The sequence below is a fragment of the Crinia signifera genome, chromosome 1, assembly GCF_055691185.1.
Source record: "Crinia signifera chromosome 1, ASM5569118v1, whole genome shotgun sequence".
Lineage (NCBI taxonomy): Eukaryota > Metazoa > Chordata > Amphibia > Anura > Myobatrachidae > Crinia > Crinia signifera.
The window spans coordinates 27,597,442-27,741,620 of NC_139217.1; the positions used below are offsets into that span (position 1 = coordinate 27,597,442).

Sequence of the window (144,179 nt, forward strand, 5' to 3'; positions counted from 1 at the left end):
TCCTGCTGCATCGTCTGGCTTCCTCCAGTGTCCCTGGAACCTCCTCTCAGTTCCAGCTAAACGCGCCGCTATAACACTTCCTGCTTCACCTCATTAGCGAGGCGAAGCAGGAGGGGACACCGACAAGATGTATTAACATCTTGTCCGCGGAAGTGGAGGAGCGCTATCTCTCCCCTCCGGCGATGTCCCCTCGTGGAGACAGCGCATCGGTTAACACTGATGCGCTGTCTCCTTCCCCAGGCCGGCTGTACTGCGCATGCACGGGATCTCGCTACTCACGTGAGATCCCAGCGCAGCTCAGAGCCAGCAGCAGGGACAGCACTGTCCCTGCTGTGCGCATAGGGCATCGCCACCTGCAGCTTTCGAAGTCGTTAACTGCAGGGGGGCGGAACGGCAAGCGATGCTGACCGTTCATACATTAGGCAGGAGGCAGGCGCGCAGTACAAAATATCATCCCTGCGCTATGCCTCCTGCCCCACACCGCCGCTCGTTAGACACTCACTGAGCAGGTGTCATAGATCAGGGGAAGAGCTATCCCCTGCCATAACGCACGGGGATAGCGCATATTCCCCTCATCGCCGGGTCATAAATCTACCCCTGAGTTTTACATTTCTTTCTTCAAAGTCTCTGTCCACTCCTCAACCATCGATAGTCACCATCGGCTGTCATTATCAACTGTCGCCATTGATAGTCATAATCGATTTTCACGATTGGCTGTCACCATTGAGTCAACATCGATGGTCATAATCTATTGTCGCCATCTATAGTCATCGATTGTAACCATCGGCTATCACCATCGATAGTGAACATCGATTGTCATAATCTATTATTATCATGGGAAGTTACTATCGATAGTCAACATTGGCAGTCACCAACGATACTCATCATCAATAGTCACCATCAATAGTCGTCATCAATAGTTATCATCAGCTGTCACCATCGATAGTAATCAACTATTTTCATCATCAATAGTCATCATCGATTGTCACCATCAGAGATCACCATTGATAGTTATCATCAGTTGAAACTATAGCCTGTCACCATAGTCAACATCGATGTTCAGAATATATTCCCATCATCGATATTCACCATCGATTGTCACCAATGGCTATCATCATCATTATTTAACATTGATTGTTTCTATTGTCACATCTATTTTCACATCGATTGTTATCATTGTTTGTAAGTCTGTCTGTTGTTACCCAGTTTGTTTTATCACTGTTTACTATTGTAAAGCGCAACGGAATCTGCTGCGCTATATAAGAAACTGCAAATAAATAAATAAATAAATAATCATCATCATTGATATCATCAGTTCCAGCTGAGTCCTGCATTGCTATCTTCAAATTCGTCTGAACACTCCTCAATCATCGATTGTCACCTTCGGCTGTCATCATCATCAGCTGTCGCCATCGTTAGTCATCATTGATTGTCACCATCGGCTGTCACCATTGATAGTCAACATCAATGGTCACAATCTATTGTCATCATCTATAATCATCGATTGTCACTATCGGCTATCACCATCGTTTGTCAACATCGATTGTTGTAATCTATTGTCATCATTGATGGTTATCATCGATAGTTATCATCATTGATTGTTATTAGTTCCAGCTGAACTCTGCATTGCTTTCTTCAAAGTCCACTGTCCATTCCTCAGTTATCGATAGTCACCATTGGCTGTCACCATCAAATATCGCCATCGATAGTCATCAACGATTTTAAACATAGATTATTATCACAATTGTCAACATCGGCTGTCATCAACTTTTACAATCGAAAGTCATAATCGATTGTCACTATCGATGGTAACAATCGATGGTCAACATCTAGTCACCATCAATTTTCACCATAGGTAGTCATCATCGGCTGTCGCCATCGATAGTCACCCTCGGTAGTCTTGAACGATTTTAAAAATTGATTATTATCATTGATTGTCAACATCGGCTGTCATCAGCTGTCACCATCGATTGTCACCATCGATGGTGATAATCTATTATCAACAATTTTAGTCATAATCTATAGTCATCAACGATTTAAAACATTGATGGTTATCATCGATTGTTAACAGCTGTCAATATTGATAGTCATCATCGATTGTCAACATCGGATGTCATCATCGATAGTCATCATCGATTGTTATCACTGACTATTCAAACCATATATTGCGAACATCGGTCCTTACCATCACTACTCAAAGGTATTGCACTCTAACATCGCGCCCTAGCATCGATTGCAGCGGTTACCTATTGTTTGCAAATGCTGATTTTAAAGTTTATTGCTGTTTTTCTATACTTTTATCTCCTCAAGTACCATCTCTTTCCCAGTCACCTTCAGAGAACCCACCATCTGTATCCAGCATCGGTACCCATTATCATCAGGTGTACACCCCTCTGTGCCTGAGGTATTGGTACTCCAAGTCCCATATAGAGTGTAGCTTATGTCTTATGCCAGTGTCTTCCACGATACTCACATCTTCTTTATCCATCGATGGTCATTCTCAGGCATCAGTGACAACATCCATTCTTCAGCTTCTGCTGATTCCATCCCCTACCGGTTCCATTCTGGTCAGAGACTCTACTCGGGCTAAAGACTACATTTAATGCTTCTTTCTTTCTTCCAAGAAGGTCCAAGACCTTCTAACACTAATTACTATTGTCTAAGTTACTGTTCAATAAATAACTTGATTTTATTCCTGTTTCCTCCATCATTGGTGACGGCTTCGGGCTCCGGATGCTGCATCCACACCTGAGGTTGTCCACATGTGAGAACGAAGCTTCTAAGGGAGCTCATATTCAATATCACACCAACAGACACCTCAGGTGTGACAGTTTGTATTGGTCCAAATGGATTCGGCTGAACAACCGCGCTGATATCAAACGTACCCCTAAGATGGAAACAAAACACATTGCTGCTAATACAGCTCTAGGTGTCTGTAGGAAGAGTCGTCTTGGTCCAAAGATGCGGCAACCAACAGAGCCATATCATGGCACATCTGCTCTCTGGTCCCACCCCCATGATGACATCATAGAACAGAGTGGACTTGGAACTACAAGACAAAAGCTGGGTGCAGAGGCGTAACTCTGGGAGGCAATGGAGTCATCTTCCGCTGGGCTCCTGCTCCCAAGGGGGCACCTCTCCTACTCTGGCAGTTTGAATCAGTTAATTGAAAGCCATCGATATGGCTTCTGTGGCTGACTCCCAGTCCTCCCATCATTTTTGCAAGTGGGGGGGGGAACCAATATTTATCCTGCCTCTGGGAAACTGGGGCTAACTTATGGCACTGGCTGGGTGCATCACAAGACCTCATGTGCACACCAGCGGCGTAGCTAAGTTTTGGGCGCCCCGCCCCGCCAGGCACCCCCCCCCGCTGCCCATGCAAACCCCCCCAATACCCCGCAGCCTTACCTATTGCGCTGGTCCCGGCGGCTCCGTTCTTCTGCTAAGGACCACCACAAAATGGCCACCCCCATACAGCAGACAGTTTCAGAGAACGGTGTGCTATATGGGGGCGGCCATTTTGTGGTGGTCCTCAGCAGAAGAACGGAGCCGCTGGGCCCAGCGAGATAGGTAAGTCTGCGGGGGATTGGGGGGGGGGTGTAACTATAGCACCGCAGCCCCCGGCGCCCCCACATGCACAGCGCTCCCCGTGGTGGCGAGGGCTGCGGTGCTATAGTTACGCCGCTGGTACAGAACCGCTTGTTCCAGCCCTGACATACTGTAACATTAAAACTTATTTTATAACAATGTCTTGCACAAGTAAATATTACTGGGGCATCTAGGCGATATGATTCTTCCAGTGCCAGACTGGAACGCGGTTCTCGTTCATTAAAGACAAATGGAAAAATAGGAGTCATACAAATTGCCCCCTTACTCCTCTGGTACCTGCTGCCGTTGTTTGTAATTCAAAAATAAGTACAAAAGAGAATATAATAGGGACAGTTATTAATAAGCGTGAAAGCTGTATTCTTCATGTAAACTGTAATTAAATACAAACACCTGCACATCTGTTCTCTAGTCGTTTAAAAGCAAATTTGAATCTTCTTCCCAGCAGTAGTCCAAATGGAAAAGCCAATTAAGTAATAACAATAGACACCCACGGGGTTGTATGGCTGTGATGCCAATGATTTAATACTAACAACTACATGTACAGTATAGAGGCTTTAATCTAGTTAGCCAATCAGAAGCTGCTTGGTAGCATTGCTGATAGTCATCATCCTCTTTGCAAAATATTGCTTTAGCCCCCACAGTACTAGCAGGAGATACAGTACTGCACACATACAGGAGTCATAGGTCTGCTGGTGTGAATAAGGACCAGGGCTGTTGCTAATGACCAAAGCCAATTCTTGGGCATTTGGCGCCCCACTGCAAACTATAAATTTGCACCCTTCCTCCCATACTTCACCACATGGCTTAGGTGTGCTCAGCAATCAGGGGTGTGATCTCACAAAGAGAGGTACTGCCACACAATAATACCCATGTTTTAAATGATGCCACACAGTAGCAAAGTCTTATTCATTTTATGACACACAGTAATGCCCCTTATATACATTACACTCCATTTTATGACACACAGTAATGCCCCTTATATACATTACACTACACTTATTCATATGACACTACTCAGTACAGCCCCTTATACACATAACGCCGCCCAGTTGCTCAGTGCCCTCTTCTGATAATAGCCCACCTCAGAAGGTACCTGTAATTCTAATGGGGTCACTAGTAGGACATTATAACAGCACATGAGTTCAGCTTGCTATACTCATAGGTGAAATCCTTGCCACACAGGAGTAGGGGGCTAGCCTTGTAGTCAGCTGACCGTCACCAAATATCATTGACCCACATTTCTATGAGGGTTGGACATCTTCTAGTAGAAAAAAAAAACGACAGAAGAAGATAGCAGTGAAGAAAAACAGCAGAAGAAGTTATAAAGAGAGAGGAACCAGAAGGAAACTGGGTACTAGGAGAGAATATGGACACCATAGAAGGTTATCAGTAAGATGGTGGAAAAAAAAAAAAAGATTGCCGCTTTAATAAGAAATCATCTGTTTAACCTATTGGACGAAGTGTCCTGTGATTGGGGAGGGGTGTGGGGGGGGGGGGGGTTGTGTCCTGCTATTTTGTAATCTCAATTGCTGCTGTACTCAAGTACAGCAGCAGCGCAGTGCTGTAGAGTCTGAGTACTAGAGTGCTCAGTCTCCACTGTGCATGCCCAGATCACCGGAAAAATGGCCGCCGCTGCTTGGCTCCAGAGGGGAAGTTGGGTGCAGCATGTGTGTGGTGTGGATCCCCCTGGAACACAAGGGCCCTTGTGCTCCACGCACACTGCACCCATTTCTGGGACTTGCCTCTGTGGCACGTGGCAGGGTGCAGATTGTAATTTGGGAGAAGTTAGGAGGTGTGCCTTACTGGCCATGTTTGTCTAGTGAAAGCATTGACCTTTTAAATTGCCGGCATAAACAGCTTTTACCACCCGCTGCTTAGTTGTTTAATCCATAACATGCATATAACCGGCATTCTGTTTTTCTTCCAATAACATTATGATAGAAGGATGAGAGGCGATGTGTGAAAGTCCATGAATATTGTCATTTACCGGTTTCCAGACTCCGCATCCGATAATGATATAAGAACAGAGCGTCAGTGCCTCAAGCCGTTCTAACTGGGAAGCCGCAGCTTGAGAAAGTTATGATGATGTCCTTAAGGGCGGTTATTGTTTTGTAATTTGTAACTGTATTATTCCTTTGGATCAAGGGGCGGAAGAGAGAACACGCGGCGACTTTCGCCTGCTGATCGTTTCTCTTCTTAAAAACAGTAAATAAATGTGACAGGAAGCATGAACAATCCGTAATGGGTTTATTGAGTGAAATCTGCACATCCCGTCCTTATATTCGCCGTGGTTCACGGTGTGCTGCACAAAGATGTTCTCTCAGAGGAAACATATCACGTCAAAGCAAAAACACAATTCCGCTTTAGTTCTGGTACTACAAGTAGAATTAAAACGTTCATATACAGATGCAGCTACGCTCATTTATCCTTCGCTTTGTCGCGGGTGCGAAATGAGTGGTATAACGATAAGCGTGGCTACATTTGTATCCAAGATTCTGTTTTGCACCAGATTGCGGGAATTGAAGAGAAAACACATTGGCCTTGAAACGTTGTCTATACTGTATGCATGTTATGTCTTGATTGGATAATAATCTATATTGCGCCAGTCCGCGTACTGCTGCCTGGTTTGTCAAAAAAGGAAATGGCCATATTCCACTGACATTAATATATCTCATCCAGGGGTCTATTCTACCTATATGATAAATGGCTAACCCTGCTCCTTAACTCTATGGGGGGATTCAACTGTTTTGCGCAAAAGCGGCCACTGGATTGCTCCCGATGGAGCAATCCCAGCTCCCCCCCCTCCCACTGCACTGCTTGCACCCACCACTACAATAGGGTCTAGGATTGGAGGTGTCGGGGGTATTGGGAGATGGAAACTGGGAGGTCTGCATGTGCAGTAATCCAAAAGACTGCCAAAGAGACTGGCACCTCAAAGCACGGAACTGGAACTGGTAGGAGCTGCTGTACACTGGACTAGAACAGAATGGATGCTGGGCTGTACACTGATCTGGAACCAATGATATTTTGGTCTGTATACTGAGCTTGAACTGGTGGTAAGCTGGGCTGTAGACCAAGCTCGAGCTGATGGCAGTCTATCTGTACACTGGGCTGGAACCAATAATATGTGGGTCTGTACACTGGGCTGGAACTTGTGGTAAGCTGGGCTGTAGACCAAGTTCGAGCTGATGGAAGTCACTGGTGGTAAGCTGGGCTAGAGACCAAGCTCCAGCTGATGGAAGTCTATCTGTACACTGAGCTGGAACTGGTGGTAAGCTGGGCTGTAGACCAAGCTTTAGCTGATGGCAGTCTATCTGTACACTGAGCTGGAACTGGTGGTAAGCTGGGCTGTAGACCAAGCTTTAGCTGATGGCAGTCTATCTGTACACTGGGCTGGAACCAATAATATGTGGGTCTGTACACTGGGCTGGAACTGGTGGTAAGCTGGGCTGTAGACCAAGTTCGAGCTGATGGAAGTCACTGGTGGTAAGCTGGGCTAGAGACCAAGCTCCAGCTGATGGAAGTCTATCTGTACACTGAGCTGGAACTGGTGGTAAGCTGGGCTGTAGACCAAGCTTTAGCTGATGGCAGTCTATCTGTACACTGAGCTGGAACTGGTGGTAAGCTGGGCTGTAGACCAAGCTTTAGCTGATGGCAGTCTATCTGTACACTGGGCTGGAACCAATAATATGTGGGTCTGTACACTGGGCTGGAACTGGTGGTAAGCTGGGCTGTAGACCAAGTTCGAGCTGATGGAAGTCACTGGTGGTAAGCTGGGCTAGAGACCAAGCTCCAGCTGATGGAAGTCTATCTGTACACTGAGCTGGAACTGGTGGTAAGCTGGGCTGTAGACCAAGCTTTAGCTGATGGCAGTCTATCTGTACACTGAGCTGGAACTGGTGGTAAGCTGGGCTGTAGACCAAGCTTTTGTTATGATGTCCACCGGGACCTGGGGAGTGAACGTTGGTGGTGAGAGCAGGTGGTTTAGGCGTGAGCCCGCAGTCGGGACCGCCGGTTAGACGGCCACAGCGGATGCTACGCTAACTCTATTGAGCCCCTGAGGCCGATGGTAAACCCCTGCAGAGCTAGGCTTCACCTGTGGCCGCCGCGTCCGAAGGAGCGAGTTAAGCCCGCTCCGACCCCGATGCAGCCAGGTCTTAGGAATGGACAAGGGGTAAACGATCGCCACAGGGTACTCAAGAGGACCACTGGCTAACGGGCCTAGCTGGGAGTTGACCCCTGACTGCCGGCACCTGGCCAAACCGGGATGCGACCGAGTCGCAGACACAAGGAGGACCGGTAGAGGAATCCCCAGCAGGAAGCACCACGACTCCTCAAAACACTGTATCCACTGCGGGGTACGACCACGGCGGGCCACGAGCAGGAACAGGACAAGGGAAAGTAAGCCCACGGAGGGGCACGGCCACGGCAAGGAGCCGGACACTGAAAAGTAAGCCCACTGGGGGGCACGGCCACGGCGGGCCACGGGAAGAATCTAGACGATGAAAGTAAGCCCACGGAGGGGCACGGCCACGGCGGGCCACGGGAAGAAACTAGACAATGAAAGTAAGCCCACGGAGGGGCACGGCCACGGCGGGCCACGGGATATGAGAGAGAGAGACCAAAGCTCCAAAGGAGCACTTACGTGACCCACGGATGATGGGAGATGTGGGCAGAAACGCAAGCTCACACTGAAGCTGGGACACAGGCAAAAGTAAGGTACTGCAGCAGACAGGACGCTGACAGGAACAGGACGCTGGAGCTGACAGGTCACTAGGACCTGGGAGCCTCGGGAACCGGGAAGCAAGCTTAGGCAGGGAACAAACCAAAAGCTATAACCGGCGTCTGTGCCCAGCAGACGCCGGCTATTTATTTGATTTTAGCGCCACCTGACTGACGTCAGGTGCGCGTATCTGCGGCCGCCGCGCGAGAGCTCGGGAACGTTGCCTAGCAACGTCCCGACGCTCGGCGCTAGAGTGAGGCTTGGGACGCTGCTTGGCAACGCCCCCAGCCGCGTCACTCAATGCCGCATCCGCCGTCCGTCCGGGTGCCTTGCAGCCCGGGCGGCGGCGTGCAACAGCTTTAGCTGATGGCAGTCTATCTGTACACTGGGCTGGAACCAATAATATGTGGGTCTGTACACTGGGCTGGAACTGCTGGTAAGCTGGGCTGTAGACCAAGTTCGAGCTGATGGAAGTCACTGGTGGTAAGCTGGGCTAGAGACCAAGCTCCAGCTGATGGAAGTCTATCTGTACACTGAGCTGGAACTGGTGGTAAGCTGGGCTGTAGACCAAGCTTTAGCTGATGGCAGTCTATCTGTACACTGGGCTGGAACTGGAGTTCAGTGGCATAACATGGATCCATGGCACCCAGGAGCAAGCTCATGTCACTGCACCCCCCCCCCCCCACCCCCAGACACACACACACATTAACCCCCACAGCGGAGAAAAACACACATAACGTCTCCCACAGGAGGGGGGGGGGGACACTAGAGTATTTTAACCTTAATAACATTAATTTAAACTAATTTCCACTCAATTTGACCACCTCACAATACTGTTTAATCTACAGTAGTTTAGGCCCAAGACTGGCTGGTAGCAGCACAAACAGGATGGGACAAGATGTATTCTGTCAGTGTAAATAGCAGCTGCTGCCATTGTAACAGGTTCTCAGCCAACCAGAATCCTGTTACCATGGTAGCGACCACTGATTGGATCCAACAGCGCCCAGCTTCCCAGACCCATAGTTGTATTCAGTGCTATAATGGCCGTGGGGAGACGGAGGCCGCTGCTAACGTCAACAGCCCTCCCTTCTAACGACCGGGCACTGCCTACATTCTCCAGGACACTCCCAGAAAACGGGGGTTGTCTCCAAAGGTGACACCCAGTTGCGTTCCGCACCCCCATAGTGAATAAATAAACTAAGCTTCCAGAGAGCCATAAAGATCAATAATCATTTTACTTTCATTCAAGAAATGTTATGTTTGTTTGACATTAAACCCTTAGCTGGAGCCGCTATAAATGCAAACTCCGTTTTTAGCAATGTGGAAAATGATTTATAAACACTTTTCACTTTCATTTTGACCTAGCGGAATGACAACTGACATAAACATCCACATCTTTTACAATATTCCGCGAAGAGAAAAGAAAACCCACTTAATATCTGTCTGACAATCTCTATTCCTCTGACAAACTCAATTGTAGTATTCCAGGCATAAACATCTGAAATTGCAGCTTCCGAGGGACGGCGTCACCTTGCTCAGAAGAAATGTTGAACTGCCTTTATAAAATTAGTATTGTTTAAGCTGCTGGTGCTCCGTTCTGCTACAGAGACAAATAACTGATTGTATGGAGTTTGTGTTCTATGAAATGGATTTCCTATCTCTGCACAAACACATTTGGCTTATAATAATGCGAAAAAACCTGTTTGTACAGTGTTTGTTTAGCTTTTTGTGCTAGTTATCTTTCCTGAAAGGGGTGATACAGGAAATTCAGGAGCCTATTATGATTTTATATTATTTCTGTAGTAACAACACAATGTACAAGGAGTAACACATAGTACATGAATGTACCTGTACTGTACATTGGCAGGAAGGGCCGTAACTGGTGCCCGCACATAGCACTGGCCGCCCACTGTCTCCTTCCCCCACCCTTTCCATCGCTAATACATATACAGGTACAACATTCATTAACTTAACTTGAGAGATTTTGTTATTCAGTTACACTGTCCTTTATTACAATTGGAGATGCTGACATGCAAGGGATTCAAACCCATCACCTGCAGCATCGCAGCCTGAATTAAAAAGAATTCTCAACTTAAGTGTGTGAATGTTATATAAAGAGGATTTGTGTCCACATTGGTTTTCTTGAAGTGTTCTATAAATGTGTTTGTGTAATAACAATACTGCTCAGTGCTGTGTGCTGAGCGGGGGAGACAGGCAGTTTCAGCGGCAGCCTGTCCACTTTTTTTTTTAACAGGGGCATGGCCACGCCGCCTCCGGTAAACTGTGCTTTTTACCAAGGCCCAACGGCACTGTTGGCGCCCCTGCTTGCAACTAGTACTGCATTTCATGCTTTGGAATTTAGGATTTTTGAGCCTCAACCTGTAACTGCCGTGCGTCTCATAGTAATAACAGAACATCATGACCAGTTACAGCAATGCAATCACAGAAATTCTGCTAGCCCCGAGAGTCCAGACTATTTTAGGCAACATCCCCTACGTACCAGTGAGAGGGGTGTTATACAAACACTGTGGGGTACAGCACAGTGCTCGGAGAAATCTAACACAGCTGACAGCTCTGACGCCTGTAAATAACAGCTGTCAGGCTCCGTGTACTAGTGAGTCAGAATGGGGCCGACAATTAGCTGAGCTGTACGGTGGAGCTTATAATGGTCACCAGGTGACAGAACTGGGGCTCTGGGATGTGCTTACAACCACCGACTCAGGGGATACAGGAGTCTGTATAATAAGCACCAGCACAAGAGAACACATTGTTGAGGTACAGGATCTCATACTGTAGGTTCTCATTTATATTTTGGTCTAAATATTCTAAGGTAATGATGCCCAATCAGATTCTTTCTATCAATTTATAGGATGCAATAAAAAAGATAGACAGAATCTGATTGGTTGCTATGCGCAACATCACTTATTTAAATTTTTAGCAGCTTTAGAAAATAGGGCCTAATTCAGAACTGATCGCAGGAAGATTTTGTTCTCAAAATGGGCAAAACCATTCTGCGCTGCAGGTGGGGCAGATGTAACATGTGCAGAGAGAATTAGATTTGGGTGAGTTATTTTGTTTCTGTGCAGGGTAAATACTGGCTGCTTTATTTTTACACTGCAATATAGATCTCACTTTGAAGTAAAACCCCACCCAAATCTAATTCTCTCTGCACAAGTTACATCTGCCCCACCTGCAGTGCACATGGTTTTGTCCATCTAAGAAGGAATTTGCCAGAAGGAGTGAACCAGAATAACCCACTAACCCCTTTCACACCAGAAATGCAGGGAAAAGACAAGCAGGGACATTCCCGGGTTGGGACCCTTTATCACCAGAAAAGTCCCTGCATTTTCTGGTGTGTGAAGGGGCAGGAAGGAGGCTGTCAGGAGTTGGGGAGGAGTCGGGTAGTCGGCGGGATGGCATCCGGCAGTCGGCTGGATGGCGGCGGAGGTGGGCAGGAGGTGGTAAGATTACTCACCCCAGTTGCTGGTCCTCAGCGCAGGCCAGGGATCCGCACAGGCAGAGGTACAAATGACGGGGCAGACGGCAGATGAAGATGACGCAGCTCTCCGGCGCCCTCACTGCTGCCGGAGAGAGCAGCGTCATCATCATCCACCGCCTGTCCCATCATTTGCGCCCGCCGCCTGCGTGGATTCCCGGCCGGACAGCACACTGAGGACCGGCAACCCAGGTAAGTATACCCTACCCCATTCACACCAGCCAGGTCACCGGGTTGAACCAGGGAACAACCCTGCTACCTAGCAGGGTTGGATTGCCGGCAAATTAGCCCGGTAATTTGTTCCGGGTACCTTTCACACCAGCAGTAGTAAAGGGTTGTTCCCGGACTCAACCCAGGAAATTAGGCTGGTGTGAAAGGGGTATAAGTGATGGAAGAGAGGTACCAGGGTCGCTTGGATGTGAATATGCTTCAGGACTATTGCTGGTGCCTAAAGAGAGATATAGAAGGTGCAAAACATACATGTAAGTAGTAGACGAAGGAGTAAAAATAAATGTTAAGCCTTCTACCAAAAAAAAGTTTCTGGCGACCCCTTTCCATACTTTAATTATAATTTTTACCTACATGTTCATTGCCAGGGGCTTCATGCAGTGCCAATATACCTGGCACTTCAGGGTAACGCTATACACACTATACTTCCCTGACAGACACTAGAGGTCCAGAATGACCTCTAGCATCAGTCTCCTCCTAGGCAGTTGCCATTTTTGGTGGGACATTTTCAGCAGATTTGGCCTGGATTTCCGCATAGCACTTGCATAACACAGGCACCGGAGTCCCCAAGCCACATAATGGTTTGTTGGAGCTTTTTTTAAAGATTAATATACATATAAAATTACAACCACAATGGATTTATTCCAATTAAAAAGCTGCAGAATCTATGGATGCTTGTGGTACAGAACAAAACCTTTTCTCTCTACAGGGAACTAGTATACCAATTACCCAAATTAGACGGTGCGCTAATAATCAAAATATGGCTGGCAGGGAAAGAATCCTAACAAAGTAATTCTAGAAATAAAGGACCTGATGCTGGTTCACTTGTGAAACTAAATTCTCTCTCTGACGGACAAAAACCATGTGCACTGCAGGTGTCGTGTATGTATGAATGAGTGAGAGCGTCATTGTATATATGTACAGTATGTATGAAAGCGTCAGTGCATGTATGTATGTATGTATGAAAGAGAGCATCAGTGTATGTATGAATGAGGGTGTCAGTGCATGTACCTCCCGCCACCCATCAGGCTTTCTGATTCCCTTAACTCCTTCAAGCGCTCCCTCCAGCGGCGTAGCTTTGTTTGGGGCGCCCCCCGCCGTTAATGGGGGGGCGCCCCCCCTCCCCGGCCGGCCCCCCGTGCCTGCTCCCCGTGCCCACTCCCCCCATTACCGCATGCTTACCTGTCCGCGCGTCCCGGCTCCCCTCCTGGCTTCAATCAATTCTATGCAGACGGACCACGATAAAATGGCCGCCCCCAAACCGCAGACAGTTTCAGAGAACAGTCTGCTTTATGGGGCGGCCATTTTATCATGGTCCGTCTCCATAGCATTGATTGAAGCCAGGAGGGGAGCCTGGACAGGTAAGCATGCCGGGGATGGGGGGCGGGGGGTTTACTATAGCACCGCAGCCCCCCCGGCGCCCCCATATGCACAGCGCCCCCCCCCCCACGGCCGCAGGGGCTGCGGTGCTATAGTTACGCCACTGGCTCCTTCACAACCCACTTTTTGCGACTAGCCTATCCCTCCTCCTAACCTCTTTTGATCCTCCTATCCTGACTCCATTCCCATCCGTTCATACTTATCCTAATGTTTTTCGTTCGTCCACCCACCTCCTTTTAGTCTGTTAACTCTTATGAGTAGGGTCCTCCTTCCTCACGTACTCACCCTACCTCTTTACCTCACCTGTGCTCCTGTCCTGTTCTTCCCTTCCTCTACTTCATCTTCAGTCTCCTCGACTTCAGCATGGGCAGGTAAGTTCTGGAGGGGGGACACCCCTTTTTTGGGGGGGTCCTCACTCCCCCAGGACCCCATGCTGACCGGTCAGGGGCATGAATGCTTTGGCCGGGGGGACTTGTATAAAAAGTCTCCCCCCGGTTGTGGCATTACCCTGCTGGCTGGTTGGGCCCGGTGCTGGTTCTTGAAATACGGGGGACCCCTAGTCATTTTGTCCCCCGTATTTTGGGATTCAGGACCGGCCCTTGAACCTGGTGCTGGTTATATAAAATCAAGGGGAACCCTATTTGTTTTGCCCCGTGATTTTTTGAAACCAGGACCGGCTCTTTGAGCCCGGGGCTGGTTATACTCAGGAGGGGGGACCTCACGCAAGGTTTGAAAAGTTTGGAAAAGTGCACATTTCCATGACTTAAAATCGCCACAAATCGCACCATATCGCACTTTTTATCCGCTTATGCGCATCCCATTAAATATGCGATTTACACATGAAAACTGCAAAAAAAGTGCGATTTGCGGTGATATGGTGCGATTTTAAAAAGTGCGAAAAACTCTCATTCTATTAAATGTCACCCGAAAAATCCTATGTGCACCAGTCAGTGGCACATTGGGTGTGCTAAGCATAAGCAACTGTTATGTATCGCATCTGATATGGTGCGGGTTGCGACTTGTGGGGAGCAGGGTGCGGTGGGCAGGGAGAGGGGTCCAGGATACAGTGAACAGGATGCAACGGGCGGTGGGGAGAACTGAAAAATCCTATTCAAAAGACTAGGCAACCACTGATTGGCTGAGAGAGCTCTCTCGGCCAATCAGCAGCCGCCCAATCTTTTGAATAGGATTTTTCAATTTTGCTGCCGAACGCCTGCAGCTCCCTGAACTTACATGTGATAAATCATATGCGATATATCACATGTAAAAAATGGCATATGAAATGGCAAATCTTAAGGCCGCCATACACTATGCGATTTGGCCCCGATTTCACCCGATCCAGATGGATCGGGCAGTGAAATCGGAACCAAATCGCAGGTTTTGACACCCGGTCCGACCCGATGCGCGGTCCCGTGCGCATCGGGTCAGAGTCGGGACGTCGGACCGGCTGCACATAAGATAATTCTTATGTGCAGCCGTGGGGACTCTGAGGACGCTGGCGAGGGAGGGGAGCGGGAGACGCCGGCGAGGGAGGGGGGCGGCAGGGGGAGCCGGAGCAGGGAGCTGTCATGCTCCGTCCGGGTAGGGGGGGGACACGCTGCTAGTAGTGCGGACGCTGCGGGGGACACAGGCGGCAGTGACACAGAGCCGGGCGGGGGGAGCCGGGAGCTGTCAGCACTGAAAAACAAAAAAAGCCCATACAATAAATGGGCAGCCTGTGATTGGCTGAGCGCTTTCTCAGCCTGTCAGCAATTGGCTGAGAGAGCGCTCAGCCAATCACAGGCTGCCCATTCATTGTATGGGCTTTTTTTTTTCAGTACTGACAGCTCCCGGCTCCCCCCGCCCGGCTCTATGTCACTGCCGCCTGTGTCCCCCGCAGCGTCCGCACTACTAGCAGCGTGCGTCCATCCCCCCAGCCGCCTTGCAGCATCCCCCGCCCGCCACCTCGATGTCCCCGGCCCCCCTGCTCGCTCCACAATGCAGCTCCCTGGGAGTTGCAAATGATGCATTGCATGCGATGTATCATTTGCAAAACTTGGCACATCAAGTGCCAAATCGTGTGTCCCCCTCCCGGGGAGCTGCAGGGGGAAATCAGGTCCGACTTGTCCTTAGGACAAGTCGGAATAATGTATGGGCCCTTTAGTGAGCTCTCTCAGGCAGCTGCTGGGGAAGATCAGAGGAAATCGAGACCAACTTGTCCTTAGGACATATTGGCCTAATGTACTTAAGTTACTGGATACATTGGGGCAGATTTATTAAGCCTTGAAAAGAGATAAACGTGAGGGTGATTAAGAATGATAAATATCTGGCCAATCAGCTCTTAATTGACATTTTTCAAAAACAGCCTTTAATATGACAGGTACGAGCTAATTGGCTGTAGGTTTATCACTCTTTATCACCCTCACGTTTATCTCTTTTTAAAGCTTACTTTATCTGCGCCATTATCTGCAATAACAGGAAAAGATAGTTAATTAGTATAAGTACTGTTTTGTTTACAAAAGACTTTTTGTTATAGCAAAGTTTACAAATTGCATACACTATACAAATCATACCTATTTTATATCTATGTGATTGTTAGGTGTTTTCATTGTCTTTTTATTCATCTATTTGCACTGGCTATGATCTCCTTTTTATGAACATGTTTATCTTATTAAACCATTATGCCACAACACAAACAGTTTATCTGTATTATACATCCATAATATACATCCGTATTATGCATTCAATGTCGGCGAGATAAAGAGATGAAACTAATTCTTACAATTGCAGCAGTATCAATATATTTAACAACGGTTTATAGGTACATGCTGAGATTGCAAATAATGTGAATTATCATAACATTTAGAGAAGGCTACATCGAGGAGATTTATTACAGGCATAAAACAGATTTATATCATGCCATTGAGAACCCATCCCGAAGAGATATCCTCCATTGTGACAACAGAATTCAATGGGAAGTTTTCAAGTGATGATTTGCAATTTAAATCAGGAGGTCTATTGAGACAACTTCATACCTATCTGGCTATTAGTGTTTGCCGGTAGTATACAGTGTGTGTGTGTATATATATATATATGTATATATATATATATATATATATATATATATATATATATATATATATATATATATATATATATATGCTGAGCTTGAATTGGGAACACATGTCCAAACTGAGAGGTACCCTTGTGCTGACATATAAATTCTCTGGTGAGAACACCTTCATAGGTTGGATTCCTATGTTTTTATGGAAAGTAAATGAACCATTGTTTGTAAACAATATTGTCTGAAGAGGGGGAGGAGCTTCCAGGCCTATTTAACTTGTTGTATTCTTCCATCCATATTGAATATGGCATTATTATGATAAAAGGAATACACTACTGGTTGTAAAAAAAAAACAACTAGTAAGGACCCCGATTTTCTGGACCCTTATCTCTTTCATTTTTATTTCATATGGTCTGGTCATCTAGATTTCTGATTGCAGAGAACAGGGTGGTGAGATCTGCTGCACAGGATTAAGTATTATGATTGTTAGTATAAGCTGTGACCCCCTATTATTGTGGTTACAACAGATTTGTAATTTATGTATACTGGGGGTGTGCTACCACTGACACAAAAATATCACATTTAGCACAGAAAGAAAAAGTGGTACTTATGTATTATCTGGGCTCCCATGTTAAATGCACCCCATTTTTTCATACCCCTACTATCCAACTACGCATGGAGTTGATTTTATATAGTGTCGCGAGCGCAGCGAGCCACCGTGCCCGAAGCGTGGCGAGCCCCGCGAGGGGAAGCGGTCTCATAAGAAAAACGGGAGCCCAGATATTACATAAGTACCGAAAAAGTGTGTCTGGGTGTGGTGCACCTTAAGGAAATAATGGATGCCAATAAAATTTAACCTTTAATGAAGTATTACTAAAACTGCGAAATATAAAAGAAACAACACATAACAAACAAAGTGACAATTAGTGCGTGTTTAAAAACAGCACGTGTGGGGACCGAATATGTGTTCAAAATAGGTCTCTTATGTTAATAATACAGTATAGCGTCTCAAATGAGAGAAATTGTTGCCAAATGTGGGAAAAACACTTCCTCTTGTTACATTTGTTGCAAATTTAGTTGCCTGTGATGGTGAATTGTTTATAATAAAGCAATCATATGTGTGCAGGCAGGAGATGTAACTGCTGACAGGTTTAGTGGGTGTGTCAACACTCCATGTGTCGATACAGCTATAATATACTGTTGGCTAATGTGAGGGCTGCCAATCACCTCCCCTCAATTGCGTGGGGTGTGTGTGTGTGTGTACTTTGGTGATAATACAAGGGCCCAAGTGGGTTATTGTATCCTTCTTAATGTCATAAGTCGATCATTTGACATTGTCCCTTGGCCACTGGTATATATTTGCCAGTTGTGCCTGGCTGCCCCAGTGTACAGTCGTCTATAGTGCTAAACCGCTTATACCCGTCAGCATGTTAACGGTACTGATTTGTAACAGGCATATCAGCTCTTAGGATCAAAGTTTTCAGCGGTGGCTATGTGTGATTATGTCGCAATAAATAACATTTATAGATAGATATCAGAACCCTTGTGCGAGTCAGACATACAAGGCGCTATCCAGCATAGGTGCTGTAGCGCTTGGGGTATGTCAGTAATAGCCGCTGATGATTAGTATACCCGCTGCTGCAGTAGACACTGCTATGACGTTAGCATATATATACACAATCACAGTTATAATATATCACATTAGAGCCCTTAGAAGGGCTAAATTTAAGAGACGCTATTTCACATACTGTATGCTATTGGAGAGGAAGAGACAGTGCACATAACGTACACCCACACGGCCGTGCTGCCGGCGCGCGTTTCGCTACCCGCTTTTTCAAGGCTTTCTGATCAGATTTCTGATTGTACCAGCATCCCCCCCATCTTTTCCAAGATTTTATTTTGAACTTTCCAAAATAATATAGCAAACCCCTGATGAAGGCTTTGTATTGGCGAAATGCATTGGGTGATGTGATTCTTGTATCTTCATGAAAAAAATCTTTGACCTATTGAAAATAGACTTTTAATAAACAACTTTTATGGACTTGAATTGTGGACTTTATTAAAGACATCCAAGAGAGGTGTATTAAGGAGAATTTGTTAATCTGCGCCATTAGCGCCATCCCACAAATGTGTACTACATATATATATATATATATATATATATATATTTCTTTCAATTGTAGAAAAACTCTATATCCAGAGGACATGTGGGCAGCACTCCACAGTATTAGTTTAATTCAATTAATTAGACATAGTTGTGTCCAGACTGGGATGCATGGTTAAGGCAAACTCATATTCACCCATCCAGAGAATCTGGTAGCCAGTGCCGGTGCGCCGCAGGCGGGGGGGCTCCAGGGCTTACCCGCCCACCGGCCGCTGTACAGGAGGCAGAAGATGGTGATTGCGGGCGCTCCGCGCGGGGGGGGGGGGGGGGGGGGGGCGACGACACACACAACACTGCGGTGCTCACCTGCCCCCAGCCGCTATACAGGGGGAGGGGGGGCAGTGAATGCATCATTTCCCGGGGGGGTGGCGGGGGGGGGGGGTATAGTTGGCCGCCGGTGCCACTCACCTCTCTGCAACCTGCTGTACACTGGCGCCCTCACTGGCCTGCTGGTAGCATAATAGAATGGCAGTCCTTTATAGATACTTTAACTTTCCCACATTCTGGGAAATGTCTGCTTCTGCTTTCTTTACCTTTCATGGTTCTACACAGCGGGCAAAATGTACTAACAATACAAATACGATGTTGTACGGAGTCATATTGAGTCATATTCGTATTTGGGGGCCATATATACGGCCGCTAAATACAAATACGAGTCGGCAGCCTGCATGGATATGACTGGCAGATCAGTGTAAAAAAATGCGCATAATGTAACATCGAACGCGCAGGGGACGAGCAAACCAGAATAACCCCCTAAATATGAAAGTTAATGGTAGAAATTGCCTCTCACCTTCCAGCCGAGATAATAGAAAAAGCAAAAGCATTCTGTAATGGTAAAAACCATGCTGCACTGCAGGTGGGTAGATGTTACAGAGTTAGATCCCCCCTCCCCTCTTCCTTCCCAGGTAAAGATGCAAGACCAGCCATGTGCACCGCTTCTTTTAAGATACCAAATATTTTCCCATTCCACATTTTATTACACCTTTTACGCCGTTGATGGTTATCCGGTTTGACACTTTGTTTGTCCCATTAGCAGCTGTTGTACTTATCTGTGTTTCATACAGGGAACGGTTAGATGTTTATCTTGGGTAATGTATTTATAATTCATGTTTCTTCTGCTGCTGCTTCCCGCGCAACATCACAGGTATTTTTAAGTGAATCTTTGCTCCCGTCTTCTGAAAGGGAAAACACTGCGATAAATGTTCTTTAAATTGTGGGATAATATAAACAAGTGTACTGATATTTAACCGAAAGCCATAGCTGTCCGCTGGGTGGAAAGGTCCGCCATGAATTATTAATGCTCACAACTGTTTTATTCTCTTTATAAATAATCCTTTACTGGCATTACCGGCAGAGTCTGGACGCAGAGATAAGTTCAATTCATTGATTAAACCGAATTTGTGTCTGATATAAATTATGTACACCGTTCTCAATATGTCAAGAATCTAAAGTGCACCATATATTTTTTTAAATAGTTTAAGGACTTAAGGTGTTTGTAGGATTCTACTCGGAGATAACATTTAAAACCCACGCTCGTTCCTTCCTTGAGAATGTAACATTTTGGAAATATATTGATTTACAAAATCAAGCCAGGTGAGGAATCCCTTATCCAGATATCCAAAAACGGAATTATTCCAATAAAACTTAAGTTTTTGTACTATCCCATTTTTTAACCACCCCGGCACCAAAATGTTTTTGTTTGGCATCCGCGGCGTCCATCTCCAGTGATGCACTGTGCGTTGTCACCGGCACACCCGCAAAATGCATCCTTGGGTCCAGGAACGCCTCAAGATGATGCAGGGGATGCCAGGGGAAAAAAAAGATATTCCGAAATCCAGAATAAGCCCCTATGCAAAATGCCCCTATCCTGTTCCCAAGCATTTCGGATAAGGAATACTAAACCTGTAGAACAATTTTTTATGCAGTACCCGGGTGTGGTATAGCTACCAAACAATGTCTAGGTCTAAAGTTATTAGGACAACAGCAAAATTTTGAAATACATGTCCGTGGCCGTTTGTGATGTCATCAGTGACATCACCAGCCTGGTCTAAATTATGACATCTCAACCTGCCTGTAACTAAATGGATAGACATTGCATTTATTCTGAGCGCCTTTTATTGGGCGATAGCCTTTTCACAACTGCAAAAGTTTGAAATGCATCTCCATAGCTGTTTGTGATGTCATCAGTGACATCACCAGCCTGGTCTAAATTATGACATCTCAACCTGCCTGTAACTAAATGGATAGACATTGCATTTATTCTGAGCGCCTTTTATTGGGCGATAGCATTTTCACATATTAGTCAATAACAGCATTTTGTATTCCCGGCGATGGCCGCTGTGATGCCGCTTTCAGGAATGTTGTGTGAGTACGCAGGCATTTTTCTAGGATACAATCATTTCAGCAGGTAGAAGTCAGCCGGCTGCAGTGATGCAATTTGCTGTTGATATTGCTACTTGACCAAGAAAATCAAATGGTCAGCATTTTATTATGTTGAAAGAACATTGAATTACAGAGAGTAAATTGCATTGCATCACCCTGAGAAGGCCAAGCTGCTTCTGGTGTGTTCTTTTTCCCTGAAAGCCTTTTAAAAACATTTACAAGCCCTAATACACAGAGGCCTGATCACCTAATATCACCTTTCTATATAGACCTGGTTATTGTGTGGAATGGAAGTGATAACAGCTCTGAAAGCCATTTGATGTACTGTACTAAACTCACCCAGCAAGCTGCTATATACTGTATCCATTGCTTGTATTTCTAATAAGCACAATAGGATAAATATCTCCTGGGGTAAATGGAGTATATACAGCTGCTGCCACCGGGGTGTAAAAACGGGCTACAATTAGGGATGAGTGGGGTTCGGATTTCTGAAATCCGAATACCGCCGGACACCCCAGATTCGAGTACAGACCCAACCACTGTTCGGATATTCCCACCAGGCTTGGATCTCAGAATGAGGCAAAATGTCCTCATTCTGCTGTCGGATCTTGCGAGATCTGATTTCGATATAAGTCCCACGTTGTCGCTGCCAACTTTTCACTCCAGCATTGGAGAGGGCAGTGGGTGGACAGGCCAGTGATATTGCCTTTAAAGTCCATTGGTACTGCCGTTAAAGTCCAGTGATATTGCCATTAAAGTCCAGTGGTACTGCAGTTAAAGTCCAGTGGTACTGCAGTTAAAGACCAGTAAAACTGCCTTTAAAGTTCAGTGACACTGCCGTTAAAGTCCAGTGATACTGCCGTTAAAGTCCAGTGGTACTGCCGTTAAAGTCCAGTGATGCTGCCGTTAAAGTCCAGTGACGCTGACGTTAAAGTCCAGTGACGCTGACGTTAAAGTCCAAAGGTACTTGCGTTAAAGTCCAGCGATGCTGCCGTTAATGTCCAGTGGTACTGCCATTAAAGTCCAATGGTACTTGCGTTAAAGTCCAGTGATGCTGCCGTTTTAGTCCAGTGACATTGACGTTAAAGTCTAGTAATACTGCCGTTAATGTCCAGTGGTACTGCCGTTAATGTCCAGTGGTACTGCCGTTAATGTGCAGTAATACTGCTGTTAATGTCCAGTGGTACTGCTGTTAATGTCCAGTAATACTGCCGTTAATGTCCAGTGATACTGCCGTTAATGTCCAGTGGTACTGCCGTTAATGTGCAGTAATACTGCTGTTAAAGTCCAGTGGTACTGCTGTTAATGTCCAGTGATACTGCCGTTAAAGTCCAGTGGTACTGCCGCTAAAGTCCAGTGATGCTGCCGTTAAAGTCCAGTGACGCTGACGTTAAAGTCCAGTGACGCTGACAATAAAGTCCAATGGTACTTGCGTTAAAGTCCAGTGATGCTGCCGTTAATGTCCAGTGACATTGACGTTAAAGTCTAGTAATACTGCCGTTAATGTCCAGTGATACTGCCGTTAATGTCCAGTGGTACTGCCGTTAATGTCCAGTGATACTGCCGTTAATGTCCAGTGGTACTGCCGTTAATGTCCAGTGATACTGCCGTTAATGTCCAGTGGTACTGCCGTTAATGTCCAGTGATACTGCCGTTAAAGTCCAGTGGTACTGCCGCTAAAGTCCAGTGATGCTGCCGTTAAAGTCCAGTGACGCTGACGTTAAAGTCCAGTGACGCTGACAATAAAGTCCAATGGTACTTGCGTTAAAGTCCAGTGATGCTGCCGTTAATGTCCAGTGACATTGACGTTAAAGTCTAGTAATACTGCCGTTAATGTCCAGTGATACTGCCGTTAATGTCCAGTGGTACTGCCGTTAATGTCCAGTGATACTGCCGTTAATGTCCAGTGGTACTGCCGTTAATGTCCAGTGATACTGCCGTTAATGTCCAGTGGTACTGCCGTTAATGTCCAGTGATACTGCCGTTAATGTCCAGTGGTACTGCCGTTAATGTCCAGTGATACTGCAGTTAATGTCCAGTAATACTGCAGTTAATGTCCAGTAATACTGCAGTTAATGTCCAGTAATACTGCTGTTAATGTCCAGTAATACTGCAGTTAATGTCCAGTAATGCTGCCATTAATATCCAGTGGTACTGCCGTTAATGTCCAGTGGTACTGCCGTTAATGTCCAGTAATACTGCCGTTAATGTCCAGTGGTACTGCCGTTAATGTCCAGTAATACTGCCGTTAATGTCCAGTAATACTGCCGTTAATGTCCAGTAATACTGCTGTTAATGTCCAGTAATACTGCCGTTAATGTCCAGTAATACTGCCATTAATATCCAGTGGTACTGCCGTTAATGTCCAGTGATGCTGCCGTTAATGTCCAGTAATACTGTCGTTAATGTCCAGTAATACTGCTGTTAATGTCCAGTAATACTGCCGTTAATGTCCAGTAATACTGCCATTAATATCCAGTGGTACTGCCGTTAATGTCCAGTGATACTGCCGTTAATGTCCAGTAATACTGTCGTTAATGTCCAGTGGTACTGCCGTTAATGTCCAGTAATACTGTCGTTAATGTGCAGTAATACTGCTGTTAAAGTCCAGTGGTACTGCCGTTAAAGTCCAGTGATGCTGCCGTTAAAGTCCAGTGACGCTGACGTTAAAGTCCAGTGACGCTGACAATAAAGTCCAATGGTACTTGCGTTAAAGTCCAGTGATGCTGCCGTTAATGTCCAGTGGTACTGCCGTTAATGTCCAGTGATACTGCCGTTAATGTCCAGTGGTACTGCCGTTAATGTCCAGTGATACTGCCGTTAATGTCCAGTGGTACTGCCGTTAATGTCCAGTGATACTGCCGTTAATGTCCAGTGGTACTGCCGTTAATGTCCAGTGATACTGCCGTTAATTTCCAGTGACATTGACGTTAAAGTCTAGTAATACTGCCGTTAATGTCCAGTGATACTGCCGTTAATGTCCAGTGGTACTGCTGTTAATGTCCAGTAATACTGCTGTTAATGTCCAGTAATACTGCAGTTAATGTCCAGTAATACTGCCATTAATATCCAGTGGTACTGCCGTTAATGTCCAGTGGTACTGCCGTTAATGTCCAGTAATACTGCCGTTAATGTCCAGTAATACTGCCGTTAATGTCCAGTGGTACTGCCGTTAATGTCCAGTAATACTGCCGTTAATGTCCAGTAATACTGCTGTTAATGTCCAGTAATACTGCCGTTAATGTCCAGTAATACTGCCATTAATATCCAGTGGTACTGCCGTTAATGTCCAGTGATGCTGCCGTTAATGTCCAGTAATACTGTCGTTAATGTCCAGTAATACTGCTGTTAATGTCCAGTAATACTGCCGTTAATGTCCAGTAATACTGCCATTAATATCCAGTGGTACTGCCGTTAATGTCCAGTGATACTGCCGTTAATGTCCAGTAATACTGTCGTTAATGTCCAGTGGTACTGCCGTTAATGTCCAGTAATACTGTCGTTAATGTGCAGTAATACTGCTGTTAAAGTCCAGTGGTACTGCTGTTAATGTCCAGTGATACTGCCGTTAAAGTCCAGTGGTACTGCCGCTAAAGTCCAGTGATGCTGCCGTTAAAGTCCAGTGACGCTGACGTTAAAGTCCAGTGACGCTGACAATAAAGTCCAATGGTACTTGCGTTAAAGTCCAGTGATGCTGCCGTTAATGTCCAGTGGTACTGCCGTTAATATCCAGTGGTACTGCCGTTAATGTCCAGTGATACTGCCGTTAATGTCCAGTGGTACTGCCGTTAATGTCCAGTGATACTGCCGTTAATGTCCAGTAATACTGCCGTTAATGTCCAGTGGTACTGCCGTTAATGTCCAGTGGTACTGCCGTTAATGTCCAGTGATACTGCCGTTAATGTCCAGTGACATTGACGTTAAAGTCTAGTAATACTGCCGTTAATGTCCAGTGATACTGCCGTTAATGTCCAGTGGTACTGCTGTTAATGTCCAGTGATACTGCCGTTAATGTCCAGTAATACTGCAGTTAATGTCCAGTAATACTGCTGTTAATGTCCAGTAATACTGCAGTTAATGTCCAGTAATACTGCTGTTAATGTCCAGTAATACTGCAGTTAATGTCCAGTAATACTGCCATTAATATCCAGTGGTACTGCCGTTAATGTCCAGTGGTACTGCCGTTAATGTCCAGTAATACTGCCGTTAATGTCCAGTAATACTGCCGTTAATGTCCAGTGGTACTGCCGTTAATGTCCAGTAATACTGCCGTTAATGTCCAGTAATACTGCTGTTAATGTCCAGTAATACTGCCATTAATATCCAGTGGTACTGCTGTTAATGTCCAGTGATGCTGCCGTTAATGTCCAGTAATACTGTCGTTAATGTCCAGTAATACTGCTGTTAATGTCCAGTAATACTGCCGTTAATGTCCAGTAATACTGCCATTAATATCCAGTGGTACTGCCGTTAATGTCCAGTGATACTGCCGGTAATGTCCAGTAATACTGTCGTTAATGTCCAGTGGTACTGCCGTTAATGTCCAGTAATACTGTCGTTAATGTGCAGTAATACTGCTGTTAAAGTCCAGTGGTACTGCTGTTAATGTCCAGTGATACTGCCGTTAAAGTCCAGTGGTACTGCCGCTAAAGTCCAGTGATGCTGCCGTTAAAGTCCAGTGACGCTGACGTTAAAGTCCAGTGACGCTGACAATAAAGTCCAATGGTACTTGCGTTAAAGTCCAGTGATGCTGCCGTTAATGTCCAGTGGTACTGCCGTTAATGTCCAGTGATACTGCCGTTAATGTCCAGTGGTACTGCCGTTAATGTCCAGTGATACTGCCGTTAATGTCCAGTGGTACTGCCGTTAATGTCCAGTGATACTGCCGTTAATGTCCAGTAATACTGCCGTTAATGTCCAGTGATACTGCCGTTAATGTCCAGTGGTACTGCCGTTAATGTCCAGTGATACTGCCGTTAATGTCCAGTGACATTGACGTTAAAGTCTAGTAATACTGCCGTTAATGTCCAGTGGTACTGCCGTTAATGTCCAGTGATACTGCTGTTAATGTCCAGTAATACTGCAGTTAATGTCCAGTAATACTGCTGTTAATGTCCAGTAATACTGCCGTTAATGTCCAGTAATACTGCAGTTAATGTCCAGTGGTACTGCCGTTAATGTCCAGTAATACTGCCGTTAATGTCCAGTAATACTGCCATTAATATCCAGTGGTACTGCCGTTAATGTCCAGTGATACTGCCGTTAATGTCCAGTGATACTGCCGTTAATGTCCAGTGGTACTGCCGTTAATGTCCAGTAATACTGCAGTTAATGTCCAGTAATACTGCTGTTAATGTCCAGTGGTACTGCCGTTAATGTCCAGTAATACTGCAGTTAATGTCCAGTAATACTGCTGTTAATGTCCAGTAATACTGCAGTTAATGTCCAGTAATACTGCCATTAATATCCAGTGGTACTGCCGTTAATGTCCAGTAATACTGCCGTTAATGTCCAGTAATACTGCCGTTAATGTCCAGTGGTACTGCCGTTAATGTCCAGTGGTACTGCCGTTAATGTCCAGTAATACTGCCGTTAATGTCCAGTAATACTGTCGTTAATGTACAGTAATACTGTCGTTAATGTCCAGTAATACTGCCGTTAATGTCCAGTGGTACTGTCGTTAATGTCCAGTGGTACTGCCGTTAATGTCCAGTAATACTGACATTAAAGTCCAGGGTAAATACCTATGATACAATGTAAGACAGTCACCTCTGAGCACTGATCTCCTCCATGTATCATTAGGTAATGAGTGTCTAGGTTGACCACTATTGGTCGACGTGCTACAGGTGGACATATGGGAAAGGCCGACAAGCTTTAGGTCAACATGGACAAAAGGCTGATACAAGAAAAAGGTCAACATGCAAATGGTCGACACAGTACAATGGCGGCACACGTTTTTTATGTTGGTGCCTATGTCGACATCTGTTGATATGGTCACAAGATAAGATTTTACTTTGAACACACCCCACCCAAATCAAACTCTCTCTGCACATGTTACATCTGCCCCACCTGCAGCACAGCATGGCTTTGCCCTTTTTGAGTACTTATTTGCTCTGTGATCTGGTCTGAATTAGGCCCAGAACCAATGTTCCCTCTAATTTTACGAAGGCTGTGTGCTGCAAAATATTTTGGCTGTGCAACATTGGAAGGAATTAAAAAAATGTGTGCGTCACTTATATATAAGTGGAAAATGACGTTCAGCATTTGTGTTAAGTTTACTTCAAAATGATATTAAACATTTGAACATTCAAAACACAGCACACAATGTAGATAATGGGTGAAACACACATTAATTGAGTCCACAACTGCAAAAAAGGGACCACTGCTGCTTTGTGCGCTCTGTTGTAATGTCTGTGCGCATGCTCGTGGAGTTGTGTGCGCGCGCACGTGCGCACAGCTTAGAGGGAACACTGCCCAGAACCCTTCCTGGCTCCGGTACTAGAGGCTGAACATAGTATAGTCCAACATTATAAAACACTTTCTAGGAACAGCTGATCGCTTGGCAGAGGCAGCTCAATCACACTGCAGTCCGGACAGAACTGGATCACTACAAACTCTATCACGGTCAGAGCGGGCGCCACCGCTAGGCAGTGTTAGGCATTTGCCTAGGGCGCCGGCCACTGGGGGGCAGTAGTTGGGACAGGGCAGGAGGGAGAGCTGGAGGTCTGGCTTAGCGGGCAGGAGGGAGGCCTCGCAGTTCAGTCCTGGTGCATGTTAACTGACATCTTCCTCCACCCGCACCGCGTACAGCCGCTCAGCCGGGCAGCGTCTGAGAGTGAGCCAAGTGCTCAGCGCTGCCCGGCTGAGCGGCTGTACACAGTGCGGGTGGAGGAAGTCAGGAAGATGTCAGTCACACTGCGCCGGGACTGAACTGCGAGGCCTCCCTCCTGCCCGCTAAGCCAGACCTCCAGCTCTCCCTCCCGCCCGCTGAGCTAGACCCTCCCGCCTCACCTCCTGAAGGGTGAGTGATAACGGAACCCCCCCCGGAGCAGCACGGCGGCCTTATTCTCCACCGCCTGGGGCGCTCCGGCGCCTTGCACCGGCACTGATCACGGTATTTTATGGCCTTAGATGGTGTCATGTTCTTGCATTTTAAATATTCTCATGCAATAAATATTAGTTACTACGGACAGAGAGTAATAATAGATGTAGAAAGGGGCAATTACAGTGTACTGTTCAGTTTGTCACTTCTAGAAAACAAAGTAGTGTTGCATTGTGCACTATACTATGGCTTTGTAAGCACAAAGCAGCAAACGTATTGCTCTATCTGAATGTTAAATAACCACCACTCTATGTTTTTTAGGTAGGTGCATAGCCAGTGTGAGCACGAAGGTTAATCCACCCCTTGATTCCAAACAAGAGTAGTTTTTATTGAAGAGAAAATGATACAGGTGATAGACAGGGCCGGCGCCACCACTAGGCAGGACTAGGCATTTGCCTAGGGCGCCGGCCACTGGAGGGTGGTACTGAACCGCCGAGGTACCAGAAAGCAGGGAGCGGGGAGCAGGTGAGTATGTAATCCTCCTCCCTTTCCCCTCCCTGACCCCCATCCCACCAGTTAATTAACGCTGCCCCCTCCGCGCCACCCGCCGCCCGCTTCCTGCTACCCTCTGGGGGATTGCAGCGCGGCAGTATCGCCCGCACACCCCCGCGTCGTATCGCACCCGCCGAACACCCCCCGTGCCGTACCGCACCCGCCATACCTGAACCCCCCCGTGCCGCAGTATCGTCCGCACCATCCGGGCCGCGGGCGGCTTGCAGGGGGGGTCTTGCCCGGGGCGGGCGAGGGCCCTGGTGATAGAAGTTAAACAACATTCAATATAAGGTACTGTAGCAATCTCTCTTGGTCCAGGGTTGCCTACCCTCCCTGAAAGGCTGGGAGGCTCCTGTAAATCAGGTTCCCCAGAAAGGTGGTCAAGCCTCCTGCATTTCGCCATACCCTCTGCAGTTTAAAAACTGTGTTTAACTGCTTTTTAGGGAGGGGATGGGGAAAAATTGATGCAAACAGTTCAAAATTCACACCCACTGCCAGCAACTGTCATCCCAGGTGGACTCACTGGCAGTATGGCTCCCTGCTGACCTCATTAACCGTTGTTACTTCATTTTCAGTTCCCAAATTAAAAAAAACATTGCTCATCCCACATTTACCACAATCAACAAATCAGTTAGTGACTCAGGAAATAGGTCCAGGGTCGCATTGGGAGGGAGTTTTGGGGAAGGGGGAGGGGAGCACTGGGTGGGGCTAACATAATATTCAGGCCTGTGAGAGGACCTAGCAGGGAACATTTGCCAATGCCAGTAACTCTTTTCTATTTTTTTTTATTATTATTTGTGTAAAGCTTATCAAAGTGACGGCTTCTGCAATGTACTTTCACTTTGAGCTGTGACCGTTTTTACTTTCACTTTGAGCTGTGACCGATTTAAACGCACAAACTCTCTACCCCACCCCCAGTCCCTATCTGCTCCTACCTCCAATCTCTGTCTTCACAGCTCCCTCTATCCATATCCGCCAAGCTTGCATCAGGTCAGTGTCCTTGCAAAAATTGCTTTCACTTTCTGTTATGACATCTTTTTAGCACCCAAAGGAGTAATTTGGTCTGTCGAGTGGCCTGTAGTGGTCACTGGCGGTACTTCACCTTATAGAGGTGAGGAGTAGTTATCCATATATAAACATGAGCATATTTGCGCTTACACCATTGGCTGGGGGAGCGAATTCGGACCACGGCTCTGAATCACCCCCCATAAGTATTTCACACATTGTCAGTCCAATAATAGGACAGAAGTGTCCCCTGAAATATATTTATGTTGATTATTGACCCTTGCGGTCTGCAGCAGACTCAGGACTGTAGTTACTCAGTTCCAATATATTTCTGTACTCAGACAAAGATAACACCTGTCTAACGTACTAGAACAAACTGACATTTCTTCCAGAAATGATACCTTAGAAACGCAGAAATGTTATATACGCAGCGCTATCCCTATCTGCAGTGCCGTACAGTACTGTATGTAGCACACAATGTAGCCGAAACCTTTCCCAGACAGCGGAGCGCGTTTATTTACTTCTTATCAGAATCCCAAAATTAGTTTTGCAACTAATAACAAAAAAAAAAACAGCAAAGTTTTATACTATCGTGGTTCTTTATTTCTCATAAGAAAAAAAATACCCTGGTGCAATATTTTTATTTTATTTTTTCTTTTGCATTTGTCGGGAACATTATTTTTGTTATCTCTCGGTGCATGTCATTAAAGCAGAGAATAGGAACATTGTATAGTTCAGAGGGAAGTCACTTCAGCAGATGTTTGCTATGACTTATATGGATGCAGTTTGTCGGGGTCGGCTGGGAAATTCATTTTAATGAAAAAAAAAATCCAGGTAGAAAAGGCTGCTCTTGTAACAGGTATGAGATCTGTAATTGGGTTCACATCGTAATCTTCCCTCTTGTCTGCCAATTCTACACAGATATTCCCTGTATTGTGCTGTCTCTCTATTGTACAGAATTGTACATTTCACTGGCTACAGCAGCTGTTTCTGTATCGTTTTCTTCTTACCGAAACTTCCTTCAAGAATGGGATTTTGTTGAGTATTTTTTAATATTTCTATTTTAATGTCAACACTGCCTTGTGCAGACCAAAATCACTGTGAAAGAGTTGCGTACCAATAGCTCGGCAGACCCTGCGGTGGCTTGGAGGCACTAGGGAAGCTTCGGTGCCACGTGGTCTATGGAAGCCATTGCTGGCACTAATGGGGCCGCCACCGCCGGTGAATCTGTTGCTGGAAGTTGTGCGCCCTCCCCTCATCACAGCTGCTGCCCAGTCTACTGTTGCCTGCTGAGACCAGCAGAGCTTCCTGTCGGCAGTCCCGGCACTCCTCCTGTTAGAATGTCACTCGCAAAATGGCCGCCCCCTCACAGCAGATGGTTATTAAGAATGCCAGAGGAGGCGGCGACCTCCTCTTGCATCCTAAATAACATTCTGCTGTAAGGTGGCTGCCATTTTGCAAGTGACATTCTGACAGGAGGAGTGCCGGGACTGCCGACAGGAAGCTCTGCTGGTCTCAGCAGGCAGCAGTGTACTGGGCAGGAGAGGTGCCCAGTACACTGCTGGGCACCGCTGCCCGCATAAGGATAATAATAATAATAATAATAATATTAATACTTGCTGACATTTTTAGTGTAACGATTCCCACATGCGACAGATAATTATACAAAAAAAACCTTTATTTGTTCATGTTCAATAAGGAAATAATCTCCGTAATCACTGTTTGCTCTAGAACATGTATAGTATGTGACTGTTTAATTTTGTTTCTATGGAGTAAATTATATGATGCCCTATTCTGTAATTATTTTTATTGCATGCTTTAACAACATGTTGACAGTCATTGATGTAATTATGTGCTAACCTTTTCCAAGTGACGCATTTTCAATTAGACTTCCCCTGGGAGGTAAATTGACTTCCTAAAGAGATTATGCAATTAAATACATGAAAATAGAAAACATTGACTTATACATTCAGAACCTGAGCATTATTTTTTGTTTTGTATAGTTAATTTTTTATTAAATAAAAATAGATAAGACCAGTGGCGGTTTGTAACTTGTAACTACTGACTTGAGTAAGTCATATCTATAGGATTCCCTTAGTGGCCAAAATTTTATCCAGTTTTGATGTAAATTCATTAACAGTAGTTGCTGTAATCACCCCACCGGCAATGAGTTCCAGAATGTTACTGCTCTAATGGTAAAGAATCCTCTTGTTAATTCAGTACGGAATTTCTTTTCCTCGAGCCTCAGTACATGCCCGCGTGTCATAAGTATAAGCCTGTTAGTGACCAATCATCTCCTAGTTCCATTTGATTCCCAATCCTGTAATTGAACATACTAATCATATCACCTCTCAGCCCCCGTTTCTCCAGTGATAACATATTCAGCCTGGTTAACCTATCTTTGTATTCTAGTGATTCGAGACCTGTTACTAGCTTAGTCGCCCTTCTCTGTACCTGTTCCAATTCATTTATGTCCTTTTTAAGGTGCGGTGCCCAGAACTGAACACAATATTCCAAGTGTGGTCTCACCAATGCCTTGTTAAAGAGGCACTATCACATTGGCATCATTTGAATCCATACCCCGTTTAATGCATGCCAGTGTCCAGTTTGCTTTTATTGCTGCACTTGAGCAGTGCGCACTATTACACAATTTTTCATCTATTATGACTCCCAAGTCCTTCTCTATAGCAGAATTCCCTATAATATCTCAATTTAGCCTATAAGTAGCTTGTTAATTTTTGTTACCATAATGAATTAATTTACATTTTTCAACGTTAGACTGCATTTTCCACCTTTCCAGTTTACTTAAGTCACTTTGTAGTGTTTCCACATCCTCTCCTGAGTTATTTCAGATCAGCACACCACTTCCCCACTTTTATAGTAGACCCATCAATGCCCCCCACCACCATCAGATATAAAGTCGATATAATTATTTATAATGCATCAGGCTGGCTTTTAGCGACGCAGTTCTCCACCTTCATATTGCCAGTGTATAGCCTACATATGCACCCTTATTGCCCCCCTAGCCCCATGCCAGCCTGTGCAGGACTTACTTGCCACCAATAATCACCCATGGATGCCTTTGTAAAGCATTACAGTTGGGTAAAATCACATGGCAAACAGGGAGGGTGGCAGACTATGGAGAGGGGGTGCGCGGCACACAAGGGTGGGTGGGTGGGCTTTACACTACGGAGGGAGGGTGGGTGGCACACTATGGATGGAGGGTTAGTGGGCAGCACACTACGGAGGGATGGTTGGTGGCACACTATGGAGGGAGGGTGGGTGGTCAGCACACTACGGAGGGAGGGGGGGCGGCACACTATGGAGGGAGAGAGGGTGGGCAGCACACTACGGAGGGAGGTGGGGTGGCACACTACGGAGGGAGGGGGGGTGGGCAGGCAGCACACTACGGAGGGTGTCCTATTTGGTGCTGGTGGCTGTCAATGCCTATCCCGGAGAGGCGCCGTACTGCTTATCCATGGTGCAGCAGCTGTCTCTGGCTCCCCCAAGCCACCGCAGGGTCTTCCTCAGCATAGTTACGCCAATGCTTGTACATAATTTTTGGAAATGTCAAGGAATGAATGAAGGTCTACGATAGGGAAATTAGCAAAGAAGTAATGCAGGGCCTGATTGGGAACTAAAAGTGGCCCTGAAAAATGTTCTAGAAGTAGCCTGACATGGGCAATACCAGAGGAACAACGCGTCGTGTAGACATGGCAGCACCAGTGGATGGCAGAGTCTCTGCACTGCAGTGAAATGACTGGGGACCATGCAGTGCAGCGGGCTGTCTGTCATGCGGATGTGGGGCTAACTGTGAGAAAACAAACCAGGCCTCAGATATAAATTGGCCCAGCAGGAGTCTTCCCTGTCCATGTCCCTATGTCCAATACTCCCTTGGAGTAATAGGTTAACGTCCTTTGATTTTCCTTCTTATTCACCAAAAACAACATTATAAAACATCCTCTGGGGCATTTATAAAATGTAGCTATACGGCAATGGCACCGTAACCCATAGCAACACCCAAACTGTGCATTTTAATTTTCAACACTGTACTAGAAAGACTACAGATACGAGATTCCATTTATACTGTTCAAACATAGTTCATCATAGTTATATTCCCTCAAGTATTTTTTTCACAGAAGAAATTTAACTGTGGAAATTATCAATAATTTATAGTGGTGAAATTGCAGTCGTAACCCTGACTGGATGACTTGGAATAATACCAAATAGACCTTATCTAATAACCCAAAATATAGATAAAGTGATAGTGTTATGTGTCTTTAGGGTAGATCTACTGAGCCTGGAAGCGTGATAAAGTAGAGAGAGGTAAAGTACCAGCCAATCCGCTCCTGACTGCAATGTTACAGGCTGTATTTGAAAAATTACAGTTAGAAGCAGGGAGGCTCCAGAGGAGGGGCTGTAGCACAGGTCAAATAGGGACAGCAACTGCCACCAGCTGTCATTCCAAGCTGACTCACTGGCAGTGGGTGTGGCTCCTGTATTTAAAATGTGGACTGTGCCGCAGCCCCTCCTCTGGAGCCATAATCTGTTAGAAGATGATTGGCTAGTACTATGGGCCTAATTCAGCAAGGCTCGCTGCTTAGCGAGCCCTGATAAGCTGCCCAGCTGGACATGCCGTCTGAATTTCACATGCTGAATGAAGATGGCGATGAAAGCCGGGACTGTTATAGAGTCCGAGTCTCGCGAGAATCCGACAGTGGGAAGATGACGTTCGGCCTCGTTTTCTACTTGGATTATTGGTGGGAGGGAAGCAAACCGCTCGGAAATGTCTCGGATCAGGTAACTTCGGGGGCGTTCGGATCTCTAGGATCTGAACGCGCTCATCCCTAGTACATGGGTCAAAGTTTTTCTTGTGTAAGACAAGGGTGGTTATTTTGGTTCACTCTTTCTGACAAATTCCTTCTTAGATGGACAAAACCATGTGCAGTGCAGTTGGGGCAGATGTTACTTGGGCAGAGAGAATTAGATTTGGGTGGGGTTTTACTTCAAAGTGAGATCTATATTGCAGTGTAAAAATAAAGCAGCCAGTTTTTACCCTGCACAGAAACAAAATAACTCACCCAAATCTAACTCTCTCTGTGCATTTTACATCTGCCCCACCTGCAGTGCACATGGTTTTGTCCATCTAAGAAGGAATTTGTCAGAAAGAGTGAACCAAAATAACCCCCAAGGTGTATATGACATCATGCGCACCACACCGCAATCACACAAGCAGCACCATGATGAGGACACTTACAGCTAAGAGACTCAGGAGAAGGTAAGTGTCTGTGGCATGCTTGTCTATGATCCTTGGGTAAACCAGGTGCATATACTGTACAGTACAACTGTGGTCTCCTGGCTCACACGCTAGTGGTGCATACTGCGATTTGCCCGGCTCTCCTCTCCATGTATGTCTATTTCCATGTGCATGTTACACCTGTGTTCTTGGCACAAGCTTCCTTATACTATTTTAGCCTCTAAGTGAGCCTGCGAGCTCGGACGGATCTATAAACAACATGACAATGTATTTATTTTCGTTGTGTGACTCCTCCGCTCTGCCCGGTGATTACCAGCCGCCTTCACAGACTTTATTTCATACTTGTGGGAAGATGGTTATGAGTGAGCGCAGTCAGGCACCGAGCTCATATCAAGCACAGGCTTCACTAACGATATCATATTAATGTGCTCAGACGTTTAAAGTGCATATTAGTTTTAGTAACTTAACTGCAGAATTCTGAATCTTTTTCTTCTTTTGAGTAATTACATTTGTAGCTTTTCCTTATAAAACCTAACAACCAGATTCAAGCCGGATGGTTTGTGTACAGATCCGATGTTTGGGGTTCTGTGCATGTACAGAACAGGCCTTGTGTAATCGCTAACAGCCCCCATGGCAGCCACAGCATGATTGACATGATGTCATGTCAATCAAAATATTTGGAATGATGGTCTACAATGGTTCAGGCTTCCTGGACCTGGGTGTCCGGATCCAAAGACCAGCCTGAGTGAGCTTTAGTTTACTAGCCAGGCTGGCTGGTGCCGGAGACCATTGTGATGGGAAACTGAGGTTCTGTCCTGAGGCGCAGCACACGGATCCTGGCTAATGCAAACAGTAAAGGTTGCCATACACGTTTCAATTTTAATGTGCTGTGTGTTTTGAACTTTAAGGTGCCGTGCGATTTTGGCACTTGTAGGGGATGCGATTAGGGAGGCCAATCCTGGGATCGGCGGGATCCCGGGATTTTGGCCTAAAATCGTCGGGATTTGAATCCCGGGATTGAAGCTTTCAATCCGGGGATTTCGGGATTAGTACCCCAGTGCCTAAAGCCGGGCAACGCTGAGCACCTAATGGCTCAGATGCTGCCCGGTTGACTGCTGCTGACCCCCGGTGGACGGCTGGTTCAGTGTTCAGGGAAGTGTGCTGTGATGACAGGCATGACAGCGCCCAGGCATCCGCCGCCATGCCAGTCAGTGCAGCACAATGTCAGGGACTTGGACACCCAGCCACATGACCGCTGTGCTGCTATAGCCCGCCTGCCCCCCGCGGCTGGAGATGGATGGTCGGTCCTGCTCCTGCCTGTCACCACTACCTCTGTAAGTGACAGTGTGCAGGGCAGGAGGTGTGGCTTGTGGGCTGAGCAGCATGTCCACTGACGTTATGTCACGCGGAGCTACAGGACGGCGACGGGAGAAGCCAGGCAGCCTCTGAGTGGGTGCTCAGAAGCTTCCTGGCAGGCGCAATCTAATCCCGAAATGATGGGATTGGAACCTCCAATCCTGTGATTGAAATCCCAGCAAAATCCCAAATCCCGGGATCCCAGCGAAATCCCAATTCCAGCATCCCGCCAATCCCTATCCTGGGATTGGCCACCCTATCCCACACACCCGCCTCCTGTTGAATTATGATTTAATGACACGGAGCTGCACAGCAGCTTCCTTGCTGCTGTGCAATTCCATATAACGATGAATCTGGTATCTACAGTGTCAGCATGAAAAAAGTTGACATGAGTTTAAGGTAGACAAATGTCAACATGAGGGTTTTTTTACCACCCACATGGGGATAGAGTTAGATTCTATTAGTGTGCTGAGTGCAGCGGTACACTTATATGGTGCCCACGCCCAACCTACTGTATGCTGACATAAACACCCCCCTAAAAAAGAAAAATTGCTGAACTTTGTCAACCTTTTCAGTGTCGAACTTTTGACTTTTGACCTTTCGATCTTTTCGCCGTTGACCTTTTGACCTTGTCGACCATTATTTGTCGCCCTTTTAATTGTAGATCTAGACAAAACCTGATGAATCTAGCCCCAAGTGAGGTACAAAGTAACAGCTGAATATGTCCTGCCACCGGCCCCCGTTCGCAGGGTGAATTCGCCCGCGCGGCTGTGAATGGATGTTTTGCATAAACACCCATTCACATCCTGTGGGGCGACACCCACGTCATTCAATAATCGCCGACCATTGAATGATGTGGTGAGTGTCTTAGCTTTTCGTGTGTCCTGTGCGAGGACAGCCGCCCGCCCCCAGCACCCGTATCATTAGGTCTTTAGTTTGAGATGCCCATAAAACGCTGGGTGTTCCCATGGGCGGATCCCCGCCACACCGCGCCCGCACTGTTGTGTGCGAGACCCCGGCGGACACCCTGTTTCCCATGGCCAATCACATGCACACAAAATGCACATTGCACTCCCGTGTGAATTTGCATGGGAGCGCATCACCCAGAATCACCCCCACAGGCCCACATAGCCTGCAGATCGCGGTTACAGTGAAATCCTGGTAAAGTAGCCTTGAGGCTTAAAGCCAGAGTTTTTTTATTGTCAAAATTGGCCTGATCGTGTTTTCACCACTGGATTTATAGAAGATGACACCCATGGCTTGCAAGGAACAAGTATCCCCTTCACCACAGCAGTTGTCAGGTATTTACCTGGAGATTTAGTATTCTGTCCATTCTTGAAGAAGTCACACCAGACGAAACGCGTTGGTGAACCATCTCCAGCCAGGTCTAAGTTAAGGCTACCTACCTTCCTCATCCTTATTACATCCTACTTTTTACAACTTTTATCCTGTGATTTATATGTAATTTTTTGACCATGAACTACTCATTGTTTTTTTTTATTGTTAGAATAAATATATTGTTATTTTTTACCTACTACTATATACCTCTTTCATTGAATTTTATAGATGTTATCATTTATAACAGGTGCAGTCGCTGAATCCTTATCCTTATAAAAAAGGTGCTTCAGGGAGATGGGCAGGGTTAGGGGGGGGGTCGGACAGGCGAGGGGGAACAGCAGCGGCGATGGGGGAGGCGGCGGGGACCCGTGGGGCCACGGGGCGCACAAGTGTTTCGTGCGCGAGTCGCCCGGTGGCGGGAGGCTGGCCAAAATTTCGCCAGCCCCTGCCTGGATGAGCCAGGCTCCATCTGTATATATACCTGTGTTGAAGACCACACACAGTTTCCTCCTGTAGTAAATGCTTGTATTTGTGGTGCACAGTTCAAACGAGATAAATTTTCACACTCACCCTCCAGCAGTATATATATATATGGTACTTATGTAGTATCTGGGCTGCCGATTTCTAAATCGGGTACATCGCATCGCATCGCATGCGACCATCGGATGCGATGACCCGATTTTTCCATAGGAATCAATGTTAAAATGGACTGAGTCCATTTTAACATGGAATTCAATGGGAAAAAGGGGTCCTTTTCATACCCCTACTATCCAAGTGGGCATGGAGTTGGATATAAACCTGTGGCGAGCGTAGCGAGCCACCGAGCCCGAAGCGTGGTGAGCGTAGCGAGCCCCGCGAGGGGACACAGAATACCGTCCCCTCGCCACGCTTCGGGCTCGGTGGCTCGCTACGCTCGCCACAGGTTTATATCCAACTCCATGCCCACTTGGATAGTAGGGGTATGAAAAGGACCCCTTTTTCCCATTGAATTCCATGTTAAAATGGACTCAGTCCATTTTAACATTGATTCCTATGGAAAAATCGGGTCATCGCATGCGATGCGATATCGCATCTGATTGTATGCCTTAACTTAAGGCATACAATCAAAAAATCGGCAGCCCAGATACTACATAAGTACCATATATATATATATATATATATATATATATAAGAAAACTGTGTATCCTTGAGGTACAGACAGGACAGCACTCTGTTCATAAAGTGAAAAAAATAGTTCCTTATTTATTCAAATTTTCCAATATATGGTTTCAGGCCACCAGCATGACAATAAGCATAGTCAACAGCGTTTGATTAGGAATAGTGGGAATTAGATACATTCACCCATCCATAGTTTGGCTGTAACGGCTGTGTGGCTGTGGTCGCAGTCGACGAATCCGTTTCGGCACAACTTGCCTTCCTCCAGACTGACTCACAAATGAACCTGCCAACAAGCCTTTTTAAAGCCACCATATGTAAAAGTGAGTTGTATCACCTGTGTAGGTAACGTATGCAGGCCAATCAGATAGGGTCAATCAGAACAGCATCACTACCCCGGATCTCCTTATATGGGCATAGTAGCTATACGATGCTTAGGACTCAATCAAGAGAGTTCGACTGTATATTAGTGGATGAGACCTGAGTGCTAAGTGTTTACATACCTCAGTCACCGTGTGGTTAATAGCGGGGGTCTGGGGGCGAGCGAGAGCCGCCGGATGATCAAAGCACATCGCGCCATGTTCTCCGGTCTCTGTATGCTCAGCCACATTTGCGTCTCAGCTCCATAGCAACACCAGTGTGCGTCGCACTTCGTGCCGCGTCACTGGCCCGCGTCGTGGAGTGCAACGTGACCCGCACCGCTTCAATGCTTACACACGGACTTCCGGTATTGGGTGACACGCACAGGTCTGTTTGTGAAGCGCATCAACTAGCTGGATAAACGATGGTAGTTGGGATCCATAGTGTCTGTCTATGATCGTGCCCACACAATTTAGCCTGCATAGCCATTGGTACATCACTCTGAGGAAAGTGATGATCAGATTGTATACAACATAAACAAAAGAGAAAAAATAGGTGAAAAGATATATATATATATGAAAAAAGATTATATATATATATATATGTATGAACAACAAAAAATGAAACACGGCACACATACAGATGGGTCTTTTCCCATCTTTGCAGGGGATGGCGCTGGCGTCGCCAGCCGCCATCCCCCGCCAGCGCCATGGCGATCGTGAGAAGGGGACGCGCGCGCACGAGAGGCGCGCGCGTCCCCTTCCGACGGCGCTTCCATACGTTTCCCCGGGTCCCCGCCGGCTTGCCGGCGGTAACCCGGGGTCCCCGCCGACTGCCCGCACCCCCCACTAACCCCCCCTAACCCTGTCCGTCTCCCTGACAGGGTTTCCGTCGCGCTAGCGACGGAGACTGAGACGCGCGTGCGCGTGAGACGCACGCGCGTCTCAGTTTTCTCGCTGGCGAGGCTGCTGGCGTGTCGCCAGCGCGTACGTTCTGGCGACCCGTCAGCAAGGATGAAAAACGTAACATACTGTATATCCACTAATATACAGTCGAACTCTCTTGATTGAGTCCTAAGCATCGTATAGCTACTATGCCCATATAAGGAGATCCGGGGTAGTGATGCTGTTCTGATTGACCCTATCTGATTGGCCTGCATACGTTACCTACACAGGTGATACAACTCACTTTTACATATGGTGGCTTTAAAAAGGCTTGTTGGCAGGTTCATTTGTGAGTCAGTCTGGAGGAAGGCAAGTTGTGCCGAAACGGATTCGTCGACTGCGACCACAGCCACACAGCCGTTACAGCCAAACTATGGATGGGTGAATGTATCTAATTCCCACTATTCCTAATCAAACGCTGTTGACTATGCTTATTGTCATGCTGGTGGCCTGAAACCATATATTGGAAAATTTGAATAAATAAGGAACTATTTTTTTCACTTTATGAACGGAGTGCTGTCCTGTCTGTACCTCAAGGATACACAGTTTTCTTATATACCTCTTTTTTGGTCCGGCACCCATACCATATCAACCTATGTTTAGTGTGCGAGTTGCATATGTTTTCATATATATATATATATATATATATATATATATATATATATATATATATATATAATCATGCAGAATAGAGGTGCACTCCCACGGATTCCACAAGAAAACAGCAAGACACAGGAAATGTGCTAACGTTTCGGGGTACAACCCCCTTTATCAAAGCAAAAATACGTGAAAAATTAGCAGATTGACCGGCACTGGATTCACGATAGCTTGCCCTGGTGCCTTCTCAGCTTGTTGCAAAGCATCAATACAGGAGACTTGGGTAGCGGCACTCAGGTATCAGGTATAGCAAAAAACGACAATACTATGTCATAGTTTTTCAACGTTTTAGTGCTCGTTTTATTGGAACTATCGTCAGGATACAGGTATCCTGTAACTATGACATAGTATTGTCGTTTTTTGCTATACCTGATACCTGAGTTCCGCTCCCCAAGTCTCCTGTGTATATATATATATATATATATATATATATATATATATATATATATATATATATATATATATATATATATATAGTGATGACACCACTTAAAGAGGAGAAGTAAAGCTGTGTCTTGAGAGCTATTATGCCCTGATCTTTCTATTTACATTCATTTGAAAGCAGACATTTACAGTATGCTGGAGAAATGTATTGCCGGTTAATCAAATATCTTGAATAAAATCTGTACCATCTATTCTTTCACTACGGGGGTTATTCTGGTTCACTCTTTCTGACAAAATCCTTCTTAGATGGACAAAACCAATTGCACTGTGGGTGGGGCAGATGTAACATGTGCAGAGAGAATAGATTTGGGTGAGTTATTTTGTTTCTGTGCAGGGAAAATACTGACTGCTTTATTTTTACACTGAAATATAGATCTCACTTTGAAGTAAAACCCCACCCAAATCTAATTCTCTCTGCACACGTAACATCTGCCCCACCTGCAGTGCACATGGTTTTGTCCATCTAAGAAAGAATTTGTCAGAAAGAGTGAACTAGAATAAGGGCCTATGGCCCTCGAATGCTGTTTGCATCAATTAAAATATGTCATACTAATTTCTGAAGAAAGCCAAAATGTATCTTACCTAACATTGTTGCCTTGTATAAAGGAAAAGATCCATCAGTTAAATAACACTGCTGCCTGCGCTATAAAGGAGGGAATATTTTTGTTACATTTTTATGTGTACTATAATAGATACTTTGTTCATTAATTTAATCTGATAAATCACCCAGGGTGTTTATTTCCTGCAGAAATTACAGAGTGTATAAATCCAAAGCAGCACCACAGATTTGTCATAAATCCAAAAATATACTAGCAGAGGCTCTTCAAAGAAAACACAGAAACTGCCATCTAGTGTTGGCATATAACATTACAACAAATATATGTATATCTATATATAATTTAATTATTTATTAACAGTTTCTTATATAGCGCACACATATGCCGCAGCACTGTACAGAGTATATATGAACAGTCACACCAGCTCCTGCCCCAGTGGAGCTTACAATCTATATTCCCTACCACATGTACATGTACACACAGACATTCTAGGGTTAATTTTTGTTGGACGTTAATTAACCTACCAGTATATTTTTGGATTGTGGGAGGAAACCGGAGTACCCGGAGTAAACTGGTGGGAATAGAACCCATGACCTCAGCACTGTGAGGCAGTAATGCTAACCATTACACCCTTCCTGCTATATTTATTTATTATTATTTATTAACAGTTTCTTATATAGAGCAACATATTCCGTTGCGCTTTACAAAAGAGACAGTGATACAACAAACAGGGTATTTACAGACAGTCAAATGGTAGGAGGGCCCTGCTCGCAAGTTTACAATCTATAGAATAAATATATGTAAATAATATGGTGTTTCAAATAATAAAATCTAAAATAAAAATGAAAAAAATTAAGGACTGCATATTTAATTTCCACTTCATATTTTAGCCATATGTTAAGCCCCGTACCACGGAGTGACGCTGATCTCCGTGCTGATCTCCGTGCTGAGCACAAAACACTGCACACAAACGACCCGCAATGTGTGCTGCTCGAGCCTATTGTTTATCCTGCGACCTAGCAGGATAGATAGTGCATGCATTGTCTATCTCTGCAGGCGATAGTGGCGCGCTGGACCGAGCAATACTGTCACCCATGGCCATACACACGGAGCTATCCGTGCTTCATTTCTAAGCGGGCTCGTCAGATCATTTAGAAATGGGGATAAAATCGTCCCCTGTTTATGCCCCTTTAGAGTTCTTTGTTACGTCCATGTGAGTAATTTATAATAACCTACGTAACATCTACTTGCCGGGATTTCTGACTTGTTACACTGACAGCAGGGGGCAGTGAGAGCTATGTAGATAGGGTAATGGGTTTTAGGCAGCTTCCTTGGGTGTCGGGCTCTGGGGGGCGTGCCAACTATACACTTTCACTTGTGGGTCTGGAATATGGGAATTGGTGGCAGGGGGGGGGGGGGGGGGGCAGTACAGTTGTAGTAGTACGTTTATTTATAAGGCGCCAAAAAAGTGTCCGCAGCGCCGTACATAGCAAAAAAAAAAATTACAAGGTAACGTACAGGATGTGTTGATAAAATACAGTATAAATAGGGGTATAGCTGGTAGAACTAAGATCAGCATCAGTTCAGAAGTAGGTGTCGAAGTTGTCGAGGAGACTGAAGATGAAGTAGAGGAAGGGAAGAACAGGACAGGAGCACTGGTGAGGTAAAGAGGAAGGGTGAGTACGTGAGGAAGGAGGACCCTACTCATAAGAGTTAACATACTAACAATAGGTGGGTGGACAAACGAAAAACAATAGGATAAGTAGGAACGGAGGAGGGATAGGCTAGTCGAAAAAAGTGGGTTTTGAGGGAGCGCTTGAAGGAGGTAAGGGAGTCAGAAAGCCTGAGGGGTGGCGGGAGGTTGTTCCAGTGCAGGGGGGCATCGCGAGAGAAGTCTTGGACACGGGAGTGGGAGGAGGTGATTAGGTGAGAGGTCAGTCGGCGGTCAGCGATGGTGCGAAGAGGACGGGATGGAGTGTGGATAGAGATCAGTGAAGAGAGGTAAGGAGCAGTGGAGGAGGAGAGACCCTTGTAGGTGGTGGTGAGGAGTTTAAAGAGAACTCGGAAAGGAATGGGGAGCCAGTGAAGAGATAGACAGAGGGGGGAGGCGGAGGTAGAGCGGCGGGAGAGGAAGATGAGCCTAGCAGCAGCGTTAAGAATGGATTGGAGAGGTGTGAGGCGGGTGAGAGGTAGCTCAGAGAGAAGGATGTTGCAGTAGTCAAGGCGGGAGATGACAAAAGAGTGAATGAGAATTTTGGTCGTGTCAGTGGAGAGGAATGGTCTGATGCGTGAGATGTTGCGTAGGTGAAAGCGGCAAGACTGTGAGAGAGCACGAATGACACTGATGCAGCGCGTTTGGTCGGTGGAGGTGATCTTGGAGGTGTTGCCTATGGTGTAGAGAAGCCTTACACCGGCCCTACTAATGAGATGTCTGTGCTAGATCACACACCCTGAGTCCCCCCCCCCCCCCCCACACACACACACAAAGGATATAATCTACTGCAATTGTACGGAACCTGTGTTTGATGGAACCCCAGTGAGTCAGTCTCAGGGGTTTGGCGTACAGAAGGTGTGTGAAAAGGAACAGACGTTGTTGTAAAAGTGATATGAGAGTGGCACTTGCCAAGGTGAAGTGCGCATTTTTGAACTTGTCGCTAAAAGGCAACAGCAAAAGTCACATTTATGTGCGGTAAATATTCATTGTGATATGATTTTGTGAGTGTGACATTCATGTTTTGTTGGTTCTGTTCCTAGAACACAGTGATGCAGCCACTCACACCGCAGCCACTCATACAGCAGCCACTCATACCGCAGCCACTCACACCGCAGACACTCATACAGCCGCCACTCACACCGCAGACACTCACACTGCAGCCACTCATACAGCAGCCACTCACACCGCAGACACTCATACCGCAGCCACTCACACCACAGCCACTCATACAGCAGCCACTCACACCGCAGCCACTCATACAGCAGCCACTCACACCGCAGCCACTCATACCGCAGCCACTCACACCGCAGCAACTCATACAGCAGCCACTCATCCAGCAGCAACTCACACCGCAGCCACTCACACCGCAGCCACTCATACAGAAGCCATTCATACAGCAGCCACTCACATAGCAGCCACTCACATAGCAGCCCCTCATACTGCAGCCAATCACACCGCAGCCACTCATACAGCAGCCACTCACACAACAGCCACTCAAACAGCAGACCATTCATACAGCAGCCACTCATACAGCAGCCACTCATACAGTAGCCACTCATACAGCAGCCAATCATACAGTAGCCACTCATACAGCAGCCACTCGCACCGCAGTCACTCATACAACAGTCACACACACAACAGCCACTCACACAGCAGCCCCTCATACTGCAGCCACTCACACCGCAGCCACTCATACAGCAGCCACTCACACCGCAGCCAATCATACAGCAGACCATTCATACAGCAGCCACTCATACAGCAGCCACTCATACAGCAGCCACTCATACAGCAGCCACTCGCACCGCAGTCACTCATACAGCAGTCACTCACACAACAGCCACTCGCACCGCAGCCACTCATACTGCAGTCACTCATACAGAAGCCACTCATACAGCCACCACTCATACTGTAGCCCCTCATACAGCAGCCACTCATACAGCAGCCACTCACACAGCAGCCACTGATACAGCAGCCACTCATACAGCAGCCACTCATACAGCAGCCACTCATACAGCAGCCACTCACACCGCAGCCACTCATACAGCAGCCACTCATACAGCAGCCACTCATACAGCAGCCACTCACACCGCAGACCATTCATACAGCAGTCACTCATACTTCAGTAACTCATACAGCAGCCACTCATACAGCCACCACTCATACAGCAGCCACTCATACAGCAGCCACTCATACAGCAGCCACTCATACAGCAGCCACTCATACAGCCACCACTCACACAGCAGCCACTCATACAGCAGCCACTCATACAGCAGCCACTCATACAGCCACCACTCACACAGCAGCCACTCATACAGCAGTCACTCATACAGAAGCCACTCATACAGCCGCCACTCATACTGTAGCCCCTCATACAGCAGCCACTCATACAGCAGCCACTCATACAGCAGCCACTCATACAGCAGCCACTCGCACCGCAGTCACTCACACAACAGCCACTCGCACCGCAGCCACTCATACTGCAGTCACTCATACAGAAGCCACTCATACAGCAGTCACTCATACAGCAGCCACTGATACAGCCGCCACTCATACAGCAGCCACTCATACAGCCGCCACTCATACAGAAGCCACTCATACAGCAGCCACTCATACAGCAGCCACTCGCACCACAGTCACTCATACAGAAGCCACTCATACAGCAGCCACTCATACAGCAGCCACTCGCACCACAGTCACTCATACAGCAGCCACTCATACCGCAGCCACTCATACCGCAGCCACTCATACAGCAGCCACTCATACAGCAGCCACTCATACAGCAGCCACTCATACAGCAGCCACTGATACAGCAGCCACTCATACAGCAGCCACTCATACAGCAGCCACTCACACCGCAGACCATTCATACAGCAGTCACTCATACTTCAGTAACTCATACAGCAGCCACTCACACAGCAGCCACTCATACAGCCACCACTCACACAGCAGCCACTCATACAGCAGCCACTCATACAGCAGCCACTCATACAGCCACCACTCACACAGCAGCCACTCATACTGCAGGCACTCATACAGCAGCCACTCGCACCACAGTCACTCATACAGCAGCCACTCATACAGCAGCCACTCACACAGCAGCCACTGATACAGCCGCCACTCATACAGCAGCCACTCATACAGCAGCCACTCACACAGCAGCCACTGATACAGCCGCCACTCATACAGCAGCCACTCATACAGCCGCCACTCATACAGAAGCCACTCATACAGCAGCCACTCACACAGCAGCCACTGATACAGCCGCCACTCATACAGCAGCCACTCATACAGCCGCCACTCATACAGAAGCCACTCATACAGCAGACCATTCATACAGCAGCCACTCACACAGCAGCCACTGATACAGCCGCCACTCATACAGCAGCCACTCATACAGCCGCCACTCATACAGAAGCCACTCATACCGCAGCCACTCATACAGCAGCCACTCATACAGCAGCCACTCATACAGCAGCCACTCATACAGCCGCCACTCATACAGCAGCCACTCATACAGCAGCCACTCATACAGCAGCCACTCATACAGCAGCCACTCATACAGCAGCCACTCATACAGCCGCCACTCATACAGCAGCCACTCATACAGCAGCCACTCATACAGCAGACCATTCATACAGCAGCCACTCATACAGCAGCCACTGATACAGCAGCCACTCATACAGCAGCCACTGATACAGCAGCCACTCATACAGCAGACCATTCATACAGCAGCCACTCATACAGCAGCCACTCACACAGCAGCCACTGATACAGCAGCCACTCATACAGCAGACCATTCATACAGCAGCCACTCATACAGCAGCCACTCACACAGCAGCCACTGATACAGCAGCCACTCATACAGCAGCCACTGATACAGCAGCCACTCATACAGCAGACCATTCATACAGCAGCCACTCATACAGCAGCCACTCACACAGCAGCCACTGATACAGCAGCCACTCATACAGCAGCCACTGATACAGCCACCACTCATACAGCCGGCACTCATACAGCAGCCACTGATACAGCAGCCACTCATACAGCAGCCACTCATATAGCAGCCACTCATACAGCCACCACTCATACAGAAGCCACTCATACAGCAGCCACTCATACAGCAGCCACTCATACAGCAGCCACTCATACAGCAGCCACTCATACAGTAGCCACTCATACAGCAGCCACTCACACAGCAGTCACTCACACAACAGCCACTCATACAGCAGCCACTCATACAGCCACCACTCATACAGCAGCCACTCATACAGCAGCCACTCATACAGCCACCACTCATACAGCAGCCACTCATACAGCAGCCACTCATACAGTAGCCACTCATACAGCAGCCACTCACACAGCAGTCACTCACACAACAGCCACTCATACAGCAGCCACTCATACAGCCACCACTCATACAGCAGCCACTCATACAGCAGCCACTCATACAGTAGCCACTCATACAGCAGCCACTCATACAGCAGCCACTCATACAGCCACCACTCATACAGCAGCCACTCATACAGCAGCCACTCATACAGCAGCCACTCATACAGCAGCCACTCATACAGCAGCCACTCATACAGCAGCCACTCATACAGCCGCCACTCATACAGCAGCCACTCATAGAGTAGCCACACATACAGCAGCCACTCGCACAACAGCCACTCACACAGCAGTCACTCACACAACAGCCACTCATACAGCAGCCACTCATACAGCCGCCACTCATACAGCAGCCACTCATACAGTAGCCACTCATACAGCAGCCACTCACACAGCAGTCACTCACACAACAGCCACTCATACAGCAGCCACTCATACAGCCACCACTCATACAGCAGCCACTCATACAGCAGCCACTCATACAGTAGCCACTCATACAGCAGCCACTCATACAGCCACCACTCATACAGCAGCCACTCATACAGCAGCCACTCATACAGCAGCCACTCATACAGCAGCCACTCATACAGCAGCCACTCATACAGCAGCCACTCATACAGCCGCCACTCATACAGCAGCCACTCATAGAGTAGCCACACATACAGCAGCCACTCGCACAACAGCCACTCACACAGCAGTCACTCACACAACAGCCACTCATACAGCAGCCACTCATACAGTAGCCATTCATACAGCCGCCACTCATACAGCAGCCACTCATACAGCAGCCACTCATACAGCAGCCACTCATACAGCAGCCACTCATAGAGTAGCCACACATACAGCCGCCACTCATACAGCAGCCACTCATAGAGTAGCCACACATACAGCAGCCACTCGCACAACAGCCACTCATACAGCAGCCACTCATACAGTAGCCATTCATACAGCCGCCACTCATACAGTAGCCACTCATACAGCAGCCACTGATACAGCCGCCACTCATACAGCAGCCACTCATACAGCCGCCACTCATACAGCAGCCACTCATACAGCAGCCACTCATACAGCAGCCACTCACACAGCAGCCACTCATACAGCAGCCACTCATACAGCAGCCACTCATACAGCAGCCACTCATACAGTAGCCACACATACAGCAGCCACTCATACAGTAGCCATATGGCAGGCCTTTCTGGGTGAAATCTCTTCAGCATCTGTAGTACCTCCCAGAGCCGCATCCTTCCCCCCACCTCACAGAGCCGCATCCCCCCTCCTCCCAGATCCGCATCCTCCCTCCCCCTCACCTAACAGAGCCGCATCCTTCCTCCCCACCTCACAGATCCGCATCCTTCTTCCCCACCTCACAGAGTCGCATCCCCCCCCACCTCACAGAGCAGCATCCCTTCTCCCCCACCTCCCAGAGCCTCATCCTTCCCCCCACCTCACAGAGCTGCTCCCCCCCACATCACAGAGCCGCATCCACCCTCCTCACCTCACAGAGCAGCATCCTCCCCCCACATCACAGAGCTGCATCCTTCCCCCACCTAACAGAGCCGCACCCTCCACCTCACAGAGCCACATCCTTTCTCCCCCACCTCACAGAGCCGCACCCCCCACCTCACAGAGCCGCATCCTTCATCCCCACCTCAAAGAGCAGCACCCTACCACCTCACAGAGCAGCACCCTACCACCTCACAGAGCCGCATCCTTCCCCCCCACCTCACAGAGCAGCATCCTCCCTCTCAACTCACAGAGCAACACTCTACCACCTCAAAGAGCCGCATCCTCCCCCCCACCTAACAGAGCAGCATCCTCCCTCTCAACTCACAGAGCAGCACCCCCTCCACATCACAGAGCAGCATCCTTTCTCCCCCACCTCACAGAGCCGCACCCCCCACCTCACAGAGCCGCATCCTTCATCCCCACCTCACAGAGCAGCACCCTACCACCTCACAGAGCAGCACCCTACCACCTCACAGAGCCGCATCCTTCCCCCCCACCTCACAGAGCAGTATCCTCCCTCTCAACTCACATAGCAGCACCCCCCCACCTCACAGAGCAGCATCCTCCCTCTCAACTCACAGAGCAGCACCCCCTCCACATCACAGAGCAGCATCCTTTCTCCCCCACCTCACAGAGCAGCACCCCCTCCACATCAGAGCCGCATCCTTTCTCCCCCACCTCACAGAGCAGCACCCTTCCCCTACCTCACAGAGCAGCACCCTTCCTCCCCCCCACCTCACAGAGCCGCACCCTTCCCCTACCTTACAGAGCAGCATCTTTCCTCCCCACCTCACAAAGCATCATCCTTCCTCCCCCCACCTCACAAAGCAGCACCCTCCCCCCCCACCTCACAAAGCATCATCCTTCCTCCCCCCACCTCACAGAGCAGCATCCCCCCCCCCCTCACCGAGCAGCATCCTCCCCCCCACCTCACAAAGCATCATCCTTCCTCCCCCCACCTCACAGAGCAGCATCCCCCCCCCCCCTCACCGAGCAGCATCCTCCCCCCCACCTCACAGAGCAGCATCTTCACTGACCTTATTAAAGACTCAATTCTGGTGAGTGTAAAGGCAGAAAGATGGGAACTCATTAACGACTTACATTACTCATTAGGCAGCCATTCATTCCTGACAATCCCCGAATGTTGAAAGCAATTTATCACCAAGTCAGATCACCCCCTTGTGCAGTTATCACTTTATTGTGCGAGTGAAGTATAACCCTGTAACTTATAGCACAATGCCAAGCTGGATGCTGTACATGTAGCTGCACTGTCCCCGGGAGAACCATCTGCCTGGTCGCTCCGACAGGTTACAAGGCAGACAATAAAGAGGAGTTAATTACTGGCTGGAACCCATGTGGAGAGCTGACTTTTATTTCTGTACATCAGATCTGAGAATTGATTTTGTGTTGTTTTAATGAGGAATTTTAAGAAACTGGTCTTTGCTTCTGTAACGTGATCCTGAAATGACCTGCTTCCAAATAATGTCAACATTATATTTGTGTTAGGTGGTGTGTGTGTGTGTGTGTGTGTGTGTGTGTGTGAGTAGGAGGGGGCACCATCATTTATTTCACCTCCAGGCAACTGGGACAAAGTGACGCCACTGGATCATTAACGTCCAATAGAAATACATCCTAGCTTCACAGTCTTTCAGTGTTCCGTAAACGTGGTGGTGGGGCGCGTGCATTTGGCGGGGTGGCGCTTAACTGCTTGCTGGGCTCAGAACACTTGCAGCCCAGTGATTAGATCTGAATCAGGCCCTTTGTGCTGGATATATCTTTGTGCCGAATTAAAAATGGTGTCTATGGCGCTGGGGAACTATGTGAGCTATGGGGCAGATGTAACATGTGCAGAGAGAGTTACATTTGGGTGGGGTGTGTTAAAACTGACATCTAGATTGCAGTTTAAAAATAATGCAGCCAGTATTTACCCTGCACGGAAACAAAATAACTCACGCAAATCTAACTCTCTCTATACATGTTACATCTGCCCCACCTGCAGTGCACATGGTTTTGTCCATTTTCCAAACAAATTTGTACTGTGATCAGATCTGAATAAAGGCAATTGTGTTAGTGGCCTAAGATTATTAAGGTACCCATACACGGTACAATTATTGCTTACAATATTGCATCTCATCGCATCTCAGTTTTGCGATGAGATGAGATGCGATCTAGTACAAAAAGAATGTGCTGCACATCACAAAACCGAGATGCGATGAGATGCAATATTACATACAATAATTGTAACATGTATGGGCACCTTTAATCTGACAGTAACAGATGTTGGTTGTACTTATTTGGAGGACATCGTCCAGAAACTGTATGATTGGCCAACAAACAGTTAATGATAATTGCTTTTCTTTTTTAAGAAGTCAAGATAGTGTATTCTATTACCTCTAAACAAATATGTAAGCAACACCAGTTTGAAGTACCAGGATGGTCCCCAGCTGTAGCCTGCAGGCTGCAGCTCTCCGTGTTTGGTAAGGCTCGCACTGCCTTGCGGTGTAATGCTGCTAGATGCAGTAGATGCTTGTATCTATCTAACACCTGCAGTAGCTGCTCTTATTTATCTAACACATGCAGTGGCTGCTCTTATCTATATAACACATGCAGTAACTGCTCTTATCTATCTAACACCTGCAGTAGCTGCTCTTATCTATCTAACACATGCAGCAGCTGCTCTTCTCTATCTAACACCTGCAGCAGCTGATCTTATCTATATAACACATGCAGTAGCTGCTCTTATCTATGTAACACATGCAGTAGCTGCTCTTATCTATATATCACATGCAGCAGCTGCTCTTATCTATATAACACATGCAGCAGCTGCTCTTATCTATATAACACATGCAGTAGCTGCTCTTACCTATATAACACATGCAGTAGCTGCTCTTATCTATATAACACATGCAGTAGCTGCTCTTATCTATGTAACACCTGCAGTAGCTGCTCTTACCTATATAACACATGCAGTAGCTGCTCTTATCTATGTAACACATGCAGTAGCTGCTCGTATCTATATAACACATGCAGTAGCTGCTCTTATCTATATAACACATGCAGTAGCTGCTCTTATCTATCTAAAACATGCAGTAGCTGCTCTTATCTATCTAACACATGCAGCAGCTGCTCTTATCTATATAACACATGCAGTAGCTGCTCTTATCTATATAACACATGCAGTAGCTGCTCTTATCTATCTAACACGTGCAGCAGCTGCTCTTATCTATCCAACACATGCAGTAGCTGCTCTTATCTATATAACACATACAGTAGCTGCTCTTATCTATCTAACACCTGCAGTAGCTGCTCTTACCTATATAACACATGCAGTAGCTGCTCTCATCTAACAGATGCAGTAGATGCTCTTATCTATCTAACACATGCAGCAGCTGCTCTTATCTATCTAACACATGCAGTAGATGCTCTTATCTATCTAACACATGCAGTAGATGCTCTTATCTTTATAACACATGCAGCAGCTGCTCTTATCTATATAACACATGCAGCAGCTGCTCGTATCTATCTAACACCTGCAGTAGCTGCACTTATCTATCTAACACATGCAGCAGCTGCTCTTATCTATCTAACACATGCAGTAGCTGCTCTTATCTATTTAACACATGCAGTAGCTGCTCTTATCTATCTAACACATGCAGCGGCTGCTCTTATCTATCTAACACATGCAGCGGCTGCTCGTATCTATCTAACACATGCAGTAGCTGCTCTTATCTATCTAACACCTGCAGCAGCTGCTCTTATCTATATAACACATGCAGCAGCTGTTCTTATCTATCTAACACATGCAGTAGCTGCTCTTATCTATATAACACATGCAGTAGCTGCTCTTATCTATATAACACATGCAGTAGCTGCTCTTATCTATATAACACATGCAGTAGCTGCTCTTATCTATCTAACACATGCAGTGGCTGCTCTTATCTATATAACACATGCAGTATCTGCACTTATCTATATAACACATGCAGCGGCTGCTCTTATCTATATAACACATGCAGTAGCTGCTCTTATCTATATAACACATGCAGTAGCTCCTCTTATCTATCTAATACAGGCAGCAGCTGCTATTATCTATATAACACCTGCAGTAACTGCTCTTATCTATATAACACATGCAGTAACTGTTCTTATCTATATAACACATGCAGTAGCTGCTCTTATCTATCTAACACATGCAGTAACTGCTCTTATCTATCTAACACGTGCAGCAGCTGCTCTTATCTATCTAATACATGCAGTAACTGCTCGTAACTATATAACACATGCAGCAGCTGCTCTTATCTATATAACACATGCAGTATCTGCACTTATCTATATAACACATGCAGCGGCTGCTCTTATCTATCTAACACATGCAGTAGCTGCTCTTATCTATATAACACATGCAGTAGCTGCTCTTATCTATCTAACACATGCAGTGACTGCTCTTATCTATATAACACATGCAGTATCTGCACTTATCTATATAACACATGCAGTGGCTGCTCTTATCTATATAACACATGCAGTAGCTGCTCTTATCTATATAACACATGCAGTAGCTGCTCTTATCTATCTAATACAGGCAGCAGCTGCTATTATCTATATAACACCTGCAGTAACTGCTCTTATCTATATAACACATGCAGTAGCTGCTCTTATCTATCTAACACATGCAGTATCTGCACTTATCTATATAACACATGCAGCGGCTGCTCTTATCTATCTAACACATGCAGTAGCTGCTCTTATCTATATAACACATGCAGTGGCTGCTCTTATCTATATAACACATGCAGTATCTGCACTTATCTATATAACACATGCAGCTGCTGCTCTTATCTATATAACACATGCAGTAGCTGCTCTTATCTATATAACACATGCAGTTGCTGCTCTTATCTATATAACACATGCAGTAGCTGCTCTTATCTATCTAACACATGCAGTGGCTGCTCTTATCTATATAACACATGCAGTATCTGCACTTATCTATATAACACATGCAGCGGCTGCTCTTATCTATATAACACATGCAGTAGCTGCTCTTATCTATATAACACATGCAGTAGCTGCTCTTCTCTATCTAACACATGCAGTGGCTGCTCTTATCTATATAACACATGCAGTATCTGCACTTATCTATATAACACATGCAGCGGCTGCTCTTATCTATATAACACATGCAGTAGCTGCTCTTATCTATATAACACATGCAGTAGCTGCTCTTATCTATCTAATACAGGCAGCAGCTGCTATTATCTATATAACACCTGCAGTAGCTGCTCTTATCTATATAACACATGCAGTAGCTGCTCTTATCTATCTAACACATGCAGTAACTGCTCTTATCTATCTAACACGTGCAGCAGCTGCTCTTATCTATCTAATACATGCAGTAACTGCTCGTATCTATATAACACATGCAGCAGCTGCTCTTATCTATATAACACATGCAGTATCTGCACTTATCTATATAACACATGCAGCGGCTGCTCTTATCTATCTAACACATGCAGTAGCTGCTCTTATCTATATAACACATGCAGTAGCTGCTCTTATCTATCTAATACAGGCAGCAGCTGCTCTTATCTATATAACACCTGCAGTAACTGCTCTTATCTATATAACACATGCAGTAGCTGCTCTTATCTATCTAACACATGCAGTAACTGCTCTTATCTATCTAACACGTGCAGCAGCTGCTCTTATCTATCTAATACATGCAGTAACTGCTCGTATCTATATAACACATGCAGCAGCTGCTCTTATCTATATAACACATGCAGTAGCTGCTCTTATCTATCTAATACGGGCAGCAGCTGCTCTTATCTATATAACACATGCAGCAGCTGCTTTTATCTATATAACACATACAGTAGCTGCTCTTATCTATCTAACACATGCAGTAACTGCTCTTATCTATCTAACACATGCAGCAGCTGCTCTTATCTATCTAACACATGCAGTAACTGCTCTTATCTATCTAACACATGCAGTAACTGCTCTTATCTATCTAACACATGCAGCAGCTGCTCTTATCTATATAACACATGCAGTAACTGCTCTTATCTATATAACACATGCAGCAGCTGCTCTTATCTATATAACACATGCAGCAGCTGCTCTTATCTATCTAATACATGCAGTAACTGCTCTTATCTATCTAACACATGCAGCGGCTGCTCTTATCTATCTAACACCTGCAGTAGCTGCTCTTATCTATCTAACACGTGCAGCAGCTGCTCTTATCTATCTAACACCTGCAGTAGCTGCTCTTATCTATCTAACATGTGCAGCAGCTGCTCTTATCTATCTAATACATGCAGTAACTGCTCTTATCTATATAACCCATGCAGTAGCTGCTCTTATCTATATAACACATGCAGTAGCTGCTCTTATCTATCTAACACATGCAGTAGCTGCTCTTATCTATATAACACATGCAGTAGCTGCTCTTATCTATCTAATACGGGCAGCAGCTGCTCTTATCTATATAACACATGCAGCAGCTGCTTTTATCTATATAACACATACAGTAGCTGCTCTTATCTATCTAACACATGCAGTAACTGCTCTTATCTATCTAACACATGCAGCAGCTGCTCTTATCTATCTAACACATGCAGTAACTGCTCTTATCTATCTAACACATGCAGTAACTGCTCTTATCTATCTAACACATGCAGCAGCTGCTCTTATCTATATAACACATGCAGTAACTGCTCTTATCTATATAACACATGCAGCAGCTGCTCTTATCTATATAACACATGCAGCAGCTGCTCTTATCTATCTAATACATGCAGTAACTGCTCTTATCTATCTAACACATGCAGCGGCTGCTCTTATCTATCTAACACCTGCAGTAGCTGCTCTTATCTATCTAACACGTGCAGCAGCTGCTCTTATCTATCTAACACGTGCAGCAGCTGCTCTTATCTATCTATCTATCTAACACGTGCAGCGGCTGCTCTTATCTATCTAACACCTGCAGTAGCTGCTCTTATCTATCTAACATGTGCAGCAGCTGCTCTTATCTATCTAATACATGCAGTAACTGCTCTTATCTATATAACCCATGCAGTAGCTGCTCTTATCTATATAACACATGCAGTAGCTGCTCTTATCTATCTAACACATGCAGTAGCTGCTCTTATCTATGTAACACATGCAGCAGCTGCTCTTATCTATCTAACACATGCAGTAGCTGCTCTATCTATCTAACACATGCAGTAGCTGCTCTTATCTATCTAACATGTGCAGTAGCTGCTCTTATCTATCTAACACGTGCAGCAGCTGCTCTTATCTATATAACACGTGCAGATGCTGCTCTTATCTATCTAACACATGCAGTAGCTGCTCTTATCTATCTAACACATGCAGTAGCTGCTCTTATCTATATAACACATGCAACAGCTGCTCTTATCTATCTAACACATGCAGCAGCTGCTCCTATCTACATAACACATGCAGTAGCTGCTCTTATCTACCTAACACATGCAGTAACTGCTCTTATCTATATAACACACGCAGTAGCTGCTCTTATCTATATAACACATGCAGTAGCTGCTCTTATCTATATAACACATACAGTAGCTGCTCTTATCTATATAACACATGCAGCAGCTGCTCTTATCTATATAACACATGCAGCAGCTGCTCTTATCTATATAACACATGCAGCAGCTGCTCTTATCTATATAACACATGCAGCAGCTGCTCTTATCTATCTAACACATGCAGTAGCTGCTCTTATCTATATAACACATGCAGTAGCTGCTCTTATCTATATAAAACATGCAGCAGCAGCCCTTATCTACAGTATATAACACAGGCAGTAACTGCTCTTATCTATCTAACATGTGCAGTAGCTGCTCTTATCTATATAACACGTGCAGCAGCTGCTCTTATCTATATAACACGTGCAGCAGCTTCTCTTATCTATATAACACATGCAGTAGCTGCTCTTATCTATATAACATACGCAGTAGCTGCTCTTATCTATATAACCCACGCAGTAGCTGCTCTTATCTATCTAACACATGCAGTAGCTGCTCTTATCTATATAACACAGGCAGTAGCTGCTCTTATCTATATAACACATGCAGTAGCTGCTCTTATCTATATAACACATGCAGTAGCTGCTCTTATCTATATAACACACGCAGTAGCCTCTCTTATCTATATAACACATGCAGTAGCTGCTCTTATCCATATAACACATGCAGTAGCTGCTCTTATCTATATAACACATGGGGCGAAATGTAATAGAGTGCGATTTTTTAGACATGTGCGATTTTTGGTCAAAAACGGCCGAAATCGCACATTTTCCGAAAATCGCACATTTAATAGGTTGAAAATCGCGGTAAAAAATCGCACTTTTTACCGCGAAATCGCACTTTTAGAAGTGCGATTTTTAGTCACATTTCAATTCGCATCCAGATGTTTTCCCATTATAAAGTATACAACTCGCAAATTTAATAGGGTGCGATTTTTGGTCAATGTTACCAAAAATCGCAAAAAAAATAGACCAGGTTCTGACAGGCGAATTTGACAGAACCATGCACAGATTATTGAGATCTGTGCATGGTTCTGTTAATAAAAATGTGTAAAAGTGTTTTTATAAAAAAAAAAACGGCGTGGGGTCCCCCCTCCTAAGCATAACCAGCCCCGGGCTCATTGAGCCGGACCTGTTTCCAAAAATACGGGGGGACAAAAAGCATAGGGGTCCCCCGTATTTCTGAAACCAGCCCCGGACTCTTGGACCGGTCCTGGTTCCAAAAATACGGGGGACAAAAAATCTGGGGGTCCCCCGTATTTTGAAACCAGCACCGGGCTCCAACAGCCCGCGGTGTCATGCCACAGCCGGGGGACACTTTTTATACAAGGTCCCCCGGCCAAAACATGAGCACCGTGGCTGGTCAGCCTTGGACGGGGTACCTGGAGGAGTGGGGACCCCCCCAATAAAGGGGTCCCCCCCCCCAGGCTTCACCCGTCCAGGGCTGAAGCCCGGGGCTGTCACCGGCGTCCGTGGCCAGTGGACGCCGGCCTGATAGGGTTAAATCCATCATACATATCATTACATTGCTTTTTACCGGCGAACTACAAGTGCCAGCAGACCTCCCCCGCATGCTGGGACTTGGAGAACCACAAGTCCCAGCATGCAGGGCATTAATGGGCCCGCTGGGACTTGTAGTCCACCTGTAAAAAGAATGTTTATAAAAAACACACACACAGAGAAGTACAAGTTTATTACACACACACACCTCAATTTTACACCAGCATACTTACCATTCCTGGATTCCTGCTCGTATCTATATAACACACGCAGCAGCTGCTCTTATCTATCTAACACATACAGTGGCTGCTCTTATCTATCTAACACATGCAATAGTTGCTCTTATCTATCTAAAACATGCAGTAACTGCTCTTATCTATCTAACACATGCAGTAGCTTCTATTATCTATCTAACAAATGCAGTAGCTGCTCGTATCTATCTAACACATGCACTAGCTCCTCTTCTCTATCTAACACATGCACTAGCTGCACTTATCTATCTAACACATGTAGCAGCTGCTCTTATCTAACTAACTCATGCAATAGCTGCTCTTAAATATCTAACACATACAGTAGCTGCTCTTATCTATATAACACGTGCAGTAGCTGCTCTTATCTATCTAACACGTGCAGTAGCTGTATTTATCTATCTAACACATGCAGTAGCTGCTGTTATCTATATAACACATGCAGCAGTTGCTCTTATCTATCTAACACACAGTAGCTTCTCTTATCTATATAACACGTGCTGTAGATGCTCTTATCTATCTAACACATGCAGCAGCTGCTCTTATCTATCTAACTCGTGCAATAGCTGCTCTTATATATCTAACACACACAGTAGCTGCTCTTATCTATGTAACACAAGCAGCAGCTGCTCTTATCTATATAACACATGCAGCAACTGCTCTTATCTATCTAACACAAGCAGTAGCTGCTCTTATCTATATAACACATGCAGCAACTGCTCTTATCTATCTAACACATGCAGTAGCTGCTCTTCTCTATGTAACACATGCAGTAGCTGGTCTTATCTATCTAACACATGCAATTACTGCTCTTATCTATATAACACATGCAGCAGCTGCACTTATCTATCTAACACATGCAGCAGCTGCTCTTATCTATATAACACATGCAGTAGCTGCTCTTATCTATATAACACAGGCAGTAGCTGCTCTTATCTATCTAACATGTGCAGTAGCTGCTCTCATCTATCTAACACATGCAGCAGCTGCTCTTATCTATATAACACATGCAGTAGCTGCTCTTATCTATATAACACACGCAGGAGCTGTTCTTATCTATATAACACATGCAGCAGCTGCACTTATCTATCTAACACATGCAGCAGCTGCTCTTATCTATATAACACACGCAGGAGCTGTTCTTATCTATATAACACATGCAGTAGCTGCTCTTATCTATGTAACACAGGCAGCAGCTGCTCTTATCTATATAACACATGCAGCAGCTGCTCTTATCTATCTAACACATGCAGTAGCTGCTCTTATCTATCTAACACATGCAGTAGCTGCTCTTATCTATCTAACACATGCAGTAGCTGCTCTTATCTATCTAACATGTGCAGTAGCTGCTCTTATCTATCTAACACGTGCAGCAGCTGCTCTTATCTATATAACACGTGCAGATGCTGCTCTTATCTATCTAACACATGCAGTAGCTGCTCTTATCTATCTAACACATGCAGTAGCTGCTCTTACCTATATAACACATGCAACAGCTGCTCTTATCTATCTAACACATGCAGCAGCTGCTCCTATCTACATAACACATGCAGTAGCTGCTCTTATCTACCTAACACATGCAGTAACTGCTCTTATCTATATAACACACGCAGTAGCTGCTCTTATCTATATAACACATGCAGTAGCTGCTCTTATCTATATAACACATGCAGTAGCTGCTCTTATCTATATAACACATGCAGCAGCTGCTCTTATCTATATAACACATGCAGCAGCTGCTCTTATCTATATAACACATGCAGCAGCTGCTCTTATCTATCTAACACATGCAGTAGCTGCTCTTATCTATATAACACATGCAGCAGCAGCCCTTCTCTATATAACACAGGCATTAGCTGCTCTTATCTATCTAACATGTGCAGTAGCTGCTCTTATCTATATAACACGTGCAGCAGCTGCTCTTATCTATATAACACGTGCAGCAGCTTCTCTTATCTATATAACACGTGCAGTAGCTGCTCTTATCTATATAACATACGCAGTAGCTGCTCTTATCTATATAACACACGCAGTAGCTGCTCTTATCTATCTAACACATGCAGTAGCTGCTCTTATCTATATAACACAGGCAGTAGCTGCTCTTATCTATATAACACATGCAGTAGCTGCTCTTATCTATATAACACATGCAGTAGCTGCTCTTATCTATATAACACACGCAATAGCCTCTCTTATCTATATAACACATGCAGTAGCTGCTCTTATCTATATAACACATGCAGTAGCTGCTCTTATCTATATAACACATGCAGTAGCTGCTCTTATCTATATAACACATGCAGCAGCTGCTCTTATCTATCTAATACATGCAGCTACTGCTCTTATCTATCTAACACATGCAGCAGCTGCTCTTATCTTTTTAACACATGCAGTGGCTGCTCTTATCTATCTAACACCTGCAGCGGCTGCTCTTATCTATCTAACATGTGCAGCAGCTGCTCTTATCTATCTAACACATGCAGTAGCTGCTCTTATCTATCTAACACATGCAGCGGCTGCTCTTATCTATCTAACACCTGCAGTAGCTGCTCTTATCTATCTAACACGTGCAGCAGCTGCTCTTATCTATCTAACACGTGCAATAACTGCTCTTATCTATATAACACATGCAGCAGCTGCTCTTATCTATCTAACACATGCAGTAACTGCTCTTATCTATCAAACACATGCAGTTGCTGCTTTTATCTATCTAACACATGCAGTAGCTGCTCTTTTCTATATAACACACGCAGTAGCTGCTCTTATCTATCTAACACATGCAGTAGCTGCTCTTATCTATATAACACGTGCAGCGGCTGCTCTTATCTATCTAACACCTGCAGTAGCTGCTCTTATCTATCTAACACGTGCAGCAGCTGCTCTTATCTATCTAACACATGCAGCAGCTGCTCTTATATATCTAACACAGAGCAGCAGCTGCTCTTAACTATCTAACACATACAGTGGCTGCTCTTATCTATCTAACACATGCAGTAGTTGCTCTTATCTATCTAAAACATGCAGTAACTGCTCTTATCTATCTAACACATGCAGTAGCTGCTCTTATCTATATAACACATGCAGTAGCTGCTCTTATCTATATAACACATGCAGCAGCTGCTCTTATCTATCTAACACATGCAGCAGCTGCTCTTATCTTTCTAACACATGCAGCAGCTGCTCTTATCTATCTAACACATGCAGCAGCTGCTCTTATCTATCTAACACACAGTAGCTTCTCTTATCTATCTAACACGTGCAGCAGCAGCTGCTCCTATCCATATAACACATGCAGCAGCTGCTCTTATCTATATAACACATGCAATAGCTTCTATTATCTATCTAACACACGCAGCAGCTGCTCTTATCTATCTAACACATACAGTAGCTGCTCTTATCTATATAACACGTGCAGTAGCTGCTCTTATCTATATAACACATGCTGTAGCTGCTCTTATCTATATAACAACGCAGTAGCTGCTCTTATCTATATAACACACGCAGTAGCTGCTCTTATCTATCTAACACATGCAGTAGCTGCTCTTATCTATATAACAAATGCAGTAGCTGCTCTTATCTATATAACACACGCTGTAGCTGCTCTTATCTAACACATACAGTAGCTGCACTTATCTATATAACACGTGCAGTAGCTGCTCTTATCTATATAACACATGCAGTAGCTGCTCTTATCTATATAACACACGCAGTAGCTGCTCTTATCTAACACATGCTGTAGCTGCTCTTATCTATATAACACACGCAGTAGCTGCTCTTATCTATATAACACACGTAGTAGCTGCTCTTATCTATCTAACACATGCAGTAGCTGCTCTTATCTATAAAACACATGCAGCAGCTGCTCTTATCTATATAACACATGCAGTAGCTGCTCTTATCTATATAATGCATGCAGCAGCTGCTCTTATCTATATAACACATGCAGCAGCTGCTCTTATCTATCTAACACATGCAGCAGCTGCTCTTATCTATCTAACACACACAGTAGCTGCTCTTATCTATCTAACACAAGCAGTAGCTGCTCTTATCTATCTAACATGTGCAGTAGCTGCTCTTATCTATCTAACACGTGCAGAAGCTGCTCTTATCTATCTAACACATGCAGTAGCTGCTCTTATCTATCTAACACATGCAGTAGCTGCTCTTATCTAAATAACACATGCAGTAGCTGCTCTTATCTATATAACACATGCAGTAGCTGCTCTTATCTATATAACACATGCAGTAGCTGCTCTTATCTATATAACACGTGCAGTAGCTGCACTTATCTATATAACACATGCAGCAGCAGCTCTTATCTATATAACACATGCAGTAGCTGCTCTTATCTATGTAACACATGCAGCAGCTGCTCTTATCTATCTAACACATGCAGTAGCTGCTCTTATCTATATAACACATGCAGTAGCTGCTATTATCTATCTAACACATGCTGCAGCTGCTCTTATCTATATAACACACGCAGTAGCTGCTCTTATCTATCTAACACAAGCAGTAGCTGCTCTTATCTATCTAACATGTGCAGTAGCTGCTCTTATCTATATAACACGTGCAGTAGCTGCTCTTATCTATCTAACACGTGCAGCGGCTGCTCTTATCTATCTAACACCTGCAGTAGCTGCTCTTATCTACCTAACACGTGCAGCAGCTGCTCTTATCTATCTAATACATGCAGTAACTGCACTTATCTATATAACACATGCAGCAGCTGCTCTTATCTATATAACACATGCTGTAGCTGCTCTTATCTATCTAACACGTGCAGCAGCTGCTCTTATCTATATAACACATGCAGTAGATGATCGTATCTATCTAACACCTGCAGTAGCTGCTCTTATCTATCTAACACATGCAGCAGCTGCTCTTATATATCTAACACAGAGCAGCAGCTGCTCTTAACTATCTAACACATACAGTGGCTGCTCTTATCTATCTAACACATGCAGTAGTTGCTCTTATCTATCTAAAACATGCAGTAACTGCTCTTATCTATCTAACACATGCAGTAGCTGCTCTTATCTATATAACACATGCAGTAGCTGCTCTGATCTATATAACACATGCAGCAGCTGCTCTTATCTATATAACACATGCAGCAGCTGCTCTTATCTATCTAACACATGCAGCAGCTGCTCTTATCTTTCTAACACATGCAGCAGCTGCTCTTATCTATCTAACACATGCAGCAGCTGCTCTTATCTATCTAACACACAGTAGCTTCTCTTATCTATCTAACACGTGCAGCAGCAGCAGCTGCTCCTATCCATATAACACATGCAGCAGCTGCTCTTATCTATATAACACATGCAATAGCTTCTATTATCTATCTAACACACGCAGCAGCTGCTCTTATCTATCTAACACATACAGTAGCTGCTCTTATCTATATAACACGTGCAGTAGCTGCTCTTATCTATATAACACATGCTGTAGCTGCTCTTATCTATATAACACACGCAGTAGCTGCTCTTATCTATATAACACACGTAGTAGCTGCTCTTATCTATCTAACACATGCAGTAGCTGCTCTTATCTATATAACACATGCAGTAGCTGCTCTTATCTATATAACACACGCTGTAGCTGCTCTTATCTAACACATACAGTAGCTGCTCTTATCTATATAACACGTGCAGTAGCTGCTCTTATCTATATAACACATGCAGTAGCTGCTCTTATCTATATAACACACAGTAGCTGCTCTTATCTAACACATGCTGTAGCTGCTCTTATCTATATAACACACGCAGTAGCTGCTCTTATCTATATAACACACGTAGTAGCTGCTCTTATCTATCTAACACATGCAGTAGCTGCTCTTATCTATAAAACACATGCAGTGGCTGCTCTTATCTATATAACACATGCAGTAGCTGCTCTTATCTATATAATGCATGCAGCAGCTGCTCTTATCTATATAACACATGCAGCAGCTGCTCTTATCTATCTAACACATGCAGCAGCTGCTCTTATCTATCTAACACACACAGTAGCTGCTCTTATCTATCTAACACAAGCAGTAGCTGCTCTTATCTATCTAACATGTGCAGTAGCTGCTCTTATCTATCTAACACGTGCAGCAGCTGCTCTTATCTATCTAACACATGCAGTAGCTGCTCTTATCTATCTAACACATGCAGTAGCTGCTCTTATCTAAATAACACATGCAGTAGCTGCTCTTATCTATATAACACATGCAGTAGCTGCTCTTATCTATATAACACATGCAGTAGCTGCTCTTATCTATATAACACGTGCAGTAGCTGCACTTATCTATATAACACATGCAGCAGCAGCTGCTCTTATCTATCTAACACATGCAGTAGCTGCTCTTATCTATATAACACACGCAGTAGCTGCTCTTATCTATCTAACACAAGCAGTAGCTGCTCTTATCTATCTAACATGTGCAGTAGCTGCTCTTATCTATATAACACGTGCAGCAGCAGCTCTTAATTATCTAACACATGCAGCAGCTGCTCTTATCTATCTAACACATGCAGTAGCTGCTCTTATCTATCTAACACATGCAGTAGCTGCTCTTATCTATCTAACACGTGCAGTAGCTGCTCTTATCTATATAAATCATACAGTAGCTGCTCTTATCTATCTAACACATGCAGTAGCTGCTCTTATCTATCTAACACATGCAGTAGCTGCTCTTATCTATATAACACATGCAGTCGCTGCTCTTATCTATATAACACATGCAGTAGCTGCTCTTATCTATATAACACGTGCAGTAGCTGCTCTTATCTATATAACACATGCAGCAGCTGCTCTTATCTATGTAACACATACAGCAGCTGCTCTTATCTATGTAACACATGCAGTAGCTGCTCTTATCTATATAACACATGCAGTAGCTGCTCTTATCTATATATCACATGCAGCAGCTGCTCTTATCTATATAACACATGCAGCAGCTGCTCTTATCTATATAACACATGCAGTAACTGCACTTATCTATATAACACATGCAGTAGCTGCTCTTATCTATCTAACACATGCAGTAGCTGCTCTTATCTATATAACACGCAGTAGCTGCTCTTATCTAACACATGCTGTAGCTGCTCTTATCTATATAACACACGCAGTAGCTGCTCTTATCTATATAACACACGTAGTAGCTGCTCTTATCTATCTAACACATGCAGTAGCTGCTCTTATCTATAAAACACATGCAGTGGCTGCTCTTATCTATATAACACATGCAGTAGCTGCTCTTATCTATATAATGCATGCAGCAGCTGCTCTTATCTATATAACACATGCAGCAGCTGCTCTTATCTATCTAACACATGCAGTAGCTGCTCTTATCTATATAACACGTGCAGTAGCTGCTCTTATCTATATAACACATGCAGTAGCTGCTCTTATCTATATAACACGTGCAGTAGCTGCACTTATCTATATAACACATGCAGCAGCAGCTGCTCTTATCTATCTAACACATGCAGTAGCTGCTCTTATCTATATAACACACGCAGTAGCTGCTCTTATCTATCTAACACAAGCAGTAGCTGCTCTTATCTATCTAACATGTGCAGTAGCTGCTCTTATCTATATAACACGTGCAGCAGCAGCAGCTCTTAATTATCTAACACATGCAGCAGCTGCTCTTATCTATCTAACACATGCAGTAGCTGCTCTTATCTATCTAACACATGCAGTAGCTGCTCTTATCTATCTAACATGTGCAGTAGCTGCTCTTATCTATATAAATCATACAGTAGCTGCTCTTATCTATCTAACACATGCAGTAGCTGCTCTTATCTATCTAACACATGCAGTAGCTGCTCTTATCTATATAACACATGCAGTCGCTGCTCTTATCTATCTAACACATGCAGTAGCTGCTCTTATCTATATAAATCATACAGTAGCTGCTCTTATCTATCTAACACATGCAGTAGCTGCTCTTATCTATCTAACACATGCAGTAGCTGCTCTTATCTATATAACACATGCAGTCGCTGCTCTTATCTATATAACACATGCAGTAGCTGCTCTTATCTATATAACACGTGCAGTAGCTGCTCTTATCTATATAACACATGCAGCAGCTGCTCTTATCTATGTAACACATACAGCAGCTGCTCTTATCTATGTAACACATGCAGTAGCTGCTCTTATCTATATAACACATGCAGTAGCTGCTCTTATCTATATATCACATGCAGCAGCTGCTCTTATCTATATAACACATGCAGCAGCTGCTCTTATCTATATAACACATGCAGTAACTGCACTTATCTATATAACACATGCAGTAGCTGCTCTTATCTATCTAACACATGCAGCAGCTGCTCTTATCTATGTAACACATGCAGTAGCTGCTCTTATCTATATAACACATGCAGCAGCTGCTCTTATCTATCTAACACAGGCAGTACCTGCTCTTATATATATAACACATGCAGTAGCTGCTCTTATCTATCTAACACATGCAGCAGCTGCTCTTATCTATCTAACACGTGCAGCAGCTGCTCTTATCTATCTAACACGTGCAGCAGCTGCTCTTATCTATCTAACACATGCAGTAGCTGCTCTTATCTATCTAACACATGCAGTAGCTGCTCTTATCTATCTAACACAGGCAGTAACTGCTCTTATCTATATAACACATGCAGCAGCTGCTCTTATCTATCTAACTTGTGGTTGGTGAGCCCATAACTGTGGCCAAGATTAGGCAAAAACCCCATCTACATCTATTTATTACAATTCTAAATAGTGATGTTTGATTTGTGCTCCTCCATCTTTTCTCTCTGTGTAAGACTATAAGCCTCAGCGAGGTGGCACCTTACATTGCATAGGATGTGCAGTCTTAGGCCTCTCCTTATATACTCTGTCCTTTGGTGTAGTAACCCAGCTACTTCAATGTTTGTTACCCACCCCAATTCCTGACATCTGCACTGGTATGACCTGAGGCCATGCACACACAGCAACCAGTGCAGGTATCTGCTCATATCTCTCTTAGAATCCCCAGAACTCAGTCCTATAGGAAGGAGTGGGGCTCCAAGAGCAAGCACCAAGATGGCGTTTGTTCTTGCAGTCAAGCTCCAAAAACTGTAAGTTTTGGAGTTTGCTGTATATGAGATGGTCCTATCATAGTGCTAATGATGAAAGGTGCTTTACTCAAAATATGCCAAAATTAGCATTTGGAATGGTCAGTTTAGTGATGAGGAAAGGCCGCTATGAACCGTTATGAAATGTCTCTTTTTAGAAGACAAACCTCCTTCTAAGAACATCTTCTCGTTATAATTCTCTAGCAGTACAATATAGAGGTTTTCCATCACTTCCCCATCCAGGAATCAAAGTTCAGCTGGTACAGTAACATATAATGTAACGTTGATTAAGCCATGACTATTATCGAAACAATGGTCGCACCCATTATAGATCTATCCCTGGACCTTACCCTATGGTAATGCACTGACCCGCTTGTTAGGCTGTGAGCGTTCTGTGCCCGCTCTGAGGCTCTCACAAATCAGCGAAGTGATTGCAGCCTCAATCATACGTTACTGTACATCAGACTGTAATTCCCAGGATAATGCAGCCTGGCTCTCGTTATACTGTAGGTTCAGTAATCACCAATGTCTCGGCCTCAATCCCAGCAGAGATCTCCGTTAGGATAGAGGGCCGATTACAGACCGAAAAATGTAATCAGTTTTCTAAGGCTTTTGTTTCTTACATTTCCACAGAAATATATGATATAAATGGATTTAAAAAGAATCCATTTGTATTTCTGAGGACATACAGGTCATTAATTTAAAGAGATTATGCACTTTTTTTTTATCCCAATAATTGTGGTTTAATTCTCAACAAAGTAATGTTTTGTTAATCTACACTGTGGATGTGCTGTTAATTTTTCACCTGTATTTGGGAAACCAGGACCGGCTGAAAGAGCTTGGTGCTAGGGGTGGGGACCCCACACTGTTTTTATATTTTGTTTTACCTTTGTACACTTTTTTGGACAGAACCATGCGCATATCTCACTGATCTGTGCATGGTTCTGTCAATCTCGCCTGCCAGAACCAAGCCTATTCTGTTGGTCATATTTGGTCATGTTTAGGCTGAGATTTAAAAATGTCACCCTGTTACATTTACAATTGTTATGTTTTTAATGACAAAACATCTGGATGTGATTTTTGAAGTGTCATTTTTTGGTCACGACAAAAACGTGCAATATTTACTGCAAATCTCACACTACTACATGTGTGATTTTCCGTAAACATGTGATTTTGGCCATTTTTACCAAAAAGTTGCCTTTTCTAAAAAATGGCACCCTGGCCCTTATTCTGATCGGTGCGGATATTCCCGAATTCTTACGGTGCGGTCCGCACGCCACGCTGTTCGGCGGCGTGCGGCCGTCGTCCGTAGAAACGCCCACGTGTCCTCCGCATTCGGACGGACTCACTCTTTAAGAACAGGGCGTGTGTACGGACGACATACAAACCGTGCGTGTGCGGGGGAAACGTACAGATTCTTGCACGGTCTTCCCGCACAAGCACGGTCTTACCACGTCAGAACGTACGGGAAGCTGTCCGTACGCCCCGATGCGGAGTACTTACGCTCAATCCAACACTTTTGTACTGAATACACACAGCGATCACATGACCCACTTAGGCAATTAGGCAACCTCCTGAAAAAGGGATTGTTATCAATTTCAATCAATTAAATGCTCATCTATACTGACCCACATTCCTACTACATTCATGACACACATTAACCCTTACAGCATGTGACCCTAACATACATCTATATACACTATCTACATTTTGCTTATTTGAAACATTTTAAACAACTTACACATATACTTTAGCATGTTAGGAAAAAACACTGACAACTTTGAACTTTAAATAAATATTTATTAACAAAAACTTTCCACAAACATAACATTAATTTTCGGCATCAATGATGCTGTCCATGAGTGCCATCATTTGCCGCATCAGGCCTCGCAGTCGAAGGAGGGCCCCACGGCGACCCTCCTCTGCTTGGGCAGGCTCATCTGTGGAGGAAATTCAAATTGAAAAATGACTAATGATATTCATGCATACATTTAACATAGTCAAACCTACATTTTAAACATGCATTCTGAGAGGTGTGTGTATATATATATATATATATATATATATATAGATATAGAGATATATATATATATATCTCTATATATAACTATATATATATATATATATATATATATATATATATATATATATATATATATATATATATATATACACACATATCTACCTATATATATGAGACATACACCTATACATACATGCATACCTACTACATGGAAAGGCTGATTTTGGCCCTCTACCCTTTACTCTGTAGAACACCTCACAGTCATACTGCTCCTTCTCAATCCAAACCCACCCATGACTAAGCTCTGAGAAGCATGCCACGCGCTGCACCAATCACAATTCTGCAAACAAAGTTCAGTGTCTGTTATATGATGGAGCCTGGCAGGGGAGTTACACAACTCTCAGGAATGCTCAGTACAGTTGTGCAATCAAACATGGCTTGTCATAATGCCAGTTAGGGAAAGCTGCAGCACTAACCCACTCCCATGCTCAAAAGCATTACTAAGACCAAATCCACACACAATTATGGTGAAAAACATACATGCAGACCGCAGGGGGTGGTTAGCTAGAGGAGGGCCCAGGGGCACTGACCACTTGTTACTCCAGTCTAAGCCACGCCTGGCCATACTCCATTTATGCCATACTGAATCTAGTTTACACAGATCAATCACCAGTAAACTCTACTCACCTATATGAGGCTACAGATTGTATGCAAGCAGCAGGGACATGTAACCCTTACATGAGCAAGTCATCACTTTCTTCCAGGATACAGATTAACTACACAGGTTCAGTGGCACTTAAAATCGACCTGACAGCCATCCGCACAACCTGTGTCATTAATATGTGTCCAGGATGAAAGGGATGGTTTGCCCACCCTATCTAACCCCAAAGTGTGTCTGTTGCTATCCAGTTTGTTTTATCACTTTATAGTATTGCAAAAAAACAATTTAATCACCAGTGCTACAAAGCAAATAGAAGATGACTAAAGGAATAATTAAACTTTATGTATACATACCACTTTCCTCCGCCTGCGGCACCTCACAGGCCTCCTCATCCTCCTCTTCAGCTGGTGCCACCTCTTCCACCACCAGCTCCTCCTCCTGCCCCACCATCTCTTCCTCCACACTCTCCACCTCCTCTGCCACCACCTCCTCCTCCACACTCTCCACCTCCTCTGCCACCACCTCCCCTTCCACACTCTCCACCTCCTCTGCCACCACCTCCTCCTCCACAACCTCCTCCTCCTCTGGCACCACCTCCTCGGCCATCTCGGCAGTGCCCTCCTCCTGGGCCTGTGACGCCTCTGCCTGCTCCCGTGCCTGTCTTGCTCGATCACGGGCTGTGTTTGGGAAAAGTAAAAAAAGTGGCAATTAGTGGTAATTTGTATTAAGCCGTATCAACCTATAAATGCTAAGGTTATAATTACAGATAATTGTACAGCCAAACAGCTCCTCAGTGGCCTTTACAAAACACAGCCTGTAACATGGCAGGTATGCTGTGACATTTGGGCCATTTTAAGCATCACAAGCATTAATCCTCCCCAATAAAATATTTTATGACCATTACAGGGAGTCAAACTCATATATTGTATGCCATGTTTAACTCATGATCAGGCTGCTGACCTTAGTGGATTAAATAATGTCAGGTAAGCAATCATGTAGAAATCCACATTTACTGTTGAAATACTCACATCTAGCAATGCTGGCCCTTATGGATTGAAGCCTCTCTGGCTCCCTGCGCCGGAGGTCGGACCACCGCCGCTCCAGCTGAGCGATGGTCCGCCGCACATGGGTGCGGGCGTATATCCGGCGGCGGGCCACCGCATAGGCAGAGCGTTTCTGCCTATTCGTTATGAAGGGGCCCGCACGCCCCAGCCTGGTCTCCATAACGGAGACCAGTGTCCTCAGCTCGGCTGCAGAAAAGGGTGCTGCTCTGCCATAAGCCGCCATCTTAGCAATGGCACAAATCAAACAATCATGTGCTGTCATTGGTTGATCAGAGTGATATTTGGTATTAACTTTATTGTTCATTTTTACACTAACAGCGTGTATGCGCCCGAACAGACGGCTAACCCATTGCATCGCACACCCATCCTAAACAATGTAAAATAAGATGAAAACACATTCTATCTAATCACCAAACATGGGTATAAGCACCAGGTGAAATAGTGTGCATCATTAGACACTTACACCTAACTCAACAAGGTACTAAACAGCTATTTTATAATGAAAGCTATGCAGCAGAAACATAGCAAATAGTGGCAGACCTTTTCCCAAAATTAGGCCATGCTGCCATGTGTACACTTACCTTCTACTGGGCCATACTACAGAGGTGGAATGAAAAGTAGCTAGCATCTAACCTGAATTTGGAGTGTTTTCACATGTGATTTGGATGCTAGCACTGATTACTTGTGGCTAAGTGGTGGACTGGATTGACATATGGAATGGGTAGTGTCAGTTGTACTACATAGCAAACAAGTGCACAGTACAGAAGTACATTCAAATATACATTTCATGTCTGACCTCAGTTTTATTTGCTCATTGGTGTAGGAATCTGCATGTAGCTAATAAATCAGACTTACTGAGTTTGCCAGGTTTTTTGGAAATATTTTTCAACACCAAGGGGCGGGCCGTATGCGCCGCACGGTTGACGCTGGCGTACGGGACGCGGCCGTACGGAACGCAGGTTGCAGCTGATTAACGCCAATTACAGAAATAGTATTTAAAGTTGTGCTAGAGAGGCAAACACTTGTTGCAAACATGGCAGGCTCAGACTCAGAGGAAGACCAGGTGGTGCAGAATCTGTTGTCCCGCATGGAGGCCAACACCACCTATGTCCCCCTCAACCCAGAGCACCCAGATGGCCCATCAACATCAGGCCAATCAGCAGCTGGGCCATCCTCAGCATCAGCAGAATCATTGGGAACACAGCAGGTGGCTTCCCAACAGAGTAGCCAGCCCAGCACTTCAGGTACAGCAACCGGTGGACGTGCCCGTGGCCGTGGCAGTGGCAGTGCCCGTGCCCGTGGCCGCAGTGGGGCAACAGAGGAACCAACCACAAGAAACATGGCATATGAACCGCGGGAGCTTGACATCCTGGTGACCCGGGCACGTGATTTAATTGAGTGCCCAGCGGTGAAGTTGACACACACAAGGAGATGGAAGATCTGGGAGGAGATAACGGCGGAGATTAATGCAGTGGCTCCACAAGTTCGTCAGACGGAGCACGTTAAGAAGAGGCAAGTACATGTGTGTTACATTTGAGTAGTACAAGTCCAGTAATGTTAACATTCAATATTAGATGGAGTTGGTCAATGGGTGTTCACGTTGCTTGGAGGCACAGACATGTTGGCCATGACATTGAATTGATAGTTATTGGAGGGTGACTGTTTTTGTATCTTCTAAGGGTTGGTTTGAAAAATGAATATAATGTAAGTTTGTTGTCAGTAGGCACATGTTGTATTATGTTTCAGATTGCAATGGGTGCTACAGCAAACATGAGGAGTTACATGTATTAATATGTACACTTTGATTGCAGGTGGCACGACTTCAAAGGCAACCTCAAGAAGAAATTGACCCAGCGGTGGGAACACAGCCACACCTCTGGGGCTGGCCCCATGCCATCCAAGCTGGAGCTCACCCCCCTGGAAGAGATGGCCCAGTGCTGTATTGCAGTGGAGGAGAACCGGGGGGTGAGCACTATAGACAGCGAGTCCCCAGCGGAAGTGATGGCTTCTACGCTTGAAGGTAATTATTTGCCAGCCCATAAGTAGATGTTTAAAATTTGGAATGGAATGTGTGGTAATTGGTAATTTCTCGTTCAACAGCATCCCCACCGCTTGGTCAAGATTCTCTTGAGGAGGTTGTGGAGTCTGTGCCACCTGGCCCCAGTAGCAGGCCCGTGCAGCAGCAGCCGGGATTGTCCGCGGCTGAATTGTCCATGTGGGGCCGTGTGCTGGATAGTATTGTGCAGCAGGGAGAGTCTGCATTCGAGCGGGTGCGTAGGGCCGAGGAGGTGCTGCAGGGTTTGACCACCAGCCAGCAGAGTATCGCTGGGAGCCTGCAGGCTATGGCTGTCACCCAGCAATCCATTGCTGCTAGCCTGCAGGTGCTGGCTGATCAAGCCCTGCGGCAAAATGACCTCCTCCTCCGCCATAATGAACTTATGGTGGAGCTAGTTACCAGCAATAGGGCCCTAATGTCACCCGCTTCGGGTGCATTACCAACATCATCACTCCCTGCTGCCAGAGGGGGAAGATCATCCACCCCCTCACCAGCATGTGCTCCACATGAGCCACCATCTGACTCTGGCCGTGGACAAAGCCGAAGATCTGCTGCACGTGGCAAGGAGCCTGCCAGGGGCAAACGTGCTCGCAAATGAACTTGTGTCCCCATTAATCTCCACCGTTATGTCTTCCCAAATCTTCCATTGAGCTGTGTGTGTCAGCATCCTGTGTCCAAATCCGTGCCCAGGGTCACCACTTTTGCCCGCGGTTCAAATGTCATGTTTGGTTCCCCTGTTGCCCTGTTTCGGCTACCATTACTGTGTGCTGTACTTGAAGTGTTGGTGCTGTACTTTTGTTGTGAAGCCACCTGATGTGTTCCTAATGATTCTGCTGTGGCTATTTATTCTATATTATTTCTTTTTAGTCCTGTTATGGTACCATTTGTTTTCTGATGTTTTTTTAATTTTTACCAAAGTGTCTTTAATAAATGTTATTTTGGCCCCACAAATGTCTGTATTAATTGATACATGCAGAAGTGCCATGTGTATTAGTATTAATAATATTAAGTTGTGTTGATTATTTGCAGTGTAAAAGTGTGTGACAAGTGCAGCATGTAATGTTCCCTTTAAGCTGCAATGCTTCCAATTGTAGCAGTGAGAAGCGTGTCATTAACAAGTAATGGGTAAAGTATGTGATTGTATTGGGTTCAGGTGACATTGGTTGAGGTGCGTCCGTCCTGATTAGGCGTTCCGATTGCCTAGCGCATGACCGAGTGGTGTCCGCAAAGCAAGAGTAGCCTTTTGGACACCGCACATTTCTACCCTTTTTGTCCGCGTGCATTCGGCGTGCTGTCCGAATGCACGCCTACCTAAATATGTGTACTCCCCCGTGTCCGCCCATGTTTCCGCCCAGTTTAGCCCACTTTGAAACTACGCCCCTGTGTCATTCCGCATGACGCCCCCATTTGCTGGGGGAATGAGGGAGCCTTGCCCACCTTCCCTGGGGGCCGGGAGGGGGACCCGATTTTCGGGAGACTCCCGGCCATTCCAGGAGGGTAGGCAATTATGATATTAATTCTGTCAATGATTACAAACACAGTATGTTTCTGTTTTCCTCTTTGTTATATGGAATTTTGTACATCTATCCATTGGCTGAGCTACAGTATGCGTCTCCATGGAGACGCATAGCTCAGTCCTGATTGGCTGAGCTATGCGTCTCCATGGAGACGCATACTGTAGCTCAGCCAATCACGCTCTCAGCCTCTGTAGCACTGGGACAGAGCTACAGAAGCTACGGAGAAAGCCGGTGACAGGCAACGGAGAAAGCGGTTCTCCCCGCTGCCTGTCAGTGCGGGGGGAGCCGGCTGTAAAGCAGCCAGACCAGCGCTGGATCCAGGAATGGTAAGTATGCTGGTGTAAAATTGAGGTGTGTGTGTGTAATAAACTTGTACTTCTCTGTGTGTGTGTTTTTTATAAACATTCTTTTTACAGGTGGACTACAAGTCCCAGCGGGCCCATTAATGCCCTGCATGCTGGGACTTGTGGTTCTCCAAGTCCCAGCATGCGGGGGAGGTCTGCTGGCACTTGTAGTTCGCCGGTAAAAAGCAATGTAATGATATGTATGATGGATTTAACCCTATCAGGCCGGCGTCCACTGGCCACGGACGCCGGTGACAGCCCCGGGCTTCAGCCCTGGACGGGTGAAGCCTGGGGGGGGGGGACCCCTTTATTGGGGGGGTCCCCACTCCTCCAGGTACCCCGTCCAAGGCTGACCAGCCACGGTGCTCATGTTTTGGCCGGGGGACCTTGTATAAAAAGTGTCCCCCGGCTGTGGCATGACACCGCGGGCTGTTGGAGCCCGGTGCTGGTTTCAAAATACGGGGGACCCCCAGATTTTTTGTCCCCCGTATTTTTGGAACCAGGACCGGTCCAAGAGTCCGGGGCTGGTTTCAGAAATACGGGGGACCCCTATGCTTTTTGTCCCCCCGTATTTTTGGAACCAGGTCCGGCTCAATGAGCCCGGGGCTGGTTATGCTTAGGAGGGGGGACCCCACGCCATTTTTTTTTTAACTTTTTTTTTTTAGCACAAAATCGCATTTATGAAAATGCGCACATTTTCATGACTGAAAATGCGCACATTTTCATGACTAAAAATCGCGGCAAATCGCGGCAAATCGCATTTTTTGCCGCTAATTCGCATCTCATTACATATGCGAATTCGCGGCAAAAAACGCGATTTTTAAAGGTGCGATTTGGTGCGATTTTTTTTTAGTCTAAAAAAACGCACCCTATTACATTTCGCCCATGCAGTAGCTGCTCTTATCTATATAACACAAGCAGCAGCTGCTCTTATCTATATAACACATGCAGCAGCTGCTCTTATCTATCTAATACATGCAGCTACTGCTCTTATCTATCTAACACATGCAGCAGCTGCTCTTATCTATCTAACACATGCAGTGGCTGCTCTTATCTATCTAACACCTGCAGCGGCTGCTCGTATCTATCTAACACGTGCAGCAGCTGCTCTTATCTATCTAACACATGCAGCAGCTGCTCTTATCTATCTAACACATGCAGCGGCTGCTCTTATCTATCTAACACATACAGTAGCTGCTCTTATCTATCTAACACATGCAGTAGCTGCTCTTATCTATCTAACACATGCAGTAGCTGCTCTTATCTATCTAACACATGCAGTAGCTGCTCTTATCTATATAACACATGCAGTAGCTGCTCTTATCTATATAACACATGCATCAGCTGCTCTTATATATCTAACACGTGCAGCAGCTGCTCTTATCTATCTAACACGTGCAGCAGCTGCTCTTATCTATCTAACACGTGCAGCAGCAGCTGCTCCTATCTATATAACACATGCAGCAGCTGCTCTTATCTATACAACACATGCAGTAGCTTCTAGTATCTATCTAACACATGCAGTAACTGCTCGTATCTATATAACACACGCAGCAGCTGCTCTTATCTATCTAACACATACAGTGGCTGCTCTTATCTATCTAACACATGCAATAGTTGCTCTTATCTATCTAAAACATGCAGTAACTGCTCTTATCTATCTAACACATGCAGTAGCTTCTATTATCTATCTAACAAATGCAGTAGCTGCTCGTATCTATCTAACACATGCACTAGCTCCTCTTCTCTATCTAACACATGCACTAGCTGCACTTATCTATCTAACACATGTAGCAGCTGCTCTTATCTAACTAACTCATGCAATAGCTGCTCTTAAATATCTAACACATACAGTAGCTGCTCTTATCTATATAACACGTGCAGTAGCTGCTCTTATCTATCTAACACGTGCAGTAGCTGTATTTATCTATCTAACACATGCAGTAGCTGCTGTTATCTATATAACACATGCAGCAGTTGCTCTTATCTATCTAACACACAGTAGCTTCTCTTATCTATATAACACGTGCTGTAGATGCTCTTATCTATCTAACACATGCAGCAGCTGCTCTTATCTATCTAACTCGTGCAATAGCTGCTCTTATATATCTAACACACACAGTAGCTGCTCTTATCTATGTAACACAAGCAGCAGCTGCTCTTATCTATATAACACATGCAGCAACTGCTCTTATCTATCTAACACAAGCAGTAGCTGCTCTTATCTATATAACACATGCAGCAACTGCTCTTATCTATCTAACACAAGCAGCAGCTGCTCTTATCTATGTAACACATGCAGTAGCTGCTCGTATCTATATAAGACATGTAGTAGCTGCTCTTATCTATCTAACACATGCAGTAGCTGCTCTTATCTATATAACACATGCAGTGGATGCTCTTATCTATATAACACATACAGTAGCTGCTCTTCTCTATGTAACACATGCAGTAGCTGCTCTTCTCTATGTAACACATGCAGTAGCTGCTCTTATCTATATAACACAAGCAGCAGCTGCTCTTATCTATCTAACACATGCAGTAACTGCTCTTATCTATCTAACACATGCAGTAGCTGCTCTTATCTATATAACACATGCAGTAGCTGCTCTTATCTATATAACACATGCAATTACTGCTCTTATATATATAACACAGGCAGTAGCTGCACTTATCTATCTAACACATGCAGCAGCTTCTCTTATCTATATAACACATGCAGTAGCTGCTCTTATCTATATAACACATGCAGCAGCTGCTCTTATCTATATAACACATGCAGCAGCTGCTCTTATCTATATAACACATGCAGTATCTGCTCTTATCTATATAACACAGGCAGTAGCTGCTCTTATCTATATAACACAGGCAGTAGCTGCTCTTATCTATCTAACATGTGCAGTAGCTGCTCTCATCTATCTAACATATGCAGCAGCTGCTCTTATCTATATCACACATGCAGATGCTGCTCTTATCTACCTAACACATGCAGTAACTGCTCTTATCTATATAACACACGCAGGAGCTGCTCTTATCTATATGACACATGCAGCAGCTGCACTTATCTATCTAACACATGCAGCAGCTGCTCTTATCTATATAACACATGCAGTAGCTGCTCTTATCTATATAACACATGCAGCAGCTGCTCTTATCTATATAACACATGCAGTAGCTGCTCTTATCTATATAACACAGGCAGTAGCTTCTCTTATCTATATAACACTTGCTGTAGATGCTCTTATCTATGTAACACAAGCAGCAGCTGCTCTTATCTATATAACACATGCAGTAGATGCTCTTATCTATATAACACATGCAGTAGCTGCTCTTCTCTATGTAACACATGCAGTAGCTGCTCTTCTCTATGTAACACATGCAGTAGCTGGTCTTATCTATATAACACAAGCAGCAGCTGCTCTTATCTATCTAACACATGCAGCAGCTGCACTTATCTATCTAACACATGCAGCAGCTGCTCTTATCTATATAACACATGCAGTAGCTGCTCTTATCTATATAACACATGCAGCAGCTGCTCTTATCTATATAACACATGCAGTAGCTGCTCTTATCTATATAACACAGGCAGTAGCTGCTCTTATCTATCTAACATGTGCAGTAGCTGCTCTCATCTATCTAACACATGCAGCAGCTGCTCTTATCTATATAACACATGCAGTAGCTGCTCTTATCTATATAACACACGCAGGAGCTGTTCTTATCTATATAACACATGCAGCAGCTGCACTTATCTATCTAACACATGCAGCAGCTGCTCTTATCTATATAACACACGCAGGAGCTGTTCTTATCTATATAACACATGCAGTAGCTGCTCTTATCTATGTAACACAGGCAGCAGCTGCTCTTATCTATATAACACATGCAGCAGCTGCTCTTATCTATCTAACACATGCAGTAGCTGCTCTTATCTATCTAACACATGCAGTAGCTGCTCTTATCTATCTAACACATGCAGTAGCTGCTCTTATCTATCTAACATGTGCAGTAGCTGCTCTTATCTATCTAACACGTGCAGCAGCTGCTCTTATCTATATAACACGTGCAGATGCTGCTCTTATCTATCTAACACATGCAGTAGCTGCTCTTATCTATCTAACACATGCAGTAGCTGCTCTTACCTATATAACACATGCAACAGCTGCTCTTATCTATCTAACACATGCAGCAGCTGCTCCTATCTACATAACACATGCAGTAGCTGCTCTTATCTACCTAACACATGCAGTAACTGCTCTTATCTATATAACACACGCAGTAGCTGCTCTTATCTATATAACACATGCAGTAGCTGCTCTTATCTATATAACACATGCAGTAGCTGCTCTTATCTATATAACACATGCAGCAGCTGCTCTTATCTATATAACACATGCAGCAGCTGCTCTTATCTATATAACACATGCAGCAGCTGCTCTTATCTATCTAACACATGCAGTAGCTGCTCTTATCTATATAACACATGCAGCAGCAGCCCTTCTCTATATAACACAGGCATTAGCTGCTCTTATCTATCTAACATGTGCAGTAGCTGCTCTTATCTATATAACACGTGCAGCAGCTGCTCTTATCTATATAACACGTGCAGCAGCTTCTCTTATCTATATAACACGTGCAGTAGCTGCTCTTATCTATATAACATACGCAGTAGCTGCTCTTATCTATATAACACACGCAGTAGCTGCTCTTATCTATCTAACACATGCAGTAGCTGCTCTTATCTATATAACACAGGCAGTAGCTGCTCTTATCTATATAACACATGCAGTAGCTGCTCTTATCTATATAACACATGCAGTAGCTGCTCTTATCTATATAACACACGCAGTAGCCTCTCTTATCTATATAACACATGCAGTAGCTGCTCTTATCTATATAACACATGCAGTAGCTGCTCTTATCTATATAACACATGCAGTAGCTGCTCTTATCTATATAACACATGCAGCAGCTGCTCTTATCTATCTAATACATGCAGCTACTGCTCTTATCTATCTAACACATGCAGCAGCTGCTCTTATCTTTTTAACACATGCAGTGGCTGCTCTTATCTATCTAACACCTGCAGCGGCTGCTCTTATCTATCTAACATGTGCAGCAGCTGCTCTTATCTATCTAACACATGCAGTAGCTGCTCTTATCTATCTAACACATGCAGCGGCTGCTCTTATCTATCTAACACCTGCAGTAGCTGCTCTTATCTATCTAACACGTGCAGCAGCTGCTCTTATCTATCTAACACGTGCAATAACTGCTCTTATCTATATAACACATGCAGCAGCTGCTCTTATCTATCTAACACATGCAGTAACTGCTCTTATCTATCAAACACATGCAGTTGCTGCTTTTATCTATCTAACACATGCAGTAGCTGCTCTTTTCTATATAACACACGCAGTAGCTGCTCTTATCTATCTAACACATGCAGTAGCTGCTCTTATCTATATAACACGTGCAGCGGCTGCTCTTATCTATCTAACACCTGCAGTAGCTGCTCTTATCTATCTAACACGTGCAGCAGCTGCTCTTATCTATCTAACACATGCAGCAGCTGCTCTTATATATCTAACACAGAGCAGCAGCTGCTCTTAACTATCTAACACATACAGTGGCTGCTCTTATCTATCTAACACATGCAGTAGTTGCTCTTATCTATCTAAAACATGCAGTAACTGCTCTTATCTATCTAACACATGCAGTAGCTGCTCTTATCTATATAACACATGCAGTAGCTGCTCTTATCTATATAACACATGCAGCAGCTGCTCTTATCTATCTAACACATGCAGCAGCTGCTCTTATCTTTCTAACACATGCAGCAGCTGCTCTTATCTATCTAACACATGCAGCAGCTGCTCTTATCTATCTAACACACAGTAGCTTCTCTTATCTATCTAACACGTGCAGCAGCAGCTGCTCCTATCCATATAACACATGCAGCAGCTGCTCTTATCTATATAACACATGCAATAGCTTCTATTATCTATCTAACACACGCAGCAGCTGCTCTTATCTATCTAACACATACAGTAGCTGCTCTTATCTATATAACACGTGCAGTAGCTGCTCTTATCTATATAACACATGCTGTAGCTGCTCTTATCTATATAACACGTGCAGTAGCTGCTCTTATCTATATAACACGTGCAGCGGCTGCTCTTATCTATCTAACACCTGCAGTAGCTGCTCTTATCTATCTAACACGTGCAGCAGCTGCTCTTATCTATCTAATACATGCAGTAACTGCACTTATTTATATAACACATGCAGCAGCTGCTCTTATCTATATAACACATGCTGTAGCTGCTCTTATCTATCTAACACGTGCAGCAGCTGCTCTTATCTATATAACACATGCAGTAGATGATCGTATCTATCTAACACCTGCAGTAGCTGCTCTTATCTATCTAACACATGCAGCAGCTGCTCTTATATATCTAACACAGAGCAGCAGCTGCTCTTAACTATCTAACACATACAGTGGCTGCTCTTATCTATCTAACACATGCAGTAGTTGCTCTTATCTATCTAAAACATGCAGTAACTGCTCTTATCTATCTAACACATGCAGTAGCTGCTCTTATCTATATAACACATGCAGTAGCTGCTCTTATCTATATAACACATGCAGCAGCTGCTCTTATCTATCTAACACATGCAGCAGCTGCTCTTATCTTTCTAACACATGCAGCAGCTGCTCTTATCTATCTAACACACAGTAGCTTCTCTTATCTATCTAACACGTGCAGCAGCAGCTGCTCCTATCCATATAACACATGCAGCAGCTGCTCTTATCTATATAACACATGCAATAGCTTCTATTATCTATCTAACACACGCAGCAGCTGCTCTTATCTATCTAACACATACAGTAGCTGCTCTTATCTATATAACACGTGCAGTAGCTGCTCTTATCTATATAACACATGCTGTAGCTGCTCTTATCTATATAACAACGCAGTAGCTGCTCTTATCTATATAACACACGCAGTAGCTGCTCTTATCTATCTAACACATGCAGTAGCTGCTCTTATCTATATAACAAATGCAGTAGCTGCTCTTATCTATATAACACACGCTGTAGCTGCTCTTATCTAACACATACAGTAGCTGCACTTATCTATATAACACGTGCAGTAGCTGCTCTTATCTATATAACACATGCAGTAGCTGCTCTTATCTATATAACACACGCAGTAGCTGCTCTTATCTAACACATGCTGTAGCTGCTCTTATCTATATAACACACGCAGTAGCTGCTCTTATCTATATAACACACGTAGTAGCTGCTCTTATCTATCTAACACATGCAGTAGCTGCTCTTATCTATAAAACACATGCAGCAGCTGCTCTTATCTATATAACACATGCAGTAGCTGCTCTTATCTATATAATGCATGCAGCAGCTGCTCTTATCTATATAACACATGCAGCAGCTGCTCTTATCTATCTAACACATGCAGCAGCTGCTCTTATCTATCTAACACACACAGTAGCTGCTCTTATCTATCTAACACAAGCAGTAGCTGCTCTTATCTATCTAACATGTGCAGTAGCTGCTCTTATCTATCTAACACGTGCAGCAGCTGCTCTTATCTATCTAACACATGCAGTAGCTGCTCTTATCTATCTAACACATGCAGTAGCTGCTCTTATCTAAATAACACATGCAGTAGCTGCTCTTATCTATATAACACATGCAGTAGCTGCTCTTATCTATATAACACATGCAGTAGCTGCTCTTATCTATATAACACGTGCAGTAGCTGCACTTATCTATATAACACATGCAGCAGCAGCTCTTATCTATATAACACATGCAGTAGCTGCTCTTATCTATGTAACACATGCAGCAGCTGCTCTTATCTATCTAACACATGCAGTAGCTGCTCTTATCTATATAACACATGCAGTAGCTGCTATTATCTATCTAATACATGCTGCAGCTGCTCTTATCTATATAACACACGCAGTAGCTGCTCTTATCTATCTAACACAAGCAGTAGCTGCTCTTATCTATCTAACATGTGCAGTAGCTGCTCTTATCTATATAACACGTGCAGTAGCTGCTCTTATCTATCTAACACGTGCAGCGGCTGCTCTTATCTATCTAACACCTGCAGTAGCTGCTCTTATCTACCTAACACGTGCAGCAGCTGCTCTTATCTATCTAATACATGCAGTAACTGCACTTATCTATATAACACATGCAGCAGCTGCTCTTATCTATATAACACATGCTGTAGCTGCTCTTATCTATCTAACACGTGCAGCAGCTGCTCTTATCTATATAACACATGCAGTAGATGATCGTATCTATCTAACACCTGCAGTAGCTGCTCTTATCTATCTAACACATGCAGCAGCTGCTCTTATATATCTAACACAGAGCAGCAGCTGCTCTTAACTATCTAACACATACAGTGGCTGCTCTTATCTATCTAACACATGCAGTAGTTGCTCTTATCTATCTAAAACATGCAGTAACTGCTCTTATCTATCTAACACATGCAGTAGCTGCTCTTATCTATATAACACATGCAGTAGCTGCTCTTATCTATATAACACATGCAGCAGCTGCTCTTATCTATATAACACATGCAGCAGCTGCTCTTATCTATCTAACACATGCAGCAGCTGCTCTTATCTTTCTAACACATGCAGCAGCTGCTCTTATCTATCTAACACATGCAGCAGCTGCTCTTATCTATCTAACACACAGTAGCTTCTCTTATCTATCTAACACGTGCAGCAGCAGCAGCTGCTCCTATCCATATAACACATGCAGCAGCTGCTCTTATCTATATAACACATGCAATAGCTTCTATTATCTATCTAACACACGCAGCAGCTGCTCTTATCTATCTAACACATACAGTAGCTGCTCTTATCTATATAACACGTGCAGTAGCTGCTCTTATCTATATAACACATGCTGTAGCTGCTCTTATCTATATAACACACGCAGTAGCTGCTCTTATCTATATAACACACGTAGTAGCTGCTCTTATCTATCTAACACATGCAGTAGCTGCTCTTATCTATATAACACATGCAGTAGCTGCTCTTATCTATATAACACACGCTGTAGCTGCTCTTATCTAACACATACAGTAGCTGCTCTTATCTATATAACACGTGCAGTAGCTGCTCTTATCTATATAACACATGCAGTAGCTGCTCTTATCTATATAACACACAGTAGCTGCTCTTATCTAACACATGCTGTAGCTGCTCTTATCTATATAACACACGCAGTAGCTGCTCTTATCTATATAACACACGTAGTAGCTGCTCTTATCTATCTAACACATGCAGTAGCTGCTCTTATCTATAAAACACATGCAGTGGCTGCTCTTATCTATATAACACATGCAGTAGCTGCTCTTATCTATATAATGCATGCAGCAGCTGCTCTTATCTATATAACACATGCAGCAGCTGCTCTTATCTATCTAACACATGCAGCAGCTGCTCTTATCTATCTAACACACACAGTAGCTGCTCTTATCTATCTAACACAAGCAGTAGCTGCTCTTATCTATCTAACATGTGCAGTAGCTGCTCTTATCTATCTAACACGTGCAGCAGCTGCTCTTATCTATCTAACACATGCAGTAGCTGCTCTTATCTATCTAACACATGCAGTAGCTGCTCTTATCTAAATAACACATGCAGTAGCTGCTCTTATCTATATAACACATGCAGTAGCTGCTCTTATCTATATAACACATGCAGTAGCTGCTCTTATCTATATAACACGTGCAGTAGCTGCACTTATCTATATAACACATGCAGCAGCAGCTGCTCTTATCTATCTAACACATGCAGTAGCTGCTCTTATCTATATAACACACGCAGTAGCTGCTCTTATCTATCTAACACAAGCAGTAGCTGCTCTTATCTATCTAACATGTGCAGTAGCTGCTCTTATCTATATAACACGTGCAGCAGCAGCTCTTAATTATCTAACACATGCAGCAGCTGCTCTTATCTATCTAACACATGCAGTAGCTGCTCTTATCTATCTAACACATGCAGTAGCTGCTCTTATCTATCTAACACGTGCAGTAGCTGCTCTTATCTATATAAATCATACAGTAGCTGCTCTTATCTATCTAACACATGCAGTAGCTGCTCTTATCTATCTAACACATGCAGTAGCTGCTCTTATCTATATAACACATGCAGTCGCTGCTCTTATCTATATAACACATGCAGTAGCTGCTCTTATCTATATAACACGTGCAGTAGCTGCTCTTATCTATATAACACATGCAGCAGCTGCTCTTATCTATGTAACACATACAGCAGCTGCTCTTATCTATGTAACACATGCAGTAGCTGCTCTTATCTATATAACACATGCAGTAGCTGCTCTTATCTATATATCACATGCAGCAGCTGCTCTTATCTATATAACACATGCAGCAGCTGCTCTTATCTATATAACACATGCAGTAACTGCACTTATCTATATAACACATGCAGTAGCTGCTCTTATCTATCTAACACATGCAGTAGCTGCTCTTATCTATATAACACGCAATAGCTGCTCTTATCTAACACATGCTGTAGCTGCTCTTATCTATATAACACACGCAGTAGCTGCTCTTATCTATATAACACACGTAGTAGCTGCTCTTATCTATCTAACACATGCAGTAGCTGCTCTTATCTATAAAACACATGCAGTGGCTGCTCTTATCTATATAACACATGCAGTAGCTGCTCTTATCTATATAATGCATGCAGCAGCTGCTCTTATCTATATAACACATGCAGCAGCTGCTCTTATCTATCTTACACATGCAGTAGCTGCTCTTATCTATATAACACGTGCAGTAGCTGCTCTTATCTATATAACACATGCAGTAGCTGCTCTTATCTATATAACACGTGCAGTAGCTGCACTTATCTATATAACACATGCAGCAGCAGCTGCTCTTATCTATCTAACACATGCAGTAGCTGCTCTTATCTATATAACACACGCAGTAGCTGCTCTTATCTATCTAACACAAGCAGTAGCTGCTCTTATCTATCTAACATGTGCAGTAGCTGCTCTTATCTATATAACACGTGCAGCAGCAGCAGCTCTTAATTATCTAACACATGCAGCAGCTGCTCTTATCTATCTAACACATGCAGTAGCTGCTCTTATCTATCTAACACATGCAGTAGCTGCTCTTATCTATCTAACACGTGCAGTAGCTGCTCTTATCTATATAAATCATACAGTAGCTGCTCTTATCTATCTAACACATGCAGTAGCTGCTCTTATCTATCTAACACATGCAGTAGCTGCTCTTATCTATATAACACATGCAGTCGCTGCTCTTATCTATCTAACACATGCAGTAGCTGCTCTTATCTATATAAATCATACAGTAGCTGCTCTTATCTATCTAACACATGCAGTAGCTGCTCTTATCTATCTAACACATGCAGTAGCTGCTCTTATCTATATAACACATGCAGTCGCTGCTCTTATCTATATAACACATGCAGTAGCTGCTCTTATCTATATAACACGTGCAGTAGCTGCTCTTATCTATATAACACATGCAGCAGCTGCTCTTATCTATGTAACACATACAGCAGCTGCTCTTATCTATGTAACACATGCAGTAGCTGCTCTTATCTATATAACACATGCAGTAGCTGCTCTTATCTATATATCACATGCAGCAGCTGCTCTTATCTATATAACACATGCAGCAGCTGCTCTTATCTATATAACACATGCAGTAACTGCACTTATCTATATAACACATGCAGTAGCTGCTCTTATCTATCTAACACATGCAGCAGCTGCTCTTATCTATGTAACACATGCAGTAGCTGCTCTTATCTATATAACACATGCAGCAGCTGCTCTTATCTATCTAACACAGGCAGTACCTGCTCTTATATATATAACACATGCAGTAGCTGCTCTTATCTATCTAACACATGCAGCAGCTGCTCTTATCTATCTAACACGTGCAGCAGCTGCTCTTATCTATCTAACACGTGCAGCAGCTGCTCTTATCTATCTAACACATGCAGTAGCTGCTCTTATCTATCTAACACATGCAGTAGCTGCTCTTATCTATCTAACACAGGCAGTAACTGCTCTTATCTATATAACACATGCAGCAGCTGCTCTTATCTATCTAACTTGTGGTTGGTGAGCCCATAACTGTGGCCAAGATTAGGCAAAAACCCCATCTACATCTATTTATTACAATTCTAAATAGTGATGTTTGATTTGTGCTCCTCCATCTTTTCTCTCTGTGTAAGACTATAAGCCTCAGCGAGGTGGCACCTTACATTGCATAGGATGTGCAGTCTTAGGCCTCTCCTTATATACTCTGTCCTTTGGTGTAGTAACCCAGCTACTTCAATGTTTGTTACCCACCCCAATTCCTGACATCTGCACTGGTATGACCTGAGGCCATGCACACACAGCAACCAGTGCAGGTATCTGCTCATATCTCTCTTAGAATCCCCAGAACTCAGTCCTATAGGAAGGAGTGGGGCTCCAAGAGCAAGCACCAAGATGGCGTTTGTTCTTGCAGTCAAGCTCCAAAAACTGTAAGTTTTGGAGTTTGCTGTATATGAGATGGTCCTATCATAGTGCTAATGATGAAAGGTGCTTTACTCAAAATATGCCAAAATTAGCATTTGGAATGGTCAGTTTAGTGATGAGGAAAGGCCGCTATGAACCGTTATGAAATGTCTCTTTTTAGAAGACAAACCTCCTTCTAAGAACATCTTCTCGTTATAATTCTCTAGCAGTACAATATAGAGGTTTTCCATCACTTCCCCATCCAGGAATCAAAGTTCAGCTGGTACAGTAACATATAATGTAACGTTGATTAAGCCATGACTATTATCGAAACAATGGTCGCACCCATTATAGATCTATCCCTGGACCTTACCCTATGGTAATGCACTGACCCGCTTGTTAGGCTGTGAGCGTTCTGTGCCCGCTCTGAGGCTCTCACAAATCAGCGAAGTGATTGCAGCCTCAATCATACGTTACTGTACATCAGACTGTAATTCCCAGGATAATGCAGCCTGGCTCTCGTTATACTGTAGGTTCAGTAATCACCAATGTCTCGGCCTCAATCCCAGCAGAGATCTCCGTTAGGATAGAGGGCCGATTACAGACCGAAAAATGTAATCAGTTTTCTAAGGCTTTTGTTTCTTACATTTCCACAGAAATATATGATATAAATGGATTTAAAAAGAATCCATTTGTATTTCTGAGGACATACAGGTCATTAATTTAAAGAGATTATGCACTTTTTTTTTATCCCAATAATTGTGGTTTAATTCTCAACAAAGTAATGTTTTGTTAATCTACACTGTGGATGTGCTGTTAATTTTTCACCTGTATTTGGGAAACCAGGACCGGCTGAAAGAGCTTGGTGCTAGGGGTGGGGACCCCACACTGTTTTTATATTTTGTTTTACCTTTGTACACTTTTTTGGACAGAACCATGCGCATATCTCACTGATCTGTGCATGGTTCTGTCAATCTCGCCTGCCAGAACCAAGCCTATTCTGTTGGTCATATTTGGTCATGTTTAGGCTGAGATTTAAAAATGTCACCCTGTTACATTTACAATTGTTATGTTTTTAATGACAAAACATCTGGATGTGATTTTTGAAGTGTCATTTTTTGGTCACGACAAAAACGTGCAATATTTACTGCAAATCTCACACTACTACATGTGTGATTTTCCGTAAACATGTGATTTTGGCCATTTTTACCAAAAAGTTGCCTTTTCTAAAAAATGGCACCCTGGCCCTTATTCTGATCGGTGCGGATATTCCCGAATTCTTACGGTGCGGTCCGCACGCCACGCTGTTCGGCGGCGTGCGGCCGTCGTCCGTAGAAACGCCCACGTGTCCTCCGCATTCGGACGGACTCACTCTTTAAGAACAGGGCGTGTGTACGGACGACATACAAACCGTGCGTGTGCGGGGGAAACGTACAGATTCTTGCACGGTCTTCCCGCACAAGCACGGTCTTACCACGTCAGAACGTACGGGAAGCTGTCCGTACGCCCCGATGCGGAGTACTTACGCTCAATCCAACACTTTTGTACTGAATACACACAGCGATCACATGACCCACTTAGGCAATTAGGCAACCTCCTGAAAAAGGGATTGTTATCAATTTCAATCAATTAAATGCTCATCTATACTGACCCACATTCCTACTACATTCATGACACACATTAACCCTTACAGCATGTGACCCTAACATACATCTATATACACTATCTACATTTTGCTTATTTGAAACATTTTAAACAACTTACACATATACTTTAGCATGTTAGGAAAAAACACTGACAACTTTGAACTTTAAATAAATATTTATTAACAAAAACTTTCCACAAACATAACATTAATTTTCGGCATCAATGATGCTGTCCATGAGTGCCATCATTTGCCGCATCAGGCCTCGCAGTCGAAGGAGGGCCCCACGGCGACCCTCCTCTGCTTGGGCAGGCTCATCTGTGGAGGAAATTCAAATTGAAAAATGACTAATGATATTCATGCATACATTTAACATAGTCAAACCTACATTTTAAACATGCATTCTGAGAGGTGTGTGTATATATATATATATATATATATATATATATATATATATATATATATATATATATATATATATATATATATATATATATATATATAGATATAGAGATATATATATATATCTCTATATATAACTATATATATATATATATATATATATATATATATATATATATATATACACACATATCTACCTATATATATGAGACATACACCTATACATACATGCATACCTACTACATGGAAAGGCTGATTTTGGCCCTCTACCCTTTACTCTGTAGAACACCTCACAGTCATACTGCTCCTTCTCAATCCAAACCCACCCATGACTAAGCTCTGAGAAGCATGCCACGCGCTGCACCAATCACAATTCTGCAAACAAAGTTCAGTGTCTGTTATATGATGGAGCCTGGCAGGGGAGTTACACAACTCTCAGGAATGCTCAGTACAGTTGTGCAATCAAACATGGCTTGTCATAATGCCAGTTAGGGAAAGCTGCAGCACTAACCCACTCCCATGCTCAAAAGCATTACTAAGACCAAATCCACACACAATTATGGTGAAAAACATACATGCAGACCGCAGGGGGTGGTTAGCTAGAGGAGGGCCCAGGGGCACTGACCACTTGTTACTCCAGTCTAAGCCACGCCTGGCCATACTCCATTTATGCCATACTGAATCTAGTTTACACAGATCAATCACCAGTAAACTCTACTCACCTATATGAGGCTACAGATTGTATGCAAGCAGCAGGGACATGTAACCCTTACATGAGCAAGTCATCACTTTCTTCCAGGATACAGATTAACTACACAGGTTCAGTGGCACTTAAAATCGACCTGACAGCCATCCGCACAACCTGTGTCATTAATATGTGTGAAAGGGATGGTTTGCCCACCCTATCTAACCCCAAAGTGTGTCTGTTGCTATCCAGTTTGTTTTATCACTTTATAGTATTGCAAAAAAACAATTTAATCACCAGTGCTACAAAGCAAATAGAAGATGACTAAAGGAATAATTAAACTTTATGTATACATACCACTTTCCTCCGCCTGCGGCACCTCACAGGCCTCCTCATCCTCCTCTTCAGCTGGTGCCACCTCTTCCACCACCAGCTCCTCCTCCTGCCCCACCATCTCTTCCTCCACACTCTCCACCTCCTCTGCCACCACCTCCTCCTCCACACTCTCCACCTCCTCTGCCACCACCTCCCCTTCCACACTCTCCACCTCCTCTGCCACCACCTCCTCCTCCACAACCTCCTCCTCCTCTGGCACCACCTCCTCGGCCATCTCGGCAGTGCCCTCCTCCTGGGCCTGTGACGCCTCTGCCTGCTCCCGTGCCTGTCTTGCTCGATCACGGGCTGTGTTTGGGAAAAGTAAAAAAAGTGGCAATTAGTGGTAATTTGTATTAAGCCGTATCAACCTATAAATGCTAAGGTTATAATTACAGATAATTGTACAGCCAAACAGCTCCTCAGTGGCCTTTACAAAACACAGCCTGTAACATGGCAGGTATGCTGTGACATTTGGGCCATTTTAAGCATCACAAGCATTAATCCTCCCCAATAAAATATTTTATGACCATTACAGGGAGTCAAACTCATATATTGTATGCCATGTTTAACTCATGATCAGGCTGCTGACCTTAGTGGATTAAATAATGTCAGGTAAGCAATCATGTAGAAATCCACATTTACTGTTGAAATACTCACATCTAGCAATGCTGGCCCTTATGGATTGAAGCCTCTCTGGCTCCCTGCGCCGGAGGTCGGACCACCGCCGCTCCAGCTGAGCGATGGTCCGCCGCACATGGGTGCGGGCGTATATCCGGCGGCGGGCCACCGCATAGGCAGAGCGTTTCTGCCTATTCGTTATGAAGGGGCCCGCACGCCCCAGCCTGGTCTCCATAACGGAGACCAGTGTCCTCAGCTCGGCTGCAGAAAAGGGTGCTGCTCTGCCATAAGCCGCCATCTTAGCAATGGCACAAATCAAACAATCATGTGCTGTCATTGGTTGATCAGAGTGATATTTGGTATTAACTTTATTGTTCATTTTTACACTAACAGCGTGTATGCGCCCGAACAGACGGCTAACCCATTGCATCGCACACCCATCCTAAACAATGTAAAATAAGATGAAAACACATTCTATCTAATCACCAAACATGGGTATAAGCACCAGGTGAAATAGTGTGCATCATTAGACACTTACACCTAACTCAACAAGGTACTAAACAGCTATTTTATAATGAAAGCTATGCAGCAGAAACATAGCAAATAGTGGCAGACCTTTTCCCAAAATTAGGCCATGCTGCCATGTGTACACTTACCTTCTACTGGGCCATACTACAGAGGTGGAATGAAAAGTAGCTAGCATCTAACCTGAATTTGGAGTGTTTTCACATGTGATTTGGATGCTAGCACTGATTACTTGTGGCTAAGTGGTGGACTGGATTGACATATGGAATGGGTAGTGTCAGTTGTACTACATAGCAAACAAGTGCACAGTACAGAAGTACATTCAAATATACATTTCATGTCTGACCTCAGTTTTATTTGCTCATTGGTGTAGGAATCTGCATGTAGCTAATAAATCAGACTTACTGAGTTTGCCAGGTTTTTTGGAAATATTTTTCAACACCAAGGGGCGGGCCGTATGCGCCGCACGGTTGACGCTGGCGTACGGGACGCGGCCGTACGGAACGCAGGTTGCAGCTGATTAACGCCAATTACAGAAATAGTATTTAAAGTTGTGCTAGAGAGGCAAACACTTGTTGCAAACATGGCAGGCTCAGACTCAGAGGAAGACCAGGTGGTGCAGAATCTGTTGTCCCGCATGGAGGCCAACACCACCTATGTCCCCCTCAACCCAGAGCACCCAGATGGCCCATCAACATCAGGCCAATCAGCAGCTGGGCCATCCTCAGCATCAGCAGAATCATTGGGAACACAGCAGGTGGCTTCCCAACAGAGTAGCCAGCCCAGCACTTCAGGTACAGCAACCGGTGGACGTGCCCGTGGCCGTGGCAGTGGCAGTGCCCGTGCCCGTGGCCGCAGTGGGGCAACAGAGGAACCAACCACAAGAAACATGGCATATGAACCGCGGGAGCTTGACATCCTGGTGACCCGGGCACGTGATTTAATTGAGTGCCCAGCGGTGAAGTTGACACACACAAGGAGATGGAAGATCTGGGAGGAGATAACGGCGGAGATTAATGCAGTGGCTCCACAAGTTCGTCAGACGGAGCACGTTAAGAAGAGGCAAGTACATGTGTGTTACATTTGAGTAGTACAAGTCCAGTAATGTTAACATTCAATATTAGATGGAGTTGGTCAATGGGTGTTCACGTTGCTTGGAGGCACAGACATGTTGGCCATGACATTGAATTGATAGTTATTGGAGGGTGACTGTTTTTGTATCTTCTAAGGGTTGGTTTGAAAAATGAATATAATGTAAGTTTGTTGTCAGTAGGCACATGTTGTATTATGTTTCAGATTGCAATGGGTGCTACAGCAAACATGAGGAGTTACATGTATTAATATGTACACTTTGATTGCAGGTGGCACGACTTCAAAGGCAACCTCAAGAAGAAATTGACCCAGCGGTGGGAACACAGCCACACCTCTGGGGCTGGCCCCATGCCATCCAAGCTGGAGCTCACCCCCCTGGAAGAGATGGCCCAGTGCTGTATTGCAGTGGAGGAGAACCGGGGGGTGAGCACTATAGACAGCGAGTCCCCAGCGGAAGTGATGGCTTCTACGCTTGAAGGTAATTATTTGCCAGCCCATAAGTAGATGTTTAAAATTTGGAATGGAATGTGTGGTAATTGGTAATTTCTCGTTCAACAGCATCCCCACCGCTTGGTCAAGATTCTCTTGAGGAGGTTGTGGAGTCTGTGCCACCTGGCCCCAGTAGCAGGCCCGTGCAGCAGCAGCCGGGATTGTCCGCGGCTGAATTGTCCATGTGGGGCCGTGTGCTGGATAGTATTGTGCAGCAGGGAGAGTCTGCATTCGAGCGGGTGCGTAGGGCCGAGGAGGTGCTGCAGGGTTTGACCACCAGCCAGCAGAGTATCGCTGGGAGCCTGCAGGCTATGGCTGTCACCCAGCAATCCATTGCTGCTAGCCTGCAGGTGCTGGCTGATCAAGCCCTGCGGCAAAATGACCTCCTCCTCCGCCATAATGAACTTATGGTGGAGCTAGTTACCAGCAATAGGGCCCTAATGTCACCCGCTTCGGGTGCATTACCAACATCATCACTCCCTGCTGCCAGAGGGGGAAGATCATCCACCCCCTCAACAGCATGTGCTCCACATGAGCCACCATCTGACTCTGGCCGTGGACAAAGCCGAAGATCTGCTGCACGTGGCAAGGAGCCTGCCAGGGGCAAACGTGCTCGCAAATGAACTTGTGTCCCCATTAATCTCCACCGTTATGTCTTCCCAAATCTTCCATTGAGCTGTGTGTGTCAGCATCCTGTGTCCAAATCCGTGCCCAGGGTCACCACTTTTGCCCGCGGTTCAAATGTCATGTTTGGTTCCCCTGTTGCCCTGTTTCGGCTACCATTACTGTGTGCTGTACTTGAAGTGTTGGTGCTGTACTTTTGTTGTGAAGCCACCTGATGTGTTCCTAATGATTCTGCTGTGGCTATTTATTCTATATTATTTCTTTTTAGTCCTGTTATGGTACCATTTGTTTTCTGATGTTTTTTTAATTTTTACCAAAGTGTCTTTAATAAATGTTATTTTGGCCCCACAAATGTCTGTATTAATTGATACATGCAGAAGTGCCATGTGTATTAGTATTAATAATATTAAGTTGTGTTGATTATTTGCAGTGTAAAAGTGTGTGACAAGTGCAGCATGTAATGTTCCCTTTAAGCTGCAATGCTTCCAATTGTAGCAGTGAGAAGCGTGTCATTAACAAGTAATGGGTAAAGTATGTGATTGTATTGGGTTCAGGTGACATTGGTTGAGGTGCGTCCGTCCTGATTAGGCGTTCCGATTGCCTAGCGCATGACCGAGTGGTGTCCGCAAAGCAAGAGTAGCCTTTTGGACACCGCACATTTCTACCCTTTTTGTCCGCGTGCATTCGGCGTGCTGTCCGAATGCACGCCTACCTAAATATGTGTACTCCCCCGTGTCCGCCCATGTTTCCGCCCAGTTTAGCCCACTTTGAAACTACGCCCCTGTGTCATTCCGCATGACGCCCATAACACACCCATATTGGCCGAGTGATTGCGGTGCACATTTCTGTACGGTATTAATGAGAACAAGTACGGAGTCCATGCGTGGCACATGCGCTTCGCGTTCTCCACGCATGCGCAGACGGCTAAAAAACGCCATCCGAAAGAATTCGGAAAAGTACGCACCGATCAGAATAAGGGCCCCTATTACATCTCGCCCTTCATATGAATTAGGCCCTGTGTGTAATCATTCTTACAATTTATTGGCTTCCAGATCAGTCACGGGTATCCCAGTCCAACAATAGAATTAATAGATCCACATATTTGAAGCATAACAGTCAGAGCAATATACTGTCACAGTGGCCCTTATTCTGATCGGTGCGGACTTTTCCGCATTCTTTCGGATGGCGTTATTTAGCCGTCTGCGCATGCGTGGAGAACGCTACGCGCATGTGCCACGCATGGTCTCCGTACTTGTTCTCACTAATCCCGTACAGAAATGTGCACCGCATACATTCGGGCAATAGGGGTGTGTTATGGGCGTCATGCGAAATGACACAGGGGCGTAGTTTCAAAGTGGGCTAAACTGGGCAGAAACATGGGCGGACACGGGGGAGTACACATATTTTGGTAGGCGTGCATTCGGACAGCACGCCGAATGCACGCGAACAAAAAGGGAAGAAATGTGCGGTGTCCAAAAGGTTACTCTTGCTTTGCGGACACCACTCGGTCATGCGCTATGCAATCGGAACGCCTAATCAGGACGGACGCACCTCAACCAATGTCACCTGAACCCAATACAATCACATACTTTACCCATGACTTGTTAATTACACGCTTCTCACTGCTACAATTGGAAGCATTGCAGCTTAAAGGGAACATTACATGCTGCACTTGTCACACACTTTTACACTGCAAATAATGCACACAAGTTAATAATATTAATACTAATACACATGCCACTTCTGCATGTATAAATTAATACAGACATTTGTGGGGCCAAAATAACATTTATTAAACAAACTTTGTCAAAAATTTAAAATACATAACAAAACAAATGGTACCATACCAGGACAAAAATTACATAATAAAGAATAAATAGCCACAGCAGAATCATTGGGAACACATCAGGTGGCTTCACAACAAAAGTACAGCACCAACACTTCAAGTACAGCACACTGAAACAGGGCAACAGAGGAACCAAACATGACATTTGAACCGCGGGCAAAAGTGGTGACCCTGGGCACGGATGTTGACACAGGCTGCTGACACACACAGCTCAATGGAAGATTTGGGAAGACATAACGGTGGAGATTAATGGGGACACAAGTTCATTTGCGAGCACGTTTGGCCCTGGCAGGCTCCTTGCCACGTGCAGCAGCTCTTGTGCCTCGTCCATGGCCAGAGGCTGATGGTGGCTCATGTGGAGCACATGCTGGTGAGGGGGTGGATCTTCTTCCCCCTCTGGCAGCAGGGAGTGATGAGGTTGGTAATGCACCCGAAGCGGGTGACATTAGGGCCCTATTGCTGGTAACTAGCTCCACCATAAGTTCATTATGGCGGAGGAGGAGGTCGTTTTGCCGCAGGGCTTGATCAGCCAGCACCTGCAGGCTACCAGCAATAGCTTGGTGGCTGGCAGCCATAGCTTGCTGGCTGGCACTCATAGCCTGCAGGCTCTCAGCAATAATCTGCTGGCTGGTGGTCAAACCCTACAGCACCTCCTCGGCCCTACGCACCCGCTCGAATGCCGACTCTCCCTGCTGCACAATACTATCCAGCACACGGCCCCACATGGACAATTCAGCCGCGGACAATCCCACCGGCTGCTGCTGCACGGGCCTGCTACTGGGGCCAGGTGGCACAGACTCCACAACCTCCTCAAGAGAATCTTGACCAAGCGGTGGCGATGCTGTTGAACAAGAAAATTCCAATTACCACACATTCCATGCAAAATTTAAAACATCTACTTATGGCCTGGCAAATAATTACCTTCAAGAGTAGAAGCCATCACTTCCGCTGGGGACTCGCTGTCTATAGTGCTCACCCCCCGGACCTCCTCCACTGCAATACAGCACTGGGCCATCTCTTCCAGGGGGGTGAGCTCCAGCTTGGATGGCATAGGGCCAGCCCCAGAGGTCTGGCTGTGTTGCCACCGGTCGGTCAATTTCTTCTTGAGGTTGCCTTTGAAGTCGTGCCACCTGCAATCAAAGTGTACATATTAATACATGTAACTCCTCATGTTTGCTGTATCACCCATTGCAATATGATACATAATACAACATGTGCCTACTGACACCAACCTTACATTATATTCATTTTTCATACCAACCCTTAGCAGATACAAAAACATTCACCCTCCAATAACTATCAATTCAATGTCATGGCCAACATGTCTGTGCCTCCAAGCAACGTGAACACCCATTGCCCAACTAGATATAATATTGAATGTAATTATTACTGGACTTGTACTACTCTAATGTAACACACATGTACTTGCCTCTTCTTAACATGCTCCGCCTGTCGAACTTGTGGAGCCACTGCATTAATCTCCGCCGTTATCTCCTCCCAGATCTTCCATCTCCTTGTGTGTGTCAACTTCACCGCTGGACACTCAATTAAATCACGTGCCCGGGTCACCAGGATGTCAAGCTCCCGCGGTTCAAATGCCATGTTTCGTGTTGTGGGTTCCCGTGTTGCCCCACTGCGGCCACGGGCACTGGCACTGCCACTGCCATGGCCACCGGTTGCTGTACCTGAAGTGCTGGGCTGGCTACTCTGTTGGGAAGCCACCTGCTGTGTTCCCAATGATTCTGCTGAGGATGGCCCAGCTGCTGATTGGCCTGATGTTGATGGGCCAGCTCGGTCCTCTGGGTTGAGGGGTACATAGGTGGTGTTGGCCTCCATGCGGGACAACAGATTCTGCACCACCTGGTCTTCCTCTGAGTCTGAGCCTGGCATGTTTGCAACAAGTGTTTGCCTTTCTAGGACCACTTTAAATACTATTTCTGTAATTGGCGTTAATCAGCTGCAAGCTGCGTTCCGTACGGCCGCGTTCCGTATGCCAGCGTCAACCGTGCGGCGCATACGGCCCGCCCCTTGGTGTGGAAAAATATTTCCAAAAAACCTGGCAAACTCAGTAAGTCTGATTTATTTGCTAAATGCAGATTCCAACACCAATGACCAAATACAACTGAGGTCAGACATGACATGTATATTTGAATGTACTTCTTTACTGTGCACTTGTTTGCTATGTAGTACAACTGAGACTACCCATTCCATATGTCAATCCAGTCCACCACTTAGCCACAAGTAATCAGTGCTAGCATCCAAATCACATGTGAAAGCACTCCACATTCAGGTTAGATGCTAGCTACTTTTCATTCCACCTCTGTAGTAGGGGCCAGTAGAAGGTAAGTGTACACATGGCTGCATGGGCTCATTTTGGGAAAAGGTCTGCCTTCATTATAAATTAGCTGTTTGGTACCTTGTGGAGTTAGGTGTAAGTGTCTAGAGATGCACACTATTTCACCTGTTGCTTATACCCATGTTTGGTGAATGTTATAGATTAGATATAATATGTTTCCATCTTATTTTACACTGTTTAGGATGGGTGTGCGATGCAATGGGTTAGCCGTCTGTTCGGGCGCATACACGCTGTTAGTGTAAAAATGAACAATAAAGTTAATACCAAATATCACTCTGATCAACCAATGACAGCACATGATTGTTAAATTTGTGCCACTCCTAAAATGGCGGCTTATGGCAGAGCAGCACCCTTCTCTGCAGCCGAACTGAGGACACTGGTCTCCGTTATGGAGACCAGGCTGGGCCGTGCTGGCCCGTTTATTACAAATAGGCAGAAACGTTCTGCCTATGCGGTGGCCCGCCGGCGGATATACGCCCGCACACATGTGCGGCGGACCATCGCACAGCTTGAGCGGCGGTGGTCCGACCTCCGGCGCAGGGAGCCAGAGAGGCTTCAAAGCATAAGGGCCAGCATTGCTAGATGTGAGTATTTCAACAGTAAATGTGGATTTGTACATGATTGCTTACCTGACATTATTTAATCCACTAAGGTCAGCAGCCTGATCATGAGTTAAACATGCCATACAATATATGAGTGCTACTTCCTGATTGACACCCTGTAATGGTCATAAAATATGTTATTGGGGAGGATTAATGCTTGTGATGCTTACAATGGCCCAAATGTCACAGCATACCTGGCATGTTACAGGCTGTGTTTTGTAAAGGCCACTAAGGAGCTGTTTGCCTGTACAATTATCTGTACTTATAACCTTTGCATTTGTAGCTTCATAAGGCTTAATACAAATGACCCCTAACTGGCACTTTTTTGTTTTTTCACAAACACAGCACGGGAAGACTGGCCCGAGAGATCTCAGAGGCTTCCCAGGCCCAGGAGGAGGCGGAGGAAGTAATGGCCGAGGAGGTTTCCATTGAAGAAGGGGTCGCGGAGGAAGTGGAGGAAGAGGAAAGGGAGGAAGTGGAGGAAGAGGAAAGAGAGGAAGAGGAAAGGGAGGAAGTGGAGGAGGAGGAGGAGTGGGCAGCGGAGGTGGTGGCATTGGAGGCCGAGGTGGCTGAAGAGGCGGAGGTGCCACATGACGAGGCCACAGAAGAAGAGGAGGCCTGTGAGGTGGTGCAGGCACCCCAAATTGGTATGTATAGATAAAGATTAATTATTCCTTTTGTCATCTTCTATTTGCTAGGTAGCACTGGTGATTCAATTATTTTTTTCTATACTATAAAGTGATAAAACAAACTGGGTAGCAACAGACACACTTAGGGGTTAGATAGGGTGGGCAAACCATCCCTTTCATCCTGGACACATATTAATGACACAGGTTGTGCGGATGGCTGTCAGGTCGATTTTAAGTGCCACTGAACCTGTGTAGTTAATCTGTATCCTGGAAGAAAGCCTCATATAGGTGAGTAGAGTTTACTGGTGATTGATCTTTGTAAACTAGATTCAGTATGGCATAAATGGAGTATGGACAGGCGTGGCTTAGACTGGAGTAACAAGTGGTCAGTGCCCCTGGGCCCTCCTCTAGCTAACCACCCCCTGCGGTCTGCATGTATGTTTTGCACCATAATTTTGTGTTGATTTGTTCTTAGTAATGCTTTTGAGCATGGGAGTGGGTTATTGCTACAGCTTCCCCTAACTGGCATTATGACAATGATTTCTGGAGCAGACCATCAGCAGCCAAGCCATGCTTGATTGCACAAATGTACTGAGCATTCCTGAGAGTTGTGTAACTCCCCTGCCAGGCTCCATCATATAACAGACACTGAACTTTGTTTGCCGAATTGTGATTGGTGCAGCGCGTGACATGCTTCTCACAGCTTTGTCATGGGTGGGTTTGGATTGAGAAGTAGCAGTATGACTGTGAGGTGTTTGACAGAGTAAAGGGTAGAGGGCCAAAATCAGGCTTTCCATCTAGTATGTATGCATGTATGTATAGGTGTATGTCTCATATATATAGTTATATATGTGTGTATATATATATATATATATATATATATATATACTAGGTGATTCATCGCGCCCTACGGGCGCTCTTCACACCGTCGTAAGGGGCTGCGCCCCCTTAATTTGTGAACGTTTGTATATGAGAAATATGGTTAGAATTGTATGAAAGATGCCCTGTATTGCAACTTAGGTGTCCGCGAATCGCGGGAGGGGGGGGTCGCGGAGGGTGCCGCGAATTGCAGGAGGGGGGGTCGCGGGGGGTGCCGCGAATTGCAGGAGGGGGGGGTTGTGGGGGGGTGGATGCTGCGAATCGTGGGAGGGGAGGGATTGCAGAGAATCGCGGGAGGGGGGTCGCGGGGTGGGTTGCCGCAAATCGCGGGAGGGGGGTTACGGGGGCGGGGGTTGCGGCGAATCATGGTAGGGGGGTCGGCGGGGGATGTGCCGTGAATCACGGGAGGGGGGGTCACGGGGTGGGGTGCCGAGAATCGCGGGGGGGTGTGTGTGTGCCGTGAATCGCGGGAGTGGGGGTTGCGGGGGGGTGTGACGCGAATCGCCACAAGAAAAAATCAACACAGAAAGGTCAACACATGTAAATGTTGACATATGTGTGGCACTTCATTGGTGTCCATGTCGACACATGAGAATGAATATGAAAACATTCAAAAAATGAAAAAAAAAACTTCAAAAACTCATGTCAACCTTTTTCATTGTCGACCATAGCCATGTCAGTGTTTTCCATGTGCAATTTTATTCTGGAGCTGCCGCGAATCACGGGGGGTGCCGCGAATTGCGGGAGGGGGGGTCGCGGGGCTGGGTGCCGCGAATCGCGGGAGGGCGGGGTTCACAGGGGTTCCGGTGGGGGGTTGCCGCGAATTGCGGGAGGTGGGGGGTCACGGGGTGTGCCGCGAATCGCGGGAGGGGGGGTTGCGGGGGGTGTGACGCGAATCGCCACAAGAAAAAATCAACACAGAAAGGTCAACACATGTAAATGTTGACATAAGTGTGCCACTTCATTGGTGTCCATGTCGACACATGACAATGAATATGAAAAAATTAAAAAAATTTAAAATAAATCTTCAAAAACTCATGTCAACCTTTTTCATTGTCGACCATAGCCATGTCAGTGTTTTGCATGTGCCATTTAATCCTGGGGCTGCTGCGAATTGCGGGGGGGGGGGGTGCCGCGAATCGCGGGTCGCAGGGGGGGTGCCGCCAATCGTGCAAGGGGGGGTCGCGGGGGGGGTCCTTTTTGCCGCGAATCGCGGGAGGGAGGTCGCGCGGGGGGGTGTTTTTTACGCGAATCGGGGGGGGGTCAGGGGGGAGGGTTTACAGCGATTCGCGGGAGGGGGGGATTCGCGGGGTGGTGGTTATGCCGCGAATTGTGGGAGGGGTCGTGGGGGGGGTCTTTTTGCAGCGAATCGCGGGAGGGGGGGTCGCGGGGGTGTTTTTGCTGCGAATCGTGGTAGGGGGGGTCGCGGGGGAGCGGGTATTTTTGCCGCAAATCGCGGGAGGGGGGGGGGGGCGCGTGGGGGGGGGAGGTTTTGTCGCAAATCGCGGGAGGGGGGCGCTCACCTGGTGGCTGTGGAGTAGCAGTGCTGGGCAACATGGGAAGGCAGTGGGTGTCTGGCACTGTCTGTGGGCTCACTGGGCTGGTTCTCTGTCACATACCTCCCAACATGACCCTCTCCAGGAGGGACACAATGCTCTGTTTCTAGACTTCCCCTTAATGTATGATTGCCATCACCTGTTTTAAACAGGTTAATTTCTCAGAAAGGTGTTCAGCACAGATGAAGGCAATCACACATTAAGAGGAAAGTCCAGGAACAGAGCGTTATAGACACAGACACCCACTTTGAGTGACAGATGTAGCCAAATATATAGGAGATATACATATATATATATATATATATATATATATATATAGAGAGAGAGAGAGAGAGAGAGAGAGATATATATATAGAGATATATATATATATATATATATATATATAAATATAAATATATATATATATATATATATATATATATATATATATATATATATACACACACACCTGTCACAATGCATGTGTAAAATGTAGGTTTGACTATGTTAAATGTATGCATGAATATCATTATTCATTTTTCAATTTGAATTTCCTCCACAGATGAGCCTGCCCAAGCAGAGGAGGGTCGCCGTGGGGCCCTTCTAAGAATTAGATCCTACATGCGGCTGATTTTGGCCGAAATGGACCGGCTCATAGATGGGCCAAATTAATTTTTTTCTCATTTATTTTTTGTTATTTGTATTAATAAATAGTTATTTAAAGTTCAAAGTTGTCCGTGTTTTTTTCTAACATGCAAAAGTATATGTGTAACTTGTTTAAAATCTTTTAAATAAGCGAAATGTAAATAGTGTACATAGATGTATGTTAGGGTCACATGCTGTAAGGGTTAATGTGTGTCATGAATGTAGTAGGAATGTGGGTCAGTATAGATGAGCATTTAATTGATTGAAATTGCTAACAATCCCTTTTTCAGGAGGTTGCCTAATAGCCTAAGTGGGTCATGTGATCGCTGTGTGTACTCAGTACAAAAGTGTTGGATTGTGCGTAAATACTCCGCATCGGGGCGTACGGACAGCTTTCCGTACGTTCTGACGCGGTAAGACCGTGCTTTTGCGGGAAGACCGTGCAAGAATCTGTACGTTTCCCCCGCACGCGCACGGTTTGTATGTCGTCCGTACACACGCCCTGTTCTTACAGAGTGAGTCCGTCCGAATGCGGAGGACACGTGGGCGTTTCTACGGACGATGCCCGCACGCTGCCGCACAGCGATGCGTGCGGCCCGCACCGTAAGAATTCGGGAATATCCGCACCGATCAGAATAAGGGCCAGTATATTGTACTGTGACAGGATATTCTTACAGTATGTCTAGATTTTAAATAACAATAAAATGGCTGGGGCATTTTAAGAGAGGAGGACGCGCTTGTACAGCTTCAATAGTAGGATCGAAAAAAAATATGTGTAAAAAGCAAATTACTGGGTAGAACTGCTTCACCATGGAATTTGCATAGCAGTGATAACAGGGGTCCCGCACTTAGTCCCGGGCATTTAAATGTAAAATCCGGGTAGTACACACTAGCAGTGTGAACATAGTATTACACACTAAACCCGAGTCACCTTGTACACACACTGCAACCCAGCTACAACCCTTCTTTTAACCCGGGTTGATCAACCCGGGTTTATTATTATTATTATTATTTTTATTATCATAATTTTATTTATAAGGCATGACAAGGGGTTTGCAGCACCATACGAAGGAACAGTACAGGGAGACAAAACTTAACATGGAATGCCCTTCCACGCACATTAAGACTCTCCACCAGTCTCCAAACTTTCAAGCGTTCCCTGAAAACTCACCTCTTCAGGCAAGCCTATCATATTTAAGTTCTACACGCATAACCCTCCGAGGCACTTATGTATTATATAGCTTCCCTTCTGGACTTGTAACTGCTATTACTGGTGCCTGTCGTTATGTTCCCCCCCTATATCCCTATAGATTGTAAGCTTGCAGCAGGGCCCTCCTACCTCCAAGTCTGTCTGTTGTTACCCAGTTTGTCTTATCACTGTCTACTATTGTAAAGCGCAGCGGAATCTGCTGCGCTATATAAGAAACTGTAAATAAATAAATAAATGAATTACAGTAAATAAATAACAGAAATAGAGTACAGGTAAAATGAGTGCCACAATTCAATACACACCACAGCTTAGATGTACTGTAAGTGGGAGGACATGATCAACGTGCTACTAGGAGCTGGTGGCCAAAGATGGAGATGAGTATGCGGACGAGGATGGTCGCTGATTGTTTGAGTATAGGAGAGCTGTGAGTGACATGTGAAGAGAAGAGGGCTTAGACGACAGGGAGGAAGAGGGCCCTGCTCGGAGGAGTTTACAATCTAGTAGGAAGGGGAGACAGACAGATTACAAGAATTGCAAGCAAGTGGGTGGTGGGTTGATGGCAGGTTGCAAGCAGGCAGTGATGGTCAAGGCATGAGGCCGGGGGTCGGAGGACCAGCCTCAGAACTAAGTTATGCAGCGGAAGGGTACGCTTTGATGAATAGATGAGTTTTCAGTGCCCCTTTGAAGCTTGGGCATGGTGAAAAAGCCCGTAGTAATGGCCATCATTATGCTAAGAAACTCTGATATGCAATACAGCAATATTATTAAAAGGTTTAGCAATTATATTTAGTGTGCACCTGCAATCTCCTCCTCCTCCTTGCTGCACTACAAGTCTCAGCAGGTAGCACCTCACATGTCCAGGGTGTGCAGTCTAGGGCCCCTCCCCCCATTTGAAGCTTTGCATAGTCGGGGAGAGTCTAATGGAGCGAGGGAGTGCGTTCCACTGAAGGGGTGCAGCAAAGTCCCGAACTCTAGCGTGGGAAGTAGTGATCTGGGTGGAGGAGAGACGACAGTCGTCAGGGCGGGAGGGAATATGAATGAATGAATGAGTTTGGAGATATATGGAGCAGCGGAATTAGAGATGGCCCTGTATGTGAGTGTGAGGTGTTTGAAGAGGATTCTGTAGGGGAATGGGAGCAGTGCATATTTTGTTGAAGGGGAGTGGCAGAATTAGAGCAGCGGGAGAGGAAGATAAGCCTGGCTGCAGGGTTGAGGACAGATTGGAGAGGAGCTAGTTGGGATTGAGCGAGGCCGGTGAGGAGAACATTACAGTAGTCGAGCCGTGAGATGACCAATGAGTGGATGATCAGCTTAGTTGCACTCTGTGAGAGAAAGGGCCTGATGCGAGCAATGTTGCGTAACTGTAACCAACAAGAGTGGGACAGAGCTTGGATATGGGGTGCAAAGGAGAGGGAGGAGTCAAGAGTGACACCCAGGCAGCGGAGTTGGGGAACGGGGGAGATTATGGTGTTGTTAACAGTGATAGAGATATTAGTAGGGGGCATAGCTCTGGGTGGGGGAAAGATAATAAGTTCAGTTATGTCCATGTTGAGCTTCAGAAATCGCTCAGACACCCAGGAGGAGATGGCGTGGGGGAAATTGGAAACCTGAGAGAGAACAGTGGGGGACAGATCAGGAGAGAAGAGGTAGATTTGGGTGTCATCAGCATAGAGGTGATATTGGAAGCCAAAGGAGTTAATGAGTGCACCCAGGGAAGAGGTGTCAGAAGGGGGCCAAGGACAGAGCCCTGAGGGACACCAACAGGAAGGATGGAAGGTGGTGAGGTGGAGTCGGAGGCAGAGACTCAGAAGAAACAGTTGGTGAAGTAAGAGGTAAACCAGTCAAGGACAGTGCCAGAGAGGCCAATGTTTGCAGTGGGCACAGGAGGACAGGGTGATCCAGTGTCAGAGGCAGCAGAGAGGTCCAGAAGGATAACCAGAGAGAAGTGGCCCCTGGATTTGGCTATCAGCAGATCATTAGTGACTTTCACCAGGGCGATCTCAGTGGAATAGAGCGGGCGAAAGCCAGATTGAAGGGGATCAATCATGGAGTGGTCATAGAGGTAGCTGGTGAGATGCCTGTAAAGCTGTCATTCAAGTAGTTTAGAGGCGAATGGGAGAAGAGAGATAGGGCCAGTGGCGTAGCTACATTTTGGGCACCCCCCCGCCGTTAAAGGGAGGGCGCCCAGCCACTCACCCGCCCCTCCGCCCGCCGACCGCCGCCTGCCGCCCCCCCAGGTAGCCGTCAATGCAGGTGGGGGGACACGCTGCGAGGCGGCTGAGGGGACGGACGCTGCGGGGGACACAGAGGCGGCAATTAATTACAGCTGAGCCGGGCAGGGGGAGCCGGGAGCTGTCACTGTCAGTACGTAAGGAGAAAAAAAAAAGCCCATACAATGAATCGGCAGCCTGTGATTGGCTGAGCGCTCTCTCAGCCAGTCAGCAATTGGCTGAGAGAGCGCTCAGCAGCCAATCACAGGCTGCCCATTCATTGTATGGGCTTTTTTTTTCTTCTTCAGTACAGACAGCTCCCGGCTCCCCCTGCCCGGCTCAGCTGTAAGTAATTGCCGCAGCTGTGTCCCCCGCAGCGTCCGTCCCCCCAGCCGCCTCGCAGCGTCCCCCCCACCTGCACAGGTAAAGACTGGGGATGGTGCGGCGGGCGGCGGGGTGTAACGTAACTATAGCACTGCAGCCCCCGGCGCCCGCACATGCATAGCGCCCCCCCCCGCGGTCGCGGGGGCTGCGGTGCTATAGTTACGCCCCTGGATAGGGCGGTAGCTCATCTCCCCTCTCCATTCATGTTTGAATGGAGAGGGGAAGACACCAGTAGAAAGGGATATGTTAAAGAGGTGAGTAAGGTGGGAGCAGCCATTGGGGGAGAGGAAACAGAGGAGACGGGAGGGACAGGTAGAGGGGGGAGAGGATGAGATGAGGAAGTGGACTTCCTCATCTGTAGTGGGGCTGAAGGAGGACAGAGTTGGGTAGTTGGAGGAGGGATGATTGGGGTGGGTGGGCAGCAGAGGGCGGATGGGAGGAGATATCATATCAGATTATCTTGATTTTAGAGAGGAAGAAAGAGGAAAAGTCAGTGGCAGTGAGGGATGAAGGGAGGAGGGGGGCAAAATAGAGTGTTGAAAGTTTCAAAGAGATGCCGGGGACTGAAGGAATGAGAAGAGTGATTTGAAAAAAAAATTGGGGGGTGAGGGAGAGAGCAGCACTGTAGGAGGAGAGAATAAACGTGAAATGGAAGAAGTCTGCCAGAGAGTGAGATTTCCTCCAGAGGAGTTCAGTACATTTTTGTAAAAATAGTGTTAGTTTGTTGTGCCAGGGTTGGGAGTGTCAGAGGGGGACAATGTGGAGTCAAGAGCAGATGCCCCCAACTATCATCACTTCCTCTGCTGGCACCTTGCTGGATTCCTGTGCCTGTTAATGTTGATGTCTGTCTCTGAACAGATTCCAGCAGCTGCTGCGTTAGTATATTTGTGCAGTACTGTTGCACACACACAGACGCAGATGCCTCTGAATCAGACCCTCAGTCACTTCAGGACACTCTGTTGCTACAAGGGAGCCCTACACCTTCCTTGCCCAGACAGGCCTTAGGTTAACAGACTCAAAAAGTCGACATGGCTTTAGGTGGACATGGTCATTAGGTCAACACAAGCATTAGTTCGACATGGGGAGGGTCGACAGTCAAAATGTTGACATGGGTTTTTCACTTTTTCTTGAGCCGACATGTGCCGACAGGTGGTATTTCATACCCTACCATCCACTAGGGCATGGTGGGAGAATAAAATAGTGTGGCAAGCGAAGCAAGCGCACTATTAACCCCTTCCTGACAGAGCCAGTTTTTGCGTTCCTGACAGAGCCATTTTTTTCAAATCTGACATGTTTCACTTAAGTGGGGATAACTTTTTTTTGCTTTTACTTATCCCAGTGATTTTGAGATTGTTTTCTCGTGACACATTGTACTTCAAGTTAGTGGTAAATTTGGGTCGATACAGTCTGTGTTTTTTTGTGAAAAATACCAAAATGTCGTGAAAAAATGGAAAATTTAGCAATTTGCAAAATGTCACATTTTCTGCTTGTGAGACAAATAAACATACCACTCAAAATAGTTAATAACTAACAAAGACCATATGTCTACTTTATGTTGCAATCATTATTTCAACCTCCTTTTCATTTTTTTGGACACTAGGAGGCTTCAAATATGAATAGCAAATTCTCAAATTTTCAAGAAAATTTCAAACACTGATTTTTTTAGGGACCAGTTCAGTTCTGATGTGACTTTGAGGGACTTGTATGTGAGACACCCCCATAAATGATGCCATTTAAAAAACTGCACCCCTCACAGTATTCAAAACAGCATTTTGGAAGTTTGTTAACCCTTTAGGTGTTTCACAGGAATTAAAACAAAGTGTAGGTGAAATTTCAAAATTTCTTTTTTTTTGCAGAGTTTCAATTTTAATACGTTTTTCTAACGAACACAGTAGATTTTACTAGAGAAATGTGGCTAAAAATTGATTCCCCCAATTCTTTTGTTTTCATAAATATCCTATATGTGGCCCTAGTGTGCACGTTGACCAAACCACAGGCTTCATAATAGAAGGAGCACCTACTTGATTTTGGAGCCTCCTTTTTATGAGATTTTTTTTTAGGCACCATGTAGGTTTCTAGGCACCATAAGTGCTAAAAGTTAGGAACCTCCCCCACAAGTCACCCCATTTTGCAAACTACACCCTTCAGGGAATTCATTTAGGGGTATAGTGTACACTTCAAACCCCCAGGGGTTTCACCAATTTTGATACAACTGGGCTGTGAAAATGAAAAAATTAAATTTTTCATTTTCACAGCTCAGTTGTATCAAAATTGGTGAAACCCCTGGGGGTTTGAAATGTACACTATACCCCCTGATGAATTCCCTGAAGGGTGTAGTTTGCAAAATGGGGTCACTTGTGGGGGGGTTCCACTGTATGGGTGCTTCAGGGGTCATTCAACCAGAATCTGTGCTGCAAAATCCAAAAATCACTCCTTCCCTTCTGAGTCCTGCCATGCACCCAACTGGTATTTTTTGGTCACATGTGAGGCATTGCCATACTCGGGAGAAATTGGGGCACAGATTTTGGGGTGCTTTGTCTCCTTCATTCCTTGTGAAAATGAAAAATTTTGAGCCAGATCTGCATTTTTGTGTAAAAAAATGTAATTTTTTACACAAAAATGCAGTTCTGGCTCAAAATTTTTCATTTTCGCAAGGAATGAAGGAGACAAAGCACCCCAAAATCTGTGCCCCAATTTCTCCCCAGTACGGCAATGCCTCATATGTGACCCAAAAATACCATTTGGGTGCATGGCAGGACTCAGAAGGGAAGGAGTGATTTTTGGTGGTGGAATGAATGGTGGGTGCTATGTCGCATTAGCAAGACCCCCGAAGCACCAATACAGTGGAACCCCCCCACATGTGACCCCATTTTGGTCACCAGCTTTGGGAGGGGGGCTGGCGCTGCGGCTGGTGGGGGGTTGGGAGGGGTGCTGGCGCTGCGGCAGCCGGGTGGGTGGGAGGGAGGGGGGCTGCCGGGTGGGAGGGGGGGGGGGCTGGCGATCGGTGGTGATCGGTGCTGTACTTAACAGCACCGGTCACCACCGATCACTGTGTTACCGAGCGGCTTAGCCGCCGGTAACACAGAAAACGCTGCAATTGGCTGTTCACATTTGAACAGCCAATCGCAGCGATCGCCGCAAGGGGGGATGTCTGCTGTCAGGGACAGCAGACATCTCCAAACTGTCACCGCGTCTATAGACGCGGTGACAGTTTATAATACCATGACGTATATATACGTCTTCGGTCGGGAAGTACCTCCCGACCATGACGTATATATACGTCATATGTCGGGAATATCTGTCTGGAAGCGCATATATATATATATATATACATATATATATATATATATATATATATATATATATATATATATATATATATATATACATACATATACATACATATATATATATATATATATATATATATACATATATATACACATATATATGTACACATATATATATATACACATATATATATGTGTGTATATATATATATATACATATATACACATACATATATGTGTATATATATATATATATATACACATACACACACATATATATATATATATATATATATATATATATATTTATATATATATATTTCATTATAACCCAGTTATAACCCAGTTTATTATTTGCTGCTGCTGCTGCAGCTTGCGGGGGGGGGGTGGGAGGGGGGAAGCGCTGCGTGCGCTGGGGGAGCCGGGTGAGCCTGCTGTTCCGGGCGGCGGAGCTGCCGGGTGAGTGCCGGTGGGTGGGAGGGGGGTGCTGCCGCTCGGTGGTGATCGGTGCTGCACCGATCACCACCGTTTTCTGTGTTACCGAGCGGCTTAGCCGCCGGTAACACAGGAAACGCTGTGATTGGCTGTTCAGATTTGAACAGCCAATCACAGCGATCGCCGACCGGGGGGGGCACCCCTGCCCCCCCTGGGCGGCGAGGGGGGATGTCTGCTGTCAGGGACAGCAGACATCTCGTAACTGTCACCGCGTCTATAGACGCAGTGACAGTTAGAAGCCATGACGTACATGTACGTCAAATGTCGGGAAGTACTTCCCGACCATGACGTACATGTACGTCAAATGTCGGGAAGGGGTTAAGGTGCATACACAGTGTTCAATTTTTTTGACCAATTTTGTTGAAAGACATTTCCATTGAACCCAGTGTCCTGGACGAAGGATGCTGACAAAAGATATCGACGACAGACGAACGACAAATGATGATGGGCATACCCGCCAGTTGTTTATCAAGATTGTTCATCAACTGTACATGCAGCTCAATTTGGATATCTTTCAAAAAGAGCCTATAAACTGTAGCTAGATCTTTCGTCTTTCGTCTGTCCTCAATATCTTTCATCAACCTCTTTCGTTCAGGAAACTGAGTTCAAGGGAAATGTCTTTCAACGAAAATTGGTAGAAAAAATTGTACAGTGTGTATGCACCTTACACTGAACAGTCATTTCTGTTTCAGTATCTAAGCGTGCTAGGAAAGGTGGATTTGTAATAGATAGGTTACTTTTGGAATATGATAGGTTACTGTTAGTCGGTGGTATGTAGTTAAGTTGCCGACGGATGGAATAGCGATTGGTACAATCACCACAACCTAATGACGATGGACAATATTACAGCATTATTTTGGCATTATAGCTGTTAGTTTGTTGAGGTAATCAAGAAAATTAACCCCACTCTTCCTGAAGCTCCTCCCACAAGTTGAATTGGCTTGATGGCCACTTTTTGCGTACCATACGGTCAAGCTACTCCCGCAACAGCTCAATGGGGTTAAGATCTGGTAACTGCACTGGCCACTCCATTACAGACAGAATACCAGCTGCCTGCTTCTTCCCTAAATAGTTCTTGCATAATTTGGAGGTGAGCATTGGGTCATTGTCCTGTTGGAGGCGAAATTGGCTCCAATCAAACGCTGTCCACAGGGTATGGCATGGCATCCAGAAATGGAGTTATAGTTTTCCTTATTCAAAATCCTTATTACCTTTTATTGGCCAGCATACAGCAATCGCTTCTTCATTGTAGATGTTTACACTGGGTTTTTCAGGTACCGTTTAATGAAGCTGCCAGTTGAGGACCTGTGAGGCATCGATTTCTCAAACTAGAGACTCTAATGCTCTTGCTCAGTTGTGCAACGGGGCCTCCCAGTTCTTTTTATAATCTGGTTAGAGCCTGTTTGTGCTGTTCTCTGAAGGAAGTAGAACACACCATTGTAGGAAATGTTCAGTTTCTTGACAATTTCTTGCATGGAATAGCCTTCATTTTGAAGAAGATGAATAAACTGTTGAGATTCACATGGAAGTTCTCTTTTACTGTCCATTTTGAGAGTATAATCAAACCCACAAATGTGATGCTCCAGATACTCACCTAGCTCAAAGAAAGGCTAGTTTTATAGCTTCTTTAACCCCTTCCCGACATTTGACGTATATATACGTCATGGCCGGGATGTACTTCCCGACACATGACGTATATATACGTCATGACTTTAAACTGTCACCGCGTCTAGGGACGAGGTGACAGAGGGACGATGTCTGCTGTCCCTGACAGCAGACATGTCCCAGCATGCCCGGGGGGGGGGCGGCGATGCCTCCCCCCCGTCGGCGATCGCTGCGATTGGCTGTTCAATGTGAACAGCCAATCGCAGCGTTTTCCTGTGTTACCGGCGAATCAGACGCTCGGTAACACAGGGATCAATCACCGCCGGGTGTGAGGGGGCGTGAGGGGGTCACCGGTGATGACCACACCTCACCCCACCTCACCCCACCTGCCCCCTAGGCTGTGATTGGTCCGTCGGACCGACGGACCAATCACAGCCATGGCGCGTGATTTAAACTAACGGTGACTGCGCTGCAGACGCCATTCCGGTCTGGAATTGCGTGCAGAGCAGTCACCGTGCCAATCTGTCGTGATATACTGACCTGATCCTTGCCTGATACTTACCTGATCACCGCTGGTAGCGTGCTGCCAGCAGCTGGATGCTTCCTGGATCTTGTGACTTTCTGTGTGCTGCTGCTGCAGTGTCATAGAGTGACAGATAGTGAGAGATAGTGAGAGATAGTGAGAGATAGTGATAGAGAGTGCTATATTTTGTGTCTGCTGCCCCCCCTTTTGTGCTGATCAGTATATCTGTGCTGATCAGCAACTTTTTGGGGGTGCAGGGTTTTTTTTTTTTATATATATACCTGTCAGTTGCACCAAAGGTTGTGCTGCCTGTGCAACTGACTGCTGCCCCCCTGCTGCCCCCCCTTTTGTGCTGATCAGTATAAATTAACTGATCAGCAACTTTTTGGGGGTGCAGGTTTTTTTTTTATATATATACCCTGTCAGGTTGCACCCACAGTTGTGTGCCTGCTGCCCCTCACTGCTAATCAGTGTTGCATCACTGCATCACTGATCTGCAGTTTTTTTTTTTTTGGAGAGTGCAGTGGGGTTTTGTTTTTACACCCACGTTGCTTTTGTGGGTGTCCTGTGGCCGCTGAGCGCTGATCAGTGACGTACATCACTGAACAGCATTTTTGGCACAGGGTTGATATAATTTTTTTTCTGCAGTTTTTTTTAATTGTTTTTTTTTTTGGAGAGTGCTGTGGTTTATTTTTTTTAAAATTGTTTTTACACCCACGTTGCTTTTGTGGGTGTCCTGTGGCCGCTGAGCGCTGATCAGTGACGTACATCACTGAACAGCATTTTTGGCACAGGGTTGATATAATTTTTTTTTGCAGTTTTTTTAAATTTTTTTTTTTTTGGAGAGTGCTGTGGTTTATTTTTTTGAAATTGTTTTTACACCCACGTTGCTTTTGTGGGTGTCCTGTGGCCGCTGAGCGCTGATCAGTGACGTACATCACTGAACAGCATTTTTGGCACAGGGTTGATATAATTTTTTTTCTGCAGTTTTTTTAAATTGTTTTTTTTTTTGGAGAGTGCTGTGGTTTATTTTTTTTAAATTGTTTTTACACCCACGTTGCTTTTGTGGGTGTCCTGTGGCCGTTGAGCGCTGATCAGTGACGTACATCACTGAACAGCATTTTTGGCACAGGGTTGATATAATTTTTTTTTTTTTATTGGGATCAAATTCCTGTATAAAGTATTTTTTTTTCTGCACTACATACACACTACACACTACATACCCCCCGTGTTGAAATAAAGTTTGTACCCCCCCCTACACTATACACGTGTTGAAACATTACACTTACAGGAACACAAAAATAAAAATGGCATCCCAAATGTCATCCCAAATGTCATCCCAGTCATCCAGAAGAATGTATTCAGCGGAGGAGGCATATGCCATGCTTGCCTCTGACTCTGACACAGCCAGTGATGCAAGCGGGGAATTTGAAGGATTCGTCTTAACCTCATCTTCCTCCTCTAGTGATGAGGGACCCCCTCAAAGACGCCCCCGTAGAGCAGCTGAGACCCCCCCCCAAATGATTGATCCCATATGGACCCCACCACCAGACAATTTTGAGCCCCAGGTTCCTGAGTTTTTGGCCATCCCAGGAATCCAATTTGATTCAACAGGTCTCAGAGAAATTGACTTTTTCAAATTATTTTTCTCTGATGATTTTATAAATTTAATGGTGGACCAAAGTAATTTATATGCCCAGCAGTTTATTGCTCAAAACCCCACATCATCATTTGCTAGGTGGACCCCTGTAGATGCAGTAGAGATGATGACGTTTTGGGGTCTGGTGTTACATATGGGCATAGTAAAAAAGCCAGAAATTAGGCAATATTGGAGTACAGATGTTCTGTACAGCACCCCACTTTACCGTATGGCCATGGCTCGGACTCGTTTTGAGACAATCCTTAAATTTTTACATTACACCCATAATGCACAGTGCCCACCCAGAGATGATCCCACCTTTGACCGGCTATTCAAAGTCAGGCCGGTCATTGATCATTTCAGTGCCAAATTTGCAGAGATGTACATCCCTGAAAAATGTATTTGTATCGACGAGTCCCTTATACATTTTAAAGGAAGGGTTAAATTCCGCCAGTACCTTCCCAGTAAGAGGGCAAGGTATGGCATAAAAATGTATAAACTGTGTGAAAGCACCTCAGGGTACACCCACAGGTTTAGGGTATATGAAGGGAAGGATTCAAGAATTGAACCGCCAGAATGCCCCCCCTCCCTCGTAGGTGTTAGTGGAAAAATTGTCTGGGATTTAGTGCACCCCTTCCTGGATAAAGGTTATCACCTCTATGTGGATAACTTTTACACTAGCATCCCCCTGTTTAAGGCCCTTGGTTCAAGAGGTACAGCAGCTTGCGGTACTGTGCGCAAGAACCAAAGAGGCCTCCCAAAAACGCACATTGCCCAAGTACTGAGAAGGGGTGAAAGCAGGGCACAATCCACCGAAAATATGTTGTTGGTCAAATATAAGGACAAGAGGGATGTCCTTATACTGACAACAATTCATGGAGACAGTACCACCTCCGTCCCTGTACGAGGTACCAGTACCCACACCTCAAAACCTAATTGTATCCTAGATTACAATAAGTACATGGGCGGAGTGGATCTTTCATATCAGGTACTGAAGCCGTACAGTGCCCTGCGGAAAACAAAAATCTGGTACAAGAAGCTGGCCGTGTATATCATCCAGATGGCACTGTATAACGCTTACGTGCTATTCCGTTCTACCAGCCAGAGGGGGACATTTATGCACTTTCAAGAGGAAGTCATAAAGGGCCTAATATTTGGGAACCAGCAGGCAGAGGGCCCCAGTACTTCTAGTACTGGCCCCCGTATTGTACCAGGGCAGCATTTTCCTAACGAAATCCCCTCCACTGCAAAAAAGGGCAGGACACAAAAAAAGGTGCAAAGTTTGCTATAAAAAGGGAATAAGAAAGGAAACTATTTTCCACTGTGAAACTTGCCCCGACAAACCCGGCCTATGTATAAAGGAGTGTTTTAAAATATACCACACATCTATGGATTATTAGGTTCATCATTTCACCGTGCTTCGGGGGTCTTGCTAATGCCACATAGCACCCACCATTCATTCCGCCAGAATCTGAGCTGCAAAATCCAAAAATCACTCCTTCACTTCTGAGTCCTGCCATGCACCCAACTGGTATTTTTTGGTCACATATGAGGCATTGCCATACTCGGGAGAAATTGGGGCACAGATTTTGGGGTGCTTTTTCTCCTTCATACCTTATGAAAATGAAAAATTTTGAGCCAGAACTGCATTTTTGTGTAAAAAAATGTAATTTTTCATTTGCACAGCCCAGTTGTATCAAAATTGGTGAAACCCTTGGGGGTTTGAAATATACACTATACCCCTAGATGAATTCCCTAAGGGGTGTAGTTTGCAAAATGGGGTCACTTGTGGGGGCTTCCACTGTATTGGTGCTTTGGGGGTCTTGCTAATGCGACATAGCACCCACCAACATTCCACCAGAATCTGTGCTGCAGAATCCAAATATCACTCCTTCCCTTCTGAGTCCTGCCATTTTTTGGTCACACATGAGGCATTGCCGTACTCGGGAGAAATTGGGGCACAGATTTTGGGGTGCTTTTTCTCCTTCATACCTTATGAAAATGAAAAATTTTGAGCCAGAACTGCATTTTTGTGTAAAAAAATGTAATTTTTCATTTGCACAGCCCAGTTGTATCAAAATTGGTGAAACCCCTGGGGGTTTGAAATGTACACTATACCCCTAGATGAATTCCCTGAGGGGTGTAGTTTGCAAAATGTGGTCACTTGTGGGGGGGGTTCCACTGTATTGGTGCTTTGGGGGTCTTGCTAATGCGACATAGCACCCACCAACATTCCACCAGAATCTGTGCTGCAAAATCCAAATATCACTCCTTCCCTTCTGAGTCCTGCCATTTTTTGGTCACACATGAGGCATTGCCGTACTCGGGAGAAATTGGGGCACAGATTTTGGGGTGCTTTGTCTCCTTCATTCCTTGTGAAAATGAAAAATTTTGAGCCAGAACTGCATATTTGTGTAAAAAATTTAATTTTTCATTTTCACTGCCCAGTTGTACCACAATTGGTGAAACCCCTGGGGGTTTGAAATGTACACTATACCCCTAGTTGAATTCCCTGAGGGGTGTAGTTTGCAAAATGGGGTCACTTGTGGGGGGGTTCAACTGTATTGGTGCTTCGGGGGTCTTGCTAATGCGACATAGCACCCACCAACATTCCACCAGAATCTGTGCTGCAAAATCCAAATATCACTCCTTCCCTTCTGAGTCCTGCCATGCACCCAAATGGTATTTTTTGGTCACATGTGAGGCATTGCCGTACTCGGGAGAAATTGGGGCACAGATTTTGGGGTGCTTTGTCTCCTTCATTCCTTGTGAAAATGAAAAATTTTGAGCCAGAACTGCATTTTTGTGTAAAAAATTTAATTTTTCATTTTCACTGCCCAGTTGTACCACAATTGGTGAAACCCCTGGGGGTTTGAAATGTACACTATACCCCTAGTTGAATTCCCTGAGGGGTGTAGTTTGCAAAATGGGGTCACTTGTGGGGGGGTTCCACTGTATTGGTGCTTCGGGGGTCTTGCTAATGCGACATAGCACCCACCAACATTCCACCAGAATCTGTGCTGCAAAATCCAAATATCACTCCTTCCCTTCTGAGTCCTGCCATGCACCCAAATGGTATTTTTTGGTCACATGTGAGGCATTGCCGTACTCGGGAGAAATTGGGGCACAGATTTTGGGGTGCTTTGTCTCCTTCATTCCTTGTGAAAATGAAAAATTTTGAGCCAGAACTGCATTTTTGTGTAAAAAATTTAATTTTTCATTTTCACTGCCCAGTTGTACCACAATTGGTGAAACCCCTGGGGGTTTGAAATGTACACTATACCCCTAGTTGAATTCCCTGAGGGGTGTAGTTTGCAAAACGGGGTCACTTGTGGGGGGGTTCCACTGTATTGGTGCTTCGGGGGTCTTGCTAATGCGACATAGCACCCACCAACATTCCACCAGAATCTGTGCTGCAAAATCCAAATATCACTCCTTCCCTTCTGAGTCCTGCCATGCACCCAAATGGTATTTTTTGGTCACATGTGAGGCATTGCCGTACTCGGGAGAAATTGGGGCACAGATTTTGGGGTGCTTTGTCTCCTTCATTCCTTGTGAAAATGAAAAATTTTGAGCCAGAACTGCATTTTTGTGTAAAAAATTTAATTTTTCATTTTCACTGCCCAGTTGTACCACAATTGGTGAAACCCCTGGGGGTTTGAAATGTACACTATACCCCTAGTTGAATTCCCTGAGGGGTGTAGTTTGCAAAATGGGGTCACTTGTGGGGGGGTTCCACTGTATTGGTGCTTCGGGGGTCTTGCTAATGCGACATAGCACCCACCAACATTCCACCAGAATCTGTGCTGCAAAATCCAAATATCACTCCTTCCCTTCTGAGTCCTGCCATGCACCCAAATGGTATTTTTTGGTCACATGTGAGGCATTGCCGTACTCGGGAGAAATTGGGGCACAGATTTTGGGGTGCTTTGTCTCCTTCATTCCTTGTGAAAATGAAAAATTTTGAGCCAGAACTGCATTTTTGTGTAAAAAATTTAATTTTTCATTTTCACTGCCCAGTTGTACCACAATTGGTGAAACCCCTGGGGGTTTGAAATGTACACTATACCCCTAGTTGAATTCCCTGAGGGGTGTAGTTTGCAAAATGGGGTCACTTGTGGGGGGGTTCAACTGTATTGGTGCTTCGGGGGTCTTGCTAATGCGACATAGCACCCACCAACATTCCACCAGAATCTGTGCTGCAAAATCCAAATATCACTCCTTCCCTTCTGAGTCCTGTCATGCACCCAAATGGTATTTTTTGGTCACATGTGAGGCATTGCCATACTCGGGAGAAATTGGGGCACAGATTTTGGGGTGCTGTGTCTCCTTCTTTACTTGTGAAAATGAAAAATTTTGAGCCAGAACTGCATTTTTGTGTAAAAAATTTAATTTTTCATTTTCACTGCCCAGTTGTACCACAATTGGTGAAACCCCTTGGGGTTTGAAATGTACACTATACCCCTAGTTGAATTCCCTGAGGGGTGTAGTTTGCAAAATGGGGTCACTTGTGGGGGGGTTCCACTGTATTGGTGCTTCGGGGGTCTTGCTAATGCGACATAGCACCCACCAACATTCCACCAGAATCTGTGCTGCAAAATCCAAATATCACTCCTTCCCTTCTGAGTCCTGCCATGCACCCAAATGGTATTTTTTGGTCACATGTGAGGCATTGCCGTACTCGGGAGAAATTGGGGCACAAATTTTGGGGTGCTTTGTCTCCCTTATTCCTTGTGAAAATGAAAAATTTTGAGCCAGAACTGCATTTTTGTGTAAAAAATTTAATTTTTCATTTTCACTGCCCAGTTGTACCACAATTGGTGAAACCCCTTGGGGTTTGAAATGTACACTATACCCCTAGTTGAATTCCCTGAGGGGTGTAGTTTGCAAAATGGGGTCACTTGTGGGGGGGTTCCACTGTATTGGTGCTTCGGGGGTCTTGCTAATGCGACATAGCACCCACCAACATTCCACCAGAATCTGTGCTGCAAAATCCAAATATCACTCCTTCCCTTCTGAGTCCTGCCATGCACCCAAATGGTATTTTTTGGTCTTATGTGAGGCATTGCCGTACTCGGGAGAAATTGGGGCACAGATTTTGGGGTGCTTTGTCTCCTTCATTCCTTGTGAAAATGAAAAATTTTGAGCCAGAACTGCATTTTTGTGTAAAAAATTTAATTTTTCATTTTCACAGCCCAGTTGTACCACAATTGGTGAAACCCCTGGGGGTTTGAAATGTACACTATACCCCTAGATGAATTCCCTGAGGGGTGTAGTTTGCAAAATGGGGTCACTTGTGGGGGGGTTCCTAACTTTTAGCATCTTATGGTGCCTAGAAACCTACATGGTGCCTAAAAAATAATCTCATAAAAAGGAGGCTCCAAAATCAAGTAGGTGCTCCTTCTATTATGAAGCCTGTGGTTTGGTCAACGTGCACACTAGGGCCACATATAGGATATTTATGAAAACAAAAGAATTGGGGGAATCAATATTTAGTCACATTTCTCTAGTAAAATCTACTGTGTTCCTTAGAAAAATTTATTAAAATTGAAAATCTGCAAAAAAAATGAAATTTTGAAATTTCACCTACACTTTGTTTTAATTCCGGTGAAACACCTAAAGGGTTAACAAACTTCCAAAATGCTGTTTTGAATACTGTGAGGGGTGCAGTTTTTGAAATGGCATCATTTATGGGGGTGTCTCACATACAAGTCCCTCAAAGTCACATCAGAACTGAACTGGTCCCTAAAAAAATCAGTGTTTGAAATTTTCTTGAAAATTTGAGAATTTGCTATTCATATTTTAAGCCTCCTAGTGTCCAAAAAAATTAAAAGGAGGTTGAAATAATGATGGCAACATAAAGTAGACATATGGTCTTTGTTAGTTATTAACTATTTTGAGTGGTATGATTATTTGTCTCACAAGCAGAAAATTTAACATTTTGAAAATTGCTAAATTTTCCATTTTTTTACGACATTTTGGTATTTTTCACAAAAAAACACAGACTGTATCGACCCAAATTTACCACTAACTTGAAGTACAATGTGTCACGAGAAAACAATCTCAAAATCACTGGGATAAGTAAAAGCAAAAAAAAGTTATCCCCACTTAAGTGATACATGTCAGATTTGAAAAAAAAGGGCTCTGTCAGGAAGGCAAAAACAGGCTGCGGCGGGAAGGGGTTAATGAGCAAACTCATTTTTCAGCTGTGGTAACATAATTTGCACAAGGGTTTTTAAGGGTTTTCTAATCTAATCTGACTAGCAAAGACACTGTACCATTAGAACACTGGAGTGATGGTTGCTGGGAATGGGCCTCTATACACCTATGTAGAAATTCCTTTAAAAAACTGATCTTTGTAGATAGCATAGTTATTTACCACATTAACAAGGTATACAGCATATTTCTGATTAATTTAATGTTATCTTCATTAAAAAATAGTGCTTTTCTTAAAAAAATAAGGACATTTCTAAGTGACCCCAAACTTTTAAAAGGTAGTATAAATTTAAATCTTTGGCAGGTAAAGAATACTGCCTAAAAATATTATTGCCCAGGTGTGTAAGCTGGTGCATGTTGGTGCATGGTTTAGGTCTGGTGCTGGATATGAAGTGTGTGCAGGTGTCATATAGGCATAGATTGGTGAATGACTCCACGGCACAGTTTCTTAACCAGTGGTGTTTGTTTATGGATTTTACAACTGTACTCACTGTTATATTTACTCTTGTGATGGAGTTGGGTGTATATGCTGCAAACAGTGATGCAGAGATGCTGGTATATCTTTAAAGCAAGTAATAACTAGGTTTCTAATAGGAGCTAAGCGGGACTGCAACCATGTCACTCTAGTGTCAATACCATTTTTTTGCTTAACACAAATCTCCTGCACTGTTTGCCCAGAACACATCTCATTTACATGTGCATGCCCCATAATGCACATGTAGCTCCCCTTGTAATGCTGCTAAGCACACGTGTATGGGCACTCAGGGACTCACCAGTCATACTGTCCATGTGAATGTAATGAAGGTTATACAACAAACATGGAGGATGGATCTAATGCTTGTGTCATGGGAATGAGATCTCTGATTTTAGGCAGCTCAGTTGGTGCTGTAGCACAATGTACATAAAGTAATGGTTCCATCAGAAAGTTACATTGGCACAGCCATCTGGCAGTCACTTTAAGAACTTTACCCCCCACCCCCAGTCATGGCACCCATCAGCATCTAGGAGTGTCTCTACCAGTGTAATTACTGAAGAGGTTAAAGTCATATGTTCACAAATGTTTATCTGCATGTGGATTCAAAGCTCATACTTAAATTGTAATTGTACTTATACTGTAAATTTTCTAGCATATATATATATAATGTCTGTGTGTCTCCAAAACACTGCCATCTGTTGGCAGTGAGTGAAACTATATCTCTTTCTCTCACAGAGGCAACTAGCTTCCAAAGCTTTTGCTTCAAGTAGGCTTACTATTGTATTGTAAGTATAAATTGCATTCTCATTTTAAAACACTAGATGGTGCCATTCGCATATTTCATTTTCTTTTAGTTTCTTTTTGTTATACTGAGATATTCACAGTAGCTCACCCTAAAGAGACGTTGTATTAAAACTTTCCCTGAATTGGTTTTATGGAAGGTATATTTGTGGGTTTAATACGTATGCAGTCAAGATATGATTTCAATTGTGCAATGATTTATTTGTTATGCATTATATCATTTTAGCATATTCTTTTGCTCTTTGCAATTGTGATCTAGATTTCACTGCTGAGTTTAACAAGTTATTCCCATTCCGTCCTTGTATATTTGACCATAACATTTTCAAATATTTCAATGTTTGCAGTCAAACTGTACAGCAACAATAATTCACTTTAAGGATGTACAGAAAATCATACTTGCTGACTTTTCAATGTCCCTCTCTGGGAAAAGCCCGGAGAGGACAACAAAATGTGCATGTCGGGGGGCGGGGACAAGGCTGCCGTATCAAAGCCCCAATGACGTGAAGTGACGCGATTTGCATAATTTTAGTCCCGCCCCCTCCCCCGGACCCACGATTTATGGCACTTCTTTCCCCAGCTCCAGGGGAGGGGGGGGGGGGGAGCCGGGGCTCTGGGGGGAATGAGGGAGCCTTGCCCACCTTCCCTGGGGGCCGGGAGGGGGACCCGATTTTCGGGAGACTCCCGGCCATTCCAGGAGGGTAGGCAATTATAATGGCAATTCTGTCAATGATTACAAACAAAGCATGTTTCTGTTTTCCTCTTTGTTATATGGAATTTTGTACATCTATCCATATAAATCGAGATGAATAAGTATATATATATATATATATATATATATATATATATATATATATATATATACAGGGGCATCACTAACCTAGGTGGCTCAGCAGAAAGGGGTGTGGCTTCACAGCAGGGGTGTGTGGCTTCATGTCCCAACACTCGTTTTAAGCACTATTAGGGTCATAAAGATGCAGGCTGATCCGATAACTGTTATTATCTGCAGTGATGGCTCCTGAACATTAGAACAGGAGGGACCTAAAGATGGAGCGACGCTTGTTCATACAGCCGGTGCGCCATAACTTTCCATCTCAGCACGCCATTTGCCGATAATGGTGCGCGGACGGAAGCGTGTGAGATGCTCTGGAAAAAGAGAGAGTGCGGTTGCGCTTCTATTAGCTGCTCAATTTATGATATAGAGGCTGGAAAAAGATATGTATATCGACCACTTATATTATATAGACCAAGTGTGTGCCGTTAATGTGTCTCAATCAAAATAAATAAAAATAAACATAAAAATAAAAAATATAGTAAACAATAAATTTGATAAAATATAGGATGCTATTGTTAAATAGCATTACATTCTCACCATATGGTCAAATTGATGGATGTTTCCAGCTTTTTATCGAGCAACATGGCATGCGGTCATTTGGTCTGCAGCATTATGGTCGACAGTCATTAGGTCGACGTGGAAAAAGGTCGACATGGGTTTAGGTCGACATGGGAAAAGGTCGACAAGGTTCTAGGTCAAAAGGTCATTAGCTCGACAGGTCATTAGTTCGACAGTGTCTAGGTCGACAGTCAAAAGGTTGACATGGAGTTTTTCACTGTTTTTTGAGCCAACATGTGCCGACAGACGGTATTTCTTGCCCTACCAAAAACTAGGGCATGGTGGGAGAATAAAATAGTGTGCCGATTGTAGCTAGGCACCGCGCCCGACCAGTGGCGTAAGTTCGCCCCAGTTGCTCGGAGGCAAGACATATATATTGATGCCCCCCAAATAGCATTCTCCGTAAGGGGGATTGTCTCCCGTAAGACAGGTTATGGGTTCTAATACAGGGTGTGACACGTGCAAAAATATTAGGAGAGGGAGTCAGCCACAGAAACAATATTAATGGCCTTTAATTAATGGATTCAAACTTGCTGTGGAGGAGAGGTGCCCCCTTGGGAGCAGGAGCCCGGCGGCAGATGACTCCATTGCCTCCCAGAGTTCTGCCTCTGCGCCCGACGCATGGCGAGCGCAGTGAGCGGTGCGAGGGGATGCGGTGCACTTTAAACTGTGTCCATGTCGACTGTGTTGACATTCAGGTAAAAAAAACCTGTGAAAAACCCATGTCGTCCTTCTGACCTGTCGAACTAACAACCTGACAAACTAATGACCTTTCGACCTATAACCATGTCGACCTAATGACTATCGACCATCATGCTGTAGACCAAATGATCCCAACTCAGCAATATGAGGGTTGCTGTGATGTCCAATATGGTGAGCCCGCCACGGTTTGCGGTGGTGTCCCGGCAGGGTGGCTTGCTGTGGGGGAGACTAGCTGATGACTGACCCTACTCTTACCTAGTCTCTTGCCGTTGCCTTGATGTTCTTGGTCAGTCTCCGTCCTGGGCGGCTTGATCTTCTCGCGACCAGAAGTGCGGGTGCAGGCTTCCAGTCTTGGCGCTGTATGGTTCTGAATCTTTTCCCCTTTCTTTCCAACGCATGTCGAGGCTCTATGGCCTCTTTGTCAAGAATCGCGCATCCCCATCTCGGCATACGGTGCGTAGAGCTGAAAAGCTATGGTGTGCCAGCTGTATGAACAAGCATGGCTCCATCTGTAATTTTGGGAATAATTCTGACTTGGAATTAAAGAAAAAAAAAACAAGAAAAATATTTGTTTCCATGCAAGGGAAGTAAATACATTTATTATGTTTCTGTGCAGGGTTAATACTGTCTACTTTTGCATGAAGCACACAGATGTTAGACAGCTTTATTTTTACACTGAAATTTAGATTTCAGTTCAGACACACCCCACCCAAATCTAGCTCTCTCTGCACATGTTACATCTGCCCCCCTGCAGTGCAGCATAGTATTGCTCAGGGGCATACAGTAATTGCAGCATTTTTTTTTTTTTTTTCATTTGATTTTATTTCCAAACCAGGATCAGAATAAGGGGAACACTTACTAAGATGGGAGATCTATTTCAGATGGGATGTTGCTGTGGGCAACCAATCTAGTATCTTCTAGATGGTGCTAAATAAATTCTAATTGGTTGCCCATAGCAAAAGCGAAATAGAACTTCTCAGTAAATTTCCCCTAAGGGGCTTATGTAATATGCTGTGAGATAGATGCTGTTTGTGGCAGAGGTGGAACTACCAGTTATTCTTTATTTCTCTCAGGAACTGCATTATTTGTCTCTTTTTTTTTTTTATAATAAAAAAAGCAGCCAAGTTTAACATATAAACATCAACTTCCTATGGCGTAATTGTACACAATTCCCTGGCAATAACTCGTCTGCATTCTCAGTATTGGCCACTAGATGTCAGTACAGCTCAAATTCAAATTTTCTTTGAGTCACTGTCCAGGTTTTAAGTGTCTCCATGTTTGGTCACAGACGACTTGATTAGTACCTCATTCAAATTGATTCATCCATGTTTATCCATCCAATGTTCTGATTACAAACACTACGGGGTAAATTTACAGAAACTGATAAAAATAAAATGAGGGGATGTTGCTATTAGCAACCAATAAGATTCTGTCTACAATTTTCTAGGATGCAACAGAGAAATGAGACACAATCTGATTTGTAGCTACTGTATGGGCAAAATCACCTCTTTTAATTTTTAAATGCTTCACTAAATATAACCCTAAAGGTGTGTAAACAAAGACCAACCCAGTGGTCACAGACATCAATTAGATATCGGCAGTCGCCAGAAGCTGGCGGGGTGCCAGCATTGGTTGGCAGACAGGATCAGTAGTTTTTACAGATTTTACCACAAGTCGGCCAGAAATCGGTCAATCTTGATCGGATGTCTAATCCTGCTTTGCTAAATCTTCTGATGTTACATACTGCATGAAAGATCAGAAGATTTAGCAAAAGATCAATAGGATCACACACCGGATCGTAAGATAAATCTTTGGTGAAAATGTGCATTTGCCTAAAATTTTTTGTCCCGGATGAACACAAGATCTCCAGGCAAATTTATGAACACATTTTAAGATCTATGATCTTTCTAGTGTGTGGGCACCTTAAGACCCTGAGATTACTGCATTCCATACCCCATATTCAGTGCTTGAATCCTCTAACACTACCTTCATAGAGTCAATGACTAAATGTATAAAAAAGGATTGCTGGTATACTGATTCAGGTGCTATTAGGCATTCCAGCTGCAATGAAGACTATTTCATCACATTAGCCATATGTGATCATTTAACAATTAATGGAATTAGCGATCAGTTTCAACACACCCCACCCAAATTTAATTTTCTCTATACATGTTACATGTTACATCTGCCCCACTTGCAGTGCAGCATGGTTTTTCAGCACAATTATTTATTATAGAGTAGACACACTGACTGACACAGCCAGCCTGTACACTGTGAATACACTACACTGACTGGCACAGCCTCTGCCCGGCACTACACTGACTAACAGTCTGTCTGGGGCACAAGTTACACAACCCAAACAGTGACTGCGTACACTACTGCTGACTATATATATTATAGTCTATAATAATTTATGCCTAGGCCCTTAAAAGGACACCAGGCTAGCACAAGACCCAGTAGTGCACCACAAGACCCAGCAGTGCACCACAAGACTTAGCACCCCACAAGACCCAGCATAAGAGACTCTGCAGAGCTGTGCGCTGTTTGGAAGCATGAGAGAAATGGCGACAAATACTCCAAGCCATTAAAGATTTGATGTCTCGCGAGAATCCACGAGACTATGCCGTTCGGACACGCTCTGGTTTCCAAACAAAGCCGGAAACTTGTGAGCACGGCTTGTGGACGGCTTGGAGGGTATTCGGAGCGGTTTGGATTCCTTGGAATCCGGAACACTCAACTCTATACCTCACCACATAATTAAACCTAAGTAGGACATACAGTATAAACACAATTTATATAATTTAATATTTATTTCTAAAATTAATCATTAAGAAACTTTTGGCCTAGAGGTGCAGCAACAACAAAAAATCTGATACTCTAGGGTGATGTGATTCAATAACGTTTGGGAACCACTGCCTTAAAATATTGTTCTCCATAGTAACAGATGTGGAATTCTTCCTAAAGTAGCTTGGAATTGACCATCACATACATGTCAGAACCAGGGGCGCCAACAGCTCAACCAGGCCCTGATAAAATGGAAATTTAAATGGAAATTGACAATAGAATATAGTTTCTAATTTAATTTAAAAAGGGGGGTTCAAACTCCTACCTTCCTCATCTTATTTCTCTCTCCTGAATCAATAAATCCCCTTAAATATCCAATAAAAGGTGATTAACTGTAAAAGACAATACCACAGCTGAAACCTGAAAGTATAAAGATTTTACAGAACTACACCCTGTATATAGCAAAAAATTGGATGATGTGAAAAAACCATATATCATCCCATTATAAATTTAAGGTGAGAACAAGAGATTGGGCCAAACCCCAACAAAAGTATCTCTTGTATCAAATATTGCAGCTAGTATAAAAACGAGTAACGAAGTCTAGCGAACACTTTTTAAAAACTCTATAACACACTTTCTTGACTTTACAGTGCACAAGCACTTCACTTTATATGTATGTGTAAATGTATGTACTAAGTTTTAACCTCTAAACCATTTTTACAATAGCGGCGTGGACCACGACCTGTGATTCCGTACAATTAGAAGGAACACCGATATCAACGTCCCCTCTACTTTTTATCCAAATAAACCAATAAAGGTTAAGTTTTTAAAAAATCTTGAAAATCATGTCTTTTGGTGTGCATCCATAGTGCAAACTTCTCTTCTTTCCCCAATCAAATGTTGTACCTATTTGCCCGGATAGCACCGCCGCTGAATAAAAGGCGGCCTTCTTAAAAACCCTAAGAGATCAAAATAAATAAAAGGGTTATATTGCAATTGTGTGCGAATTCCAGTTCCCTGTCCCCCCACCCCCTTTTACAATAATTGTTGTCAGGGTTATATGATCATTGTCAGGGGTTTCTTGCTCATTGCCAGGGGTTTCATGCTCATTGCCAAGGGTTACTTGTGCATTGCCATTGGTGACATGCTTATTGCCATGGGTTACATTCTCGTTGCCAGGATTTTTTTCTTTTTGCCAGGAGTTGCAGGCTCTTTGCCAGGGGTTTAATGCTCTTTGCCAGGTAACACTATACAGTATGTGCTGCGATACCCTAACAGACTTTAGAAGGTCAGTCCGATAACAGTTACAAACACTTAATTGTCACATAAAATTGTATACAAGCGCTTAATTGTCACATAAAATTGGATAACAGTTTCAGCCTTTTTGTCCCCAGTGACCATTCTCTATTCTTCAGCCTTATTTTATTTTACATTAGCGATTAAAGATTTTTTTTCCCACAAGGAAGCCAGACGTCCGTTTGGATGGACAATAAGCAGCAAACTTTGTTTCGCGTTTTGTTGGGTTAAATCGCCTTCGTTCAGCTGACCATTCTTACTTTTAAGCACTTGTTGATATATCATGTTTAATAATGACATTCACATGCAGAAACATAAGCTTAGATTACAGTGACAATCTGAGGCATGTTCTAGCATGAGGTCACAGGCCGGACAGGAGGACATTACTCTCACTTACTATGGAGCCTTTCCCTCGCATATGTTTATGCTGGTGATAATGTGTTTGGCTCTCCGCTGGGACGGATGTGTACATGACACTGTATATGCACATAATCGCCTACAGACTACATTGTAAACCGAAAATGAACCTCGCTAGTGGCTCCTGGGCCGTAGGTGCTCGTGGCAGCGCATGGGAAGAGTATCCAAGTATCCAATCAGTAGTTACCCCCTTATTACTCCAAGGCTCATAGCTTGTATTCGGAAACTAGTTAACATAGTTTGCGGGAGAAATATCAAAGAATTTATAAGCTGGAAACTTTATTATAACCCTTTTGTCATAAGCAATTTTAAGCTTTTAAGATTCCCGTGACCCTTCCTCAGCGGAAGGGGGCATGGTCACAAGGACGCGATCATGCTGGCCATGCCCTCCACACCGGATGATGCACCTATGAAATGCCAGGTGCCCACCCAAAAGGCCCCCTCCCTGTATATCAGGCAGCGAACACCCTGGCGAATCACTGCGCTCATTGCGGAGGTTGGTATATGCGCATTTGTGTCTATATGCACCTGACAGCTTGCAGTATTGTTATCACTAATATTGGCCAGAGGCTGCAGTAAGTTGACTGGTTACTAAGCGACAGAGCAGCGGCACAAACACACAACAGTTTAAAAGTATATACAGTGTAGCGACATCTATGAAACACAGTGGCGCAGCAATGGTAGACAGGCTGGCTGGCAGTTTAAAAAACTATACTACCCTGTACAATGTTTTGTAGATATCATTTATTGCCAACACACATTTCCAAAATGCAAATCCTAGGCCTTATTCTAGAACAGATGACTGAAGACCCTAGTAAAAATGTATAACAACAAACTTCTCCAACCAGCAAATCACAGGCCTCAGGCCAGTACAGGTACATAGAGGTGGAGTCACATGCTAGTAGTCATTACATCAATACAGCAACCCATATTGAAAACTGATAGGCAATGCCATTGCCCTTGCACTTTTGTGGCTGAAGTGCTTGGTTTGTTTGGCTTGGTGCCAATTGGCTATCAAAGCTTATTATTAGAAATGCTGATTGAAAGGTGGTAGAAATAAATGTACCACATGTGAAAGAGGACTACTACAATCAATCGGTCAACACAGAAGAAAAGGATTATGAGATAAAAAAGCTTTTAAAAACTTTAACGCAAAATACAGTATGTTATTTGATTATTGAGATTATTGAGTACACAAGAAATACTGGCTGTTTTAATGAAATTCCCTACTTCCCATGGCTTGAATGAAATGGTGGGACTAAATACTGTGCTTTGAATAAATTAAGATCTACTGTATATTACCTATTAGGTATGATGACTCCTGTTTCCTTGCACATCTTGCCTCAGTTTCCACACTTTTTTGTCCCTCTGGATAACCTTAATTGAAATTCATGAACAATTATTGTTACACTGCATACAACTTTTCCATTATTGGTATGTAAAATGTACACTCAAGATTACCTACACAATACCCTGAAATGCACCAATGTTATCCTACTGCATTAAGGGCATATGTACCTACCAGTTACGTTTCCTCTCTGGGAGAAGCCAGGAGGAGCTATCAGTCACTAGGCCCCACCCTTCAAATTCTGTGATTCCCGTTTCAACAGGGAGGGCCCAAAATGTCACGAAGCGTATCATAAAGCCCCACCCCCTGTATTAAAATTAGACATCAGGCAGCAAATATCTTACAAATTTACACTTCAACCTTAAATCTGCAACGATATCTCTAGTTGAGCAGATTTTCTAAACTTTATAATTAAATGTAAATAAATAACAGCGCAGCAGCTTTTTCGGGATGTGTGCTGCAGGAAAATCTCGCCAACTAGATAATTCAGAGCCGTTACCCGGACAGACAGCTGGGGGAAGCGATGCTCAACATTTGTGCTTCAGCCGGCAGTGTTGCTTTTACTAATTGTACTAATCTCACAAAAAAATTCCATATGTGCAAAATTTCCCTGGGTCTGAGGAAAAATCATGACGTTAACACAACTTTGCGATGGAAAAGAACAACGAACCTCGCTTTCTTATTTATGATAAAAACAACAACACATCATTTTTAGGCAGTGCCAAGCTTCTACTTTCTACCAGGGAGATCTAATCGCGCACCCAAGATGGCGCAGTGATGCTCCGATTTTGTAGAAAAACAGTATGTAAAAAAAAACCTGGTATTCATTATAATAATGGGCAGGGCCATCCGTCCTTGGACTTGGCCAAGCTCCCCAGTACCAGGGCCAGACAGCAATAACATGATAGGAAGTGGTTGAAAGGTCTACAGCAGGGGTCGCCAAACCTGTCCACAAGATCTACCAACGGTGCATGTTTTCAAGGCAACCTGTGGGTGTATAGTAGGAATGAATGCAGCATGTTTTAAAATGTGACAGTTAGTAATGACTACAGCTGTGCACCAGCTAGGTAACCTGGAAAACATGGATCTTGAGGACCGGATTGGCCACCCCTGGTCTACAGCGTCTAGATCAGGGGTGGGGAACCTTTTTTGTGCCAAGGGCCGTTTGGTAACCTGGAAAACATAGATCTTGAGGACCGGATTGGCCACCCCTGGTCTACAGCGTCTAGATCAGGGGTGGGGAACCTTTTTTGTGCCAAGGGCCGTTTGTATGGGGAAAAAATCTTTTGGGGGCCATATGTAAAAATGTATCTCACAAATTGTCCTGTTGCAGCTGTCCCACGCTCCAGTGGCTGCCGCTGAATAGGACTGACAGTCTCCGGCTGCTGTTGATTAAGAGGAATCTTGCAAGAACTACCGACCTCTCGCGAGAATTCCCCTGTACCTGACTCCCGGCAAAGCCACCGGGCGGGTGGGCGGGCCACTCAGACCGGCGACGGGGGCCGCATACGGCCCCCGAGCCTGAGGTTACCCACCCCTGGTCTAGATAGACAGCCAATAGGTTGAGACCAAAAGGTCAAAATTCTGTCAACACATGGAGAGGTGGCCATGAGTTATTCACATTTTTTTTTGAGGGGGGGGGACGGGACTTTTTCATACTTTCTCAATTATGTGGACTACAATTGGGAACGGTAAAGAGCCGGACCAGGCCCAAGGCATGGTGAGTGACACAAGTCATGCGAGGGTACATGCTACACTACTTGTAGGTCCATGTCGACGTGTTTACATTGACATAAAAATGTGAAACCTCATGTCAAACTTTTCATTAGTTTATATTTCCCATGTTGACATTTGGCTTATGTCGACCTTTTCTAGATCTCTACACCAGGTTAATAGAGGAAAATATACCTACAATCAAGAAAAAAAGGCAGCTATCATCATCTTTACCAAATAATAGAAAAAAATGAGTAGGGAGGCCAACTTCCAGCCTACAACTCAAAGCTAAGATGAGGGTTAACTGACAACTAATCACCAACAACCATAGCTTAGATGGGAGGCAACTGCCGGCCCCTCACCAATAACACCCGGTTACAAAAAAATATTTTTTCAAAATTGTTTAAGGTTTTGGACCAGATTCAGAACATTTTTGCGTCCCTGAATATGAAAATGGCATCCGATTTTCTTCATCAGGTCAGGTTTAATATTTCATACCCAAATTCGGTTTTTCCAGAGTAAAATATATTTTTCTATCAAAACACAATTTATTAATAACATTTTAAACAAAATATGTGTACATTGTATAGCAGAGATTGGTAATTAGTTACTAAGTACATGTCAATTGCATGTTAAGGCCATCATTGTTCAAAATTCAGGGCTTGATTTAACGTTTCCTGGAATTCCTAGAATGCTCAGCAGCAGGGATGTCTCTCATCAAAGTCCAACAGTAATCTGCCATCATGACTGCATCCCAGCATCCCTGGTACCTGGTCTCCAACTCTATCATCTCCTGATGGAATCTCTCACCCTGCTCGTCGCTCTTTGATCCCAGAGTCTCAGGAAACCGATCTATATGTGAAAATAAGTAGTGCATTTTATACTCAAGGTTTCTGAAAGCAGTCAGCATAGTTCTACGTAGTTCATCGCCTTCTTGTTGCCCAGAAAGTTCTTCACCACCAGAACAAAAGCCTTCCAAGCTTCCAGTTCCACTTTTTTCATAGAGTTTTCGAACTGTGGATCTCGGATGAGCTGACGGATTTGAGGACCATAGAAGATACCAGCTCTCAACTTCTCAATTTTCAATCCTGGAAAATCCTGGCACAAGTAAGTGAAGCATCCACCATCCCTGTACAGAGCTTTAGTGAATTGTTTTATCAAGCAAAGCTTGATGTGCAGCGGTGGGAAGAGTTATCTGTTCACCAGAGGGTTGTGCATGACATTCATTTCATAGATCTTCCAGGCATCAATTCCTCCCATACAGGCCAGTACTTCTTTTTGTAATGTTGACATCTTTTCCTACTGTCCCACATGCCCAGAAAGCATGAGTACTTGGTGAAATCCTGACTGTTGTCCCAACAAAAAGTTCACCATCTTAATAAATCTTCATAATAATTTTTTATTTGCTCAGGTTTCTGATATACCTGTCATAATACACCAATAAAGCAAAAATACACATACATGTTACCAAACTCAGTAACTCAAAAAGTTGACCTGATTGACCATAACCAATGTCATTTTTGAATTCATTATATCATACTTATACAAAATCAGTAATTTTTTTTTAATTGTTGCCATCATCACCAACAACTCAAGGCTTAGATGGGGACCAGTTGACAACCCATCATCAATAACTCAATATGTAGATGGAGGGCCAACTGACAACCTATCAGCAACAACTCAAGGCTAAGATGGAGAGCCAACTGACAGCCCATCAACAACAACTCATGGCTTAGATGGGGGACCAGTTGACAACCCATCATCAATAACTCAATGTGTAGATGGGGGGCCAACTGAAAGGCCATCAGCAACAACTCAAGATTTAGATGCAGGTTAACTGCTAACCAATCTACAACAACAATTGAAAGCTTAGATGGGGGAAAAATCCATCCCATCATCAAACATTCAGGCTTAGATGGGAAACTACGGCATGTCAGCCTATCACCAACAGCTCAAGGCTTAGTTGGGGAAACAACTGCCAGCTCATCACCACCAACTCAAGGCTTAGATGGAGGGCCAACTGACAACCTATCAGCAACAACTCACGGCTAAGATGGAGGAACAACTGCCAGCTCATCACCACCAACTCGAGACTTAGATGGAGGGCCAACTGACAACCTATCAGCAACAACTCAAGGCTAAGATGGAGGGCCAACTGACAGCCCATCAACAACAACTCATGGATAAGATGGAGGGCCAACTGATAGCCCATCAGCAACAACTCAAGGCTTAGTTGGGGGAACAACTGCCAGCTCATCACCACCAACTCGAGACTTAGATGGAGGACCAACTGACAACCTATCAGCAACAACTCAAGGCTAAGATGGAGGGCCAACTGACAGCCCATCAACAACAACTCATGGCTAAGATGGAGGGCCAACTGATAGCCCATCAGCAACAACTCAAGGCTCAGATTGGATCCAACTGCCAGCCCATTGCCAATACATTAACTCAAGTCTTAGAAGTTTTTGTTGAAGCTACCTGTCATCCCATCACCAACAACTTGGTCTTAGAGTCTTAGATGAGGACCACAATGCTGCACTAGGTGACACAACCCATAGCAACTCCATTGCTCAAAAATCCAGAGCTGAATTTAAGTCAAATGTACCTACCCTCAACCATATGCTGGGGGGCTATCATCACTTGTGCCAGCCCTGTCCCATACTTACAATGCTAAACAGTATTTTAATAAATATCTATACATAAAACACACAAATAAACGTGTATAACCATAGCATCAAATAGAGAAAAACATTATCTGTGAAAGAAAGAAATTGTCTTATTTACCTTTAAATGCTCATTTCTTGCTTGAGGAAAGTATTATCACGACCTATTGTGACCATGCAGGCTTCATTTAACCAATGTTCTTACATTCTAACAAGTTTGAATGAGGTCCAGAGTTTGCGCTGTGATACTGCTTCACATTCACAATGTGACACCAAGGAAACAAAATCTGCTCGCATGACTATTACAGGAAAAAAACATGTTTGCCAAAATCGGAGAAACACAATGTTCTGTGCAGGACGGGACACAGAACAAAACTTCTACCTGCCGCACAGAATAATCAGCCCATTGTGCCCTGTTCACAATTGTATACACGTGTATAGCCTTCTTTTTACTGTGCATGAGGCTGTTAGCACTGAATATAAATCCGATAAAGCAAACAGAGAGATTATGTTAAATACAATAACCAAAAATAAAGCCACAGAAATACTGTGTGTACTATTCCAAGAATTATTCACAGTTGATTATAATTCGGGCAGCATGGACGGTGTAATGGTTAGCATTACTGCCTCACAGCACTGAGGTCATGGGTTCTATTCCCGCCATGGGCCTAACTGTGCGGAGTTTGTATATTCTCCCCGTACCTGCGTGGGTTTCCTCCGGGTACTCCGGTTTCCTCCCACAATCCAAAAATATACTGTTAGGCTAATTGGCGCCCAACAAATTAACCCTAGAATGTATGTGTGTGACGTACCGAGACGGGCACGTGAGAACGATGGAGGTGGGCTGAGCCCTCAGCCGTGACCGCTGTTTAGGACGGCCACGGCGCACCCTACACTGTGACTCTATTGGCCTTCTCGGGCAGGTGACCGTAGACTGCGGATGGCTAGGCTTCTCCTGCAGTCGCCGCATTCGAAGGAGCGAGTTAAGCCCGCTCCAACCCCGATGCAACCAGGTTTTATGGTATGACAAGTCTACGGCGACCGCCCGAGACAGGACCAAGAGGAGATCTAACTACAGGCGCTAACTGGTCAGGACACCCTGGCTAACAGCACCAGACCAAGGACGGGGAGTGTGACCAAGTCACAGGCACTGGACCAACTATTGATGGGTTGCCACCAAACAAAATACATGCCAACATAAAATAGTACACTTAAAGTGACGGTACCCCAAAACAGGCATGAACCCACAGCCTCAGGCCTCTCCGAATCACGGAGAGCTGGACTAGGACAATAATAATATTAACTTAGGATAAAGGCAGCTTGCACGCAGAAATAAAAGATAAGGAACCAGGCTCTACTGGAGCACTTACATGACCGGACCGAACCCTCTGGCAGCACAGGATGGAAACGTGCATGCCAGTGGCGACTTGGCAGGATAGGATGGAAATACGCTGACCAAGACGGAACCGGATCACGACAAAACCAGGACTGGATAATGACTGGACCGAGACAGGACCAAGACAGGACCGGATCAGGACAGGACCGGATCAAGACGAGACCAGGACTGACCGCAGCAAGATGGCAGCTGGACAACGGCTGAACCACGTCTGGACGATGATGGATCAGAACTGGACGCAGACCGCAGCAAGATGGCAGCTGGACAATGGCTAAACCACAGCTGGACGAAGACTGGACCAAGGCTGTAGCAGGACAAGACACTTGAAAGGACGAGTACAGACGGAACTGGCAGGAACGGGACAGGACAGGACAGCAGGGACAGCCCAGCCAATCAGCCCCCTGCCGTGCGCCAAGTCCACTGTGATTAGAATCAGTCACCTGGCTGGGCACGCACCGCCCGGCGTCGCCTGGTTGCTAGGCAACCGCCGGGCGATGCATCCTGCGTGTCCCCTTATTCGGCATCCCCCGGCCGGGCAGAACACTGCATCCCGGCTGGGTGGAAGTGACGCCAGGGGACCCGGCGCCGCTGGGCGGAAGTGCCCGGGACGCCCTTCTAAGGGCGCTGCCGCAGCATCAGAACAACTCGGCTCTGCAGAGGGAGTACCCGGAACGTCCTTCTCAGGGTGCCGGGGAAACCCTGCTACGGCAGCGCTGCAGCCATCAATTGTCAGCTCTGCTGACACCACTGTGGCAGGGACTTAATGTGAATGTTCAAATATTCTCTGTAAAGCGCTGCGGAATATGTGTGCGCTATATAAGAACCTGTTAATAAATAAATAAATAATTGGGAAAAAAAGTCCACATTTGGTAGTTCTTGTATAGAAGGTTATCAAAGGGAATCACATGGACTATGGCTGCAGCAGTTTTGGTATGTAGTGTTCTTCTAAGCTGTTTATGTCATTGTATTATTAACTAGGGTCAGAAGAAGTTTTTAATCCTTCTGGCCATTCATAGGATGATAGCTGACAAAACAATATACAGATAGAGTGCCTCTCAGCCAGCTCAGGGAATTGCGCAGGCTGGTGGAGAGGCACTCCATCTGATGGGGACGCAAGAGCGTCTCATGCACTCGCGCATCCCAGTCACTCGGTGGCTGGGAGCAGAGATAGGCAGGGTTATTGGAGGCTGTGGGTGGCGGAGGGGGAGCGTCAGGGAGCTGGCGGAGGGTGACAACAGGCTCCATCAGGACAGGGCTGCATGTGACAGGGGCAGTGCCATGATGTTAGGAGGGGAATGGAGACAGCAGGAAGCCACAGACTGAGAGTTATATAGTGGGAGGAGCAGGGTCCCCAGCAGCACAGAGTATATCAGGAAATGAGTGATGTGTCAGTGAGGACAGGGCTGCATGTGACAGGGGCAGTGACATGATGTGAGGAGAGGAATGGAGGCAGCAGGAAGTCACAGACTGAGAGTTATATAGTGGGAGGAGCAGTGTCCCAAGCAGCACAGAGTATATCAGGAGATGAGTGATGTGTCAGGGGGACAGAGCTGCATGTGACAGGGGCAGTGACATGATGTGAGGAGGGGAATGGAGGCAGCAGGAAGCCACAGACTGAGAGGTATATAGTGGGAGGAGCAGGGTCCCCAGCAGCACAGAGTATGTCAGGAGATGAGTGATGTGTCAGTGAGGACAGGGCTGCATGTGACAGGGGCAGTGACATGATGTGAGGAGGGGAATGGAGGCAGCAGGAAGTCACAGACTGAGAGTTATATAGTGGGAGGAGCAGGGTCCCCAGCAGCACAGAGTATATCAGGAGATGAGTGATGTGTCAGTGAGGACAGGGCTGCATGTGACAGGGGCAGTGACATGATGTGAGGAGGGGAATGGAGGCAGCAGGAAGCCACAGACTGAGAGGTATATAGTGGGAGGAGCAGGGTCCCCAGCAGCGCAGAGTATATCAGGAGATGGTGATGTGTCAGTGAGGACAGAGCTGCATGTGACAAGGGCAGTGACATGATGTGAGGAGGGGAATGGAGGCAGCAGGAAGTCACAGACTGAGAGTTATATAGTGGGAGGAGCAGGGTCTCCAGCAGCACAGAGTATATCAGGAGAGGAGTGATGTGTCAGTGAGGACAGGGCTGCATGTGACAGGGGCAGTGACATGATGTGAGGAGGGGAATGGAGGCAGCAGGAAGCCACAGACTGACAGTTATATGGTGGGAGGAGCAGGGTCCCCAGCAGCACAGAGTATATCAGGAGATGAGTGATGTGTCAGTGAGGACAGGGCTGCATGTGACAGGGGCAGTGACATGGTGTGAGGAGGGGAATGGAGGCAGCAGGAAGCCACAGACTGAGAGTTATATAGTGGGAGGAGCAGGGTCCCCAGCAGCACAGAGTATATCAGGAGATGAGTGATGTGTCAGTGAGGACAGGGCTGCATGTGACAGGGGCAGTGACATGATGTGAGGAGGGGAATGGAGGCAGCAGGAAGCCACAGACTGAGAGTTATATAGTGGGAGGAGCAGGGTCCCCAGCAGCACAGAATATATCTGGAGATGAGGGACATGTCAGTGAGGACAGGGCTGCATGTGACGGGGCAGTGACATGATGTGAGGAGGGGAATGGAGACAGCAGGAAATCACAGACTGAGAGCAGCACTGTTCAACACTATCCCACTAAAGTGTGACTCTCACCAACAGAATTTGGTGGTATGTGTAGGATAACCTCTTCTGGTAGTCTCTTTCCCCTTCTAGAGCAGGGGGGCAAAGGGTAACCCTAGTTGCAATATACACACAAGATATATATATATATAATCTTTGTTTACATTTCAGGCCACTGTTGGAGATAGCGTATGGCTTTGTCTTTAGAAGATGGAAAAGTTTTATAAATTCAAACATGACCAACTTCACATATACTTACAGAACATGCAGTGACAAATATAGAACCCTAAGGTTTAGACTTTCTCTCAAAATAGTTCCTAGTTACATGTCAACTACTATTAGGCAGCAATGTATCCACTACTCCATCACCATTCTACATGTAAAAGACACAATTTGGAAATAATATTTCTATTTAACTTGAATTACAACTTTGATGGCGCTTTGTCCATAACACAGCAGAATTTAATGGACACATTATGTCCATTAAATGTCATCGTTCACTATAACTTGATGGAAGGAATAAAGTCTGTCTGAATAGTACATTTATCAAACGTATATATGTAAATAAGTGTCTACCTTTGCAAATCTCCTCGGTCGCTGCGGCGTAATAAAGTTGCAGTATTATCTCTAACATCTTACAAGCCTTTGGGAATTACCTGTAAGCTAACTTTGCACATTTATTGTATCCGAGGTGATTTTAGCTTCCAATAGGGAACTTTTTCTATTAAGTCGAATGCTGTAAAGAAGTTTTCAGGTATCTACTCACACGGCAAACAACCCAACAACCCTTCCGTACAGTAATACTGCTGATGTAATCCAAATCCAAAGAAATGAAGTATTCTTAAATAAAATGAAATAAAAAATTGCATTACTCAGAAAATGCCTTACATTTTTGGGACACAATAGAGAAAGCCTGGGAGATTATTATTATTCTGTGGTCTCATACTACCAGATCTGAGGATTTCCTGCAAGGAAGGAGATTTTTCTCTTTGGTTCTATAACCCAAGTTTAGCTATAACTGGACATATCTTTCAATGAACAGGAGAATGTCCAGCTTGTATGTGCTGAACTGGACACAGTCCTAGCAGAATTGTGCTTTATTTGGATACTGTATATTTTTATGTGCATTGTTGTTGACATGTAGTTAAATGGTAAATCGCTACAAGCTGTTTCTTGACTGAGTGCTATTGTGCATCACTCATGAACCACCTTAAGTCACATGCCTGGGTCACCAGATATATAGGTGAGAGTGTTTAGACTGCAGGTGCATCCTGTTTACATGACTCTATAAAAAGGTCCGCATGTGTCTGCAAGTCTGTCACTGTTTTGTTGGAGCATCACAGTGCTGTACTTAACTCAGGAGAGATTGATACCATATCATATTGACTGCTTTATATATTCTATCAACTGTATCTGTTTTCTACAATAAAGCAAGATACGAACAAACCTCCTTGCTCACATATGCCATGCACCTACCAACTTGTAAGCATGTAGGCAATTTGTAGTCATAAGCTTATATTTATCACAGTGACCTTTACAGGACTGCTAACCTGAGTGCTTTAGCATAATTGTTATTACACTCTTTCAAAACCAAAAGTTACTATTAACTCTTAACCCTTTGAGTACCGAATGCATTTGTCAACATTGGTGTTAAAATTGCCAAGGAAACATTTTTATTCATCATAATGGCCTGTAACGTTTACCTTATATAGGAAATATAATCTTTTTTTAAACAACATTTATTTTTTATTTTTTAATTTATATGACAAATGTGGGCGGCGCTGGAATTTTATGCGGATATTTTGGAAATCTCTCACAGATGTCGGCGTTCAAAGGGTTAATACTATTGATGGTGTTGAAATAGTGTACAGTCCTCATTCAACTAATGTTCTAAAGGCCTAGTCAAAATAAATGAGAATCCTTTAACTCACCAAAAAAAACCAGGAATATGGGCGGTGGTTTTATAGATGCCCCAGTGACCATTTCCTAGTAGTATATGCAGGGCGGGAGCCACCACTAGGCAGCTTCAGACCTTTGCTAATAAGCGGTGGCCGCTGGAGGGTGGCACCGAGTTGTAGGAGAGAAGCAGCAGGAAAAGAAGCTGCCACCATCTGCGAGGAGCAGGAAAAACATAGTCTCCCACCTATTAACCATCCCAGCAGCCCGTGAACGGTAAGCACTCTCACACTACTAGCACCCCTCCTGCAGTGGCTAGAACCCCCCCCGGAGCAGGTTAGTGGTGGTAGCAGCTGCGAGTATCCCCCCCCCCATGGGTAGAACCCTCCCCCCCCCCCCCCGACGTAGGTTAGCAGTGGTTGCGGGCGTGGATAGCATCCCCCCCCCAGAGCAGGTTAATGCCAGTGGCAATAGATTAGCTCCCCCGTGGTTAAAACCACCACCCCCCAGCGCAGGTGTGGAGTTTGTGTTGCCAGAGGGGGGTGTTGCTGCCGCCCATACGGCAGTATATTGAAATGCGTTATTTAATAATTACTTAAAAAAGGATTTGTATTTAAATTAGAGATGTTCAGGCTCTGATTTACTCCAATTTACTCTGATTTCAAAGCAGGATCTTATTGGCTATCCCAAATCACATGACAGTTGTTGACAGTTGATAGCCAATAAGATCCTGCTTTGAAATCAGAGTAAATCAGAGCCTGCACATCTCTAATTCAAATGTATCATTTGGTATGAATACTATAATAAAAATCTGGCATGAGTTGGAAGTAATCAATTTCCAAATCCTCTCTCCATCCTTGGCCGGTGAATAGGCTGATGGAGAGGCACCGCGGGGTATGGATTATCTCCGTTACAGTCCTACCATTGCTGCAACGTAATAACTTGTGATAAAAGGGGGTTAAAGCGAAATGGTGGAACGCGTTATTCAGGAATATATTCTCTTGGAAAGGCGGAAGAATGGAAATGTATGGGCAATGTCACCTTGTCTACATGCCCTTGTATTCTTAACTTCAGTCCTGAAGAGTGAACTGTACGGTCAGGAGTCAGTGCTGCATGCTGAGACTGCGTACTGCTGTTCTCGGCTGACAATTCATCGATGCCCAGTGTCACACTAACAACGTAATGTCCTCTTACAGATATGGCTGCAGCAGACACGGCGATAGGAAATAAATCAGATCAGTGAGTTATAAATAGAGGGAAGCAGAGGTAGAGAAATAAAACCGTCCACTCTAATCGCTCCCCATCTATCATCCTGCGCCGTAGATTGGGGTGAGTTATGACCTGTATACACAGTGATGTCATGAGCTATGTTTTAGCTTATTACTATATTATGAGAAATCACCCGGAGCAGCTCCGGTGGACCGTGCAGAACAGAGGTGATTCATTGGTATTACTAATAATTGAAGGACGCTATTGGTATTTTTGTGTTACATAAAAATGAGTAGAACTAACATCATTGCTGTAAACGTGAATACTGGACACTTTCATAGCTACTCTGCTTAATATTACCCTCGTTCCGAGACCTCCCCAGTGTCCTCAGATGTCCTCACCCAGACACACATCTAAATACATTTTCATGGACAGTGAATATAAAATTGCTGTGACCTAGCAAATCCTGGATCTACTCTGTCATTGGACAGTGGTGGCCAACACAGTCCCTCAACAGTCCATGTTTTCCAGACCACCTGTGGGTCTTTTAGAAAGTGTTAGTTAATAGTTAGTAATAACAATCTCAAGTAATAATCTCAGTAATAATCTCAAGCTCGCTGCCTAGGTGTTATCCTTGACTCTGAGCTTTCCTTTGTTCCCCACATTCAATTTGTCTCAAAATCACGCCACGTGCACCTAAAAAACATATTTAAAATTCGCCCTTACCTTACACAAGACACTGCAAAAACTCTAATCCATGCTCTCATCATCTCACGCATTGATTATTGCAATGGTCTCCTTATTGGCCGTCCCCAATACAGACTCTCACCACTACAGTCCAGCATGAATGCAGCTGCGGGGATAATCTTCCTAGCCAGACGTTCATCGTCTGCAGATCTGCTCTGTCAGTCACTTCATTGGTTACCTGTATTCTACCGTATTCAATACAAAATCCTCTTACTTACACACAAAGACATAATCCAAACTACACCAACATATATATCTTCTCTTATCTCAAAATAACTTCCAACCTGACCTCTACGCTCCTCCCAAGATCTGCGTCTCTCATCCACACTCATTACTCGCTCCCATTCCCGACTGCAGGACTTTCTTTGGGCTGCACCCAATCTGTGGAATGCCCTCCCAAGCACATTAAGACTCTCCTCCAGTCTCCACATCTACAAGCGTTCCCTAGAAACTCATCTCTTCAGGCAGCTTATAAAATTCCAGAACCAGCCACAGAACCTTGCATTCTGGTGGAATCAATGCAATAAAGAGTACAGTATCTAGCCTTATGTATCAATGCCTATTTCCCTATAGATTGTAAGCTTGCGAGCAGGGCCCTCCTACATTTTGACTGTCTGTACATACCCTGTTTGTTGTATCACTGTCTCCTTTGTAAAGCGCAACGGAATATGCTACGCTATATAAGCATCAGCCAGGTTATCTGAAAAATATTATCTGGGGTCCCTGAGGTTCTCATTTGGCCTGCAAATGCCTTAGCTATTCTACCCAATATGCGTAGATGCGCATGCCGACACAGGACTCCGGAGAGTAAATATTGGAAAAGAGTGTCGGGTGTGCGATCTGGGCCCCCTGGGGGCCTGTGTCCATCATAAATATGCCAGTAACAACATCGTATAGGCTGACAGTCAAGGTCGACATGCAAAACATTGACATAGACAAAAGGTCAACATCAAGTTGGATACAAAAATCTACAATACTAACTTGTCACAAGGACAGCATGCATGCATCTAACCCTCTTAATTTAGTATAATACAGGGGAATTGTATGTTTCATGTGTGTGAGTCTTGTCTTTGTTGCTGGCCACAACAGTATTAACGCTGTATTTTAATAAAAAAATGTATATTATTTTGCACAAGCGCTGCTTAAACTTTTCTTTTGTTTGCTCTTCCAACATGACAATGGTCAACACATTAAAAGTTGACATGAGTATTTCACTTTTTTATATTGATTTTTGTGGACTATTTCTAACTTTGCGATCCAAGTGGACTATGACTGGTAACGGCCTGAAGCATGGAGAGCGAAGCAATCCATGTGAAGGAATGTGGTATACTAATTGCTCAGGTGTGGACATCGACACAAAACCCCCCATAAAAAACTCTTTTGACCTTTCCCATGTTAAACTTATCCTTGTGTTGTGACCTTTTCTTATGAGAAAAGAAAGGTATGCAGCGATGTTAAAAATCAAAAATGCATTGGATTGACTTTACATAATTTTATATTGATAAAATCAAAGACAATTTAATATACCATTGGATTAAACATAAGCATAAACATAAAATAGGAATACATTAAAAAATGATATTATTAAAAACAGATGTGGCAGAACATGTAACTTGGTATCTCTTGTCCTCACTGTCCGTTCCTATTAGCACCTGGAGAATTTATGGACCAACTCTATGAGTAGATATAATTACCGTCCACCTCTTGGATTTATAGGGTCATGGATCCTAGGTGTGGTACGAAATTCCATTTTGTGGTCCAGAGTCCCTTTTAGACATCCAATATAGGTGTGGAGGACACCACTGATGCTGCTGGGTGTGCAGGAGATTCCATTCCGTCCAGGCTGGTTCGGGCAAATGATAAGGGGTCAGAGTACCGCTCGGGTTTGTATTCCATCTCCACTGGGAATTGTATTCCACCTCCTAACGCGTTTCGCTGTGAAGCTTTGTTAAAGGTAGTATTTTTTCCAATTGACCAAGATATTGTTGCCTTGATTACTGTCGACCCTATGGTCCACCACCCATACCTTTGATACAGTCAATGGACCCTGATATTATTATGCAGACACAACCTACTTATCCATGAACCAACAATGCTGTGTAACAAGAGAGTCTGGCTGGGTCCAGGTACTTTTCAGGGGGCGCGGCCCAATTGCGGGAAGCGTGGCCAAGCACCCTTTGAGTTAAATACAGAAAAAAAATTGTACAGCTGTTTAAACCGC

At 44.8% G+C, this 144,179-nt stretch overlaps 1 protein-coding gene across 1 annotated transcript; it reads left to right on the plus strand.

Annotated features, from left to right (window-relative positions):
- The first annotated feature begins 34,256 nt into the window (after window positions 1-34,256).
- LOC146061455 (uncharacterized) lies at window positions 34,257-102,910 on the plus strand. The gene is made up of 4 exons (XM_083174469.1): window positions 34,257-34,424; window positions 35,397-35,437; window positions 99,540-99,841; window positions 102,801-102,910. The coding sequence occupies exons 1-4, from the start codon at window positions 34,257-34,259 to the stop codon at window positions 102,908-102,910; spliced, it is 621 nt and encodes a 206-aa protein (XP_083030595.1).
- The last annotated feature ends 41,269 nt before the right edge of the window (window positions 102,911-144,179 follow it).

Coding starts and splice junctions, on each gene's coding strand:
- LOC146061455 (XM_083174469.1), top strand. CDS start 34,257: ATGCCGTCTGAATTTCACATGCTGAATGAAGATGGCGATGAAAGCCGG. Junction 34,425..35,396: donor TCGGAAATGTCTCGGATCAG/GTAACTTCGGGG, acceptor TTACATTTGTAG/CTTTTCCTTATAAAACCTAA. Junction 99,842..102,800: donor GGTGCAGGCACCCCAAATTG/GTATGTATAGAT, acceptor TTTCCTCCACAG/ATGAGCCTGCCCAAGCAGAG.